Genomic DNA, 117,121 nt, shown 5'->3' with positions numbered 1-117,121 from the left:
ATCTGTGCACAGGAAGCTTACCGATGCTGTAGTAAAACAAAAGGTAAAATAATTTATTATTAATAAAACCTTGTTGCAGCACTAAAGCAGAAAAATGAGATTTTGCAATACATATGCTAAATATTTACATATGAATTGTTTTAGAGCCCTTTTATTGGCAGAATCTGATATTAATTTAGTTCTTACAAAAAATGGGTCCCAATATGGTTTGTGTGGCGTTGCCATAGTGTGACGTCATAGGCACAGATCCCCTGTCCTCTTGTTTGGAAATGGAAATATGATCACCCTACATTAAACAAACTGTCCACCCGGGCTTTTGCGCTGCACAGAGACGCTTCGCTGCCTATGACTTTGAACGTCAGTTGAGAGTCAGTCTCATGCAGACTGACCAATGAAGAGAGGGCCTCAAGTTAAGACCCTCTCCTCATTGGTCAGTCCACACGAGGTGGGTCAAAGGTTACCCTGAGCGGGTTACGTGACATCAGGCATTCAAGTATTGAGTATATTTACTGCATTTTTCAGTAAAATATTCTGTATGTGACCATATTATGGTGATCCTTGGGTCGTGATGATGGGGCCCTTGAATATTGTTGCCCAGGGTACAACGAAGTCTTAATCTGGCCCTGGATGCAGCTAAATGTGCAAAAATGAGCACCTTTTTTTCTCAAACAAGCTCGCGGTCTTTAACTTCAAATGAAGATAAAACGGGTAAGGCAAGTCAAGATGTTAAACTTTACCGGCTGCAAATCACCATTCAAGTTAATTAAGCAATAATGAATTATATGGCATCATGACATAACGTTATGTAATATAATTTACAGTATGATGTGACTGATGCCACCAAACTGTCTTGTCAGAGTCAAACACAAGATCCAGTAGGCCTAATAAGCACCAGGCAGAAACCCACAATTCCAGAGCGGGCATGTACAGGTAGGATTACTTATTGAGTCAGTGAACTGAATATTATTAAAATTTATATGATGAAAAGTATCCTGGCTCTATATGAAAGTGTTCTAAAATGCTAGATGATTCAGCATTGATCAGAAAGCGTGTAAAAAAGGAAAATGAATGCTGAATTGTGACAATTTTCACACAATGTAGTGTCAGAAGAAGAGCCAGGAGCCAGCAGTGAGGGTATTGCTCCTGTTGGGATAGAAGGTGAGCCAACTCATGTGCAAACATCAGTTTCATTATAATAATTTTAATGTCCAAATAATAGAAGTGACCTGTTGTATTTCTGTTAGTAAATGCACAAAGCCCACAACAGATCGCTATTAGAATGAAAGTAAAATTAAATAAGCCTGCATATTTTGCCATAGAAAATATTTTAATTGGTTACAAAGATGTGTTTTCCATATCAAATGTGCTAAAGCTTTACATATGATTATTTTAATTGTGTGCAGGTGAGTCTAGGGAAACTGGAAAAAGTGTGAAAGGGAGTGCTGAGTCATTTCATTTTAAAGGTTTGAAAATCTCAGGACAGCTGTTTGAACAGAAGGTAGATTGTTATATTGTTAGAGAATGTGTTGTAAAGAACAATGTTGGAGATGTGCACTGATGTTCAAATAAACCTACATTGTAAAGCAACTCTTTCTTGCTTTACAAGAAAGAGTTGCTCTTTCTTGTAAAGCAACTCAACTCTTTCAACTCTTTCTTGCTTTACAATTACAAGGCTTTACCGAGTAGTGTGCTTTTGTAGACTATACATATAAAGTTCTAACATGATTTTAATAATAATTCGTTAAGTGGGCCGGTCTGGGGTCTGAAACTCCAGGGCTGAAAATGTGTCCCACTCCGGCCCTGCTCCAAATCCTCTCCTCTGATGTGGCGTTCTGCTAGTTCCTGGAACAAGCAAATCCAAGCTTTTTCTCCCCTGAGTATGACTTACAAGGCATTAATTCCTGCTGGAGACCACTGCAAACACATTCATTAAATGAGTGTCCCACACCTTTAATCATCCTCTTTTGACTGTCCTTCAGACTCTGAACAAAACTTCCTTTTTTGCAATAAAACCTTTCAACCCTGAAATCCCATCAAACAGTATTATCTGCACAATAAAGAACCAGAGCTGATGCTTAAAGGTCAGGTTTTCATCTGAGTTACGGCTGCATTTCCTCATCAGCAAGGCCGGGGGATTTGAGGAGGGGTGTGTCCACACTCCAGCGCTGGATGATACTCTCACTTTGGGTAGCCTCCAGCATCGTCCTGAATTCAGTATTCCTGAACTCTAGTCTTGCTCGGTCTGTATTAAGTACCTGTCCTGCCTTTAGATCATCCACTGGATCTTAGCTTAAGCATTAGCATCCCTAGAGTGTGTGTTCGTCATTGTCGCTCATCTCCCCTGGCCGCCGGCTCTCCGCCGTCAACCTGCCCTGGATACCCGTCAGCCAAACCTCACCTGCCTAATCCCTCTCTACCACCAACCAGACCTGACCTACCCCCTCCTCACATCCATCCCCAGTTTCCTGCTCTTTAAGATTTTCCTTTCCTCTGCTATTACCTGGTTCTCTAGTTTCTGGTTTAACCCACCATGAGTTTTTCTATTTTAGATTCTGGTCCTAGTCCCGCTTTGTTCGAAGCTGCGCCCTAAGTTTCCATTTGTTACTGCTGCCCCATTTGGAGCTGTGCCCTTAGATCATTTATTTTCCTTTAATAAACATTATTACTTTCTTGCTGTGTGTTTGATTCTTCGTGTTGGTCAGGAGGCTTCCTACCACCATGACATTACCAATTGCTCCCACCTGCATCTCGCCTTCCAATCACTCCAGATGCCAGTTCCCAGGGGCGTAGCACCAAATTCTGGGCCCCAGGTACAAGTCTTCTAGGTGGGCCCCCATGCTCAATTACTTAATATCTCTCTTACACATTTTTTGTCATGCTATAAGACAAGATAATAAATATGATCTTAGTTTAACCTCTATATTGAGCAAATACAAATGCCAGCATAATAAAAGTGAAATGCCCAGACTTCACATATAATTATTTTTATTTGCCAACAATGTGTTCAAACAAAAATCCTGGAATTTATTTTCCAGTAAATGCCCACTGACGGGTCTTCATGTTAGCAAAATCACTTATGAGATCTTTAAAGTCCAATCCTTTGGCTAATTGGCTTTCAATAGAAAGAAGAGCTAGGCTGTTCAGTCTATCCTGGGACATTGTTGATCTCAAATAATTTTTCACCAGTTTCAGTTTGCTAAAAGCCCGTTCACCCCCAGCAACAGTCACAGGTAGTGTGCAAAATATCCTCAGCCCAATACAAACTTCTCCAAAAATGCTCTGTAATTGCATCCTGTAGATGGCATTAAGCAGAGGAGACCGAATGTGTGGAAATGTGGCACCATATATGGTTCTCAGGTGTAGCATCTCATTCTCAAATTCAGCTGTGAGATCCTTGTAATATTTTCTCATCAGTGCCTGGCATGATATCTTCATCTGCTCTTCAGTCATGCCTGTCATGGTTCATGATGTTAAGCTTTGCTGATACTGATATATATTGATATATTAAATACATATGACATGAAATAAACCAGGTTCTCTCTGTGATTGTAATGTACTCTAAATTTTATAATCCCTGCATTATCAGCCAAATTATAAAATTGTCCGTTTTCAAGATCAAATATAAAGAAATTTAAAATAGGCTTAAAATATCTTACCAAGTCAATAACAATCCTCTAACACCAGTGTCATCATGCTATATGAAAATCCGTGGCAGTTCTCATTCCTGAGATTACCACGAATCCATCGATACCAAGTTTGTCCTGGTCCATGACTGGGAAGGAGCTGAAATATCCACACAGAGTGAACCTGTTTTTACTGCGAGGTCCGGGAATTGATTGGCGGCGGCCGCCCGCGATAATAATTCTGATTAATATATATATTAGTGTTTTCACTGATAACACTAATTAATTTATATTTGATCTTGATGGTGAAACTAAAGGCGTTTAACACTGAACACCTAACATGAATGCAGCTTCTGAGAGCTAGCTAATATCAGCTAAAACTGTGTTCTGCTGCTGCTGCTCACCGTCCTTCTACTTGCTTCTGTTCAATTAAATTTTCCTCCTTCTCCTTCTTTTCTTTTCTTTTCTGGAAGCCAGATTTCCCTTTCTTGGGAAAAGACTGACTCTCCTGCCTCCAGCTCTGGCTGTCGGCATCTGCGATGTCTCATAGCTGTACATGCGGCTGTGCAGCCCCTGGCCGCAGGTGTGGACTAAACCACTTTGCACATTTTTAAGGGGTGATAGATGCCTCAGAGATTATTCAGTTATTATTTTTAAGGTGAAATTCTGTTTCTTAACCTCTTTATCCAGGTAAAGGGAAGTTTATTAAGACATTAAGTAAGTTGGGGGGAAAAAACAACAACAATAAAACATTTTTATTCAAAGCTGTCTCAGGGCCCCTCCCTGCAGTGGGCCCTGGGTAAACGGTACCCCCCCCCCCCCCCCCCCCCCCAGTCCGACGCCCCTGCCAGTTCCTCCTGTATTTAAACCCCCCCCCCAGTTCTGTGTTCCTCACCTGTTCACTGTTTCATTGTCCACGTGCTTCCTATTAAAGACCTTTCTGAATGTCCTCATCAGCCTGCCTTTCTTTCCCTTGCACTTGGATCCTCACCTCAACCACTCACCTCCCCTGTAGCGTGACAGCTATCGCCTTTTATGCGTGTGTGTGTATATATATATATATATATATATATATATATATATATATATATATATATACATATACACACGTAATTAAACACTAAATCATTTTACATAATAAAAAACATCTTAAAATGGTCAGTACAGGACTGACAAGAGGCCTTTTCACTGAACTCATGCTGAACTACAGCTGTGTTACACTCAGTAAGTCACCCTAACACGATTTACAGACGATAAAGTAGAAAGCACACGTTCATGTTTATTTAAACAGACTGGTAAAGTTTAATAAACTGATCTGAGTACAGCATCCAGATGTTAGTGTAACCAGGTGACTGAGCTCATCCTGGTGATATGTGAGTATGGCGGTGTTTTTGTATTTCTCACTGTTGGAATGGCCCTTGAATGTGCCACAGCTCTATCTCAGCCACTCCTTGATGGGCTGATTATAAAAAGGTGTGCAGATTTGGGAGGTGGTTGTCCTGCTGCTGTGAGATTTTGGCTGTGAGTAGAAATTTTATGTTATGTTTTCAGTTGATGTGAGTGATTTATATATGTGTTTAATTCTTTGGTTTGGTTTTTTTTTTGCTTCAGTCATGTGTAGGTGGAGGGTCTTGTGGTGTTTTGTGTTAATCTGTGTGACAGCAGACATTACTCCTCCGGGCCACCCTCTCCACTTGATGTGTGATGATTTCTTCCTCATCAGTCTCTAAGTCACATCCTCGTTGGATGCTCCACACTGACCTACATGTACTCCCCCCACACCTCTCCCTCTGTGTGTGTCTCTGTGCCTCACCCAGCCTCTTCCTCTCAGCTCATTGATATGCCTGATCATCAGAGGCATCGCTGAACTGGCTAATTGTCATTTTCAGCTGCAGAGCCACTGATGCATTCCATTTCCTCTCCAGGGCGTGATGAAGCGCTCTCTGCAGTGACACTTGACAAGAAGGATTTGGTTGCATCGCCAACCCAGCTTATTGTTCCATCAAACGGAAGGCACGTGTTATTAAAAACTGCATTATTTATCTGATCACACAGAAGGGAGTGTGCCAGAGTTTGGCTTTGGAGAAAGTTTTGATTCTTTGTATGTGACCCTCATTGGTGCTTTTTGACCTATTCCAGACGGGTGCAGCGTTAAGTCAGAAGATGTCATGTAGTCTCCAGAGCCTTTACAGATGCAATTCCACAGATTCTAGCTTAAAGTAATATAAATAAAAAGGGTCCTTTTGGTTTGGTGACCTTTTCTGGTATTTAAAGTGTTTTGTGGCATCTGAAGCGAGGGTGCCGTTTGACGCCGCTGGCACCGATTTCGCATTTGCACTGCAAATTCCTCATAGATGTTTTGTCTCTGCATTAAAATGAATCAACCTTTCCTTTATCGCCAGCCTGAGCAGAACAGCGGTGGCCAGTGCGGGGGCTTAATTATAACAAAAGTCTGCACCGACTGTGGCTCGGTGTGGCAAAGACCCCAGGAAAAAGGATGTGAAATAACCTGCCGAGCTCCCAACCCCGTCGGCGTTTTGTTGCAATTAATACATCACAACACGCAATGTGATCTCATCTGCCTTTTTTTCCCCTCTCTTTTCTCCATCTGTGGGTGTGTGCTTGCACATTTCTGCACATCACTCTCCACTGTGCGCTCAGTGTGTGCACGGAAAATGGGCAGCAATAATTACATTCATCTCTGCCACACGTTTGAAGCAATTTACTATGTATTTACTGTGGTGATGAGGAGGTGCGTGATCTGGTCTGTAGGCACGACACGGCTTTGTTTACACTTTAACTCAGGGGAAAATTGGTTTAAACTCAAAAGGGTGGGGTTTTATGGAAAGAGTCTGATGTGAGGCTTTTGGGTACAGAAAATAAATCCCAGGTATGGATGAGAAGGATAGAGGGTTTTTTTTGGTCTTTTTTTGGTCGCTAAACACAAATTGTACATTCAGGTTGTGCAAAACTTCAAAAATCAGCCGTGCACAAATACTTCAAGCTGCAACAACATCAAGAAGTAATCCCATTGGATGTGTGAAAAGGTTTAACTCTTTTTAGGATTGTTCTGCCAAAAAGAAAACTATTTATTGCGTGTCAAGACTGCTTGCAAGATGTTTCTGGAGCTGTAGCAGAACAACCATGTTCATTTTTACATCTAAATCTCCTGTTTTCAATATATTTCCTAAAAGGGGGAAAAAATCATCTCTGTGCATTGTCACCATGGAGACAAAGACCTGCTGCTTCATCAAGCATGGCTGCACAGTTGTGATAGATTTACAGATGAGCAATAAAAGGATGCAGCAAAGATTGTTCATATCGTACGCATCACACATTTGTCCAGAGTGTCCTTTGGGTTCATTGGTTGTGGTTTGACAGGTGTCCTTGATTTGAGAGAGAATTGTACTGGAAAAGAAATGTTCCTTTAAGATCAGTTTTCCGTTTCCATCCATGGACCAGAGGGAATTCTGTAAATAATAACGTTTTTTAAAATTAATTGTAGAGCTGGCACAACTGAAGATGATGGTTATATAATAAATATAATAATAAAAATGAATTAAAAAGTCAAACAGTGGTTTTTAGAGTTTTTCATAATGTTGCCACTAGGAGGAGATGATGTTAAGATTCACATTTTATGTTTCTTTTGAATATTTAAATTTTTTTCAATCATCGAAAAGCCAGCAGTCAGACATGATCCCTCTGCTTTGTCTCAATCTCCCTTTAGCTGAATTGACTCAGAAGCTGCAGACTAAATTCAAACCACCATCCCTCCACCTCTGTGCATGGTTTCACTAACTTCTACTTAAAGGTGTTCACTTGTTTAATCAATACATTTGCAGTGGTCTCTAGTAGGAATTAATTACTAGTAAGTTGTACTCTGGATACAAAAAGCCTTGATGCACCTGTTTCGAGATCTAGCAGATCAGAGAAGAGCTTTACCCATTTAACTGATGCATTTGCAGTGGTCTCTAACAGGAATTAATGCCTTGTTAGTCAAACTCGGGGGAGACAAAGCTCAGATGCGCTTGTTTCAGGAACTAGTAGAATGCCACATCCAAGATCAGGGGGTCAAACTCAAACTCACACGGGGCCGAAATGAAACTCTGGGACGGAGTCGAGGGTCAAACTTAATATTTTTTGAAAAAGTGACGGCAAATTTGCACATTTTCTTTATCAACATAAATGCAATTTTGAACTTTTAAATTTGGAAACAAACTTATTTCTGCATTAACACTAAATGTGGAATAAGCAAATTACACACGCACAAGCCAGTTTTAAATAAAAGGCATCAGTGGTATTCATTACTTGTGGTATAATCAGCATTTTTAAAATCTATTCAGGATTTATGTTTTCTTGTTTATTCATTTTTCTTATTTTTTTATTCTCCTTTTTTTTCTCCTGTAATAAGTGTCATCGCTGCTGTGACATCTAGCTTTCCCCACTGAGGAACAATAAAGGGATTTTCTATTCTATTCATCTATCTGCAGCCTTTCCACTTCCTGTTTACTGTAGGTTAAATCTTTTCTCACGGGCCAACAACAAAATAAAAATATAATTTTATCTTAAATGAAAATGCAACATCTCACCTGTTAACTTTCATGTTTTGGAGCAGAAAAAGAGCATAAAACCAACATATTTAAAGCTCAGTTTGCTCCACTGGTTTACTGTGATGCTCACCTGTTCCAGCCAGATTCCTGCATCATGGGGTTGATCTGAGCTGAGGAGGAGACTCCTGTTGTTTTGTTCATCTTCATCATAATAATGACAACATTAGATGACAACAGGTGCTCACATAGGTTTGTGCTGATGAACATGTCTGAGCAGCTTGACCACGTTGTTGTGTGTCGGGGAGGAAACACAACGACAGCAGCCACAGAGTCGTGCTGGTTTGAGCGTGTCGCTGTTCGCTGGAGTTATATCAGCTCTGTCTGGACGTTAGTTGGAAAACTTTCTCTTTCAGTCATGAACACATTGCTGAGCGGTTAGAATCTCCGTTTCTGGGCTTCGACGTCAGAAAATAGCTGAGTGAACTCGGCGCTGAGTGAGAGGAGTGTTTAGTTTGTCCGAGACAGCGGAGCTGCAGACACTGGCAGCAGACGCTGGAAAAAACACAGAGGGGGCGGGTCGGCACCGTGCTAACGCCGCAAAGCTTCATGGGAGTTGAAGTCTTTGCGGTAAAATCGGCCAGCAGGCCAGTTTTAATATATTTTTGATATTTATCTCGCGGGCCACATAAAAATGCTCCACGGGCCAGATGTGGCCCGCAGGCCTTGTGTCTGACACATGTGAAGTAGAGCTTAACATGTCAAGATTTGGAGTCTTACTTCCTGGTATTTGGACATCCCACCTCTGACTGGCTACCAGAAACATGACTCTACCACTGACTCTGTTTGCTTTGCAATGTTTTTATCAACACAAATAACACAAGCCTGAATGAGTTCTGCCGTGTAGTGGAGTTGCTAATGCTAACCGTTAGCTTCTACTACTCAAGACATTCTCTGCTGTTTCCTGGATACTAAACCAACACAGGGCTGCCAACTCTCATGCATTGAGCGTGACACTGCACGCACCCAAGCCTCTCAAACGTGCTCACGCCACACCTCCAATGTACATTCTTAGATGAGAGACGTCTCATGCTGAAGAATCACTCTTGGCTTGGCAGCCCTTCCAACAACATCCTTGGCTTGCAAGTCAAGATGGGTGAGTCCATGAATGTTAAGTGATGGTGTGGCGTAGATCTGTCTGGATTTTCAAATCCTTGAGCTTCACTGTCTTATTTGTATCATGCAGGACATAGGTGTAGGAGACTATTTTTATCTTCAGCTTGCATGAAAATCTCACAGTGACTGTTTAAATAGAAAAAAACGTTTTTTTCAGTGAACCACATATTTAAAGGGGAACTAGGCCATTTTGGCTTGCTTTTAGCAAGTGTACATTTGTAGAATTGAAAGCAAAACTTTTCTCCTCGCTGTGTGTTTGTCTTTTAACACTTTAATCTAACGCTGAATTGTCTCCTCATCCTTCTTCTTGGAACCAGACTGCTGCACCAGGTATGTCAACTAAATTTTTTCTAAAGCCTGATTCATGCTTCTCCGTCAGCTCCGCAAGGGACAGATACGCACGGATTGACGGAAGCATTTTGCTCTCATGCTTCTCCGTCTCCTGGGGAGTGTTGCAAAGCAATTCCCCGGCAGGACAATAGAGGGCGTAGCGCTGTTCTGTGGTATCCTGTCATGTATCTGGTCCAAGGTAGTGTGTTTATGTTGTATATTAGTCTCAACAGAGTGGCCCGCCAGTCTGAAGCTGCAAGGGGAATATTCTGACCACAGGGGGCGATTGGGGCTGGGTGGCTTTTCATTAACCCGGTAAAGAGTGATTTTTGCACATACTAGCTCATGAAAATGATGTGAAAAGGTTGCAAAGTATCCCTGAAGCATCATGCTATTTCTCATTGAAATCTCATCTAACAACTCTTTCTTGTTCATTCTTGTCATGAAATGAAATGCTTAGCATGCTAACTAGGTTTGTGGTGTCTGAAAAGCGGCTTTTGGGAGGTTTGCATGAATTCTAGCACATGCTGTCCTTAAGTTTATGTATTTTCATCACTGTGGAACAAGCAGTAACCCAAATGAAAAACGTTTTATTTGGAAAAGACCTCATAACCCAGAAGATAAGTGACAATAGTAAGTTTTCTGGGTGGGATTTTCTTTCTTCAGCAAAATCCTCTTTAACAGAGCTGCTTACACTTGCTATTGATCAGTTAAGGGTTGAATATGGAACCGTTTAATAAAAAGCTATATTAAAAATAAAATAAAAACACCACGGGGTGTTTAGAGGTTTGCAGAATGAAGGCATAGTATTTAAAAGCTACATTTTGAATAAAAAATGATCAAATATTTATTTTGAAGGGCACCACACTGGGTTCATGTTTACATCTACTGGCCAATAGAGGGCACCATTGCTTGTTGCCAAACAGTCCGCTCTGTACAGCGAGGCTGGCACTGTGGAAATTGGCTGACTCGGCAAGTCAAGCAGCTGCTTCTGAGCCCAGAAGAAGTCGTTATCCTTTTCAGATGAGGAGCAACCATAAAATATCTAAAACCAGAGTGAGTTTAGGTGAAGCCTTCAGTGAACCCGGTATTCTGACGGCTGGAAACCTTGTTCTATTGTTGCAACTACAACCTCCACACACTAGATGTCACTTTGTTGTTTGTGATTTATATTCCACCTTTATTTAATCAGCGAATCAGACCAATTACTTCCATAAGAAGCAACATGCTTATGTTTAGGGCCCGTTTTTGTTGTATCTGAGTTTCTATAATATCAGCACCTTATGTAAAACTCACCAAGTGAATGTAAAAGCTGTACAAATACTAGTAAACCATCGTTTAGGTTCCAGTTAGGAAATTAGAACATTTTCTTAATTGCTCTCTAACCTGATCATCAGTTATTAGATTTCCAATAACATTTAATCAGCAGTAGATTAACCTGGCAGCAGTAGTTTCTTCCTCATTAATTCTGATGTAAAATTGTAATTTTTAAGTCTTTTAAGCATGGACGTAACTTTCACTTTAGAAGTGGGGGGGACACGGGGGGGGGGGATCTTTACAGTATGCTCTAATGGGAAATGGGCTTCAATACAAACGGTTGTTTTCCGCTTGGTCCTAGAGCGCAACCAGTGTCAATTTAATATAGCGTAATATTGTTTTTGGATGGTAAAAAGTGCAGGGGTCAAAACTTGACTTTGGAAAAAGTGGGGAGGACATGTCCCCCCTGTCCCCCCCCAAAATTACGTCCATGCTTTTAAGTAATGTTCATCTAGCCTCCGTCTTCAGTTTGAGCTCATATTTGAGAAAGATGTTTAATTTACAAGAGCAAACTTCCCAAACCCCGCCTCTTTAATATTTCCTGTGATGATTGTCGGCCGTGTAGCCCCTGGAACCAGAAGTCTTGGTTTCATCCTCCACTGTCCTTTGATCATACCACACCCGTCTTCATCCAGCTCCTTGGCCCCTCGTTCATCAATGTACGAGTTCATTACAAGAATTTGCTTTTTACTTTCAAAGCACACCTGAATTCATGTCTTTCATGCCAGTGAGGCCGTACTCCTACCGCTCCATGATCCCTCTCTGTGCATCCATAATTAGCTGCTTTTCCTCCAGGATTGTCTGAATCTTCAGTTTGAGAGTGGTCAGGCAATAAACCTCGAAATAAAATAATCATTCTAAAACCTTTTTTATGATGTTTTTAGTCTTTATAATCGGGTCAGATACACCTTTTACTTCATATTAGCTTTTGTGGTTATTATATTTAACATATTTGTTGGTTTTAAAAGATTTCCAGCCATTTCTCAATGTTTGAGTATTTTTTTATTTTACTGTTGGCCTGTTATTTATTTATTGGTAACAGTTTACAATAAGAGTCCCTTTATTAACATTTTTGGTGCATTAATAAACTAATAAATAATGTATTAAATGCTTAGCATTAGAGCCCTGCACTGGAGCCCTAGGCCCGAGGGTCAGCCCGGCCCGACGGCCCGAGGGCTGGGCTTTGGGCCAACGACTGTGTAATTACCTCGGACACGGGCGGGCGCCTTTATTTTTAATCAAATTCATTAAAAAAAACGGAAACACTTAAACGCAGCAGCACCTGCCTGCTTCTCACGCACCGTTAGCTCAGTTAAGGTCTGTGTGGTTTATAAATGCGCCTATATAAACGAATGCTCAAACTGCTGATGGAAACATGTGCCCCCAGGGGCGTAGCACCAAATTCTGGGCCCTAGGTACAAGTCTTCTAGGTGGGCCCCCATGCTCAATTACTTAATATCTCTCTTACACATTTTTTGTCATGCTATAAGACAAGATAATAAATATGATCTTAGTTTAACCTCTATATTGAGCAAATACAAATGCCTGCATAATTAAAGTGAAATGCCCAGACTTCACATATAATTATTTTTATTTGCCAACAATGTGTTCAAACAAAAATCCTGGAATTTATTTTCCAGTAAATGCCCACTGACGGGTCTTCATGTTAGCAAAATCACTTATGAGATCTTTAAAGTCCAATCCTTTGGCTAATTGGCTTTCAATAGAAAGAAGAGCTAGGCTGTTCAGTCTATCCTGGGACATTGTTGATCTCAAATAATTTTTCACCAGTTTCAGTTTGCTAAAAGCCCGTTCACCCCCAGCAACAGTCACAGGTAGTGTGCAAAATATCCTCAGTCCAATACAAACTTCTCCAAAAATGCTCTGTAATTGCATCCTGTAGATGGCATTAAGCAGCTCAAGAGGAGACTGAATGTGTGGAAATGTGGCACCATATATTGTTCTCAGGTGTAGCATCTCATTCTAAAATTCAGCTGTGAGATCCTTGTAATATTTTCTCATCAGTGCCTGGCATGATATCTTCATCTGCTCTTCAGTCATGTCTGTCATGGTTCATGATGTTAAGCTTTGCTGATACTGATATATATTGATATATTAAATACATATGACATGAGATAAACCAGGTTCTTTCTGTGAATGTAATGTACTCTAAATTTTATAATCCCTGCATTATCAGCCAAATTATGAGATTGTCCGTTTTCAAGATCAAAGAAATTTAAAATAGGCTTAAAATATCTAACCAAGTCAATAACAATCCTCTAACACCAGTGTCATCATGCTATACGAAAAACAGTGGCAGCTTCTCATTCCTGAGATTACCACGAATCCATCGATACCAAGTTTGTCCTGGTCCATGACTGGGAAGGAGCTGAAATATCCACACAGAGTGAACCTGTTTTTACTGTGAGGTTCGCGAATTAATTGGCGGCGGCCGCCCGCGATAATAATTCTGATTAATATATATATATATATTAATTAGTGTTTTCACTGATAACACTAATTAATTTATATTTGATCTTGATGGTGAAACTAAAGGCGTTTAACACTGAACACCTAACATGAATGCAGCTTCGTAGAGCTAGCTAATATCAGCTAAAACTGTGTTCTGCTGCTGCTGCTCACCGTCCTTCTACTTGCTTCTGTTCAATTAACTTTTTCTCCTTCTCCTTCTTTTCTTTTCTGGAAGCCAGATTTCCCTTTCTTGGGAAAAGACATGACTGACTCTCCTGCCTCCAACTCTGGCTGTCGGCATCTGCGATGTCTCATTAGCTGTACATGCGGCCGTGCAGCCCCTGGCCGCTGGTGTGGACTAAACCACTTTGCACATTTTTAAGGGGTGATAGATGCCTCAGAGATTATTCAGTTATTATTTTTAAGGCGAAATTCTGTTTCTTAACCTCTTTATCCAGGTAAAGGGAAGTTTATTAAGACATAAGAAAGTTGGGGGGAAAAACAACAACAATAAAACATTTTTATTCAAAGCTGTCTCAGGGCCCCTCCCTGCAGTGGGCCCTGGGTAAACGGTACCCTTTCCCCCCCCAGTCCGACGCCCCTGTGTGCCCCTATTCTAATATGGCATTTTATGTCCACTTTGATATGTCAGAAACCATTTGTTTATTCTCATGAAAACAGCAGCATTCTATTTTTCTGTGAATAAATTCGCTCTGCAGTTAAATACAGCATTCATTGCTGTTTTTTTCTAACTGGAGAGCGCATTGTCAGAGCGGCAGATTAAATTTACAAAGGCTATATTAATTGGGGGTGTTTATTTAATCTGCCGCTCTGGAAATGCGCTCTGCAGTTAGAAAATTAGAATGCTGCTTTTTTTTCTAATTGCACAAGAGCGCATTTTCAGAGCAGATTAAATTTACAAACGCATCCAATTAATATAGTGTTCGTAAATTTCATCTGCTCGAAAAATACGCTCTGTTAGAAAATAAAGCTGCATTAAATGATTTTTTTTTAAACTGCAGAACGCTTCCCACAGATAATTAGAATGCTGAGCATTCTATCACGCTAAAACATTATGAAAAGTAAAAAAAAAAAAGTCGGGCTCGGGCCGGGCCAGAGAATCCTGAAAACCTTTTTGGACCACCCCCTCGGGCCGGGCCGGACACGGGCTCAGATTTTAGGCCCGTGCAGGGCTCTATTTAGCATTAATGTTTATATTAAGTAATACATTACTTAGCAGATACCCCTCCCAGCCCTTTGTCCCAACTTTAAGGACACTAGGTACCAATAATGGGAACATTGATAAAGGGATCCTTTGTTTAGAAATGCTTAGTAATGCACTACGTAACATCAATAAAGGGACCCTTATTGTAAAGTGTTACCATGTTTATTTATTTTTCTGGTATTATTTAGAAGTAAAAAGTTAGAGAATGAAATACAAAATACTACACTGTATTCCTGAATTAATTCCATTATTTGCTTCCACCCTCAGCTCCACCTCTTTTACCAGCTTTGGATTGTCTGGGTGTGACGAGACATGAGGCGGGGCCAAAATGGCGGTAGTGGGAAATGCATTTTTTGACTCAAAAATGAAAAATTAGAGAAATGGGCAGTTCTGCATCCAGTATCTAAGTCTATGGTCCCACACCTTTAAATGTAATCAATACAATTTTGTTAATGTAATAAATACTTTGGACACAATTGTTTAACAGAAAATATATAAAACATTTATGTTCCAAAAGATTTATTTAAATTTTCTTATTTACAAAATAGTGCAAGACAACATTCTTCAGTACAAGTAAACTGAAAAAAAAAAACTTTTATTTTGTTTGTTTGGTCAAATGTCAGATTTATTGGAATTTTTAGATCAAAAATCCATCTGTGTGTGGTTGCAAAACAGCTGAGAAAGGTCTCAAAGACCTTCAGCGTTACGGCTGAAAACACATGAAGGTGTGAGAAAGGTTAAACGGCCATTAAGGGCTGAAATCCAAAGGGGTCACTCAACCGGATGGACTGAGTAATGAGATCGCTGTGAAGAGGCTCACTCTGAAGTCATGAGCAGCCGAGGAAAAATAAAGCGTCTGCAGAAAGAATAAGGCTGAAATGCCGAAACATGTGCATGCATCAGGTGGAGAGAAGACACGAGAAAATCTGCTTCTCTGTGTGGATGGGATGTCCTTGGAGGATGAATTGTAGTTTGAAAAATAAATTTCGGCTCACAGAACTTTTTCTGACTTAAAACAAAAAAATCTCCACGTATTATGCAGATTGTGCAGCCCTTAGACCCCTTGTGAAGAAAAACATAAATGGTAACTGTGTTCCCTCGCCCGAACGCGGGTCAACAACACCCCCTCTGGAGTCAGGCCTGGAGTTTGGGCACGATGGCAAGCGCCTGGTGGCCGGAGTTTCACCCAGGGAGCCTGGCCGGGCACGGCCCGAAGAGAAGACACTAGTGGGAGGTGCCAAAGGGGCTGGTTGCAATGTGTGCCGGGTGGTAGCCGAAGAAAGGGACCTTAGCCATCTGATCCTTGGCTACAAAAGCTAGCTCTTGGTATATGGAATGCCACCTCTCTGGTGGGGATAGAGCCGGAGTGTGTGTGTGTGTGTGTGTGTGTGTGTGTATATATATATATATATATATATATATATATATATGTATATATAGATGTATATATATTATGGACAGGATTTCTAGGTGCAGCCAAGGTGTTGAGGGATTCTGTTTTGGTACCCTAAGGATCAGGTCTCTGCTTTTTGCAGGGGAAAGAGAAGTCAGGGCTTCTCGACTTAGGCTGCTGCCCCCGCGACCCGATTCCGGATAAGCGACGGAAAATGGATGGGCAAATAATACAGATAAATGGATCCAAATGAAACATTCTCAACTTTATCTCACACTTGCTCCAACAAGAAACAAATTTAACATACATACCTTCTTATTTAAGAAAAATCCTACAGACTTTTTTGTGATTCGTCATGTCAGTGAGCAGAAGGGGAAATGGTTAAAAATCTGGTGAAGCTTTTTCTGTTTGCTGTTATTTACCTGATGTGTGGAAATAGCAGCTTACAGGGTGAAGTCAGAGTGATTTCAGTTTCTTTCTGAGAAACCTGATGTGTTCAGGAAAATTCAGCAGCCTCAGACTGTTCTGCTCCAGACTGAGGAATGCACAAAGTGCACTTGACAAAAAAATCCTTCATGCACTTTTAAATAGGTCTTGCTGATTGATGAAGTTAGAATAGAAAATTTTCTTTAACTGCAGTGATTCAAAACGTTCCAAACCATACCATACTGCATACTTTGCTGTCATGCAGCCAATAGCTCTTTAACAATCAGTTTGATGGGGTACAATTATTTTTCACAGGTAAAACTGTGTTACATGAAACATTTAACAAGATCCACAAAGATTAATTTAAGGAGTCAAGTCCTGGACTGAATGAGAATAATCAGCTTAAATCTATAAGAATGATTTACCAACACTCTGTTACTGGACTTCCATCCATCCATCCATCCATCCATCCATCCATCCATCCATCCGCCTACCCATCCATCCATCTGCCCATCCATCCGCCTACCCATCCATCCATCTGCCCATCCATCCGCCTACCCATCTGTCCATCATCCATTCATCCATCCGCCTACCCCTCCATCCATCCATCCATCCATCCATCCATCCATCCATTCATCCATCTATCCATCCACCTACCCCTCTGTCCGTCCATCCATCCATCCATCCACCTACCCCTCTGTCCATCCATCCATCCATCCGCCTACCCCTCCATCCATCCATCCATCCATCCATCCATCCATTCATCCATCCATCCATCCGCCTACCCCTCTGTCCATCCATCCATCCATCCATCCATCCATTCACCTACCCCTCTGTCCATCCATCCATCCATCCATCCGCCTACCCATCCGTCCATCCATCCATCCATCCATCCATCCATCCATCCATCCATCCATCCATCCATCCGCCTACCCATTCCATTCTTATTAAGCAAATCAGCAAAACTCATCAAGAGTAAACAAATTTTGTTTCTGTATTTGTAAAACAAATAAATATCTATTAGCTAAATTGGCAAATGAGTTGATCACCTTTAACACCAGGTTATCATTTTATTTTTATAAAAAGTAAAAACCTTGAAAGGTCTCTTTCATCCATGGACGAACACAAATGGACTGTGGAGAAAACAAGTCAAGGTGAGTTTGAGATTAGACCAAAGACTTCGTCCCAGTCAGAGTCTTATAGATTAGAGATTATATTTCTTTTGCATGTTTCCTTAAATAAAGGTTAGATTAAGAAAACTCTGGTCTGACAAAGCTGCTCTATTTTTGAATCCCAACCTAAAAAGACACAAAGGAGGACTAAAAGTGCTGAGAAGATACTCGTTAATCCTGACATACACATGAATCATGGACTAAAGATGCTGCTCCTACCATCAACAAACGGTTTTATCATACAATATTGATTTCAAATTAAAACTGTGTGCACTGATTGGACCAGTGGGTTAATTACTCATTGGAGAGCTTCAAATATGACAAAGTGTGGCCCATAAAGGCTATGAAACATAAAAGAAACTCCACTGAGACCAATAAGAACTTCCAAACGCTCTGGGATCAATGGTATTGAAAGGCTCTCATAAATCAATAAGATAAGAATGTAGAAACCATGTAGAAACAGTTTATTTTTGCAATCAACAAAATAATTAACATGTTTAGTCGAGCGGAGCTGTGGGGACAGTAAAAGCATCTCCTCTGTTTCACGTCTGAACCAGACCAGGATAAACTATGCAGGTTTAGAACCAAGTGGACTTGTGGGTGGACAGGGATGCGTTTGTGTCTAGCTCACTTTGCAGAGCAGATCTCTTAGCTTCAGCGTGAAGAGTGTTTCTCTGCCCACTGCTGAATGCGGCGCTTCCCCACCCCTCCCGTACCCTCCCTCCCCCTCTTCGATTCTTGTTATGCTGCACATGGGTGACACAGGACTGAACTAGTGCACGCTGCTCTACGTGCTCCAGCTGCATCTGCTTGTGAGCCTACAGGGAACTGTGTGTGTGTGTGTGAAGCTTTCATGTGTGCTACTCTGCCTGTATGCACCAGAAAATATGGAGGGGTGTGTGTGTAGGGGAGAGAGGGTGAGACCACGGGGGGACTGCAGGGGTCTGCACTCACCTAAGCCATTCACAGGGCTCAGCATCACACAGTTGATTCAGCACCTTGGTAATAGCGCACACATAAACTGCAGCGCAGATCAGAGGAGGAGTGCGGTTATGAGAGAGAGGGGAGGACATCTCTGCTGAGCAAATGTGTGCACAGCGCGTCTAGTGTGTGTTCAGGGGAGAAATAGAGTGTGGGAGCGGGGAGGGAGAGAAGGAGCGGACGTGTGTTGGTGGGAGCTGGGAGGAAGGATGGCTGCTCTTGTTTGAGCTGCCTCACATGTTCAGCAGGAGGCAAACATTTTTAGTAATAATAAAAATAATCATTAAAAAAGCAGCAGGGGCTCAGGAGCAGACTGAGGGACGCGTCTTGTTTATCATTTGTTGGGGAGCAGAAAAGACTTGGCAATGCCCGCTGAAGTGAAAGAGGTAAGTGTGTGTTGGAATGGCTCTGTTTTATTCGTTCCCTCCTCTTTTTCCTTTTTTCCCCCTCCTCATCAGTTGTTTGGTCTTCCTGCAGCACTCCACAGTGTTTGTTGCATTCTGCCTCTGTCATGATGATTTAAGGGGCATCAGTTGCTTCACTCCCATGCCTCTCGCTGCTGGCTGATGCGGTCCTCTTGTGCGTCTGATGACATGATGCTAACATCTTCACCGTGTGTGTGTGTGCACGTACGAATACGAATGCATAGGCTATATCGGATAAAAGCGGACAAGTTTGATTGCATTCTGAGGAGAAGGAGTTTCTCTCGCTCTGTGTGAGGAGGGCTGAGTCTGCACACTCTCTGCGTTGCCATGATGCTTCACCGAGACATTAAATTTGACCATGCAGCATTTTACAGCATCAGGCTCCAAGTCTAGTCAAAAATGGTGGAAAATAAGAACTTTTAAGAACAATTCCAGGTCTTTTTTCATACGTGACGTCAAATTTTAGCCTTTCCTCTGCAGCTTTAGGTTAAAGCATGACATCTGGGGTTTGCTTCCGCAGGAAATGAGTCTCTTTTAAAAGTGCATTTACAGTGCATGTGCAATTTACAGCCTCTGTTTAAAATGCATGAGCTACAGATTCAACAGATAGCTTAGACAAAGTTGTGACTAATGTTTTCTGACATCACTGGCTTGTTTGGTCATCCTGTGGAAGCAGCGCTGCTGCGTTTTGATAAAGCTTTATGTCACTGAAATCTTTACAGCATTAGACTACAAGGCTCCTAAAATAATACAGCACCTGCAGCTGTCCTGAATACTGAGAGGTGATGGGGACGAGGTACTAATCATGCCATCCTGTTCAGCCTGCATTTTTTGCTGTTATTTTTATTTTATGGAAGTCAAATACAGAGCTGTTGTCCTGACCTATTTGGCTCCAGGAGCACACTCAGTGATGGTGCAGAGAGTTATTTAAATAAGCCTTGACTCACAGTGGCCTGGCCTTCCCTGGAGCTTGAATCAGACAGCAGCAGCAGCACGGAGGTCCGTGTCCAGCCTGTTATCATTCTCCAAATCCTTAATCAAGCTGTCTGCAGAGGACAGCGGCACATCGTCTGTCTTCTGGCCAAGCGTTCATTTGGTGCTGCCTAACAATGTCCAGTCACCCTTAGCCCCTGAGGTGAGGAGCTAGGATCACCAACACCAGCTTCTCCCGGTGACACTTTCATGTCCTCTTCCCTCCAACATGGATATGAGATAGCTCTTGTGTTTGGTGAGGTGCTCAAAAATCTCCACATCCAGCCAGCTTCATTCAGACTTTAGTTGTTCTTTGGATGAAAGCTGCATAAAATGTTCCAATTTGCGCTGATTTAACAGATGAACAGCTTTTTCTTTTCCCTTGGCACATCCTTCAGCGATGAATTCAGTTCATGTGTTAAATGGATTTATATAAAAGACACAACTTTCAAATGATAAAAGGATTCAACAGAAGTTCTATTGTGGTTTTGTTATTGCTGTTAGAGAAAGGCTATTGCTCAACAGAGAAACAGTCATTTAATGACATCAATAAAGCAGTAGATCTTGTTTTTGTAGACTCTAAATGAACGATTAGTTTGTAAGATCTCAGCAACAAATGTGTTTATAGTCCAAAAAGGGCCTCTAGTTGTTGTTTTTGGTTTTGGTTTTAAGAAAATGCTGAATAATTAATCTTTTCTACCAAATAAAATGCTTCATGTTTCAAGAGAGAGGCGATGTCAAGTTCTGCATGAAATAAAGAAGAAAAAACATCCAGGTTCTACACAAATCTCCACTCATGACACGTTAAATCACAAAACAATGTAAATGTGTTTTGTCAGACATTTTCCGATAAAAGAACAACATGAAGATTCCAGCGTTGATGAGGAACGTTTTCATTTATCCCTTCTGTCAGACTCAAACACAAAAAGCCAGACAAATAAAACACGTGTCATGTTTTCACCATGTTGACCTACTAAACTTTACCTGAGAGACCTGAAGCAAAAATCTAACAAAATATTATCCCCCTGTGCTCACTGGAACAGACAAGCCACCTGAGCTCAAACAACAAAACCTGCAAAGTGTTTTTTTCATCCCCACTTTGTATTCAAACGCCTCTGAGTGAATGTTTCCTGTCAGTTTTTGCACACATCAGAAGGAGGAGGATGCTTTCACTGGAAATGATGAGTTCTAATTAGAGAAAGTTGGGTGATAACGAATGAATTTATCTTCATTTGTTTCAAAGAGGCAGGTTTTAATTCAGTTAAAAGAGAAACAGAGCACTTAAGTTAGAGGAATGATCTCTTGTGGATAAAATAAATGAACTCTCGCTCCAGTGGGCATGCAAACACAAAGCCAAAGGTGCATTTATGAATTCATACACATTAGGAGTAATTTCTAAACCCACTGATTTATCGTGTTCTCTCAAGCATCAATCTGAAATAATAGCTGCCATGGCAGCTATTATCTTTTAAAGTGATGCTTGTTTTACTGTTGTCTGATTAGAACGGAGCTTTAAGTAAAAACATTTTTTAGTGGAGATTATATTTTTCCCTTTGCCTTGTTTAATTCTAGGTTCCACAAAAATTCACACAGGTAGCTGGGAAGCAGCAACTTTTCAAGAAAAAACACTGCAGTCCCGCAGATCCAAATCGATAAAGTTTAAGATGATTAATTATGAAATAAGTCATGTAAAAGAAAATTCCTTCATTGTCCGATAATTGGGAGATTCAGGTGTACTAGCAGCAAGTTACAGGTAAACATCCATATATGCACATCCACACAAAGGTAAAAGAAAAATATAAAAACAGTAAAGTTAGAATTAAAGTTTGTTTCAAGGGTTAGGGTTACACTACAATACTGTGCAAATAATAGCAGGGATCTAAAGTTGTAGAGTCTGTTAGAAGCAGTGTTGGTTAAAGACTTTGATAAAGTCTTACAGCTGCTGAGAGGAGGGATATCCAGCAACGCTCCCTCATGCATCAAGGATGTAGCAGTCTGTCAGTGAAGGAGCATGCAGCTTCATGCACTGGGTGCACTGCACTGTCCAAGAGTGACATTATCTTTTGTCTCCTACTAACTGAAAATTATGTGTGTGTGTGTGTGTGTGTGTGTGTGTGTGTGTGTGTGTGTGCGTATCCTGTCTGTCTGCTTGTCCGTAAGTAATTATGTTTTTATAGCACTTATCACAGAAAGAAAAATCACAAAGTTCTTTTCAAAGATCAACAAAGCAAATCATAAAGTCATAAAATCATCCTAAAAATAATCCATCCATCCATCCATCCATTTTCTGAACCTGCTTTGTCCACACGGGGTCGCGGGATCCTAAAAATAAAACAACAAAATATCATAAAACAAATTAAAAATGAATAAAATCACAAAATGTCATCACGCTGTCAAAATTCGATGTTGTCTTGTGCATCATGGATTCAGTAAACTACACAACAGGATGAGTATCTGAAATTCTTCCTGTGACGGTCAATGAACTCCATCATTAAAGGATAGATGAAGAAAAAAAAGTTTCAAATGACAAATAAATAAATAAATAAATAAATAAATTTGTTCAAATTTTAAAAACATTTCACTTAATTACTAGCCTGGTGAGTCATCCTGTTCTAGACTACTAATACACCTCAATGTAAGTTATAAAAATGTCAAATTGTTGTGTTGATGTTGTGTTTTTATTTCAGTGTTCTTGTTCTTTGCTGCTAGACTGATTAGTAAAATTTTGTTTTTTCCGTAATATTCAGGAAAAATGTGTCATGTTTATGTTTGTTTATATTTTTGTATTTGGCAAATGCTTTTGTCCAGAACATCACAAAGCCGCTACCATTGAGGCTGGCAACAAACCATTGAGAGAGAAAAACACTTCAGATGCAGAGATGTTCCATTCTGGACTCTGTGGCCCAGGGCTATTCCATTCCAGGCCTGGAGGGCCGGTACCCAGCACGTTTTAGTTTGAACCCTTCTTCAACACACCTGATTTCAATCAGCAGGCGATTAGCAGGCTTCTCCCAACGCACTGGAAACATGCACTTGGTCACCCAGCGTCAGTTTTCGAGGCTTTGGGAGTGAGAATGTGTTGGTGATTCAACAACTGAATCAGGTGTGTTGAAGCACAGAAACCACTAAAATGTGTTGAAAACCGGCCCTCCAGGACCAGAATTGAACACCCTTGCTGTAGGCTAACATCATGACTTTGATGCGGGCGATTATGGGTAGCTAGCTAGTGGAGCTAGACAAACAGAGGGGGTGACGATGAGTCGTTGTGGTCTGGACAATTTGCAGAGGTTTCACACGACTGGCTGGGAGGCCAGTTAGAAGAGCATTGCAGTAGCCAAGGCAGGAGATGACTAAAGACTGCACCAGGAGCTGAATGACCGCCTCGGTCTTTTGCATGTTAAACAAAGCAGCCATGGAAGCAACATGATCTTTAAAGTTCAGCTGGTTATCAATCATGACCCAGTAAAGCTTAGGGTCAGCAGTAGCTCAGGGGGTAGAGCGGGTTGTCCAGTAATTGGAAGGTTGTAGGTTCGGTCCCAGCTCCTGCCAGAGAATGCTGCTGTTGTGCTCTTGGACAAGACGCAAAACCCACCTTGCCTGCTGGTGGTGGTCAAAGGGAATGGTGGTGCCAATGCTCAGCAGCTTTGCTTCCTCAGTGCTCCCCAGGGCAGCTGTGGCTACACTGTAGCACATTACCACCAGCGTGTGGAGGTGTGTATGAATGGGTGGATGACTGAATATCCTCTTTTAGAAAACAATGCCGCCAATCTTCCACAATGGCGAGCCAGCATCTTGGAGCTTTAGGTCATTTATAAGTGGTCAGACCGTGGCGGTAATGTGGTGCAATCATGTTCGTTTTACAAAAGATTACGCAATGGCGGTATATGCAGGAAATGGGGGCGGTCTCTGCGCGGCCACAGACTTCCATTTATCTTGGACATAACTTGCTTTTTATGGCAATCAAAGCCGCTCCTAAGGGTGTCTGTCTCAGGTGATTTTACCTCCAGCTCCAGAGAGAAGGTTCTGGAGCTCCGCATCACTCTAATTTATCATCTCAGCTGATTCTGTTTACAAAAATGAAACTTGTGCACATGTTTACTTTCATCTTAAATAGTTGCCAGCCGGAGCTTGGCAGTAACTCCCCACGTGATCATGACACCTCCCTCTGTTGCACCAAAGCATAATATGCATTCCCAAGTCCAGTGTTGTGGCAACATTACTACCAAGCTTGGCGGAACGAATGCAGCAAAATTCCCAACGCCATGCTGCCACGACGTGCTCATAAGACTCACTCTGGTGGCAGCATTACGCTGATTTACCACACTCACAAACTCAGTGACATGCTAATGTACCTGCTAATGTGTGTGTGTGTGTGTGTGTGTGTGTTTAGGAACAGAGTTTGGAAGGACCCCCTCCTCTCTCTCTGTCCCAAGAGGTTAAAGAGGTGACCCACGAGAACCCCGCCTCCACCGATGAACTGGACACGCCCACTTCCACAGCCTCTGTGATGACCTCGACCAATGACAGCTCCACAGAGACGGACACCCCCCAGCAAACTGACTCTGAGGTCCGTTGTGCATTTGATTTCAACTTGTTTTTTTAAATCGCCACAAAGCTAAGTGTGCTTTATTTAGTTTTCTTCTTTTTCACGTTTAAACGTTTTGGCTTAAAGACGAATCAGAGACAAACTCTTTTCCTACATTTAGCCACAAATGAGTTAAAATCCAAATCAATTTGCACCACCAAATTAAATTTCCTCCAATTTGTTCTGTTTCTAAAGAGTGGCTTGACCTCAAGTTGTTTCATCAGAGTCCAACACAAACTCATTCAATTCCTTTTCTGGCAGGGACAAAGAATGTATAATTTATAAGATGCTCATGAGGCCAAGGATGTCCCGAAATGTCAACGATTAATATTTTGTATGAGCGCGGGGATGGGTGGTGGTAAGCACATGGTGCATGCTCCAAAAACCTGTTGGATCAATGTTCTGAGTAGATTAGGACCAAACACTTGATGCTCTGGATGTTGTGGTGTTTCAAGGGAGACAGGAAGCCTGTCGATCACTTAGACTAATTAGAGTTTAAAGACAAGCAGATTCTACTTTTGCTGAGCTAAATGCTGTGAATGAATCCCTGCAGGCTGCGGAGCAGGACGGAGAAAAGCCTCCAGGTGAGACAAAGGAAACATCAGCGGTGCAGCAGGAGGACACCCTGACACCAAATCCAGCGGACCTTACATCAGCTCAGGAGACTCGAGATAAAACTTCCACTGAGCAGGCAAGCCCTGAACCAAACGTGGAGCCTCCTGAATCTGCTACCACAACAGCAACAACAACCACCAGCAGCAGCAGCACCACAACCCCACAGCTAGTGCTGCAGTCAGGAAATCCTCATCCTATGAACCCAGAGAGCCAGAACAGAGTCTACGCCCTCCCTGACTCCTACAGAGGCATCAGTGGTGATGTCTGTGCAGGATATGGGAGCCTGTCTCGTTTTAGCCTCCACGGCTACATGCCCACCAAAAACTTCCAGCCCGGGGCTCACTACACCTTACCATTCATCAGGGACAGCTATGCCCCTGCGGGCCTCAGCAGCCAGACGGAGGAGGACAGTAAAAATCCTCTGGACATGAAGACTGACCTCCCAGCTGTCAGTTACCCAACTCTGGGGGGAATCCACCAGTTCAGGCCAATTACCACCATGGAGCTCCTCAGGGAGCCCTCGAGAACCAGGTAGGAGGACGTCACATCGGCCGAAATGTTACTGATCCCAGAGAGGGCAGTGTGCAGATGTTTAGGACCTTGGTGTTTCTGTGGAGAATAGATCTGGGTTCAGATATAGTTTAAAAGTGAAATGGAACAACTTAGAAACGGGTTAAATGTATCTCCAGCTGCTGTATATTATCCTCTGCAGGATATTTTTGTAAAATGCTTGAAGATCTTCTGACATCATGACAAAAAAAAAAAAAAGAGAAATAGATTTTTCAATGTTCAATCGCCTAGACACCAGATTATGATTAATTAGAGGACAGTTTAAATTTCCTATTAAAAGCATGTAATCCTGTTTTATTAGGATCCCAAAATAAAATGATGAGCATAAAAAGGATTTTAATTGAAGATGTGCTTTAAAGAGGGTGAACCCCCCCCCAATAAAGAATAGCATGAATTCTGCACCCTGCACAACTAAACAATGTGTGGAGGACTTTCAGTGATGGTAACATGAATCAAACTCCACCCAGAGGAGGCGTCGGCTTTGTCCCGATGAGTCAGTGTGGACAATAACAAGACAGACGGACAGCAGTTAGGTCACACTTGATATCAATCAGGCGTGGCAGCCTGCTGCAAAGTTGATAAATAAGGAGGTTTCAAGTGTTATTGCCTGCCAGAAGCTTTTGCCTCAGCCCATCCAGAGTGATAGAGCGGTTTACAAATGGCCGTGGCGAAACTCTGTCCATGAGACGCAGAATTCCTCTGAACAAGCTTCATCCGACGTGTCAAATGGGAATCCTTCGCAGTTCTTGTTGTGATCTAAATGACAGGAACGATTCTGTCTCATATTTGTTTTTTCTGACTAATAGAGAAGAAAAGCAAGTAGGAAAAAGTGTTGAATGAAGTGTTCTGTTTAGATATTTCGGTCTACGTTTGCACCACTGTACTGAAATAAAATGGTGTATAAACATTTCCAAAGCAAAGAAAAATGTAATTTTGCTGCTGGAATCCTTGATATTTAAAATGTGACCCAGACAACAAACTAAAAGCTGGAAGGAATCAAAAGGGTTCCAAAGCAACCTGATTCCAATCTTTAGAAATGCGTGTGATGTGTTAGATCCTGATAATAATCTCTGGAAATAAAATATTAAATTAAGTGTTTTGACATATAGAAAGCTTTAAAACAGAAAAAGCTTGAGAAATAAGGTTAATGCAATAAATAAAAAAGAAATCATAAAAAAAAATGCTGTTTAACTTTTTGCTAATGTTTACTTAATTGCAGACAAAATGTCAAACTGAAAACAAGATAGTTAATTTTTCTTTTCTATCCAGTTCAGAGGTGTGACCAAGTCACTGCTTTGCAAGTCACAAGTAAGCCACGAGTCTTTCCAGTCAAGTCTCGAGTCAAGTCCAAGTCAAAGACAACCAAGTCTAAGTCGAGTCCAAAGTTAATGATGTGGAAGTCCAAGTCAAGTCCAAGTCATTAACTATGAATTTTCAAGTCATAATCAAGTCATCTGTCCGACTTCAATTTAATGACAATGATAATAAATAAATTCCAGAAATAAAGCTTCTTAAAGCTTTGTTTATTTGCTCAAACAAGCAGAAAGTGCAACTGAAACTGATTATAAACAAAGTGCTGATGCATTTAGCAGTACAAGATCAAACCCAGAACAAAGAAAGATTTATGATTTTTGTCCATGTCGTGCAACTTTTGTGCTAAAATATCAAATATGCTCAAGTCATCATCAAGTCAACAGATGCAAGTTTAGAATATTGTGAAAAGGTTAAATATTCTAAACGCAAAATGTCACACTCTAATCAGCTAATGAATCCTAAACACCTGCAAAGGGTTCCTGAGCCTTTAGATGGTCTCTCAGTCTAAGAAGAATTACTGAAATAGATGTACTTTAGTAGGAAATTCTCGTTTTTTGAGTTTCACCTGTAATACTTGTTCCTTTTGAAATACGATCGGTCACATGCATGCAGAACATAAAATTTCAACCCTCATTTCCTGGATTGGTTGCAGACAGGACAAGTTTGGGGAAACAGGGTTAGTAAAGGCTAATCTCTTCTGCATAACACTGTAAAATCAGCATTCGTGGACTCACCCATCTTGGCTTGCGACTGTGGAAAGCTGTTGTTGATTTAGCTTCAAGAACAGAACAGCTAGTAGAAGCTAACTGTTAGCATTAGCAACTTTCAAAAATTGTGGAACACGTTTAGACTTGTGTTATTTGCTGAGATAAACTCCCATTAGTCATCATTACACACTGGTGAAATTATATCTCCGCATTTGAGCCATCCCTGTGGGGAGCGGTGAGCTGCAGCTGTGGCTGCGCTCAGGAACTATTTGGTGGTTTAACCCCCCAGACCAACCCCTTAAAGCTTAGCGTCAAGCAGGGAGGGATTGGGCCCCATTCTTAAGGTCTTTGATATGATCCAACAGGGATTTGAACCCCAATCTCCCAGTCCCAGGGCTGACACTCATAGGCCACTGAGGGAGTAAGACATCAACATTGCATTTAGTACTTAAGAAATAAAAAGCGGAAGCAGCGCAAGAGTCGTGTTGCCGTTAGCCAACCAGAGACAATGCATTTGCTTATCAGGAATATTAATGACTAAGACTCCAATTTCTGAACTTGAGCTTTGCTTAAAGTTCTGATGGTCCAATTGAAAACCCAGTAAGGCATTTTTAAAGGTAAAAATATTGCCTACCCTGTGAATTTGTGTCTCTCTAGAAGTGGATATGACGACGCCTTCATGGCCCAGCTGGAGGGGAACCTGAACCCTTTCTTCCAGGCCATGTGTCGAGCACAGACCCTGCAGATACCTCACAAACGCAGCAGCATGGTGAGCCTGGACAGCATCCGAAGAGACCCCCGCTGGAGGGACCCCAATCTTCAGGAGGTGATCGCGATGCTCAGGCACCCGATGGACCCGGTCAAGTCCAACGCCGCCGCTTATTTGCAGCACTTGTGCTATGAGAATGACCTAATCAAACAGGAAGTCCGTCAGTTGAACGGTGTGCCAATCTTGGTAGAGCTGTTGGATCATCCCAAGGCTGAAGTCCACCGCAAGGCTTGCGGTGCTTTGCGTAATATATCATATGGGAAAGACCACAATAACAAAATGACCATCAAGAATTGTGACGGCATCCAAGCTTTAGTCAGACTGCTGAGGAAGACCAGCAGCATGGAGGTCAAAGAGCTGGTCACAGGTACAACCGAACTTCCAATCCTTGGAGAGAATCTACAACTTGTGTCTGCAGCTTTTTCTTTTCTTCTGTACACACCGTAGGCACTCTGTGGAACCTCTCGTCACACGAGCCACTCAAACTGATAATCATCAACCAGGGACTTCAAACCCTGACTGACGAAATCATCATCCCACACTCAGGCTGGAGGAGGAGAGATTCAGCCGACTCCTCCAAACCACAGAGCGCTGAATGGACAACTGTCTTCAAGAACACTTCTGGATGCCTGAGGTAGGACGCTGTCACAGAATGGTAAAAGTATATGTATGAGTGGGTTTGCTTACAGATTTCTTTTTCTTCCTTCTGCAGGAATGTCAGCTCAGATGGAGCAGAGGCTCGACAGCGACTGAGGGAGTGTGAGGGGTTGGTGGCTGCTCTCCTTCACGCCCTGCAGTCAGCGGTCATCAACAAGGACACGGACATAAAGGTCGCTGAACATTTCAGTCTGAATCAAGAACTTCCCCTGCAGTATAGTTTTCAACAGTTGGGTTGTTATTTTTGTAAGTCTTTGCCTTTATCTGCTTGTATGTGACAGTTAACACAGTAAAAGTTTGGCTATCAGTCTCCAAGGTCTAAAAAGTGTCCTCAGAGTTTTAGTTATGCCAACGAAAAATCAATAGACCTACTTTCATTTTCATAGAAAAAGGGAACCGGTGACTGGATCAATATGATGTGACACTTTCTGTACTGTACAACATCTTTTTATAAATTTTCTGTCACCGCTCTGGATGTAGTCGGTGGAGAACTGCGTGTGCATCCTTCGAAACCTGTCCTATCACGTCCACAAGGAAATCCCAGGAGCAGAGCACTTCCAGGAGCCTCACATTGGTCATCTGATGAGATCCGTGGGCCATCAGAAGAAGAAGAATGAACCTGAGTGTTGTGCAGGAAAAAGACCCAAAGGTTTGTAAACTCTGTGCAAGACATGCTGATTTGTTGTTATGTATTTATTGAGTTCCACAAGCCACTTTTATTTTTGCGTAAAAAAAAAAAAAGCAAACTGTTTTTTTCCAGGGTCACTGAACAGATCGTACAGTGGCTGAAGAGGACTTCTGTGATTCGTTTCTATGGCAACTAATTTAACAACTCTTTCAAGAGATTTTCGGACGGGTTCGATCATCTCACTGTTTGTGAAATGTTCTCTCAAATTTCCACTTTTGATCAACAGAAACTCTAATTTGAGAAATTTCTTTTGCACTTCAGTCTGGTCTGGCGTTAAAAGATAAACTGCTGTTTTTTAAAAAAATAAGATCGTGGCTATCTGGTTTAGGAGCTAATTTTCAGGTGGAGGCTTGAAAAAAGAGACAAAGGCAAAGCTAATTAACAATTAATAACCCTACAGAGGCTGTTAAAAACAACCTTTATCTCAGTTTGTAGGTTTTTATTGGGCTTTGACTGCCTTCGCTTAGATTTTATCACTCCTGCCTTTATACCCTAGAGCAGTGTTTCCCAAACGTTGCAGCTTCAGACCTACAAAATGTGCCAAGTGTGTGAATGCCTGATGTTGGGACCCCGAGCCCAACTTTGGGAACCACTGCCATAGAAAGTCTGATTCTGTCTTATAATGAAGCTGATTTTATATCTTGCCATTTTCCAAAGTCACAAACGTGTATTTTCATGTTGTTCGTCCTTTTATGCATCTTTTACATCACATAGATGATATATAGTGAGATGCAAAAGGGAAGCCTTGTTAATCTTCATGATTTTATATTGTTTTTGTGATAAACATTTTCAGTTAAATATATGGTATAGGAAACACACACAGGGATATTTGAGAAGTTAACTGAAGTTTATAGGATTTACAGAAAGTGTGCAATGATTGTTTAAACAAAATTAGGCGTCTGTTGTCATTTTATTGATTTCAAAACCTTTAGAACAAATTATTCGAACTTTATTGGTTTGGTAAACTCAGTGACCTTTGACCTCCATACACAGGTGAATCCAGTTATGAGAAAGAGTATTTAAGGGGGCCAATTGTAAGTTTTCCTACTCTTTGAATATTCTCTGAAGGGCAGCAACACGGGGGTCTAAGAACGACTCTCACATGCCCTGAAAACAGATTGTTCACCATCATGGTTTAGGGGAAGGATACAGAAAGCTGTCTCAGAGATTTCAGCGGTCTGTTTTCACAGTTAGGAACATATTGAGGAAATGGAAGACCACAGGCATGGTTCTAGTTGAGGCTCAAAGTGGCAGAACAAGAAAAATCTCCGATAAACAGAAGTGAAGAATGTTGAGAACAGTCAGAGTCAACCCACAGAGCAGCACCAAAGACCTACAACATCAACCTGCTGCAGATGGAGTCACTGTGCATCGTTCAGTTATTCAGTGCACTTTCTACAAGGAGATGCTGTATGTGAGAGTGATGCAGAGGAAGCATTTTCTCCACCCACAGCACAAACAGAGCTGCTTGAGGTATACTAAAGCAAATTTGGACAAACCAGCCTTATTCTGGAATACAGTGCTGTGGACGGATGAAACTAAAACCGAGTTATTTGGGGCATAACAAGGGGGTTATGCATGGAGATAAAAGAAAACACCTGCTACCTACAGTAAAGCATGGTGGTGGTTCCATCGTACTGTGGGCTGTATGGCCAGTGCAGGGACTGGGAATCATGTTAAAGTTGAGGGACGCATGGATTCCACTCAATATCAGCAGATTCTGGAGACCAATGTCCAAGAATCAGTGACAAAGCTGAAGTTGCACCGTGGCTGGATCTTTCAACAAGACGACGGCTCAACATCTACTAAGGCATTCATGCAGAGGAACAAATAGAACGTTCTGGAATGGCCATGTCAGTCCCCAGACCCGAATATTACTGAAATTCTGTGATGTGAGTTACAGAGAGCTGTCAATGCTCAGAAGTCATCAAACCTGAATGAACCAGAGATGTTTTGTAAAGAAGAATGGTCCAAAACACCTTCAACCAGAATCCAGACTGTCATTGGAAGCTTCATGAAGAGTTTAGAGGCAGTTCCTGCAAAAGGAGGATTTACTAAATATTGAGCTAATTTATTTTTGTGGTGCCCAAATTTATACACTCGCCTAATTTTGTTAAAACAATTATTGCACACTTTCTGTAAATCCTATAAACTTCGTTTCACTTCTCAAATGTGTGTCTCCTACATGAAATATTTAACTGAAATGTTTATCTTAGCAACCAACAATAATATAAAGGAAAATAACGAAGATTAACAAGGTTGCCCAAAACTTCACATCCCACTGTATAAACAAGAAGACAGAATCCTTTCAGCAAAGATGCAGAACATGTTGGTGGGTAGCTCAGAGTGTCGCCACATGGAGGAGCTCTCCCTGTTTCCGTTATATCCTTTTGCAGCAAAATGTAATCTCTGACATGGTTCCTTCTTGTTCTTCTTTTATCCCCCTTTAAATACTGCGTCCATCAGAAGAGTGGTTCAGCCAAGGTCAGTGTGCTTGTTTACACCTCGGAACAATTTCAAAGCAGCAATGATGTGATTTCTCATACCGCCATGAAACTGATGATAAACTGAAAACTGTTGTTTGTGTTTGCTTGCATGTGTGTGTGTCTGTGATGTGCAGGTTGGAAAAAGGGATTTTTGGACAGAAAATACAGTACATTGGATTTACCAAAACGTACAGAACTAATGAAAGGTATATTGTATATAGGAAAATGTAACACTACACCATAAATTCATTATTAAGACTCCAGGAAGCAAGAAAATTGCTATATTTTTTATAACACATTAAAATGATTTATGAACATAGTCATGCTAGAACACATAACTCCTCTGTGCTGTGATACTTGCTGTATGACATTGATGTGGCCTGAACGAGAAAGCCATTAAAATGCAGCACCACACATCAGCATCTGCAGCACTTGTGGAGATTTTCATCACCAAAATAAAATCCAACATTTGGTACCATTTATTCAAGCACCATCTTAAAATTTTACATTTGCATGCTTCACACACTACCCACACCTTTATCAGCTACTCAGTCTTTGCATTTTATTATTTTAGTTCCCATAAAAATGATATGAGTAAAGAAAAAAGTAGTACTGCAGGCCTGTGGCTCAGACTGCCACTAGAATGGAGATCAGAGCTTTAGCTAATGCCTCCCACGCTGCAGCCAGTGAATGCAAATCAGAATGACAATCACGTTACGGTTCAGGGTCAGCCTCATTCTGTAAGACTTTTCAGCCATGCAGGCTCCACTGGATCAATGCAACAAAGATCCCTCCTGGAGTTTTCCTCCTATGCAGCCTCAGCTCAGTGTAATTAACCCTTTGATGCATAATGGTCACTACAGTGGACAGGTACTTAAAATTGTTATTTATTTATTTTTGCTATTAAGCACAGCTGTTGAAGAATTTATTGCATTTGAACCCCTCCATCTGTACTTCAGTAAGTCAAGCCAACATTTTTCATGTTCAGATTGCACACTGTCCACTGAGGTGGACATGTAATAAATTATTTGTAAGTTAAATTTTACAAAAAATATGTAAATATGAAATTTGTTTAATTCACACCTAAAGATGAATGAAAAAAATCGTTTAAAAAATCATGGTCGACGATTTCATAATTCATGCATCAAAGGGTTAATCCACTTTAGACACATATCAATCAATCAATCAATCAATCAATCAATCAATCAATCAATCAAACTTTATTTTGTGTAGAACTTTTCATATACAAAAAAATACAGCTCAAAGTGCTTTACAGGTTAAAACCACCCCATGTAACCCATAATCCCATAATTTCCCCAAAAATATAAAAATAATTACTGTACCCCCCCCCCCAAAAATCCCACAACCCATTTCCTAAGGAACACACACACACACACACACACACACACACACACACACACACACACACACACACACACACACACACACACAACTTAAAGAGTGAGTCACCCCCAAATCAACTTTTTTTTTTGCTGATAAACTATATAAATGTGTGTCTAATTGTGCTGCTGACATGTGTGGTCAATAATTTGGTACTTCAGTGCATTTTAGTTAAAATTTAAATATTCTGCCTAAAACTGTCAGTGTTGCTCCGTCGTTGGGTAAAAACTGTACTGCATTGGAATTTAAATCTGCCACCGCTATTGGCTAAGAGGTATGTTATGATGTAAACTGGTACATTATGATGTCACAATGCCGTTGTGAGCCTGTGTGTGTGTGTATTTGTTAGCGGCTCCGCCCTCTCGGTCTGCTAGGCAACAGCATTTGTTGCATTTTTCAAACATGAAGATGGAGTGAAGTAAGTTTCTTGTAGTGGGTGACTTGCTCTTTAAAAAAAATTAAATATCATAAGTAAACACTAGGCCAAGTTCAGATGAGTTGGGTAACGAATGACACGCCATCAGGTGAGCCCTCTGCCTCGGTAGTAGTCGATTGACGGCAGCAGCAAAGGCATCAGCCCAAGGCTCTCAGGGAGATAGGGCGAAAACCCCGACCACCGCCTGAGCACTCCTCGAGGTGTTTATATGCATGTGTAGCCTCTAACCCACCAGCCTGCTATCTCAAACTGACCCAATTAGAAGAAAAACCCAGCCCATGTTAGCATTTTAAACAAACTAGGTAAATAGATGGCTTGAGAAAATGCAGGTTAATTAAGATTTCAGATGAACAAATGTTTTTGTTTCTGTTCAAGGCCTGGAGCTGCTGTACCAGCCAGAGGTAGTGAGGCTCTACCTCTCTCTTCTCACCTGCAGTCACAACCACAACACCCTGGAGGCAGCAGCAGGAGCTCTACAGAACCTCGCAGCGGGACACTGGGCTGTGAGTAGATCAAAAAGTTCAAAATTATTCATCAAGCTCATAATTATAGAGGCTGTAAGAGAATAAGTAAAACTCTGAATCCGTGTTCAGGGAGTGTTACATAAAGCTGACTTCCTTTGAATGCTAATTTTAGGTGAGGTCACTGTTTTCACAGTTTGTAAACGTCGCTGCGCTGTGTGTTTGTGGAACAGATCGAGGATGTGCATCCTGACAGCTCCGTCTCTGGCGTTCAGCTTAAGGAGAGACCCAAAATAGATTTGTGCAGCATTATGAGTGAGTTCAGAGTAAATATGTCTGCACAGAGCAGGGTCGAACAAGACGATTTCTACGGGCCCATACCCGAGGGGGCATATGTGCCAAAGGCTTTCCATCTCAGCTGGTTGGTTTTGTTTTCTTTTGAGGCAGTCTTTAATCAACTCTATGTAAATGCACGCTGACCTTGTCTTCGACCTTCATGGTCAAGAAAAACTTTAACTTGTATTGAATTTCCGCCTGAGTGGCTCCATATGTCTACTAAATATTGTGCTCAGTCAAAAAACAATCACTTTAGTTTAAGGTGACGGATGTTAATCAAAAGAAAACTTCCAAAGGCCTTCAATCTGTTTCACAAACAACTGTATAAGGCAGTGTAAAGGCTTTGTAAATAATAGTTTTTGAATACTGGTAGCAGGATTTTTGAATGTCAGGATCTGTTTTGTGTTTCCATTGGCAGTGGTCCAGTTACATTCGAGCCACAGTGAGAAAAGAGAAAGGGTTGCCAATTTTAGTGGAGCTTCTGCGCTCAGATGCAGATAAAGTTGTGCGAGCTGTGGCCATCGCTCTTCGCAACCTGGCTATTGACAGAAGGAATAAAGACCTGATTGGTACAGAGCTCCGATTCTTAACTACTAACAGTGATGTGCAAAAGTCTTCTTACAGATTTCTCCAGTTCTGGCTTTATTTTTTACATTTTAATGTTTCAGATCAGCAAAATAAATAAATAAATAAATAAATAAATAATTCAACATCAAAGACAACCAGAGTAAAAGAGTTTCCAAATGATTTGATGTCTTAAAAAGAAAGTTCACCGAGAAACCGTTTTGACTTGTTTTTTTTTTAAAGTATGATCGTCACTCTGAGTTTAATATTCAATTCAATTCAAATTCATTTATATAGCGCCAAATCACGACAAGAGTCGTCTCAAGGCACTTCACACAGTAAACATTGCAATACAGGTCAGTTCATTAAGCCAGTCAGGAAAAGCTTCCTGTATCAGGAACCCAGCAAATTGACTAGTGTCAGTGACTTTACAGCAATCCTCATACTAAGCAAGCATGTAGCGACTGTGGAGAGGAAAACTCCCTTTTGAAAGGAAGAAACCTCCAGAAGATCCTGGCTCAGTATAAGCAGCCATCCACCACGACTCACTGGGGATCAAGAAGACAGATCAGACACACACACGCATGCACGCACGCACGCACGCACACACATACACACACACACACACACATTGTGATTTCTTAGTAAATATTCTATTTAGTGAGAGATCAACTTTATTGTATTTATATGCAGGCTAAACGTGAACATAGTCTTCTACCCCTATTTCCTGCATCAGCCACCAATAGAAAAATGCTCGGATTAGAAAAGCCAGTCAGCTCTAGATCGCACAGAAAATTAGCATTCATATACTCACTGATCTTGGCTCTCGGCGGGGAAGTTAGTTGTTGATTTAGCATCCAGGAAACAGCAGAGAATGTCTCGGCTAGTGGAAGCTAACTGTTAGCATGAGCAACTCCACAAAATGGCAGAACTCCTTGGGGTTTGTGTTATTTGTGGAAATAAAACGTCAACATCGGATGTGAGGGAATGCACAGCTTCAAATGACTTTTTATCAGTCCAAATATTTCCCCCCAAAAGCCTGGGTGATCGTCAAGGTGTTTTTAGGGAAAATGTAAGGTGAGAATTTCTGTTTGTTTTGGTTCTGCTGAGGTTATTGGTTTTGGAACCTTCCCATGGACGTGAGGTCTTTGTCTTAGTGTTGAACCATAACCAAGCGGTGTTCTGACTTATTTTGTTCTTGATTATCTTTTAAACATGTCTTGCTTATTTAGATTTTTTAGCCTACTCAGGTTCTATTGAAGTGACCTTTTATTCTACAGATCTGGCAGTAATGTCAACATCCAGCTTGTGAAATTGAGCTCAGCTTTTCAAACATTGTGGTGAATCACGGTTAATTTATGATTAAACAAGGAATTGGATTAAAGTGCCTTTTGTGTTCACTCAGCCACTTACTGATGACATTTGTTTGCTGATCTGAGACATTTCAGTGTTACAGTAAAAAAGCAAAAACTAAAGAAAGCTAATGAGATGAATACTTTACAAAAACACAGATGTTTAAAATTAACTCCACGCCATCTGTCGTTGCAGGGAGCTACGCTCTGAGGGACCTTGTTGCTAATCTGCCTTGTGGGCAGCAGCATCCAGTGAAGAATCTTGAGGGAGACACAGTGGTTTCTATTCTGAACACAATCTACGAGATCATCACAGATAACCAGGAGAACACTCGAATGCTCATTCAGGGTCATGCTGTGCAGAAACTTGTAGCCATCAATAAGTCAAGGTACAAATACGCCTTTTAAAATATAATCTTGGTAGGGGTGTGTATTGGCAAGAATCTGACTGTACAATATATATCACAATACAGGGGATACAATACGGTACACTACGATGCTAAAGGCAGATCATATTTGCAAATTGTGAGACATAGTTCAAAGGTGCATTATGTAAGAATGAAGTAAGAATGGTATCTTGTGGTCAAATTTGGTTACTGCAGCCCATTTAGAAAACACATGGGGAGACTTTCTCACCACTGTTTTCTGAGTTTCATGGCTGTTGCCACCTATGGCTCAACACTAGAAGATTCTAGATGAGTGAAGTTGAGTCATACACAGTGAGTTGAAAGGTAGATAAATACATTTCTCTGTAATATCAAATTGTTGGTAACTGAAAAAGTTGCTTGAGATATTTAAAGCCAACTATTTGTTTCTAATTCAACATTTGCATGTTAGTTCAACATTAGCTTGTAGCCTTTTTTTAACCTGATTTTAGAGTAAAGCAAAAAGATGCCGTGACTTCTCGGGATTACAAAATATAACTTCTGGGTCGCTCCTGATACTGGCTTAGGATCTTTAAAAGACATCGCTGTGTTTTGCTGGGCGGTGCCAATTTATAAATGTTGGCGCAGCAGCATTAGCTGGAGCAGACTTGACAACCCCATGGCCGGACAAATTGTAAAAAAAACTAACCCCAAAATCTCCGTTCCGCCCCCACTTTCCGCTGCCACTCGCTTCCGAACTCAAATTTTACTACACAACAGTGTATATTACAGACACACACACACACACACACACATATATATATATATATATATATATATATATATATATATATATATATATATATATATATATATATATATAATATAAATATATATATATATATATATATATATATATGCTTGTTGGACAGAAATCTTCATTAAAACGTTTAAATGTCGTTTTTAAAAACGTTAAAATCATCATTAAAACATTTAAATCTTCATTGCACCGTTTAAATGTTCGTTTTTAAAAACGTTGAAATCATCATTTAAACATTAAAATCTTCATTAAAACGTTAAAATCATCATTAAAATGTTTAAATGTTCATCAAAACGTTAAAGTCTTTACTAAAACATTCAAATGTTCATTTTTAAAAACGTTAAAAGGTTCATTAAAATGTTAAAATTTTCATTAAAACGTTAAAATGTTCATTAAAATGTTAAAGTCCTTATTAAAACGTTAAACTGTTCATTTAAACATTAAAATGTTCATTAAAACAATAAAATGTCCATTTTTAAAAATGTTAAAATGTTCATTAAAACGTTTAAAGGTTCATTAAAACGTTGAAATGTTAATTAAAACATTTAAATGTTTACTAAAACATTAAAATCTTGATTTTTAAAAACGTTAAAATATTCATTAAAATGTTTAAACGTTCATTAAAACGTTTAAATGTTCATTAAAATGTTTAAATGTTCATTAAAATGTTAAAATCTTCATAAAAACGTTAAAATCTTCATTTTTAAAAACATTAAAAAGGTTCATTAAAACGTTTAAATGTTCATTAAAACGTTTAAATGTTCATTAAAATGTTTAAATGTTCATTAAAACATTAAAATCTTCATAAAAACGTTAAAATCTTCATTTTTAAAAACGTTAAAAAGGTTCATTAAATGTTAAAATGTTCATTAAAACGTTTAAATGTTCATTAAAACGTTAAAATGTTCATTAAAACGTTAAAATCATCATTAAAATGATTAAATGTTCAATTAAAACGTTAAATTCTTTATTAAAACGGTTAAATGTTCATTTTTTTTAACGTTAAAATGTTCATTAAAACATTAAAATGTTCATTAAAACGTTAAAATGTTCATTAAAACGTTAAAATCTTCATTAAAATGTTTAAATATTCATTTTTAAAAACGTTAAAATGTTCATTAAAACGTTTAAATGTTCAGTAAAACGTTAAATTCTTCATTAAAACTTTTAAATGTTCATTTTTAAAAACGTTCAAATGTTCATTAAAATGCTTAAATGTTCATTAAAACATTAAATTCTTCATTACAATGTTTAAATGTTCATTTTTAAAAACATTTAAAGGTTCATTAAAAAGTTAAAATGTTCATTTTTTGAAAAAAGCAGTCTCCTTCTGATATCATGTAGAAACAAGCAGTCTCTTTCTGACATCATAAAGAAACAAGCAGTCTCCTTCTGACATCATAAAGAAACAAGCAGTCCCCTTCTGACATCATAAAGAAACAAGCAGTCTCCTTCTGACATCATAAAGAAACAAGCAGTCTCCTTCTGATATCATGTAAAAACAAGCAGTCTCTTTCTGATATGTAGAAACAAGCAGTCTCCTTCTGACATCATAAAGAAACAAGCAGTCTGCCTCTGACATCATAAAGAAACAAGCAGTCTGCCTCTGACATAATAAAGAAACAAGCAGTATCTTTCTGACATCATAAAGAAACAAGCAGTCTCCTTCTGATATCATGTAGAAACAAGATATATATGTCTGATTTATATCAGAATATATATATATATGCTTTATATGCTTGTTGAATATAAATCTTCATTAAAACGTTTAAATGTACATTTTTAAAAACGTTAAAATCTTCATTAAAATTTTAAAATGTTCATTGAAACGTTAAAATCTTCATTAAAATGTTTAAATGTTCATTTTTAAGAACGTTAAAATCATCATTTAATTGATTAAATGTTCATTAAAACGTTAAATTCTTCATTAAAACGGTTAAATGTTCATTTTTTTAAACGTTAAAATGTTCATTAAAACATTAAAATGTTCATTAAAACGTTAAAATGTTCATTGAAACGTTAAAATATTCATTAAAATGTTTAAATATTCATTTTTAAAAACGTTAAAATGTTCATTAAAATGCTTAAATGTTTATTAAAACATTAAATTCTTCATTAAAACATTTAAATGTTCATTTTAAAAAACGTTTAAAGGTTCATTAAAACATTAAATTTTTCATTACAATGTTTAAATGTTCATTTTTAAAAACATTTAAAGGTTCATTAAAAAGTTAAAATGTTCATTTTTTAAAAAAAAGCAGTCTCCTTCTGATATCATGTAGAAACAAGCAGTCTCTTTCTGACATCATAAAGAAACAAGCAGTCTCCTTCTGACATCATAAAGAAACAAGCAGTCTCCTTCTGATATCATAAAGAAACAAGCAGTCTCCTTCTGATATGATGTAGAAACAAGCAGTCTCTTTCTGATATCATGTAGACACAAGATTATATATATATATATATATATATATATATATATATATATATATATATATATGCTTGTTGAACAGAAATCTTCATTAAAACGTTTAAATGTTCGTTTTTAAAAACGTTAAAATCATAATTAAAACGTTTAAATCTTCATTGCACCGTTTAAATGTTCGTTTTTAAAAACGTTGAAATCATAATTAAAACATTAAAATCTTCATTAAAACGTTAAAATCATCATTAAAATGTTTAAATGTTCATCAAAACGTTAAATTCTTTATTAAAACATTTAAATGTTCATTTTTAAAACCGTTAAAAGGTTCATTAAAATGTTAAAATTTTCATTAAAACGTTAAAATGTTCATTAAAATGTTAAAATCTTCATTAAAACGTTAAAATGTTCATTTAAACATTAAAATGTTCATTAAAACAATAAAATGTCCATTTTTAAAAATGTTAAAATGTTCATTAAAACGTTTAAAGGTTCATTAAAACGTTGAAATGTTAATTAAAATGTTAAAATGTTTACTAAAACGTTAAAATCTTGATTTTTAAAAACGTTAAAATATTCATTAAAATGTTTAAACATTCATTAAAACGTTTAAATGTTCATTAAAATGTTTAAATGTTCATTAAAATGTTAAAATCTTCATAAAAACGTTAAAATCTTCATTTTTAAAAACGTTAAAAAGGTTCATTAAAACATTAAAATGTTCATTAAAACGTTTAAATGTTCATTAAAACGTTTAAATGTTCATTAAAATGTTTAAATGTTCATTAAAACATTAAAATCTTCATAAAAACGTTAAAATCTTCATTTTTAAAAAGGTTAAAAAGGTTCATTAAACGTTAAAATGTTCATTAAAACGTTAAAATGTTCATTAAAACGTTAAAATCATCATTAAAATGATTAAATGTTCATTAAAACGTTAAATTCTTCATTAAAACGGTTAAATGTTCACTTTTTTTAAACGTTAAAATGTTCATTAAAACATTAAAATGTTCATTAAAACGTTAAAATGTTCATTAAAACGTTAAAATCTTCATTAAAATGATTAAATATTCATTTTTAAAAACGTTAAAATGTTCATTAAAATGTTTAAATGTTCATTAAAACGTTAATTTCTTCATTAAAACTTTTAAATGTTCATTTTTAAAAATGTTCAAATGTTCATTAAAATGCTTAAATGTTCATTAAAACATTAAATTCTTCATTACAACGTTTAAATGTTCATTTTTAAAAACATTTAAAGGTTCATTAAAAAGTTAAAATGTTCATTTTTTAAAAAAAGCAGTCTCCTTCTGATATCATGTAGAAACAAGCAGTCTCTTTCTGAAATCATAAAGAAACAAGCAGTCTCCTTCTGACATCATAAAGAAACAAGCAGTCTCCTTCTGACATCATAAAGAAACAAGCAGTCTCCTTCTGACATCATAAAGAAACAAGCAGTCTCCTACTGATATCATAATGAAACAAGCAGTCTCCTTCTGATATCATGTAGAAACAAGCAGTCTCTTTCTGATATGTAGAAACAAGCAGTCTCCTTCTGACATCATAAAGAAACAAGCAGTCTGCCTCTGACATCATAAAGAAACAAGCAGTCTGCCTCTGATATCATAAAGAAACAAGCAGTATCTTTCTGACTTCATAAAGAAACAAGCAGTCTCCTTCTGATATCATGTAGAAACAAGATATATATGTCTGATATATATCAGAATATATATATATATATGCTTGTTGAATATAAATCTTCATTAAAACGTTTAAATGTTCGTTTTTAAAAACGTTAAAATATTCATTAAAACGTTAAAATGTTCATTAAAATGTTAAATTCTTAATTTAAACGGTTACATTTTCATTTTAAAAAAAAGTTAAAATGTTCATTAAAATGTTCATTACAATGTTAAAATGTTCATTGAAACGTTAAAATGTTCATTAAAATGTTTAAATGTTCATTTTTAAAAACGTTCAAATGTTCATTAAAATGCTTAAATGTTCATTAAAACATTAATTCTTCATTAAAACGTTAAAATGTTCATTTTTAAAAACGTTTAAAGGTTCATTAAAACATTACATTTTTCATTACAACGTTTAAATGTTCATTTTTAAAAACGTTTAAAGGTTCATTAAATGTTAAAATGTTCATTAAAATGTTTAAATGTTCATTAAAACGTTAAAATGTTCATTAAAACGTTAAAAAATTAACATTAAAATGATTAAATGTTCATTAAAACGTTAAATTCTTCATTAAAACGGTTGAATGATCATTTTTTTAAACATTAAAATGTTCATTAAAACATTAAAATGTTCATTAAAACGTTAAAATGTTCATTAAACGTTAAAATCTTCATTAAAATGTTTAAATATTCATTTTTAAAAACGTTAAAATGTTCATAAAAACGTTAAATTCTTCATAAAAACTTTTAAATGTTAATTTTTAAAAACGTTCAAATGTTCATTAAAATGCTTAAATGTTCATTAAAACATTAAATTCTTCATTACAACGTTTAAATGTTCATTTTTAAAAACATTTAAAGGTTCATTAAAAAGTTAAAATGTTCATTTTTTGAAAAAAGCAGTCTCCTTCTGATATAATGTAGAAACAAGCAGTCTCTTTCTGACATCATAAAGAAACAAGCAGTCTCCTTCTGACATCATAAAGAAACAAGCAGTCTCCTTCTGACATCATAAAGAAACAAGCTGTCTCATTCTGACATCATGAAGAAACAAGCAGTCTCCTTCTGACATCATAAAGAAACAAGCAGTCTCCTACTGATATCATAAAGAAACAAGCAGTCTCCTGATATGTAGAAACAAGCAGTCTCTTTCTGATATTTAGAAACAAGCAGTCTCCTTCTGACATCATAAAGAAACAAGCAGTCTGCCTCTGACATCACAAAGAAACAAGCAGTATCTTTCTGACATAAAGAAACAAGCAGTATCTTTCTGACATCATAAAGAAACAAGCAGTCTCCTTCTGATATCATGTAGAAACAAGATATATATGTCTGATATATATCAGAATATATATATATATATATATATATATATATATATGCTTGTTGAATATAAATCTTCATTAAAACGTTTAAATGTTCGTTTTTAAAAACGTTAAATGTTCATTAACACGTTAAAATGTTCATTAAAATGTTAAAATGTTCATTGAAACGTTAAAATCTTCATTAAAATGATTAAATGTTCATTAAAACGTTAAATTCTTCATTAAAACGGTTAAATGTTAATTTTTTTTAAACGTTAAAATGTTCATTAAAACATTAAAATGTTCATTAAAACGTTAAAATGTTCATTAAAACGTTAAAATCTTCATTAAAATGTTTAAATATTCATTTTTAAAAACGTTAAAATGTTCATTAAAACGTTTAAATGTTCATTTTTAAAAACGTTCAAATGTTCATTAAAATGCTTAAATGTTCATTAAAACATTAAATTCTTCATTAAAACGTTTAAATGTTCATTTTTAAAAACGTTTAAAGGTTCATTAAAACATTAAATTTTTCATTACAATGTTTAAATGTTCATTTTTAAAAACGTTTAAAGGTTCATTAAAAAGTTAAAATGTTCATTTTTTGAAAAAAGCAGTCTCCTTCTGATATCATGTAGAAACAAGCAGTCTCTTTCTGACATCATAAAGAAACAAGCAGTCTCCTTCTGACATCATAAAGAAACAAGCAGTCTCCTTCTGACATAATAAAGAAACAAGCAGTCTCCTTCTGATATCATGTAGAAACAAGCAGTCTCTTTCTGATATGTAGAAACAAGCAGTCTCCTTCTGACATCATAAAGAAACAATCAGTCTGCCTCTGACATCATAAAGAAACAAGCAGTCTCCTTCTGATATCATGTAGAAACAAGATATGTGTCTGATATATATATATATATATATATATATATATATATATATATATATATATATATATATGCTTGTTGAACAGAAATCTTCATTAAAACGTTTAAATGTTCGTTTTTAAAAACGTTAAAATCATAATTAAAACGTTTAAATCTTCATTGCACCGTTTAAATGTTCGTTTTTAAAAACGTTGAAATCATCATTAAAACATTAAAATCTTCATTAAAACGTTAAAATCATCATTAAAATGTTTAAATGTTCATCAAAACGTTAAATTCTTTATTAAAACATTTAAATGTTCATTTTTAAAACCGTTAAAAGGTTCATTAAAATGTTAAAATTTTCATTAAAACGTTAAAATGTTCATTAAAATGTTAAAATCTTCATTAAAACGTTAAAATGTTCATTTAAACATTAAAATGTTCATTAAAACAATAAAATGTCCATTTTTAAAAATGTTAAAATGTTCATTAAAACGTTTAAAGGTTCATTAAAACGTTGAAATGTTAATTAAAATGTTAAAATGTTTACTAAAACGTTAAAATCTTGATTTTTAAAAACGTTAAAATATTCATTAAAATGTTTAAACATTCATTAAAACGTTTAAATGTTCATTAAAATGTTTAAATGTTCATTAAAATGTTAAAATCTTCATAAAAACGTTAAAATCTTCATTTTTAAAAACGTTAAAAAGGTTCATTAAAACATTAAAATGTTCATTAAAACGTTTAAATGTTCATTAAAACGTTTAAATGTTCATTAAAATGTTTAAATGTTCATTAAAACATTAAAATCTTCATAAAAACGTTAAAATCTTCATTTTTAAAAAGGTTAAAAAGGTTCATTAAACGTTAAAATGTTCATTAAAACGTTAAAATGTTCATTAAAACGTTAAAATCATCATTAAAATGATTAAATGTTCATTAAAACGTTAAATTCTTCATTAAAACGGTTAAATGTTCACTTTTTTTAAACGTTAAAATGTTCATTAAAACATTAAAATGTTCATTAAAACGTTAAAATGTTCATTAAAACGTTAAAATCTTCATTAAAATGATTAAATATTCATTTTTAAAAACGTTAAAATGTTCATTAAAATGTTTAAATGTTCATTAAAACGTTAATTTCTTCATTAAAACTTTTAAATGTTCATTTTTAAAAATGTTCAAATGTTCATTAAAATGCTTAAATGTTCATTAAAACATTAAATTCTTCATTACAACGTTTAAATGTTCATTTTTAAAAACATTTAAAGGTTCATTAAAAAGTTAAAATGTTCATTTTTTAAAAAAAGCAGTCTCCTTCTGATATCATGTAGAAACAAGCAGTCTCTTTCTGAAATCATAAAGAAACAAGCAGTCTCCTTCTGACATCATAAAGAAACAAGCAGTCTCCTTCTGACATCATAAAGAAACAAGCAGTCTCCTTCTGACATCATAAAGAAACAAGCAGTCTCCTACTGATATCATAATGAAACAAGCAGTCTCCTTCTGATATCATGTAGAAACAAGCAGTCTCTTTCTGATATGTAGAAACAAGCAGTCTCCTTCTGACATCATAAAGAAACAAGCAGTCTGCCTCTGACATCATAAAGAAACAAGCAGTCTGCCTCTGATATCATAAAGAAACAAGCAGTATCTTTCTGACTTCATAAAGAAACAAGCAGTCTCCTTCTGATATCATGTAGAAACAAGATATATATGTCTGATATATATCAGAATATATATATATATATGCTTGTTGAATATAAATCTTCATTAAAACGTTTAAATGTTCGTTTTTAAAAACGTTAAAATATTCATTAAAACGTTAAAATGTTCATTAAAATGTTAAATTCTTAATTTAAACGGTTACATTTTCATTTTAAAAAAAAGTTAAAATGTTCATTAAAATGTTCATTACAATGTTAAAATGTTCATTGAAACGTTAAAATGTTCATTAAAATGTTTAAATGTTCATTTTTAAAAACGTTCAAATGTTCATTAAAATGCTTAAATGTTCATTAAAACATTAATTCTTCATTAAAACGTTAAAATGTTCATTTTTAAAAACGTTTAAAGGTTCATTAAAACATTACATTTTTCATTACAACGTTTAAATGTTCATTTTTAAAAACGTTTAAAGGTTCATTAAATGTTAAAATGTTCATTAAAATGTTTAAATGTTCATTAAAACGTTAAAATGTTCATTAAAACGTTAAAAAATTAACATTAAAATGATTAAATGTTCATTAAAACGTTAAATTCTTCATTAAAACGGTTGAATGATCATTTTTTTAAACATTAAAATGTTCATTAAAACATTAAAATGTTCATTAAAACGTTAAAATGTTCATTAAACGTTAAAATCTTCATTAAAATGTTTAAATATTCATTTTTAAAAACGTTAAAATGTTCATAAAAACGTTAAATTCTTCATAAAAACTTTTAAATGTTAATTTTTAAAAACGTTCAAATGTTCATTAAAATGCTTAAATGTTCATTAAAACATTAAATTCTTCATTACAACGTTTAAATGTTCATTTTTAAAAACATTTAAAGGTTCATTAAAAAGTTAAAATGTTCATTTTTTGAAAAAAGCAGTCTCCTTCTGATATAATGTAGAAACAAGCAGTCTCTTTCTGACATCATAAAGAAACAAGCAGTCTCCTTCTGACATCATAAAGAAACAAGCAGTCTCCTTCTGACATCATAAAGAAACAAGCTGTCTCATTCTGACATCATGAAGAAACAAGCAGTCTCCTTCTGACATCATAAAGAAACAAGCAGTCTCCTACTGATATCATAAAGAAACAAGCAGTCTCCTGATATGTAGAAACAAGCAGTCTCTTTCTGATATTTAGAAACAAGCAGTCTCCTTCTGACATCATAAAGAAACAAGCAGTCTGCCTCTGACATCACAAAGAAACAAGCAGTATCTTTCTGACATAAAGAAACAAGCAGTATCTTTCTGACATCATAAAGAAACAAGCAGTCTCCTTCTGATATCATGTAGAAACAAGATATATATGTCTGATATATATCAGAATATATATATATATATATATATATATATATATGCTTGTTGAATATAAATCTTCATTAAAACGTTTAAATGTTCGTTTTTAAAAACGTTAAATGTTCATTAACACGTTAAAATGTTCATTAAAATGTTAAAATGTTCATTGAAACGTTAAAATCTTCATTAAAATGATTAAATGTTCATTAAAACGTTAAATTCTTCATTAAAACGGTTAAATGTTAATTTTTTTTAAACGTTAAAATGTTCATTAAAACATTAAAATGTTCATTAAAACGTTAAAATGTTCATTAAAACGTTAAAATCTTCATTAAAATGTTTAAATATTCATTTTTAAAAACGTTAAAATGTTCATTAAAACGTTTAAATGTTCATTTTTAAAAACGTTCAAATGTTCATTAAAATGCTTAAATGTTCATTAAAACATTAAATTCTTCATTAAAACGTTTAAATGTTCATTTTTAAAAACGTTTAAAGGTTCATTAAAACATTAAATTTTTCATTACAATGTTTAAATGTTCATTTTTAAAAACGTTTAAAGGTTCATTAAAAAGTTAAAATGTTCATTTTTTGAAAAAAGCAGTCTCCTTCTGATATCATGTAGAAACAAGCAGTCTCTTTCTGACATCATAAAGAAACAAGCAGTCTCCTTCTGACATCATAAAGAAACAAGCAGTCTCCTTCTGACATAATAAAGAAACAAGCAGTCTCCTTCTGATATCATGTAGAAACAAGCAGTCTCTTTCTGATATGTAGAAACAAGCAGTCTCCTTCTGACATCATAAAGAAACAATCAGTCTGCCTCTGACATCATAAAGAAACAAGCAGTCTCCTTCTGATATCATGTAGAAACAAGATATGTGTCTGATATATATATATATATATATATATATATATATATATATATATATATATATATATATATATGCTTGTTGAACAGAAATCTTCATTAAAACGTTTAAATGTTCGTTTTTAAAAACGTTAAAATCATAATTAAAACGTTTAAATCTTCATTGCACCGTTTAAATGTTCGTTTTTAAAAACGTTGAAATCATCATTAAAACATTAAAATCTTCATTAAAACGTTAAAATCATCATTAAAATGTTTAAATGTTCATCAAAACGTTAAATTCTTTATTAAAACATTTAAATGTTCATTTTTAAAAACGTTAAAAGGTTCATTAAAATGTTAAAATTTTCATTAAAACGTTAAAATGTTCATTAAAATGTTAAAATCTTCATTAAAACGTTAAAATCTTCATTTTTAAAACCTTAAAAAGGTTCATTAAAACGTTAAAATGTTCATTAAAACGTTTAAAGGTTCATTAAAACGTTGAAATGTTAATTAAAACGTTAAAATGTTTACTAAAACGTTAAAATCTTGATTTTTAAAAATGTTAAAATATTCATTAAAATGTTTAAACGTTCATTAAAACGTTTAAACGTTCATTAAAACGTTTAAATGTTCATTAAAATGTTTAAATGTTCATTGAAATGTTAAAATCTTCATAAAAACGTTAAAATCTTCATTTTTAAAAACGTTAAAAAGGTTCATTAAAACGTTAAAATGTTCATTAAAACGTTTAAATGTTCATTAAAATGTTTAAATGTTCATTAAAACATTAAAATCTTCATAAAAAAGTTAAAATCTTCATTTTTAAAAACGTTAAAAAGGTTCATTAAACGTTAAAATGTTCATTAAAACGTTTAAATGTTCATTAAAACGTTAAAATGTTCATTAAAACGTTAAAATCATCATTAAAATGATTAAATGTTCATTAAAACGTTAAATTCTTCATTAAAATGTTTAAATATTCATTTTTAAAAACGTTAAAATGTTCATTAAAATGTTTAAATGTCCATTAAAACATTAAATTCTTCATTAAAACTTTTAAATTTTCATTTATAAAAACGTTCAAATGTTCATTAAAATGCTTAAATGTTCATTAAAACAATAAATTCTTCATTACAACGTTTAAATGTTCATTTTTAAAAACATTTAAAGGTTCAATAAAAAGATAAAATGTTCATTTTTTGAAAAAAGCAGTCTCCTTCTGATATCATGTAGAAAAAAGCAGTCTCTTTCTGACATCATAAAGAAACAAGCAGTCTCCTTCTGACATCATAAAGAAACAAGCAGTCTCATTCTGACATCATAAAGAAACAAGCAGTCTCCTACTGATATCATAAAGAAACAAGCAGTCTCCTTCTGATATCATGTAGAAACAAGCAGTCTCTTTCTGATATGTAGAAACAAGCAGTCTCCTTCTGACATCATAAAGAAACAATCAGTCTGCCTCTGACATCATAAAGAAACAAGCAGTCTCCTTCTGATATCATGTAGAAACAAGATATGTGTCTGATATATATATATATATATATATATATATATATATATATATATATATATATATATATATATATATATATATATATATATATATATATGCTTGTTGAACAGAAATCTTCATTAAAACGTTTAAATGTTCGTTTTTAAAAACGTTAAAATCATAATTAAAACGTTTAAATCTTCATTGCACCGTTTAAATGTTCGTTTTTAAAAACGTTGAAATCATCATTAAAACATTAAAATCTTCATTAAAACGTTAAAATCATCATTAAAATGTTTAAATGTTCATCAAAACGTTAAATTCTTTATTAAAACATTTAAATGTTCATTTTTAAAAACGTTAAAAGGTTCATTAAAATGTTAAAATTTTCATTAAAACGTTAAAATGTTCATTAAAATGTTAAAATCTTCATTAAAACGTTAAAATCTTCATTTTTAAAACCTTAAAAAGGTTCATTAAAACGTTAAAATGTTCATTAAAACGTTTAAAGGTTCATTAAAACGTTGAAATGTTAATTAAAACGTTAAAATGTTTACTAAAACGTTAAAATCTTGATTTTTAAAAATGTTAAAATATTCATTAAAATGTTTAAACGTTCATTAAAACGTTTAAACGTTCATTAAAACGTTTAAATGTTCATTAAAATGTTTAAATGTTCATTGAAATGTTAAAATCTTCATAAAAACGTTAAAATCTTCATTTTTAAAAACGTTAAAAAGGTTCATTAAAACGTTAAAATGTTCATTAAAACGTTTAAATGTTCATTAAAATGTTTAAATGTTCATTAAAACATTAAAATCTTCATAAAAAAGTTAAAATCTTCATTTTTAAAAACGTTAAAAAGGTTCTTTAAACGTTAAAATGTTCATTAAAACGTTTAAATGTTCATTAAAACGTTAAAATGTTCATTAAAACGTTAAAATCATCATTAAAATGATTAAATGTTCATTAAAACGTTAAATTCTTCATTAAAATGTTTAAATATTCATTTTTAAAAACGTTAAAATGTTCATTAAAATGTTTAAATGTCCATTAAAACATTAAATTCTTCATTAAAACTTTTAAATTTTCATTTATAAAAACGTTCAAATGTTCATTAAAATGCTTAAATGTTCATTAAAACAATAAATTCTTCATTACAACGTTTAAATGTTCATTTTTAAAAACATTTAAAGGTTCAATAAAAAGATAAAATGTTCATTTTTTGAAAAAAGCAGTCTCCTTCTGATATCATGTAGAAAAAAGCAGTCTCTTTCTGACATCATAAAGAAACAAGCAGTCTCCTTCTGACATCATAAAGAAACAAGCAGTCTCATTCTGACATCATAAAGAAACAAGCAGTCTCCTACTGATATCATAAAGAAACAAGCAGTCTCCTTCTGATATCATGTAGAAACAAGCAGTCTCTTTCTGATATGTAGAAACAAGCAGTCTCCTTCTGACATCATAAAAAACAAGCAGTCTGCCTCTGACATCATAAAGAAACAAGCAGTATCTTTCTGACATCATAAAGAAACAAGCAGTATCTTTCTGACATCATAAACAAACAAGCAGTCTCCTTCTGATATCATGTAGAAACAAGATATATATGTCTGATATATATCAAAAAATATATATATGCTTGTTGAATATAAATCTTCATTAAAACGTTTAAATGTTCGTTTTTAAAAACGTTAAAATGTTCATTAAAACGTTAAAATGTTCATTAAAACGTTAAAATGTTCATTAAAATGTTAAATTCTTCATTTAAACGGTTAAATTTTCATTTTAAAAAAAAGTTAAAATGTTCATTAAAACATTAAAATGTTCATTACAATTTTAAAATGTTCATTGAAACGTTAAAATCTTCATTAAAACGTTTAAATGTTCATTTTTAAAAACGTTCAAATGTTCATTAAAATGCTTAAATGTTCATTAAAACATTAATTCTTCATTAAAACGTTTAAATGTTCATTTTTAAAAACGTTTAAAGGTTCATTAAAACATTACATTTTTCATTACAACGTTTAAATGTTCATTTTTAAAAACGTTTAAAGGTTCATTAAACGTTAAAATGTTCATTAAAATGTTTAAATGTTCATTAAAACGTTAAAATGTTCATTAAAACGTTAAAATCATCATTAAAATGATTAAATGTTCATTAAAACGTTTAATTCTTCATTAAAACAGTTGAATGATCATTTTTTAAACGTTAAAATGTTCATTAAAACATTAAAATGTTCATTAAAACGTTAAAATGTTCATTAAACGTTAAAATCTTCATTAAAATGTTTAAATATTCATTTTTAAAAACGTTAAAATGTTCATAAAAACGTTAAATTCTTCATTAAAACTTTTAAATGTAAATTTTTAAAAACGTTCAAATGTTCATTAAAATGCTTAAATGTTCATTAAAACATTAAATTCTTCATTACAACGTTTAAATGTTCATTTTTAAAAACATTTAAAGGTTCATTAAAAAGTTAAAATGTTCATTTTTTGAAAAAAGCAGTCTCCTTCTGATATAATGTAGAAACAAGCAGTTTCTTTCTGACATCATAAAGAAACAAGCAGTCTCCTTCTGACATCATAAAGAAACAAGCAGTCTCCTTCTGACATCATAAAGAAACAAGCAGTCTCATTCTGACATCATAAAGAAACAAGCAGTCTCCTTCTGACATCATAAAGAAACAAGCAGTCTCCTACTGATATCATAAAGAAACAAGCAGTCTCCTTCTGATATCATGTAGAAACAAGCAGTCTCTTTCTGATATTTAGAAACAAGCAGTCTCCTTCTGACATCATAAAGAAACAAGCAGTCTGCCTCTGACATCATAAAGAAACAAGCAGTATCTTTCTGACATAAAGAAACAAGCAGTATCTTTTTGACATCATAAAGAAACAAGCAGTCTCCTTCTGATATCATGTAGAAACAAGATATATATGTCTGATATATATCAGAATATATATATATATATATATATATATATATGCTTGTTGAATATAAATCTTCATTAAAACGTTTAAATGTTCGTTTTTAAAAACGTTAAAATGTTCATTAACACGTTAAAATGTTCATTAAAATGTTAAAATGTTCATTGAAACGTTAAAATCTTCATTAAAATGATTAAATGTTCATTAAAACGTTAAATTCTTCATTAAAACGGTTAAATGTTAATTTTTTTTAAACGTTAAAATGTTCATTAAAACATTAAAATGTTCATTAAAACGTTAAAATGTTCATTAAAACGTTAAAATCTTCATTAAAATGTTTAAATATTCATTTTTAAAAACGTTAAAATGTTCATTAAAATGTTTAAATGTTCATTAAAATGTTAAATTCTTCATTAAAACGTTTAAATGTTCATTTTTAAAAACGTTCAAATGTTCATTAAAATGCTTAAATGTTCATTAAAACATTAAATTCTTCATTAAAACGTTTAAATGTTCATTTTTAAAAACGTTTAAAGGTTCATTAAAACATTAAATTTTTCATTACAATGTTTAAATGTTCATTTTTAAAAACGTTTAAAGGTTCATTAAAAAGTTAAAATGTTCATTTTTTGAAAAAAGCAGTCTCCTTGATATCATGTAGAAACAAGCAGTCTCTTTATGACATCATAAAGAAACAAGCAGTCTCCTTCTGACATCATAAAGAAACAAGCAGTCTCCTTCTGACATCATAAAGAAACAAGTAGTCTCCTTCTGATATCATAAAGAAACAAGCAGTCTCCTTCTGATATCATGTAGAAACAAGCAGTCTCTTTCTGATATGTAGAAACAAGCAGTCTCCTTCTGACATCATAAAGAAACAAGCAGTCTGCCTCTGACATCATAAAGAAACAAGCAGTCTCCTTCTGATATCATGTAGAAACAAGATATATATGTCTGATATATATATATATATATATATATATATATATATATATATATATATATATATATATATATATGCTTGTTGAACAGAAATCTTCATTAAAACGTTTAAATGTTCGTTTTTAAAAACGTTAAAATCATAATTAAAACGTTTAAATCTTCATTGCACCGTTTAAATGTTCGTTTTTAAAAACGTTGAAATCATCATTAAAACATTAAAATCTTCATTAAAACGTTAAAATCATCATTAAAATGTTTAAATGTTCATCAAAACGTTAAATTCTTTATTAAAACATTTAAATGTTCATTTTTAAAAACGTTAAAAGGTTCATTAAAATGTTAAAATTTTCATTAAAACGTTAAAATGTTCATTAAAATGTTAAAATCTTCATTAAAACGTTAAAATCTTCATTTTTAAAAACGTTAAAAAGGTTCATTAAAACGTTAAAATGTTCATTAAAACGTTTAAAGGTTCATTAAAACGTTGAAATGTTAATTAAAACGTTAAAATGTTTACTAAAACGTTAAAATCTTGATTTTTAAAAATGTTAAAATATTCATTAAAATGTTTAAACGTTCATTAAAACGTTTAAACGTTCATTAAAACGTTTAAATGTTCATTAAAATGTTTAAATGTTCATTAAAATGTTAAAATCTTCATAAAAACGTTAAAATCTTCATTTTTAAAAACGTTAAAAAGGTTCATTAAAACGTTAAAATGTTCATTAAAACGTTTAAATGTTCATTAAAATGTTTAAATGTTCATTAAAACATTAAAATCTTCATAAAAAGTTAAAATCTTCATTTTTAAAAACGTTAAAAAGGTTCATTAAACGTTAAAATGTTCATTAAAACGTTTAAATGTTCATTCAGACATATATATCTTGTTTCTACATGATATCAGAAGGAGACTGCTTGTTTCTTTATGAAGTCAGAAAGATACTGCTTGTTTCTTTATGATATCAGAGGCAGACTGCTTGTTTCTTTATGATGTCAGAGGCAGACTGCTTGTTTCTTTATGATGTCTTTATTAAAACATTTAAATGTTCATTTTTAAAACCGTTAAAAGGTTCATTAAAATGTTAAAATTTTCATTAAAACGTTAAAATGTTCATTTAAATGTTAAAATCTTCATTAAAACGTTAAAATGTTCATTTAAACATTAAAATGTTCATTAAAACAATAAAATGTCCATTTTTAAAAATGTTAAAATGTTCATTAAAACGTTTAAAGGTTCATTAAAACGTTGAAATGTTAATTAAAACGTTAAAATGTTTACTAAAACGTTAAAATCTTGATTTTTAAAAATGTTAAAATATTCATTAAAATGTTTAAACGTTCATTAAAACGTTTAAATGTTCATTAAAATGTTTAAATGTTCATTAAAATGTTAAAATCTTCATAAAAACGTTAAAATCTTCATTTTTAAAAACGTTAAAAAGGTTCATTAAAACATTAAAATGTTCATTAAAACGTTTAAATGTTCATTAAAACGTTTAAATGTTCATTAAAATGTTTAAATGTTCATTAAAACATTAAAATCTTCATAAAAACGTTAAAATCTTCATTTTTAAAAAGGTTAAAAAGGTTCATTAAACGTTAAAATGTTCATTAAAACGTTAATTCATTAAAACGTTAAAATCATCATTAAAATGATTAAATGTTCATTAAAACGTTAAATTCTTCATTAAAACGGTTAAATGTTCATTTTTTTAAACGTTAAAATGTTCATTAAAACATTAAAATGTTCATTAAAACGTTAAAATGTTCATTAAAACGTTAAAATCTTCATTAAAATGATTAAATATTAATTTTTAAAAACGTTAAAATGTTCATTAAAATGTTTAAATGTTCATTAAAACGTTAAATTCTTCATTAAAACTTTTAAATGTTCATTTTTAAAAATGTTCAAATGTTCATTAAAATGCTTAAATGTTCATTAAAACATTAAATTCTTCATTACAACGTTTAAATGTTCATTTTTAAAAACATTTAAAGGTTCATTAAAAAGTTAAAATGTTCATTTTTTGAAAAAAGCAGTCTCCTTCTGATATCATGTACAAGCAGTCTCTTTCTGACATCATAAAGAAACAAGCAGTCTCCTTCTGACATCATAAAAAAACAAGCAGTCTCCTTCTGACATCATAAAGAAACAAGCAGTCTCCTTCTGACATCATAAAGAAACAAGCAGTCTCCTACTGATAACATAAAGAAACAAGATATATATGTCTGATATATATCAGAATATATATATATGCTTGTTGAATATAAATCTTCATTAAAACGTTTAAATGTTCGTTTTTAAAAACGTTAAAATGTTCATTAAAACGTTAAAATGTTCATTAAAATGTTAAATTCTTCATTTAAACGGTTAAATTTTCATTTTTAAAAAAAGTTAAAATGTTCATTAAAATGTTCATTACAATGTTAAAATGTTCATTGAAACGTTAAAATCTTCATTAAAACGTTTAAATGTTCATTTTTAAAAACGTTCAAATGTTCATTAAAATGCTTAAATGTTCATTAAAACATTAATTCTTCATTAAAACGTTAAAATGTTCATTTTTAAAAACGTTTAAAGGTTCATTAAAACATTACATTTTTCATTACAACGTTTAAATGTTCATTTTTAAAAACGTTTAAAGGTTCATTAAACGTTAAAATGTTCATTAAAATGTTTAAATGTTCATTAAAACGTTAAAATGTTCATTAAAACGTTAAAATCATCATTAAAATGATTAAATGTTCATTAAAACGTTAAATTATTCATTAAAACGGTTGAATGATCATTTTTTTAAACGTTAAAATGTTCATTAAAACATTAAAATGTTCATTAAAACGTTAAAATGTTCATTAAACGTTAAAATCTTCATTAAAATGTTTAAATATTCATTTTTAAAAACGTTAAAATGTTCATAAAAACGTTAAATTCTTCATTAAAACTTTTAAATGTTAATTTTTAAAAACGTTCAAATGTTCATTAAAATGCTTAAATGTTCATTAAAACATTAAATTCTTCATTACAACGTTTAAATGTTCATTTTTAAAAACATTTAAAGGTTCATTAAAAAGTTAAAATGTTCATTTTTTGAAAAAAGCAGTCTCCTTCTGATATAATGTAGAAACAAGCAGTCTCTTTCTGACATCATAAAGAAACAAGCAGTCTGCCTCTGATATCATAAAGAAACAAGCAGTATCTTTCTGACTTCATAAAGAAACAAGCAGTCTCCTTCTGACATCATAAAGAAACAAGCAGTCTCCTTCTGACATCATAAAGAAACAAGCAGTCTCATTCTGACATCATAAAGAAACAAGCAGTCTCCTTCTGACATCATAAAGAAACAAGCAGTCTCCTACTGATATCATAAAGAAACAAGCAGTCTCCTTCTGATATCATGTAGAAACAAGCAGTCTCTTTCTGATATTTAGAAACAAGCAGTCTCCTTCTGACATCATAAAGAAACAAGCAGTCTGCCTCTGACATCATAAAGAAACAAGCAGTATCTTTCTGACATAAAGAAACAAGCAGTATCTTTCTGACATCATAAAGAAACAAGCAGTCTCCTTCTGATATCATGTAGAAACAAGATATATATGTCTGATATATATCAGAATATATATATATATATATATATATATATATATATATATATATATATATATATATATATATATATATATATGCTTGTTGAATATAAATCTTCATTAAAACGTTTAAATGCTCGTTTTTAAAAACGTTAAAATGTTCATTAACACGTTAAAATGTTCATTAAAATGTTAAAATGTTCATTGAAACGTTAAAATCTTCATTAAAACGATTAAATGTTCATTAAAACGTTAAATTCTTCATTAAAACGGTTAAATGTTAATTTTTTTTAAACGTTAAAATGTTCATTAAAACATTAAAATGTTCATTAAAATGTTAAAATGTTCATTAAAACGTTAAAATCTTCATTAAAATGTTTAAATATTCATTTTTAAAAACGTTAAAAGGTTCATTAAAATGTTAAAATTTTCATTAAACGTTAAAATGTTCATTAAAATGTTAAAATCTTCATTAAAACGTTAAAATCTTCATTTTTAAAAACGTTAAAAAGGTTCATTAAAACGTTAAAATGTTCATTAAAACGTTTAAAGGTTCATTGAAACGTTGAAATGTTAATTAAAACGTTAAAATGTTTACTAAAACGTTAAAATCTTGATTTTTAAAAATGTTAAAATATTCATTAAAATGTTTAAACATTCATTAAAACGTTTAAACGTTCATTAAAACGTTTAATTGTTCATTAAAATGTTTAAATGTTCATTGAAATGTTAAAATCTTCATAAAAACGTTAAAATCTTCATTTTTAAAAACGTTAAAAAGGTTCATTAAAACGTTAAAATGTTCATTAAAACGTTTAAATGTTCATTAAAATGTTTAAATGTTCATTAAAACATTAAAATCTTCATAAAAAAGTTAAAATCTTCATTTTTAAAAACGTTAAAAAGGTTCATTAAACGTTAAAATGTTCATTAAAACGTTTAAATGTTCATTAAAACGTTAAAATGTTCATTAAAACGTTAAAATCATCATTAAAATGATTAAATGTTCATTACAACGTTAAATTCTTCATTAAAATGTTTAAATATTCATTTTTAAAAACGGTAAAATGTTCATTAAAATGTTTAAATGTTTATTAAAACGTTAAATTCTTCATTAAAACTTTTAAATTTTCATTTTTAAAAACGTTCAAATGTTCATTAAAATGCTTAAATGTTCATTAAAACAATAAATTCTTCATTACAACGTTTAAATGTTCATTTTTAAAAACATTTAAAGGTTCAATAAAAAGATAAAATTTTCATTTTTGAAAAAAGCAGTCTCCTTCTGATATCATGTAGAAAAAAGCAGTCTCTTTCTGACATCATAAAGAAACAAGCAGTCTCCTTCTGACATCATAAAGAAACAAGCAGTCTCATTCTGACATCATAAAGAAACAAGCAGTCTCCTACTGATATCATAAAGAAACAAGCAGTCTCCTTCTGATATCATGTAGAAACAAGCAGTCTCTTTCTGATATGTAGAAACAAGCAGTCTCCTTCTGACATCATAAAGAAACAAGCAGTCTGCCTCTGACATCATAAAGAAACAAGCAGTATCTTTCTGACATCATAAAGAAACAAGCAGTATCTTTCTGACATCATAAAGAAACAAGCAGTCTCCTTCTGATATCATGTAGAAACAAGATATATATATCTGATATATATCAAAATATATATATATGCTTGTTGAATATAAATCTTCATTAAAACGTTTAAATGTTCGTTTTTAAAAACGTTAAAATGTTTATTAAAACGTTAAAATGTTCATTAAAATGTTAAATTCTTCATTTAAACGGTTAAATTTTCATTTTTAAAAAAAGTTTAAATGTTCATTAAAACAATAAAATGTTCATTACATTTTTAACATGTTCATTGAAACGTTAAAATCTTCATTAAAACGTTTAAATGTTCATTTTTAAAAACGTTCAAATGTTCATTAAAATGCTTAAATGTTCATTAAAACATTAATTCTTCATTAAAACGTTAAAATGTTCATTTTTAAAAACGTTTAAAGGTTCATTAAACGTTAAAATGTTCATTAAAACGTTAAAATGTTCATTAAAACGTTAAAATGTTCATTAAAATGTTAAAATCATAATTAAAATGATTAAATGTTCATTAAAACGTTAAATTCTTCATTAAAACGATTAAATTATCATTTTTTAAACGTTAAAATGTTCATTAAAACATTAAAATGTTCATTAAAACGTTAAAATGTTCATTAAACGTTAAAATCTTCATTAAAATGTTTAAATATTCATTTTTAAAAACGTTAAAATGTTCATAAAAACGTTAAATTCTTCATTAAAACTTTTAAATGTTAATTTTTAAAAACGTTCAAATGTTCATTAAAATGCTTAAATGTTCATTAAAACATTAAATTCTTCATTACAACGTTTAAATGTTCATTTTTAAAAACATTTAAAGGTTCATTAAAAAGTTAAAATGTTCATTTTTTGAAAAAAGCAGTCTCCTTCTGATATAATGTAGAAACAAGCAGTCTCTTTCTGACATCATAAAGAAACAAGCAGTCTGCCTCTGACATCATAAAGAAACAAGCAGTCTTTCTCTGATATCATAAAGAAACAAGCAGTATCTTTCTGACTTCATAAAGAAACAAGCAGTCTCCTTCTGATATCATGTAGAAACAAGATATATATGTCTGATATATATCAGAATATATATATATATATATGCTTGTTGAATATAAATCTTCATTAAAACGTTTAAATGTTCGTTTTTAAAAACGTTAAAATGTTCATTAAAACGTTAAAATGTTCATTAAAATGTTAAATTCTTCATTTAAACGGTTAAATTTTCATTTAAAAAAAAAAGTTAAAATGTTCATTAAAATGTTCATTACAATGTTAAAATGTTCATTGAAACGTTAAAATCTTCATTAAAACGTTTAAATGTTCATTTTTAAAAACGTTCAAATGTTCATTAAAATGCTTAAATGTTCATTAAAACATTAAATTTTTCATTACAATGTTTAAACGTTCATCTTTAAAAACGTTTAAAGGTTCATTAAAAAGTTAAAATGTTCATTTTTTGAAAAAAGCAGTCTCCTTCTGATATCATGTAGAAACAAGCAGTCTCTTTCTGACACCATAAAGAAACAAGCAGTCTCCTTCTGATATCATGTAGAAACAAGCAGTATCTTTCTGACATCAGAAAGAAACAAGCAGTATCTTTCTGACATCATAAAGAAACAAGCAGTCTCCTTCTGATATCATGTAGAAACAAGATATATATGTCTGATATATATCAGATTATATATATATGCTTGTTGAATATAAATCTTCATTAAAACGTTTAAATGTTCGTTTTTAAAAACGTTAAAATGTTCATTAAAATGTTTAAATGTTCATTAAAACGTTAAATTCTTCATTAAAACGTTTAAATGTTCATTTTTAAAAACGTTCATATGTTCATTAAAATGCTTAACCCTCTGATGCATAGTGGTCACTGCAGTGGACAGCTACTAAAACGTGCTTATCTCTTTAATGCATTGGTTTCTATGGTGGAATTGCATATTAGCTTCTAGAGTGCTCTCTACTGCCATACTCCATTGAGGTCAATTCAGTGTTCAGTCAGTGCAACTGCAAGTAAATTTCCTCTGAATCCAAGATGGCAGAGAAACTGCCACCCTGCCAACCAGTGCTGGAATATCCTGTCAATCCTTCTATTCTGGGAGAGCCCACCAGGTAAAAAAAATATGATGATATGCAGTATCATCTAGGGAAGGATATTATCTGTTTGGAATAAGAAATTTTTATGTCTAATTTGTAGAAAACTACGATTAACCATGTGTCCAATGAAGTGGACATCATGCATTACCCAGTATATTTTTTAACAAAAGTAATAAATAGCTTCACTGTTTCTTGGATCTGTTTTGGTTATAAGTAAGACTATAATTGTTACATTTATAAGCTACTCATTAAAAATATATATTTTTGTGTAGATTAGCTGTGGTTTGAGTTACTATAATAATTATTTTTATCATATTTTGTAGACTTCAAATGCAGCAAAGAATAAGGCAGCATACAGAATAGCCCAGGAAATTCCCTCCAGCTCCAGTGATGATGAGTGGCTGCCAGAGAAGAACAGAGACATAGGAACTACAGACTGGATACACAAAGTGAGAATGATGAGGGGCAGGATGAAGAGGAAGGTTAGCATGATCAGGGAGCTGTGGGAGATGGGCACATGGCACCTGACCACACTCAAGCCTGCAAAAAAATTTGGAAAGTCCAAGACAATGTCTTTGATGGAGACTTGCCTTGTTTCCAGAAGATCTCATTGATGATATAACATGCAACATCAACTTGTATGCTCTTCAGAAAGGGAAAGAAAATCTGTCAGTAACAGGAGAAGAGATGCAGGTATTCTTAGGGATCAACCTGCTCATGGGGTACATTCGGTATTCAAGGACAGGCTGAAGGGAGCAGATAACAAACTCGAGCGAAAAACAACCGAAAGAACTGGGCAGAGGAGCTTGATCTGTTGTCAGCAATACTGCAGACATCACTGTCACACGTTGGCCCGACAGTTCTGTCATTCATGTGGTCTCGTCCTGTGCTGGTCAATCCCCTGAAGATGTTGCCAACAGATGGGTCAAGAAGGAAAAAAAGATGATGATGGTCCAAAAGCCCTTCGCTGTGGCCCTTTACAATCAACACATGGGTGGGGTTGATCTTCTTGACCAATGTCTGGCAATGTACCCCCACAGACGTCGAAACAAGAGATGGTACATCCGGGTGTTTTTTTTTTTCATTTTTTGGATGTGACCGTTGTAAATGCCTGGCGTCTCTACCAAATGTCTGGTTTGGAAGAGATGAGACTCCTCCTCTTCAAAGCATCTGTGGCTCGTGCACTGATAAATAGTAGCACCCTCCAGCAATGCAAAAGAGGAAGACCCAGTGGGACCCCACAACCCGTGACACAGAGAGCAGTCACCCAAGTAGCACGTGAGGTCAGGTTCGCCACAGGATATCACGGGCCAACTGACCGAGGTGAAAAATGCAAACAGATGCCATGATGCTGCATGCACACAGAAGACCAAATACATCTGCATGCAATGCTCCGTGCTATTGTGCATGCTTTGCAAACTTTCACACAGCCTAGGTGTGATGAACATGTTAGTGTTCGGAGATACAGAGACTAAGTTGTCAGTTTGTCTCTCTTCTAACATACTAATGTAAGGAGTTGGTAATACTGTCCTGCATCGTTATAGAGTTGTGCGGACTCTAAAAAGTTTCTCCTGTTGGAGATACTAGTTTGCTATATTCAGATGTAGGATTCAAAGCTATGACTGTTCATTTGTTTCGTTATTTACGCCTAAACATTGGGGCTGAATAGAGATGAAAGCTCAAAAAAAATGTTGAAATGTTTTTCAAAGCTTACAAGCAAACAAGTGTTTGTATATTTACAGTAGAACACAAGGTACTTCATTTTTACAGTAAGTACAGTGTTTAATGTTGAGTGCTCAGGCGCATGCAGTCCACTGGATTGGACATATCTATAACTTCATAAAAAAAACATATTTTTGGAAAAAAACTGTTGAACCTTTTTTTTCATGTCCTGAGAAGAATAAAATCACTTCAGAAAAAAATCTTGTTCAAGGCTTTCATAATTCATGCATCAGAGGGTTAAATGTTCATTAAAACATTAAATTCTTCATTAAGACGTTTAAATGTTCATTTTTTAAAACGTTTAAAGGTTCATTAAAACATTAAAATTGTCATTACAATGTTTAAATGTTCATTTTTAATAATGTTTAAAGGTTCATTAAAAAATTAAAATGTTCATTTTTTTAAAAAAGCAGTCTCCTTCTGATATCATGTAGAAACAAGCAGTCTCTTTATGACATCATAAAGAAACAAGCAGTCTCCTTCTGACATCATAAAGAAACAAGCAGTCTCCTTCTGACATCATAAAGAAACAAGCAGTCTCCTTCTGATATCATAAAGAAACAAGCAGTCTCATTCTGATATCATGTAGAAACAAGCAGTCTCTTTCTGATATGTAGAAACAAGCAGTCTCCTTCTGACATCATAAAGAAACAAGCAGTCTGCCTCTGACATCATAAAGAAACAAGCAGTCTCCTTCTGATATGATGTAGAAACAAGATATAGATGTCTGATATATATATATATATATATATATATATATATATATATATATATGCTTGTTGAACAGAAATCTTCATTAAAACGTTTAAATGTTCGTTTTTAAAAACGTTAAAATCATAATTAAAACGTTTAAATCTTCATTGCACCGTTTAAATGTTCGTTTTTAAAAACGTTGAAATCATCATTAAAACATTAAAATCTTCATTAAAACGTTAAAATCATCATTGAAATGTTTAAATGTTCATCAAAACGTTAAATTCTTTATTAAAACATTTAAATGTTCATTTTTAAAAACGTTAAAAGGTTCATTAAAATGTTAAAATTTTCATTAAAACGTTAAAATGTTCATTAAAACGTTTAAAGGTTCATTAAAACGTTGAAATGTTAATTAAAACGTTAAAATGTTTACTAAAACGTTAAAATCTTGATTTTTAAAAATGTTAAAATATTCATTAAAATGTTTAAACGTTCATTAAAACGTTAAAATGTTCATTAAAATGTTAAAATCTTCATTAAAACGTTAAACTGTTCATTTAAACATTAAAATGTTCATTAAAACAATAAAATGTCCATTTTTAAAAATGTTAAAATGTTCATTAAAACGGTTAAAGGTTCATTAAAACGTTGAAATGTTAATTAAAACATTTAAATGTTTACTAAAACATTAAAATCTTGATTTTTAAAAACGTTAAAATATTCATTAAAATGTTTAAACGTTCATTAAAACGTTTAAATGTTCATTAAAATGTTTAAATGTTCATTAAAATGTTAAAATCTTCATAAAAACGTTAAAATCTTCATTTTTAAAAACATTAAAAAGGTTCATTAAAACGTTTAAATGTTCATTAAAACGTTTAAATGTTCATTAAAATGTTTAAATGTTCATTAAAACATTAAAATCTTCATAAAAACGTTAAAATCTTCATTTTAAAAAACGTTAAAAAGGTTCATTAAAACGTTAAAATGTTCATTAAAACGTTTAAAGGTTCATTAAAACGTTGAAATGTTAATTAAAACGTTAAAATGTTTACTAAAACGTTAAAATCTTGATTTTTAAAAACGTTAAAATATTCATTAAAATGTTTAAACGTTCATTAAAACGTTTAAACGTGCATTAAAACGTTTAAATGTTCATTAAAATGTTTAAATGTTCATTAAAATGTTAAAATCTTCATAAAAACGTTAAAATCTTCATTTTAAAAACGTTAAAAAGGTTCATTAAAACGTTAAAATGTTCATTTAAACGTTTAAATGTTCATTAAAACGTTTAAATGTTCATTAAAATGTTTAAATGTTCATTAAAACGTTAAAATGTTCATTAAAACATTAAAATCATCATTAAAATGATTAAATGTTCATTAAAACGTTAAATTCTTCATTAAAATGTTTAAATATTCATTTTTAAAAACGTTAAAATGTTCATTAAAATGCTTAAATGTTCATTAAAACATTAAATTCTTCATTACAACGTTTAAATGTTCATTTTTAAAAACATTTAAAGGTTCAATAAAAAGATAAAATGTTCATTTTTTGAAAAAAGCAGTCTCCTTCTGATATAATGTAGAAAAAAGCAGTCTCTTTCTGACATCATAAAGAAACAAGCAGTCTCCTTCTGACATCATAAAGAAACAAGCAGTCTCATTCTGACATCATAAAGAAACAAGCAGTCTCCTACTGATATCATAAAGAAACAAGCAGTCTCCTTCTGATATCATGTAGAAACAAGCAGTCTCTTTCTGATATGTAGAAACAAGCAGTCTCCTTCTGACATCATAAAGAAACAAGCAGTCTGCCTCTGACATCATAAAGAAACAAGCAGTATCTTTCTGACATCATAAAGAAACAAGCAGTATCTTTCTGACATCATAAAGAAACAAGCAGTCTCCTTCTGATATCATGTAGAAACAAGGTATATATGTCTGATATATATCAAAATATATATATATATATGCTTGTTGAATATAAATCTTCATTAAAACGTTTAAATGTTCGTTTTTAAAAATGTTAAAATGTTCATTAAAACGTTAAAATGTTCATTAAAACGTTAAAATGTTCATTAAAATGTTAAATTCTTCATTTAAACGGTTAAATTTTCATTTTTTAAAAAAGTTAAAATGTTCATTAAAACATTAAAATGTTCATTACAATTTTAAAATGTTCATTGAAACGTTAAAATCTTCATTAAAACGTTTAAATGTTCATTTTTAAAAACGTTCAAATGTTCATTAAAATGCTTAAATGTTCATTAAAACATTAATTCTTCATTAAAACGTTAAAATGTTCATTTTTAAAAACGTTTAAAGGTTCATTTAAACATTACATTTTTCATTACAATGTTGAAATGTTCATTTTTAAAAACGTTTAAAGGTTCATTAAACGTTAAAATGTTCATTAAAACGTTTAAATGTTCATTAAAACGTTAAAATGTTCATTAAAACGTTAAAATCATAATTAAAATGATTAAATGTTCATTAAAACGTTAAATTCTTCATTAAAACGGTTAAATGATCATTTTTTTAAACGTTAAAATGTTCATTAAAACATTAAAATGTTCATTAAAACGTTAAAATGTTCATTAAAACGTTAAAATCTTCATTAAAATGTTTACATATTCATTTTTAAAAACGTTAAAATGTTCATTAAAATGTTTAAATGTTCATTAAAACGTTAAATTCTTCATTAAAACTTTAAAATGCTCATTTTTAAAAACGTTCAAATGTTCATTAAAATGCTTAAATGTTCATTAAAACATTAAATTTTTCATTACAATGTTTAAATGTTCATCTTTAAAAATGTTTAAAGGTTCATTAAAAAGTTAAAATGTTCATTTTTTGAAAAAAGCAGTCTCTTTCTGACATCATAAAGAAACAAGCAGTCTCCTTCTGATATCATCTATATCTGATATCAGTTGATAATTTATTAGAGTGTATATCTATAGAAATATCAAAGTCTAATATGAAAAACATTGTTGTCAGTTGTGTATACAGGGCACCTGGGTCTGATATGCATGCCTTTTTAAAATGGTTTGAGGGAACCTATTCAACACTTCAGAAGACAATCTTCATTTGTGGTGACTTTAACATTTATCTCCTAAATCCTAACAAATTGAAGCAAATAGATGAATTTATTAATACAGCATATAGTTTAAGCCTTTACCCGACAATTACTAAACCAACTAGAGTAACTTCACACTGTGCAACATTAATTGATAATATACTAACAAATAACATAGAGAATAATATAATAAGTGGTCTCTTAGTTAATGATTTTACTGACCACTTACCCATTTTTATAATTTATGATGATAATTATAGGAATAATAATCCAGGTAATAGTATAAGGTACAGACGCATACGAACAGTTAATACAACTAATGCCTTCAAGAACGAATTGATAAGACAGACATGGGAGGAAATGTACCAGCAAACTGATGTTGACAAGGCTTATGAGACCTTTGTAAGAATATTTATTTCATTGTATGATAAGAATTGTCCCTTAACAAAATGTAGTAGCTCAAACACAAGGGATAATCAACCGTGGATGACGAAGGGGATAAAGTGTGCCTGCAAAAAGAAAAATAATTTGTACAGGTTGTTTATAAACAAAAACACTCCAGAAGCTGAACATAAATATAAAATATATAAGAATAAGCTTACCAATATAATAAGAAAATGTAAAAAGGAGTATTATTATAAAAGTTTGAATAATGCTAAACATGATATTAGAGGAGTGTGGAAAATATTAAATAATGTAGTTCGACCAAATTTAGGTAATGATAAATTTCCGAAATATTTTGTTGAAAACAGTATTGTAAAACATGATTATGGTGATGTGGCTGATAGCTTTAATAAATTCTTTGTAAATATAGGACCGTCATTGGCAGAAAACATATCTAGCTCTTCAACATCACATACACCATTCTTAAAACAAATCAAACCTAATCCTCATTCCATGTTTCTTTCAGCTGTAGAGGAACAAGAAATAATACAAATTGTAAAAACATGTAAAGGTAAAACATCAACTGACAGTCATGGCATTGACATGATGACGGTAAAAGAGGTGATAGAAGGAATTTCAAAACCACTTGCATATATTTGCAATTTGTCTTTTCAATCAGGTGTATTCCCAAAATTAATGAAAGTTGCAAAAGTTATACCAATATATAAAACTGGGGATAAGCATCAATTTACGAACTATAGGCCAATTTCATTGCTTCCACAATTTTCCAAGATTCTTGAAAAATTGTTTAATAATCGACTCGAAATATTTTTGGATAAATACAAGATAATTTCAGACTGTCAGTATGGATTTAGACCGAATAGTTCAACATCACTAGCTCTGGTGCATTCTGTGGAAGAAATTGCAACGTCAATTGATCAGAAGAAACATGTTCTAGGGATATTTATTGATTTAAAAAAGGCTTTTGATACAGTTAATCATAAAATGTTACTTGAAAAGGTAGAGAGGTATGGGATTAGGGGTGTAGTGTTGAGCTGGTTGACAAGCTATCTACAACAGAGGAGACAGTTTGTGAAATTTGGAGAATGTTCATCTACATGGTTGGACATTGTTTGTGGAGTACCACAGGGGTCTGTGTTGGGTCCAAAATTATTTTTATTATATATTAATGATTTGAGTAATGTAACAAATACACTGACATTTGTTTTGTTTGCCGATGATACCACTATTTTCTGTGCAGGAGAGAATATTAGCGAGTTAGAAAGGATTGTCCAAATTGAAATGTGCGTCATTAAAGAGTGGTTTACTGAAAATAAGCTTACATTAAATATAGCAAAAACAAAATGTATGTTGTTTGGTATGGCTAATAAAACTGAGGTTAAGCTGCAAATAGATGGATGTGCAATTGAGCAAGTAACAGAACATAAGTTCCTTGGAATAGTAATTGATAATAAATTAAGTTGGAAACCACAAATTAAACATGTATACAATAAGGTTGCGAGAAGCATCTACATTATGAATAAAGCTCGGCAGTACTTGGATTATAAATCACTCCATGTCCTTTATTATTCATTGATTTATCCCTATCTTATTTACTGTGTAGAGGTATGGGGTAACACTTATAAAACATCTATTGTACCCTTGTCTATCATACAGAAAAGAGCCCTGAGAGTCGTTCACAATGTTAGATTTAGAGACCACACTAATCCGTTATTTATATATTCTAAAATACTAAAATTTAAAGATTTAATTCAGCTATATACAGCGACATTCATGTTTAAAGTGCATAGGAAATTAGTACCACACACATTATTAATGCTATTTATAAAACCAGATAACCTATATAATTTCAGATACAAACTTAACTTTAGGCATACATATTTTAGAACAACTATAAAGTCATTTTGTATTTCTGTTACGGGTGTAAGAGTTTGGAATAAGCTAAGTGAGGATCTAAAGCAAAGTCCCTCATTGCATAAGTTTAAAGAGAAGTATAAAAAAATTATACCAATCAATTACATGGAGGAGGAGGAAAAGTTGTAAGGGTGTTGCATTTGATTGTAATTGTCTATTGTTGGTGAACTGGGAGCTGTGAACATGGCGGGGGGGGGGGGGGGGGGGGGGGGGTTGGAACATTACAACGTTTAAATGTTCATTTTTAAAAACGTTTAAAGGTTCATTAAACGTTAAAATGTTCATTAAAATGTTTAAATGTTCATTAAAACGTTAAAATGTTCATTAAAACGTTAAAATCATCATTAAAATGATTAAATGTTCATTAAAACGTTAAATTCTTCATTAAAACGGTTGAATGATCATTTTTTTAAACGTTAAAATGTTCATTAAAACATTAAAATGTTCATTAAAACGTTAAAATGTTCATTAAACGTTAAAATCGTCATTAAAATGTTTAAATATTCATTTTTAAAAACGTTAAAATGTTCATAAAAACGTTAAATTCTTCATTAAAACTTTTAAATGTTAATTTTTAAAAACGTTCAAATGTTCATTAAAATGCTTAAATGTTTATTAAAACATTAAATTCTTCATTACAACGTTTAAAAGTTCATTTTTAAAAACATTTAAAGGTTCATTAAAAAGTTAAAATGTTCATTTTTTGAAAAAAGCAGTCTCCTTCTGATATAATGTAGAAACAAGCAGTCTCTTTCTGACATCATAAAGAAACAAGCAGTCTCCTTCTGATATCATAAAGAAACAAGCAGTCTCCTTCTGACATCATAAAGAAACAAGCAGTCTTATTCTGACATCATAAAGAAACAAGCAGTCTCGTTCTGACATCATAAAGAAACAAGCAGTCTCCTACTGATATCATAAAGAAACAAGCAGTCTCCTTCTGATATCATGTAGAAACAAGCAGTCTCTTTCTGATATTTAGAAACAAGCAGTCTCCTTCTGACATCATAAAGAAACAAGCAGTCTGCCTCTGACATCATAAAGAAACAAGCAGTATCTTTCTGACATAAAGAAACAAGCAGTATCTTTCTGACATCATAAAGAAACAAGCAGTCTCCTTCTGATATCATGTAGAAACAAGATATATATGTCTGATATATATCAGAATATATATATATATGCTTGTTGAATATAAATCTTCATTAAAACGTTTAAATGTTCGTTTTTAAAAACGTTAAAATGTTCATTAACACGTTAAAATGTTCATTAAAATGTTAAAATGTTCATTGAAACGTTAAAATCTTCATTAAAATGATTAAATGTTCATTAAAACGTTAAATTCTTCATTAAAACGGTTAAATGTTAATTTTTTTAAACGTTAAAATGTTCATTAAAACATTAAAATGTTCATTAAAACGTTAAAATGTTAATTAAAACGTTAAAATCTTCATTAAAATGTTTAAATATTCATTTTTAAAAACGTTAAAATGTTCATTAAAATGTTTAAATGTTCATTAAAACGTTAAATTCTTCATTAAAACGTTTAAATGTTCATTTTTAAAAACGTTCAAATGTTCATTAAAATGCTTAAATGTTCATTAAAACATTAAATTCTTCATTAAAACGTTTAAATGTTCATTTTTAAAAACGTTTAAAGGTTCATTAAAACATTAAATTTTTCATTACAATGTTTAAATGTTCATTTTTAAAAACGTTTAAAGGTTCATTAAAAAGTTAAAATGTTCATTTTTTGAAAAAAGCAGTCTCCTTCTGATATCATGTAGAAACAAGCAGTCTCTTTCTGACATCATAAAGAAACAAGCAGTCTCCTTCTGACATCATAAAGAAACAAGCAGTCTCCTTCTGACATCATAAAGAAACAAGCAGTCTCCTTCTGATATCATAAAGAAACAAGCAGTCTCCTTCTGATATCATGTAGAAACAAGCAGTCTCTTTCTGATATGTAGAAACAAGCAGTCTCCTTCTGACATCATAAAGAAACAAGCAGTCTGCCTCTGACATCATAAAGAAACAAGCAGTCTCCTTCTGATATCATGTAGAAACAAGACATATATGTCTGATATATGTATATATATATATATATATATATATATATATATATATATATATATATATATATATATATGCTTGTTGAACAGAAATCTTCATTAAAACGTTTAAATGTTCGTTTTTAAAAATGTTAAAATCATAATTAAAACGTTTAAATCTTCATTGCACCGTTTAAATGTTCGTTTTTAAAAACGTTGAAATCATCATTAAAACATTAAAATCTTCATTAAAACGTTAAAATCATCATTAAAATGTTTAAATGTACATCAAAACGTTAAATTCTTTATTAAAACATTTAAATGTTCATTTTTAAAAACGTTAAAAGGTTCATTAAAATGTTAAAATTTTCATTAAAACGTTAAAATGTTCATTAAAATGTTAAAATCTTCATTAAAACGTTAAAATCTTCATTTTTAAAAACGTTAAAAAGGTTCATTAAAACGTTAAAATGTTCATTAAAACGTTTAAAGGTTCATTAAAACGTTGAAATGTTAATTAAAACGTTAAAATGTTTACTAAAACGTTAAAATCTTGATTTTTAAAAATGTTAAAATATTCATTAAAATGTTTAAACGTTCATTAAAACGTTTAAACGTTCATTAAAACGTTTAAATGTTCATTAAAATGTTTAAATGTTCATTAAAATGTTAAAATATTCATAAAAACGTTAAAATCTTCATTTTTAAAAACGTTAAAAAGGTTCATTAAAACGTTAAAATGTTCATTAAAACGTTTAAATGTTCATTAAAATGTTTAAATGTTCATTAAAACATTAAAATCTTCATAAAAAAGTTAAAATCTTCATTTTTAAAAACGTTAAAAAGGTTCATTAAACGTTAAAATGTTCATTAAAACGTTTAAATGTTCATTAAAACGTTAAAATGTTCATTAAAACGTTAAAATCATCATTAAAATGATTAAATGTTCATTAAAACGTTAAATTCTTCATTAAAATGTTTAAATATTCATTTTTAAAAACGTTAAAATGTTCTTTAAAAGTTTAAATGTTCATTAAAACGTTAAATTCTTCATTAAAACTTTTAAATTTTCATTTTTAAAAACGTTCAAATGTTCATTAAAATGCTTAAATGTTCATTAAAACAATAAATTCTTCATTACAACGTTTAAATGTTAATTTTTAAAAACATTTAAAGGTTCAATAAAAAGATAAAATGTTCATTTTTTGAAAAAGCAGTCTCCTTCTGATATCATGTAGAAAAAAGCAGTCTCTTTCTGACATCATAAAGAAACAAGCAGTCTCCTTCTGACATCATAAAGAAACAAGCAGTCTCATTCTGACATCATAAAGAAACAAGCAGTCTCCTACTGATATCATAAAGAAACAAGCAGTCTCCTTCTGATATCATGTAGAAACAAGCAGTCTCTTTCTGATATGTAGAAACAAGCAGTCTCCTTCTGACATCATAAAGAAACAAGCAGTCTGCCTCTGACATCATAAAGAAACAAGCAGTATCTTTCTGACATCATAAAGAAACAAGCAGTATCTTTCTGACATCATAAAGAAACAAGCAGTCTCCTTCTGATATCATGTAGAAACAAGATATATATGTCTGATATATATCAAAATATATATATATATATGCTTGTTGAATATAAATCTTCATTAAAACGTTTAAATGTTGGTTTTTAAAAACGTTAAAATCTTCATTAAAATTTTAAAATGTTCATTGAAACGTTAAAATCTTCATTAAAATGTTTAAATGTTCATTTTTAAGAACGTTAAAATCATCATTTAATTGATTAAATGTTCATTAAAACGTTAAATTCTTCATTAAAACGGTTAAATGTTCATTTTTTTAAACGTTAAAATGTTCATTAAAACATTAAAATGTTCATTAAAACGTTAAAATGTTCATTGAAACGTTAAAATATTCATTAAAATGTTTAAATATTCATTTTTAAAAACGTTTAAAGGTTCATTAAAAAGTTAAAATGTTCATTTTTTGAAAAAAGCAGTCTCCTTCTGATATCATGTAGAAACAAGCAGTCTCTTTCTGACATCATAAAGAAACAAGCAGTCTCCTTCTGACATCATAAAGAAACAAGCAGTCTCCTTCTGACATCATAAAGAAACAAGCAGTCTCCTTCTGATATGATGTAGAAACAAGCAGTCTCTTTCTGATATCATGTAGACACAAGATATATATATATATATATATATATATATATATATATATATATATATATATATATATATATATATATATATATATATATGCTTGTTGAATAGAAATCTTCATTAAAACGTTTAAATGTTCGTTTTTAAAAACGTTAAAATCATAATTAAAACGTTTAAATCTTCATTGCACCGTTTAAATGTTCGTGTTTAAAAACGTTGAAATCATAATTAAAACATTAAAATCTTCATTAAAACGTTAAAATCATCATTAAAATGTTTAAATGTTCATCAAAACGTTAAATTCTTTATTAAAACATTTAAATGTTCATTTTTAAAACCGTTAAAAGGTTTATTAAAATGTTAAAATTTTCATTAAAACGTTAAAATGTTCATTAAAATGTTAAAATCTTCATTAAAACGTTAAAATGTTCATTTAAACATTAAAATGTTCATTAAAACAATAAAATGTCCATTTTTTAAAATGTTAAAATGTTCATTAAAACGTTTAAAGGTTCATTAAAACGTTGAAATGTTAATTAAAACGTTAAAATGTTTACTAAAACGTTAAAATCTTGATTTTTAAAAATGTTAAAATATTCATTAAAATGTTTAAACGTTCATTAAAACGTTTAAATGTTCATTAAAATGTTTAAATGTTTATTAAAATGTTAAAATCTTCATAAAAACGTTAAAATCTTCATTTTTAAAAACGTTAAAAAGGTTCATTAAAACATTAAAATGTTCATTAAAATGTTTAAATGTTCATTAAAACGTTTAAATGTTCATTAAAATGTTTAAATGTTCATTAAAACATTAAAATCTTCATAAAAACGTTAAAATCTTCATTTTTAAAAAGGTTAAAAAGGTTCATTAAACGTTAAAATTTTCATTTAAACGTTAAAATGTTCATTAAAACGTTAAAATATCATTAAAATGATTAAATGTTCATTAAAACGTTAAATTCTTCATTAAAACGGTTAAATGTTCATTTTTTTAAACGTTAAAATGTTCATTAAAACATTAAAATGTTCATTAAAACGTTAAAATGTTCATTAAAACGTTAAAATCTTCATTAAAATGATTAAATATTCATTTTTAAAAACGTTAAAATGTTCATTAAAATGTTTAAATGTTCATTAAAACGTTAAATTCTTCATTAAAACTTTTAAATGTTCATTTTTAAAAATGTTCAAATGTTCATTAAAATGCTTAAATGTTCATTAAAACATTAAATTCTTCATTACAACGTTTAAATGTTCATTTTTAAAAACATTTAAAGGTTCATTAAAAAGTTAAAATGTTCATTTTTTGAAAAAAGCAGTCTCCTTCTGATATCATGTAGAAACAAGCAGTCTCTTTCTGACATCATAAAGAAACAAGCAGTCTCCTTCTGACATCATAAAGAAACAAGCAGTCTCCTTCTGACATCATAAAGAAACAAGCAGTCTCCTTCTGACATCATAAAGAAACAAGCAGTCTCCTACTGATATAAAGAAACAAGCAGTCTCCTTCTGATATGTAGAAACAAGCAGTCTCTTTCTGATATGTAGAAACAAGCAGTCTCCTTCTTACATCATAAAGAAACAAGCAGTCTGCCTCTGACATCATAAAGAAACAAGCAGTCTGCCTCTGATATCATAAAGAAACAAGCAGTATCTTTCTGACTTCATAAAGAAACAAGCAGTCTCCTTCTGATATCATGTAGAAACAAGATATATATGTCTGATATATATCAGAATATATATATATGCTTGTTGAATATAAATCTTCATAAAAACGTTTAAATGTTCGTTTTTAAAAACGTTAAAATGTTCATTAAAACGTTAAAATGTTCATTAAAATGTTAAATTCTTCATTTAAACGGTTAAATTTTCATTTAAAAAAAAAGTTAAAATGTTCATTAAAATGTTCATTACAATGTTAAAATGTTCATTGACACGTTAAAATCTTCATTAAAACGTTTAAATGTTCATTTTTAAAAATGTTCAAATGTTCATTAAAATGCTTAAATGTTCATTAAAACATTAATTCTTCATTAAAACGTTAAAATGTTCATTAAAACGTTTAAATGTTCATTAAAATGTTTAAATGTTCATTAAAACATTAAAATCTTCATAAAAAAGTTAAAATCTTCATTTTTAAAAACGTTAAAAAGGTTCTTTAAACGTTAAAATGTTCATTAAAACGTTTAAATGTTCATTAAAACGTTAAAATGTTCATTAAAACGTTAAAATCATCATTAAAATGATTAAATGTTCATTAAAACGTTAAATTCTTCATTAAAATGTTTAAATATTCATTTTTAAAAACGTTAAAATGTTCATTAAAATGTTTAAATGTTCATTAAAACGTTAAATTCTTCATTAAAACTTTTAAATTTTCATTTTTAAAAACGTTCAAATGTTCATTAAAATGCTTAAATGTTCATTAAAACAATAAATTCTTCATTACAACGTTTAAATGTTCATTTTTAAAAACATTTAAAGGTTCAATACAAAGATAAAAAATTCATTTTTTGAAAAAAGCAGTCTCCTTCTGATATCATGTAGAAAAAAGCAGTCTGCCTCTGACATCATAAAGAAACAAGCAGTCTCCTTCTGACATCATAAAGAAACAAGCAGTCTCCTTCTGACATCATAAAGAAACAAGCAGTCTGCCTCTGACATCATAAAGAAACAAGCAGTATCTTTCTGACATCAGAAAGAAACAAGCAGTATCTTTCTGACATCATAAAGAAACAAGCAGTCTCCTTCTGATATCATGTAGAAACAAGATATATATGTCTGATATATATCAGAATATATGTATATGCTTGTTGAATATAAATCTTCATTAAAACGTTTAAATGTTCATTTTTAAAAACATTAAAATGTTCATTAAAACGTTAAAATGTTCATTAAAACATTAAAATCTTCATAAAAACGTTAAAATCTTCATTTTTAAAAACGTTAAAAAGGTTCATTAAACGTTAAAATGTTCATTAAAACGTTTACTGTTCATTAAAACGTTAAAATGTTCATTAAAACATTAAAATTATCATGAAAATGATTAAATGTTCATTAAAACGTTAAATTCTTCATTAAAACGGTTAAATGTTCATTTTTTAAACGTTAAAATGTTCATTAAAACATTAAAATGTTCATTAAAATGTTAAAATCTTCATTAAAATGTTTAAATATTTATTTTTAAAAACGTTAAAATGTTCATTAAAATGTTTAAATGTTCATTAAAACGTTAAATTCTTCATTAAAACTTTTAAATGTTCATTTTTAAAAACGTTCAAATGTTCATTAAAATGCTTAAATGTTCATTAAAACATTAAATTCTTCATTACAACGTTTAAATGTTCATTTTTAAAAACATTTAAAGGTTCATTAAAAAGTTAGAATGTTCATTTTTTGAAAAAAGCAGTCTCCTTCTGATATCATGTAGAAACAAGCAGTCTCTTTCTGACATCATAAAGAAACAAGCAGTCTCTTTCTGACATCATAAAGAAACAAGCAGTCTCCTTCTGACATCATAAAGAAACAAGCAGTCTCCTTCTGACATCATAAAGAAACAAGCAGTCTCCTACTGATATCATAAAGAAACAAGCAGTCTCCTTTTGATATCATGTAGAAACAAGCAGTCTTTTTCTGATATGTAGAAACAAGCAGTCTCCTTCTGACATCATAAAGAAACAAGCAGTCTGCCTCTGACATCATAAAGAAACAAGCAGTATCTTTCTGACATCAGAAAGAAACAAGCAGTATCTTTCTGACATCATAAAGAAACAAGCAGTCTCCTTCTGATATCATGCAGAAACAAGATATATATGTCTGATATATATCAGAATATATGTATATGCTTGTTGAATATAAATCTTCATTAAAACGTTTAAATGTTCGTTTTTAAAAACGTTAAAATGTTCATTAAAACGTTAAAATGTTCATTAAAACGTTTAAATGTTCATTAAAACGTTAAAATGTTCATTAAAACGTTAAAATCATCATTAAAATGATTAAATGTTCATTAAAACATTAAATTCTTCATTACAACGTTTAAATGTTCATTTTTAAAAACATTTAAAGGTTCATTAAAAAGTTAGAATGTTCATTTTTTGAAAAAAGCAGTCTCCTGATATCATGTAGAAACAAGCAGTCTCTTTCTGACATCATAAAGAAACAAGCAGTCTCCTTCTGACATCATAAAGAAACAAGCAGTCTCCTTCTGACATCATAAAGAAACAAGCAGTCTCCTTCTGATATCATAAAGAAACAAGCAGTCTCCTTTTGATATCATGTAGAAACAAGCAGTCTCTTTCTGATATGTAGAAACAAGCAGTCTCCTTCTGACATCATAAAGAAACAAGCAGTCTGCCTCTGACATCATAAAGAAACAAGCAGTATCTTTCTGACATCAGAAAGAAACAAGCAGTATCTTTCTGACATCATAAAGAAACAAGCAGTCTCCTTCTGATATCATGTAGAAACAAGATATATATGTCTGATATATATCAGAATATATGTATATGCTTGTTGAATATAAATCTTCATTAAAACGTTTAAATGTTCGTTTTTAAAAACGTTAAAATGTTCATTAAAATGTTAAAATGTTCATTAAAACATTAAAATCTTCATAAAAACGTTAAAATCTTCATTTTTAAAAACGTTAAAAAGGTTCATTAAACGTTAAAATGTTCATTAAAACGTTTAAATGTTCATTAAAACGTTAAAATGTTCATTAAAACGTTAAAATTATCATTAAAATGATTAAATGTTCATTAAAACGTTAAATTCTTCATTACAACGGTTAAATGTTCATTTTTTTAAACGTTAAAATGTTCATTAAAACATTAAAATGTTCATTAAAATGTTAAAATCTTCATTAAAATGTTTAAATATTCATTTTTAAAAACGTTAAAATGTTCATTAAAATGTTTAAATGTTCATTAAAACGTTAAATTCTTCATTAAAACTTTTAAATGTTCATTTTTAAAAACGTTCAAATGTTCAATAAAATGCTTAAATGTTCATTAAAACATTAAATTCTTCATTACAACGTTTAAATGTTCATTTTTAAAAACATTTAAAGGTTCATTAAAAAGTTAGAATGTTCATTTTTTGAAAAAAGCAGTCTCCTTCTGATATCATGTAGAAACAAGCAGTCTCTTTCTGACATCATAAAGAAACAAGCAGTCTCCTTCTGACATCATAAAGAAACAAGCAGTCTCCTTCTGACATCATAAAGAAACAAGCAGTCTCCTTCTGACATCATAAAGAAACAAGCAGTCTCCTACTGATATCATAAAGAAACAAGCAGTCTCCTATTGATATCATGTAGAAACAAGCAGTCTCTTTCTGATATGTAGAAACAAGCAGTCTCCTTCTGACATCATAAAGAAACAAGCAGTCTGCCTCTGACATCATAAAGAAACAAGCAGTATCTTTCTGACATCATAAAGAAACAAGCAGTATCTTTCTGACATCATAAAGAAACAAGCAGTCTCCTTCTGATATCATGTAGAAACAAGATATATATGTCTGATATATATCAGAATATATGTATAAGCTTGTTGAATATAAATCTTCATTAAAACGTTTAAATGTTCGTTTTTTAAAAACGTTAAAATGTTCATTAAAACGTTAAAATATTCATTAAAATGTTAAAATGTTCATTGAAACGTTAAAATCTTCATTAAAATGTTTAAATGTTCATTTTTAAGAACGTTGAAATCATCATTAAACCATTAAAATCTTCATTAAAATGTTAAAATCATCATTAAAATGTTAAAATCATCATTAAAATGTTTAAATGTTCATCAAAACGTTAAATTCTTTATTAAAACATTTAAATGTTCATTTTTAAAAACGTTAAAAGGTTCATTAAAATGTTAAAATTTTCATTAAAACGTTAAAATGTTCATTAAAATCTTAAATTCTTCATTAAAACGTTTAAATGTTCATTTTTAAAAACGTTCAAATGTTCATTAAAATGCTTAAATGTTCATTAAAACATTAAATTCTTCATGAAAGCGTTTAAATGTTCATTTTTAAAAACGTTTAAAGGTTCATTAAAACATTAAAATTTTCATTACAATGTTTAAATGTTCATTTTTAAAAACGTTTAAAGGTTCATTAAAAAGTTAAAATGTTCATTTTTTGAAAAAAGCAGTCTCCTTCTGATATCATGTAGAAACAAGCAGTCTCTTTCTGACATCATAAAGAAACAAGCAGTCTCCTTCTGACATCATAAAGAAACAAGCAGTCTCCTTCTGACATCATAAAGAAACAAGCAGTCTCCTTCTGATATCATAAAGAAACAAGCAGTCTCCTTCTGATATCATGTAGAAACAAGCAGTCTCTTTCTGATATGTAGAAACAAGCAGTCTCCTTCTGACATCATAAAGAAACAAGCAGTCTGCCTCTGACATCATAAAGAAACAAGCAGTCTCCTTCTGATATCATGTAGAAACAAGACATATATGTCTGATATATGTATATATATATATATATATATATATATATATATATATATATATATATATATATATATATATATATATATATGCTTGTTGAACAGAAATCTTCATTAAAACGTTTAAATGTTCGTTTTTAAAAATGTTAAAATCATAATTAAAACGTTTAAATCTTCATTGCACCGTTTAAATGTTCGTTTTTAAAAACGTTGAAATCATCATTAAAACATTAAAATCTTCATTAAAACGTTAAAATCATCATTAAAATGTTTAAATGTACATCAAAACGTTAAATTCTTTATTAAAACATTTAAATGTTCATTTTTAAAAACGTTAAAAGGTTCATTAAAATGTTAAAATTTTCATTAAAACGTTAAAATGTTCATTAAAATATTAAAATCTTCATTAAAACGTTAAAATCTTCATTTTTAAAAACGTTAAAAAGGTTCATTAAAACGTTAAAATGTTCATTAAAACGTTTAAAGGTTCATTAAAACGTTGAAATGTTAATTAAAACGTTAAAATGTTTACTAAAACGTTAAAATCTTGATTTTTAAAAATGTTAAAATATTCATTAAAATGTTTAAACGTTCATTAAAACGTTTAAACGTTCATTAAAACGTTTAAATGTTCATTAAAATGTTTAAATGTTCATTAAAATGTTAAAATATTCATAAAAACGTTAAAATCTTCATTTTTAAAAACGTTAAAAAGGTTCATTAAAACGTTAAAATGTTCATTAAAACGTTTAAATGTTCATTAAAATGTTTAAATGTTCATTAAAACATTAAAATCTTCATAAAAAAGTTAAAATCTTCATTTTTAAAAACGTTAAAAAGGTTCATTAAACGTTAAAATGTTCATTAAAACGTTTAAATGTTCATTAAAACGTTAAAATGTTCATTAAAACGTTAAAATCATCTTTAAAATGATTAAATGTTCATTAAAACGTTAAATTCTTCATTAAAATGTTTAAATATTCATTTTTAAAAACGTTAAAATGTTCTTTAAAATGTTTAAATGTTCATTAAAACGTTAAATTCTTCATTAAAACTTTTAAATTTTCATTTTTAAAAACGTTCAAATGTTCATTAAAATGCTTAAATGTTCATTAAAACAATAAATTCTTCATTACAACGTTTAAATGTTCATTTTTAAAAACATTTAAAGGTTCAATAAAAAGATAAAATGTTCATTTTTTGAAAAAGCAGTCTCCTTCTGATATCATGTAGAAAAAAGCAGTCTCTTTCTGACATCATAAAGAAACAAGCAGTCTCCTTCTGACATCATAAAGAAACAAGCAGTCTCATTCTGACATCATAAAGAAACAAGCAGTCTCCTACTGATATCATAAAGAAACAAGCAGTCTCCTTCTGATATCATGTAGAAACAAGCAGTCTCTTTCTGATATGTATAAACAAGCAGTCTCCTTCTGACATCATAAAGAAACAAGCAGTCTGCCTCTGACATCATAAAGAAACAAGCAGTATCTTTCTGACATCATAAAGAAACAAGCAGTATCTTTCTGACATCATAAAGAAACAAGCAGTCTCCTTCTGATATCATGTAGAAACAAGATATATATGTCTGATATATATCAAAATATATATATATATGCTTGTTGAATATAAATCTTCATTAAAACGTTTAAATGTTGGTTTTTAAAAACGTTAAAATCTTCATTAAAATTTTAAAATGTTCATTGAAACGTTAAAATCTTCATTAAAATGTTTAAATGTTCATTTTTAAGAACGTTAAAATCATCATTTAATTGATTAAATGTTCATTAAAACGTTAAATTCTTCATTAAAACGGTTAAATGTTCATTTTTTTAAACGTTAAAATGTTCATTAAAACATTAAAATGTTCATTAAAACGTTAAAATGTTCATTGAAACGTTAAAATATTCATTAAAATGTTTAAATATTCATTTTTAAAAACGTTTAAAGGTTCATTAAAAAGTTAAAATGTTCATTTTTTGAAAAAAGCAGTCTCCTTCTGATATCATGTAGAAACAAGCAGTCTCTTTCTGACATCATAAAGAAACAAGCAGTCTCCTTCTGACATCATAAAGAAACAAGCAGTCTCCTTCTGACATCATAAAGAAACAAGCAGTCTCCTTCTGATATGATGTAGAAACAAGCAGTCTCTTTCTGATATCATGTAGACACAAGATATATATATATATATATATATATATATATATATATATATATATATATATATATATATATATATATATATATATGCTTGTTGAATAGAAATCTTCATTAAAACGTTTAAATGTTCGTTTTTAAAAACGTTAAAATCATAATTAAAACGTTTAAATCTTCATTGCACCGTTTAAATGTTCGTTTTTAAAAACGTTGAAATCATAATTAAAACATTAAAATCTTCATTAAAACGTTAAAATCATCATTAAAATGTTTAAATGTTCATCAAAACGTTAAATTCTTTATTAAAACATTTAAATGTTCATTTTTAAAACCGTTAAAAGGTTTATTAAAATGTTAAAATTTTCATTAAAACGTTAAAATGTTCATTAAAATGTTAAAATCTTCATTAAAACGTTAAAATGTTCATTTAAACATTAAAATGTTCATTAAAACAATAAAATGTCCATTTTTTAAAATGTTAAAATGTTCATTAAAACGTTTAAAGGTTCATTAAAACGTTGAAATGTTAATTAAAACGTTAAAATGTTTACTAAAACGTTAAAATCTTGATTTTTAAAAATGTTAAAATATTCATTAAAATGTTTAAACGTTCATTAAAACGTTTAAATGTTCATTAAAATGTTTAAATGTTTATTAAAATGTTAAAATCTTCATAAAAACGTTAAAATCTTCATTTTTAAAAACGTTAAAAAGGTTCATTAAAACATTAAAATGTTCATTAAAATGTTTAAATGTTCATTAAAACGTTTAAATGTTCATTAAAATGTTTAAATGTTCATTAAAACATTAAAATCTTCATAAAAACGTTAAAATCTTCATTTTTAAAAAGGTTAAAAAGGTTCATTAAACGTTAAAATTTTCATTTAAACGTTAAAATGTTCATTAAAACGTTAAAATATCATTAAAATGATTAAATGTTCATTAAAACGTTAAATTCTTCATTAAAACGGTTAAATGTTCATTTTTTTAAACGTTAAAATGTTCATTAAAACATTAAAATGTTCATTAAAACGTTAAAATGTTCATTAAAACGTTAAAATCTTCATTAAAATGATTAAATATTCATTTTTAAAAACGTTAAAATGTTCATTAAAATGTTTAAATGTTCATTAAAACGTTAAATTCTTCATTAAAACTTTTAAATGTTCATTTTTAAAAATGTTCAAATGTTCATTAAAATGCTTAATGTTCATTAAAACATTAAATTCTTCATTACAACGTTTAAATGTTCATTTTTAAAAACATTTAAAGGTTCATTAAAAAGTTAAAATGTTCATTTTTTGAAAAAAGCAGTCTCCTTCTGATATCATGTAGAAACAAGCAGTCTCTTTCTGACATCATAAAGAAACAAGCAGTCTCCTTCTGACATCATAAAGAAACAAGCAGTCTCCTTCTGACATCATAAAGAAACAAGCAGTCTCCTTCTGACATCATAAAGAAACAAGCAGTCTCCTACTGATATAAAGAAACAAGCAGTCTCCTTCTGATATGTAGAAACAAGCAGTCTCTTTCTGATATGTAGAAACAAGCAGTCTCCTTCTTACATCATAAAGAAACAAGCAGTCTGCCTCTGACATCATAAAGAAACAAGCAGTCTGCCTCTGATATCATAAAGAAACAAGCAGTATCTTTCTGACTTCATAAAGAAACAAGCAGTCTCCTTCTGATATCATGTAGAAACAAGATATATATGTCTGATATATATCAGAATATATATATATATGCTTGTTGAATATAAATCTTCATAAAAACGTTTAAATGTTCGTTTTTAAAAACGTTAAAATGTTCATTAAAACGTTAAAATGTTCATTAAAATGTTAAATTCTTCATTTAAACGGTTAAATTTTCATTTAAAAAAAAAAGTTAAAATGTTCATTAAAATGTTCATTACAATGTTAAAATGTTCATTGACACGTTAAAATCTTCATTAAAACGTTTAAATGTTCATTTTTAAAAATGTTCAAATGTTCATTAAAATGCTTAAATGTTCATTAAAACATTAATTCTTCATTAAAACGTTAAAATGTTCATTAAAACGTTTAAATGTTCATTAAAATGTTTAAATGTTCATTAAAACATTAAAATCTTCATAAAAAAGTTAAAATCTTCATTTTTAAAAACGTTAAAAAGGTTCTTTAAACGTTAAAATGTTCATTAAAACGTTTAAATGTTCATTAAAACGTTAAAATGTTCATTAAAACGTTAAAATCATCATTAAAATGATTAAATGTTCATTAAAACGTTAAATTCTTCATTAAAATGTTTAAATATTCATTTTTAAAAACGTTAAAATGTTCATTAAAATGTTTAAATGTTCATTAAAACGTTAAATTCTTCATTAAAACTTTTAAATTTTCATTTTTAAAAACGTTCAAATGTTCATTAAAATGCTTAAATGTTCATTAAAACAATAAATTCTTCATTACAACGTTTAAATGTTCATTTTTAAAAACATTTAAAGGTTCAATACAAAGATAAAATGTTCATTTTTTGAAAAAAGCAGTCTCCTTCTGATATCATGTAGAAAAAAGCAGTCTGCCTCTGACATCATAAAGAAACAAGCAGTCTCCTTCTGACATCATAAAGAAACAAGCAGTCTCCTTCTGACATCATAAAGAAACAAGCAGTCTGCCTCTGACATCATAAAGAAACAAGCAGTATCTTTCTGACATCAGAAAGAAACAAGCAGTATCTTTCTGACATCATAAAGAAACAAGCAGTCTCCTTCTGATATCATGTAGAAACAAGATATATATGTCTGATATATATCAGAATATATGTATATGCTTGTTGAATATAAATCTTCATTAAAACGTTTAAATGTTCATTTTTAAAAACATTAAAATGTTCATTAAAACGTTAAAATGTTCATTAAAACATTAAAATCTTCATAAAAACGTTAAAATCTTCATTTTTAAAAACGTTAAAAAGGTTCATTAAACGTTAAAATGTTCATTAAAACGTTTACTGTTCATTAAAACGTTAAAATGTTCATTAAAACATTAAAATTATCATGAAAATGATTAAATGTTCATTAAAACGTTAAATTCTTCATTAAAACGGTTAAATGTTCATTTTTTAAACGTTAAAATGTTCATTAAAACATTAAAATGTTCATTAAAATGTTAAAATCTTCATTAAAATGTTTAAATATTTATTTTTAAAAACGTTAAAATGTTCATTAAAATGTTTAAATGTTCATTAAAACGTTAAATTCTTCATTAAAACTTTTAAATGTTCATTTTTAAAAACGTTCAAATGTTCATTAAAATGCTTAAATGTTCATTAAAACATTAAATTCTTCATTACAACGTTTAAATGTTCATTTTTAAAAACATTTAAAGGTTCATTAAAAAGTTAGAATGTTCATTTTTTGAAAAAAGCAGTCTCCTTCTGATATCATGTAGAAACAAGCAGTCTCTTTCTGACATCATAAAGAAACAAGCAGTCTCTTTCTGACATCATAAAGAAACAAGCAGTCTCCTTCTGACATCATAAAGAAACAAGCAGTCTCCTTCTGACATCATAAAGAAACAAGCAGTCTCCTACTGATATCATAAAGAAACAAGCAGTCTCCTTTTGATATCATGTAGAAACAAGCAGTCTCTTTCTGATATGTAGAAACAAGCAGTCTCCTTCTGACATCATAAAGAAACAAGCAGTCTGCCTCTGACATCATAAAGAAACAAGCAGTATCTTTCTGACATCAGAAAGAAACAAGCAGTATCTTTCTGACATCATAAAGAAACAAGCAGTCTCCTTCTGATATCATGCAGAAACAAGATATATATGTCTGATATATATCAGAATATATGTATATGCTTGTTGAATATAAATCTTCATTAAAACGTTTAAATGTTCGTTTTTAAAAACGTTAAAATGTTCATTAAAACGTTAAAATGTTCATTAAAACGTTTAAATGTTCATTAAAACGTTAAAATGTTCATTAAAACGTTAAAATCATCATTAAAATGATTAAATGTTCATTAAAACATTAAATTCTTCATTACAACGTTTAAATGTTCATTTTTAAAAACATTTAAAGGTTCATTAAAAAGTTAGAATGTTCATTTTTTGAAAAAAGCAGTCTCCTGATATCATGTAGAAACAAGCAGTCTCTTTCTGACATCATAAAGAAACAAGCAGTCTCCTTCTGACATCATAAAGAAACAAGCAGTCTCCTACTGATATCATAAAGAAACAAGCAGTCTCCTTTTGATATCATGTAGAAACAAGCAGTCTCTTTCTGATATGTAGAAACAAGCAGTCTCCTTCTGACATCATAAAGAAACAAGCAGTCTGCCTCTGACATCATAAAGAAACAAGCAGTATCTTTCTGACATCAGAAAGAAACAAGCAGTATCTTTCTGACATCATAAAGAAACAAGCAGTCTCCTTCTGATATCATGTAGAAACAAGATATATATGTCTGATATATATCAGAATATATGTATATGCTTGTTGAATATAAATCTTCATTAAAACGTTTAAATGTTCGTTTTTAAAAACGTTAAAATGTTCATTAAAATGTTAAAATATTCATTAAAACATTAAAATCTTCATAAAAACGTTAAAATCTTCATTTTTAAAAACGTTAAAAAGGTTCATTAAACGTTAAAATGTTCATTAAAACGTTTAAATGTTCATTAAAACGTTAAAATGTTCATTAAAACGTTAAAATTATCATTAAAATGATTAAATGTTCATTAAAACGTTAAATTCTTCATTACAACGGTTAAATGTTCATTTTTTTAAACGTTAAAATGTTCATTAAAACATTAAAATGTTCATTAAAATGTTAAAATCTTCATTAAAATGTTTAAATATTCATTTTTAAAAACGTTAAAATGTTCATTAAAATGTTTAAATGTTCATTAAAACGTTAAATTCTTCATTAAAACTTTTAAATGTTCATTTTTAAAAACGTTCAAATGTTCATTAAAATGCTTAAATGTTCATTAAAACATTAAATTCTTCATTACAACGTTTAAATGTTCATTTTTAAAAACATTTAAAGGTTCATTAAAAAGTTAGAATGTTCATTTTTTGAAAAAAGCAGTCTCCTTCTGATATCATGTAGAAACAAGCAGTCTCTTTCTGACATCATAAAGAAACAAGCAGTCTCCTTCTGACATCATAAAGAAACAAGCAGTCTCCTTCTGACATCATAAAGAAACAAGCAGTCTCCTTCTGACATCATAAAGAAACAAGCAGTCTCCTACTGATATCATAAAGAAACAAGCAGTCTCCTTTTGATATCATGTAGAAACAAGCAGTCTCTTTCTGATATGTAGAAACAAGCAGTCTCCTTCTGACATCATAAAGAAACAAGCAGTCTGCCTCTGACATCATAAAGAAACAAGCAGTATCTTTCTGACATCATAAAGAAACAAGCAGCATCTTTCTGACATCATAAAGAAACAAGCAGTCTCCTTCTGATATCATGTAGAAACAAGATATATATGTCTGATATATATCAGAATATATGTATAAGCTTGTTGAATATAAATCTTCATTAAAACGTTTAAATGTTCGTTTTTTAAAAACATTAAAATGTTCATTAAAACGTTAAAATATTCATTAAAATGTTAAAATGTTCATTGAAACGTTAAAATCTTCATTAAAATGTTTAAATGTTCATTTTTAAGAACGTTGAAATCATCATTAAACCATTAAAATCTTCATTAAAATGTTAAAATCATCATTAAAATGTTTAAATGTTCATCAAAACGTTAAATTCTTTATTAAAACATTTAAATGTTCATTTTTAAAAACGTTAAAAGGTTCATTAAAATGTTAAAATTTTCATTAAAACGTTAAAATGTTCATTAAAATCTTAAAATCTTCATTAAAACGTTAAAATGTTCATTTAAACATTAAAATGTTCATTAAAACAATAAAATGTCCATTTTTAAAAATGTTAAAATGTTCATTAAAACGTTTAAAGGTTCATTAAAACGTTGAAATGTTAATTAAAACGTTAAAATGTTTACTAAAACGTTAAAATCTTGATTTTTAAAAACGTTAAAATATTCATTAAAATGTTTAAACGTTCATTAAAACGTTTAAATGTACATTAAAATGTTTAAATGTTCATTAAAATGTTAAAATCTTCATAAAAACGTTAAAATCTTCATTTTTAAAAACGTTAAAAAGGTTCATTAAAACGTTAAAATGTTCATTAAAACGTTTAAATGTTCATTAAAATGTTAAAATGTTCATTAAAATGAATCAATGTTCATTAAAATGTTAAATTCTTCATTAAAACGGTTAAATGTTCATTTTTTTAAACGTTAAAATGTTCATTAAAACATTAAAATGTTCATTAAAACATTAAAATCTTCATTAAAACCTTAAAATCTTCATTAAAATGTTTAAATATTCATTTTTTAAAACGTTAAAATGTTTATTAAAATGTTTAAATGTTCATTAAAATGTTAAATTCTTCATTAAAACTTTTAAATGTTCATTTTTAAAAACGTTCAAATGTTCATTAAAATGCTTAAATGTTCATTAAAACATTAAATTCTTCATTACAACGTTTAAATGTTCATTTTTAAAAACATTTAAAGGTTCATTAAAAAGTTAAAATGTTCATTTTTTGAAAAAAGCAGTCTCCTTCTGATATCATGTAGAAACAAGCAGTCTCTTTCTGACATCATAAAGAAACAAGCAGTCTCCTTCTGACATCATAAAGAAACAAGCAGTCTCATTCTGACATCATAAAGAAACAAGCAGTCTCCTTCTGACATCATAAAGAAACAAGCAGTCTCCTTCTGACATCATAAAGAAACAAGCAGTCTCCTACTGATATCATAAAGAAACAAGCAGTCTCCTTCTGACATCATAAAGAAACAAGCAGTATCTTTCTGACATCAGAAAGAAACAAGCAGTATCTTTCTGACATCATAAAGAAACAAGCAGTCTCCTTCTGATATCATGTAGAAACAAGATATATATGTCTGATATATATCAGAATATATATATATATATATATATATGCTTGTTGAATATAAATCTTCATTAAAACGTTTAAATGTTCGTTTTTAAAAACGTTAAAATGTTCATTAAAACGTTAAAATGTTCATTAAAATGTTAAAATGTTCATTGAAACGTTAAAATCTTCATTAAAATGTTTAAATGTTCATTTTTAAGAACGTTAAAATCATCATTAAAATGATTAAATGTTCATTAAAATGTTAAATTCTTCAATAAAACGGTTAAATGTTCATTTTTTTAAACGTTAAAATGTTCATTAAAACATTAAAACGTTCATTAAAACGTTAAAATCTTCATTAACACGTTAAAATCTTCATTAAAATGTTTAAATATTCATTTTTAAAAACGTTAAAATGTTCATTAAAATGTTTAAATGTTCATTATAACGTTAAATTCTTCATTAAAACGTTTAAATGTTCATTTTTAAAAACGTTCAAATGTTTATTAAAATGCTTAAATGTTCATTAAAACATTAAATTCTTCATTAAAACGTTTAAATGTTCATTTTTAAAAACGTTTAAAGGTTCATTAAAACATTAAATTTTTCATTACAATGTTTAAATGTTCATTTTTAAAAACGTTTAAAGGTTCATTAAAAAGTTAAAATGTTCATTTTTTGAAAAAAGCAGTCTCCTTCTGATATCATGTAGAAACAAGCAGTCTCTTTCTGACATCATAAAGAAACAAGCAGTCTCCTTCTGACATCATAAAGAAACAAGCAGTCTCCTTCTGACATCATAAAGAAACAAGCAGTCTCCTTCTGATATCATAAAGAAACAAGCAGTCTCCTTCTGATATCATGTAGAAACAAGCAGTCTCTTTCTGATATGTAGAAACAAGCAGTCTCTTTCTGATATGTAGAAACAAGCAGTCTCCTTCTGACATCATAAAGAAACAAGCAGTCTGCCTCTGACATCATAAAGAAACAAGCAGTCTCCTTCTGATATCATGTAGAAACAAAATATATATGTCTGATATATATATATATATATATATATATATATATATATATATATATATATATAGGTTCATTAAAACGTTGAAATGTTAATTAAAAAGTTAAAATGTTTACTAAAACGTTAAAATCTTGATTTTTAAAAACGTTAAAATATTCATTAAAATGTTTTAACGTTCATTAAAATGTTTAAACGTTCATTAAAATGTTTAAATGTTCATTAAAATGTTTAAATGTTCATTAAAATGTTAAAATCTTCATAAAAACGTTAAAATCTTCATTTTTAAAAACGTTAAAAAGGTTCATTAAAACGTTAAAATGTTCATTAAAACGTTTAAATGTTCATTAAAACATTTAAATGTTCATTAAAATGTTTAAATGTTCATTAAAACATTAAAATCTTCATAAAAACGTTAAAATCTTCATTTTTAAAAACGGTAAAAAGGTTCATTAAACGATAAAATGTTCATTAAAACGTTTAAATGTTCATTAAAACGTTAAAATGTTCATTAAAACGTTAAAATCATCATTAAAATGTTTAAATATTCATTTTTAAAAACGTTAAAATGTTCATTAAAATGATTAAATTTTCATTAAAACGTTAAATTCTTCATTAAAACGGTTAAATGTTCATTTTTTTAAACGTTAAAATGTTCATTAAAACGTTAAAATGTTCATTAAAACATTAAAATGTTCATTAAAATGTTAAAATCTTCATTAAAAATGTTTAAATATTCATTTTTAAAAACGTTAAAATGTTCATTAAAATGTTTAAATGTTCATTAAAACGTTAAATTCTTCATTAAAACTTTTATATGTTCATTTTTAAAAACGTTCAAATGTTCATTAAAAAGCTTAAATGTTCATTAAAACATTAAATTCTTCATTACAACGTTTAAATGTTCATTTTTAAAAACATTTAAAGGTTCATTAAAAAGTTAAAATATTCATTTTTTGAAAAAAGCAGTCTCCTTCTGATATCATGTAGAAACAAGCAGTCTCTTTCTGACATCATAAAGAAACAAGCAGTCTCCTTCTGACATCATAAAGAAACAAGCAGTCTGCCTCTGACATCATAAAGAAACAAGCAGTATCTTTCTGAAATCAGAAAGAAACAAGCAGTATCTTTCTGACATCATAAAGAAACAAGCAGTCTCCTTCTGATATCATGTAGAAACAAGATATATATGTCTGATATATATAAGAATATATGTATATGCTTGTTGAATATATATCTTCATTAAAACGTTTAAATGTTCGTTTTTAAAAATGTTAAAATGTTCATTAAAACATTAAAATGTTCATTAAAATGTTAAAATGTTCATTGAAACGTTAAAATCTTCCTTACAATGTTTAAATGTTCATTTTTAAGAACGTTAAAATCATCATTAAAATGATTAAATGTTCATTAAAACGGTTAAATGTTCATTTTTTTAAACGTTAAAATGTTCATTAAAACATTAAAATGTTCATTAAAACGTTAAAATGTTCATTAAAACGTTAAAATCTTCATTAAAATGTTTAAATATTCATTTTTAAAAACGCTAAAATGTTCATTAAAATGTTTAAATGTTCATTAAAACGTTAAATTCTTCATTAAAACGTTTAAATATTCATTTTTAAAAACGTTCAAATGTTCATTAAAATGCTTAAATGTTCATTAAAACATTAAATTCTTCATTAAAACGTTTAAATGTTCATTTTTAAAAACGTTTAAAGGTTCATTAAAACATTAAATTTTTCATTACAATGTTTAAATGTTCATTTTTAAAAACGTTTAAAGGTTCATTAAAAAGTTAAAATGTTCATTTTTTGAAAAAAGCAGTCTCCTTCTGATATCATGTAGAAACAAGCAGTCTCTTTCTGACATCATAAAGAAACAAGCAGTCTCCTTCTGACATCATAAAGAAACAAGCAGTCTCCTTCTGACATCATAAAGAAACAAGCATTCTCCTTCTGATATCATAAAGAAACAAGCAGTCTCCTTCTGATATCATGTAGAAACAAGCAGTCTCTTTCTGATATGTAGAAACAAGCAGTCTCCTTCTGACATCATAAAGAAACAAGCAGTCTGCCTCTGACATCATAAAGAAACAAGCAGTCTCCTTCTGATATCATGTAGAAACAAGATATATATGTCTGATATATATATATATATATATATATATATATATATATATGCTTGTTGAACAGAAATCATAATTAAAACGTTTAAATGTTCATTAAAATGTTAAAATCTTCATAAAAACGTTAAAATCTTCATTTTTAAAAACGTTAAAAAGGTTCATTAAAACGTTTAAATGTTCATTAAAACGTTTAAATGTTCATTTAAATGTTTAAATGTTCATTAAAACATTAAAATCTTCATTAAAACGTTAAAATCTTCATTTTTAAAAATGTTAAAAAGGTTCATTAAACGTTAAAATGTTCATTAAAACGTTTAAATGTTCATTAAAACGTTAAAATGTTCATTAAAACGTTAAAATCATCATTAAAATGATTAAATGTTTATTAAAATGTTAAATTCTTCATTAAAACGGTTAAATGTTCATTTTTTAAAATGTTAAAATGTTCATTAAAACATTAAAATGTTCATTAAAACATTTAAATGTTCATTAAAACGTTAAAATCTTCATTAAAATATTTAAATATTCATTTTTGAAAACGTTAAAATGTTCATTAAAATGTTTAAATGTTCATTAAAATGTTAAATTCTTCATTAAAACTTTTAAATGTTCATTTTTAAAAACGTTCAAATGTTCATTAAAATGCTTAAATGTTCATTAAAACATTAAATTCTTCATTACAACGTTTAAATGTTCATTTTTAAAAACATTTAAAGGTTCATTAAAAAGTTAAAATGTTCATTTTTTGAAAAAAGCAGTCTCCTTCTGATATCATGTAGAAACAAGCAGTCTCTTTCTGACATCATAAAGAAACAAGCAGTCTCCTTCTGACATCATAAAGAAACAAGCAGTCTCCTTCTGACATCATAAAGAAACAAGCAGTCTCCTACTGATATCATAAAGAAACAAGCAGTCTCCTTCTGACATCATAAAGAAACAAGCAGTCTGCCTCTGATATCATAAAGAAACAAGCAGTATCTTTCTGACATCATAAAGAAACAAGCAGTCTCCTTCTGATATCATGTAGAAACAAGATATATATGTCTGATATATATCAGAATATATATATATGCTTGTTGAATATAAATCTTCATTAAAACGTTTAAATGTTCGTTTTTAAAAACGTTAAAATGTTCATTAAAACGTTAAAATGTTCATTAAAATGTTAAAATGTTCATTGAAACGTTAAAATCTTCATTAAAATGTTTAAATGTTCATTTTTAAGAACGTTAAAATCATCATTAAAATGATTAAATGTTCATTAAAACGTTAAATTCTTCAATAAAACGGTTAAATGTTCATTTTTTTAAACGTTAAAATGTTCATTAAAACATTAAAATGTTCATTAAAACGTTAAAATGTTCATTAAAACGTTAAAATCTTCATTAAAATGTTTAAATATTCATTTTTAAAAACGTTAAAATGTTCATTAAAATGTTTAAATGTTCATTATAACGTTAAATTCTTCATTAAAACGTTTAAATGTTCATTTTTAAAAACGTTCAAATGTTCATTAAAATGCTTAAATGTTCAATTAAAACATTAAATTCTTCATTAAAACGTTTAAATGTTCATTTTTAAAAACGTTTAAAGGTTCATTAAAACATTAAATTTTTCATTACAATGTTTAAATGTTCATTTTTAAAAACGTTTAAAGGTTCATTAAAAAGTTAAAATGTTCATTTTTTGAAAAAAGCAGTCTCCTTCTGATATCATGTAGAAACAAGCAGTCTCTTTATGACATCATAAAGAAACAAGCAGTCTCCTTCTGACATCATAAAGAAACAAGCAGTCTCCTTCTGATATCATGTAGAAACAAGCAGTCTCTTTCTGAAATGTAGAAACAAGCAGTCTCCTTCTGACATCATAAAGAAACAAGCAGTCTCCTTCTGATATCATGTAGAAACCAGATATATATGTCTGATATATATATATATATATATATATATATCAGATATATCAGATATATCTTGGTAACCCCAAAATTCCATTATCTCCGCTCCGCCCCCGCCCTCCGCTGCCGCTCGCTTCCGAACTCAAATTATACTGTACCTGCTCTACAACGGCTCCGCTCCGGTGCGGAGACCTGAGGTGCGCAAACAGGCATGCGCGGGATTTTCGAGATCTTGCGATACAGTCCGAGCAATAAACATGGAAGTTAGATCCAAACACCCATTGTGTGGGAGAAGCATCGAAATTAATTGCTTAATCTGCCCATCATTTGTGTTGAGAGATCAGCAGTGTTTGGATCAACAAAGTGTGACAACTTTGATAGTGGAAACTGTATTTATGGCTTATTTTTGTGCATTTAAAGTTCAACCACCATTAATAGTTGTTAAAAGTTGTTAAACCTGTGCATATGAAACAAAAAACGCTTTTTGTTTATCGATTTATTGTGAAATAACGGAAGTTGTGCTTGCCCCCTTTCCTGTTGGGCAGTTGGGATTTCTGTCCATTGACTGCGGAGGTGCTCCGCCATCCGGCAAAAATAGAGTTGATCCTATTTTTGCCAGATGGCGGAACGGCGGGCGGCGCACTGCGCCGCACTTCCGCAGTAGTGGAACAGCTCTGATTGACTACAACGGGACCGTTTTTGCTGCGGAGTTCGTGCCGGAGCGGAGATAGTGGAATTTTGGGTGTAAGCCACTCTTTAGCTTTTTTGAAACAGAAAAACTGACAACTCCCCTTGCCAGCTGAAAAGGAAATCTCCCTCAGTGTAACCTTCCTTCCAACATGATCGACACATTAGACTGTTTGGTGATTATTTTACTGTAAAATTTCTTACATATTATACATTTAATTAGAAAACTCAGACTAGAATGTTTTAAGACACATCCAGTGTTAGAGGGAGCCTAAAACTCCTCCCTATTTTCTAATCTGCTCCTGCCTCTCCTACAACCTCCATCCACTCTGTTGCAGACTGTGAGAACTTTCTGTCTTTTGTTGTGGACAAAGTCAATAAGGTCAGATCTAGCATCTCTCCTTCAGCCTTATCGCTGCCTCTCCCGACTCCAACCAGGCCCATCATCCTAGATAGCTTTGCTCCTGTTTCTTTGCCTGAGTTAACCAAACTAGTTAACTCTATGAAGACCTCTGCATGCCCCCTCAACATCTTACCCTCATCTTTGTTTAAAAGTGCCTTTCAGCCCATCTGTCCCAGCGTGCTCTCTATAATTAATGCTTCTCTGGTTTCTGGTCAGGTCCCTGCTTACTTTAAGAACACTGTAATCCACCCGCTTCTTAAAAAACCGAGTCTTGACCCCTCTCACCATTGCAGCTTCAGACCCATCTCTAAACTTCCGTTCATCTCCAAGATCTTGGAAAAGGTTGTGGCTAAACAACTCACAGCTGGTCTCGATGAACATAACATCAATGATTGCTTACATTCAGGTTTTCGTAGAGCTCATTCTACTGAAACAGCTCTTCTTAGGGTCTCTAATGACCTTCTGACTCACATTGATGCAGGGGACTGTTCTGTTCTGGTCCTGCTGGACCTGACTGCAGCCTTTGACACTGTTGACCATCGCCTGCTACTGGAGAGGCTGAGACACTGGGTAGACCTATCAGGAACTGCTCTGGAGTGGTTCTCCTCTTATCTCTCTTAGCGCTCCTTTTCTGTGGCCGTCTCCAAGTTTAGGTCCTCCACCACCTCTCTTACCCATGGTGTCCCACAAGGTTCTGTGCTGGGGCCTCTGCTCTTCCTCCTCTATCTGCTTCCTCTTCAGCACATCGTGAGCTCCTTCAAAGGAATCTCCTACCATCTTTATGCAGATGACGTCCAGCTGTACATCTCCTTTAAGCCCCATGAGATGTCTAAGCTGCAGCTGTTACACACCTGCTTAGACTCTATCAAAACCTGGATGGCTGGGAGCTTTCTTCAGCTGAATGAAGATACGACTGAGATCCTCATCTGTGCCCCAGACAAGCTGGTTCCCAAGGTCAGAGACTCTCTTGATCAGCTTGCTTCTCACACCAAACCTTCCGTCAGGAATTTTGGCATGACCTTTGACCCAGCTCTCACCCTGGATTCTCATGTCAGTTCTCTTGTTCGCTCTTCCTTCTTCCATCTCAGTAACATTACTAAGCTGAGTCCCATTCTGTCCCACTCTGAACTTGAGACAGTTATCCACACCTTCATCTCCTCACGCTTAGACTACTGCAACTCTCTTTTCATGTGTCTGAGCAGAACCTCCCTGAACTGTCTACAGGTGGTTCAGAATGCCTGTGCTCGACTTCTGACCAAGTCCGCCAAACACACCCACATCACCCCGCTTCTCCTCCAGCTTCATTGGCTGCCAGTCAACTTCAGGGTTCATTTCAAGATCCTGGTTCTGGTCTACAGGGCCTTACATGGACAAGCACCATCTTACATTGGTGATCTTCTTAGTCCCTACACCCCCAGCAGGTCCCTGAGGTCCAGTGATCAAAGCCTACTGGTTGTGCAGCACCAGGCTAAAGACCAAAGGTGACAGATCATTTGCTGCTGTGGCCCCCAGACTCTGGAACTCTCTCCCCCTGAGCCTGAGATCAGTGGACTCAGTGGACTCCTTTAAAAAGCAGCTGAAAACTCACTTGTTCAAAGTGGCTTTTGTATGACCTTCTTCACCACTCTCTCTTTATTCTGCTCTCCCCACCTATTCCACCTTCCTCAGGATCCACTGATTTCCCTCTTTCCTGTTCACTTTCTATCTTTCTTAGCATTTTTTAATCACAATTGTCAAATTTTGCTCATTTAAAATATATTTTTAACCATTTTCTAAATTCTTTTTTATATTTTTACATTATTTGTTTTTGTGAAGCGCCTCGTGATTTTTATCTTGAGAGGCATTATAGAAATGATAATTTCTTCTTCTCATGCCCTGAATCACAGATATGTTGTACTTCAATTTAAATTAAAAGTAATGTGTGTTTTGACTATGTATGTCCTGTTATTTAATGTTTTTAGTGTGTAAAAATTTGCAATTAAAATAACAACAATTCAGACGCCACACATATGACGTCACAGCAGAATATCTTCAACCCTACCGTATTTGGTACTTACCACATGGCCAGATTTATTGCAGCTTTCTTTACATTTAATGCTCCTTCGTCCTCCTGGAAGAAGGATTTAAAGCTCAATAAACGAATCTTCTCTTCCTCATGTCTGGTTCGATTACATCAATTTGGTGGGATGAACATTTGTAGTTCTATACATCTTTTCACACAAAACCTACAATAACTTTTTCCGCCGTTCCAAAATAAGTGCTTTCTTGGCTTCAGAATTGGTCTATAAAATTAAAGGACATCATATGTGAAATCAATGGCGCTTAACAAATGAGATTAGCAAAATAGCCTTTTTAGCCCCATTGACTTGCATTTATTTTTCCATTCTTCCGGGGACCCATGGTCTCGGGGTGACTTAGGCTTCTTATTGCAAGATCTGGTTGTTATGTCAGAATGAAGGTGGTAAAACTGCTGCCACCTAGCAGTTGGAGATTGAACTGCACTGCACAAAATAAAACAGTAAATGTTAGCATATAAATTCTCAAAAAAAAACATGATGCACTGCTTTTAAATGTTAATTCAGTATCATACCACAAAACACTGTGATATTTCAGTGTATCAGTATTTTCCTTCATACATATATATCCAAATACATGCATATTTCTTACGTAAATCTAAAAATGTGCATCTTTGTATAACTGTATGGGTAAGCATTAGACTGATATTTAAAATGCTAATATCACTGACAGTTTCAGAGCAGCATCTTCCGATAAAATGGGCATCACCATCCCAGGGCATTCATGGACTTTAATTAATGAGACAGGAATCTCTTGGAGCTGTTTTACATCATTTACCACACCATCACAATGATTTCTTGACAGCCAATCTGCACGAGAGACCAAGGCGGCTTCTCATGTGCTTCAGACAATCTGGGCCTACAAGGAGCTGAGAACCACTCTGATCAAAGCCGGCTGGAACAAAAGTCACTTTAAGGTATTTCACACCGTTCCATAGCCTTTAAAACGGCACAAGTTGTTCACTACAGTATATCTGATAATACCATTGTAACAAAAGACAATAGAAAGGTGCATTATAAACTACTGTTGGGTTAATAAATTCCTAATGAGCCTTTCTGCCTGAGGTGTGGTAAAAACATTTGTGTAAAAGAAAACCCTTTTTCTTTTATTTAATTTCAAAGCCCACGACTTCAGGAGGGACAAAAAAATCCAAGAGTGGAAAACAACACAGCGATGACATCACTTTGCCTCTCATGGAGAAAAACCAAGGTCAGGAAATTGTTGCATCCTCTTACTCAAGTAAAATTTGATCAAACCGCCAAATACATCTGGAATCGTAAAATGTTTTCAGGCATGTAAATGTCCTTCATGTCATTTTATGAACAAAGAATTGAAGATTTCCAATGCTGGGCCATTAGCATCAGTCTAACAACATTCTCTGAAGGTTATTATCACAGACATGTGCCATTAAGCGTGTGTGTTTTGTTTGTTTGAGAACCCATTTTAAAATTGTATTTCTGATTATAATCAGCATGCTGAACATGAAAATAGTCTCCTACACCTATCTCCTGCATTAGCAAGGGGGGGGGGGGGGGGGGGGGGCTTTGGCAGGTACTTCATGAGTATGGGGTACCAGTCCCTCTGATATGGGCTGTTAGGTCCCTGTATGACTGGTGTAAGATCTTGGTCTGCATTGTTGGCAGTAAGTCGGGTTCATTTCCAGTGAAGGTTGGACTCCACCAAGGCTGCTCTTTGTCACCGATTCTGTTCATAACTTTTATGGACAGGATTTCAAGATGCAACCAAGGTGTTGAGGGGATCCTTTTTTGGTGGCCTGAGAATTGAGTCAGCTTTTTGCAGATGATGTAGTTCTGTTGGGTTTCATCTGAACATGGTCTCCGGCTCTCACTGTAGCAGTTCATTGCCAAGTGCGAAGCAGCTGGGATGACAATCAGCTTCTCTAAAGCCGGGCATACACTGTGCGACTTTTTAACTTTTTTGAGCCGATTTTCCACAAGATCGGGGCGAGTTTTGCGCTGAGCGTCGTGTAGTATACACGGGGTTACGAGAGGTGATTAACACCACGTGACCAGCTACCGATCAGCAATCGTGAGCTAGCACGGACTTCTGGAATGTTTGATATTTTGCTCGTCCCTCGTGAGGGTTGAAGCGGTGCAGCGAGCGGCTGCGACCCAAAAAGTACCAGAACCGCTCAAGGCGCACGCGCAATCATGCATCAAAACCGCTCGCCCGCTAATGACACACGTTGTTTGTTTTTATTTCTACACGTTTTTTTTACACACAATGACAAGTATTGTCAAGAAAGCATGTTTGTTGTGCTCATGTCAAATTAAACCGATCACAAAACACAGATTTACTTTCTTTATTTCGTTTTCCTCATCTGCAGCACTCCCGAAGGACAACAAGCAAAACAAGACAAGAAAGTCTGACGTGTTGTGTAAAAACTGCTATTTTTAGCATATTTTTTTTAGGTCCGACGTGTTGCTACCAGACGTACAGTGTGAGCAGTCAGGTCGCATCCGAGAACTGGGTCGTACAGTGTGAGCACATGACTCGATAGATCTGCCCTGTGAGGAAGTCGTAAAGTTTGAGCTGAAGCTGAGTGCTACGAGTGAAAAAGTCGCACTGTGTCCGCCCGACTTAAATCTGAGACCATGGTCTTAAATAAAAAATGGGTAGAATGCGTTCTCCGAGTCAGGGATGAGGTCCTGCCCCAAGTGGAGGAGTTTAAGTATCTTGGGGTCTTGTTCACGAGTGAGGGAAAGATGGAGCATGAGATTGATCGGCAGATTGGTGCTACGTCTGCAGCGAAGCTGGCATTGTACCGGTCTGTTGTGGTGGGAGAGAGTTGAGCCAGAAGGCAAAGCCCTTGAATTTCCAGTCGATCTACGTTCCTACCCTCACCTACGATCATGATACAATGTATTTGTTGGAGTAATTTAAATAATGTCCACAATAATGCAAAAATAATGGATGAATGTTGATAAATGTGTTTAGATGATATTCTTTTTTTATGCAGATGTATATTCTACCTTGGAGCCTAATGACAGAGTTGGAGATGGAAAGGTGCCTGTTGCAGAGAGAGATGCTCTTCAGGTAACCATTGAGTATTTTAACCACTTTTGAAAGTAACATCATGAAAGTTGCCTCGTAATTGTGTGTGTGATGAATTACGTTGTAGCTCAATATCTGCAACTCTGACTGATTTTCGAAGGTCAGTAGGCTGTGATGACTTTAGAGTCATGTTATAGATAGACTTTATCAAATTTGCATTCAAATCAGCTTATAAGATGATTTGCTATTAGAGAAAAAGTGTTGACCCCAAATATATAAAGATAAGACGTGAAATGACATGCTTGGGTACATTCTGAATAAACTTAGATTTTTGATCAGATTGATAAGAACAAGTTTTGCTCTTAAAGTGACAGTGTGTATTTTCCCTGACAATAGGGGGCAATACATACTTAAATCATCACAAGCAAGCAGTGTTTTTGTGAGTCAAAAATCACAGAGAGTGCAATTTCCTAATAAGTACTTCATCAGATCGTTCAACCTCCAACAAAACAACAAGCACATCAGACTCCCTTTCATCATTGGTAACAAGTGAATAGGTAAATGTGTAAAACAATGTTTATGAATGATTAAAGTCTTTGTGATCGCTTGTTGCTAGTCAGTAAATGTGTTTTTTTCTAGTGGGCTCATGTAGAAGGAAACACGGTGTCTAATATGGTGTTGCCCAGAAGCTTAGACCCACTTCCATGTATTTTAGACCCCATTTTTAAGGTTATATACAGTGGGTATGGAAAGTATTCAGACCCCTGTTAATTTTTTTACTCTGTTATATTGCAGCCATTTGTTAAAATCCTATGAATTCAGTTTTGTCTCATTAACTCATTTACTGCCATAGACGAAAAAAGTCGTCATTTGCATTTTTTTACTGGGCGGTCATTGGAACGAGCTCCCGCACCGTGAGAACAAACATCACAACTATAAAGCTGGTCATTCAATTCGACAACGGATTATGAAAGAATGGATAACGCTAGAAGCACATGGATTCTTCCTGATGCAATAAGTGAGTCAACTGTGTTTTGATAGTTTTGGCGTTGACATCATCATAGAACACAACGTTCTGTGACTCTTCAAAAAACAGTAAAAACACTCAAAACACGCTGGCAGCGAGAGGCTTTTCTGATAAGGAAATGGCCGGCAGTTAATGAGTTGATGTGCACACAGCACCCCATATTAACAGAATAACAGAATTTTATAAAGCAACCCATAAATTTATGCAGATTAGTTAAAAAAGAAAACTGAACCATCACATGTTAAGTATTCAGATCCTTTGCTCAGTACATAGTAGAAACACCCTTCTGAGCTAATACAGCCATGAGTCTTCTTGGTAAAGATGTAACAAGTTTCTTACACCTGGATTTTGGGATCCTCTGCCATTCCTCCTTGCACATCCTCTACAGTTCTGTCAGGTTGGATGGTGAACGTTGGTGGACAGCCATGTTTAGGTCTCTCCAGAGATGCTCAGTTGGGTTTCGGTCAGGGCTCTGGATGGACCATTCAAGAACAGTCACAGAGTTGCTGTGAAGCCACTCCTTTGTTATTTTAGCTGTGTGCTTAGAGTCATCGTCATGCAGGAGAGTAAACCTTCAACCCAGTCTGAGGTCCTGAGCACTCTGGAGAAAGTTCTTGTCCAGGATATCCCTGTATTTGGCCGCATTCATCATTCCCTCGATTGTAACCAGTCATCTTGTCTCTGCAGCTGAAAATCACCCACACAGCATGATGCTGCCACCTCCATGCTTCACTGTGGGGGCTGTATTGGGCAAGTGATGAGCAGTGCCTGGTTTTGTCCATACATACCGCTTAGAATTAAGACCAGAAAGTTCTATCTTGGTCTCATCAGACCAGAGAATCTTATTTCTCACTATCTCTGGGTTCCTCAGGTGTCTTTTAGCAAACTCCATGCAGGGTTTCATGTGTCTTGCACTGAGGAGAGGCTTCCGACAGGCCCCTCTGCCATAAAGCCTTGACTGGTGGAGGGCTGCAGTGATGGTTGACTTTCTACAACTTTCTCCCATCTCCTGACTGCATCTCTCAAGCTCTGCCACAGTGATCTTTGAATTCTTCAAACACACATATGTACACAGATACAGGCAAAAACATGATCACATACCTTCAAAAGAATGTTGGAGCTTTGCAACAGTGTGTGTGTGTGTTTCTTATGCTAATAGACCAACTTCATCTGCATTTTTTTCTTTTTGGCACAGGCGATAAGTGAAAGGAAACTTTTCATCAGAGCTGGCAGACCTGCAGTGGGCCTCATGGATAACAAACCTCCACCACTGGACTCTTGGGTGTAAACTTGACGACATGTCCTGCTAAAGTCAGGCAGATAGCCTAACACTCTGTTGGTAAATCGCAAATCTGTGCCGTCGGATTCCTTCTTATACAAACACAATCCATAAAAAAAAAAAACAGGCTTTTGTTTACTGAACTTAATGTGCCAAACATTTACATGTAATTATCGGTATCGTTGTTGTTATTAAGGAAATCATTTGCCAATAAGACTTAATCGTTTAGGATGATACTCTATAAGTTTAAAACTCTTGATTATGTGATATATGAGATAGCCCAAATATGCAAACTATGGTTAAAAGTGACTCCAAAGAATATATGACATGTAAAATTTGAATTTTAATTCCCATTTACAGTATTCTCCTAGTTTATCAAGCTCGTAAAGCCTGGAATTGTATGTGGATTCTTTATATTGTCCATTTTTTCTGGTTCTAGGCTTAAAGACACATCTTGGTCCTAAAATTTTCTTGAGATATTTTTATTCTGTGTCTGAAATGGTTAGGATTAGAACTATAATCAGAGTTTAGTTTAATCTTGATACATGAGAGTTGAGGTCATTGGGTCTCAGTACGAGTTGGTTGCATTTGTTTAATGGCAGGTAAAATGGGATTGTACATGTGTAACAAAGGACTGTTAATAATCTAAATGAAGGCATTTATATTGCAATGTTTATTGTAATACCCACATTATTAATTAAGAGTTATTCATGTGTCTTAGCTAATGCCGGCAAGTGATACGGATTTGCTTTGCAGTGGTTCTTTTTGCATTGCGATGCTGAATGAAAATGAAAATAAATGCTGTGCATAGTTTCTCATTTTGATTTGTGTTATTAGATATCTCCACACAGCTGGTTTAACTGCATTTCCTGTACTTGACTTGATTTAACCTTTAAGGTAATGGAGTGCATTTTCCCTGGGAATAGGGGGCAATCATACCTAAATCATTGCAAGCAACCAGTATTTTTGTGTTCGAGTAAGACCTTACCAATGGATGGCCATTTGGGTCAAAAATCACTGGGAGCACTACCTCCAGCAAAATGACAAGTATAACAGACTCCCTTTCATCACTGACAATGGATGAAGAGATAAATGTGTAAAGCAAAAGCATTTGTAAATGGTGAAAATTTTGTAACTGTTTGTTACAAATCAGTAAAGGCATTTTGTCCTCACAGGCTCCCGTAGAAGGAAATATGGTGTCTAATATGGTGTTGCCCAGAGACTTAGACCCGCTGCCATGTATTTGAGACCCGATTTTTGTAGTTATATGTTATGAAGCTGCCAATATTTTTCAACATCTGCGCATCATTTAATTAATTTTCAACATTTCGATGGATGTTTCCAGAGATTAATGGTTAAAACTACACATTTTCTCTTTAGGAGGGAAATCCTTTGAGATTACTTTTTTATTGAAAGGGCAACCTGGTCAAGATAGCACACCATTAAAAAGCTAAAAGCCAAAACTCTATAAAAAATGAGTTGATAAAATTAACTTGCAATTGAATACAACGGTTTAAAGTTTGAATATGGAACACAAACACCAAAGCGACATCTAGTGTGTGGAGATTGTAGTTGCAACAATAGAACAAGGTTCCAGCTGTTGGGATGCCAGGTTTGCTTCCGATACCTGAAATGTTTTATTTGGGTCCATGTGTTGTAGACTTCACCTAAACTCACTTTGCTTTCAGATCTTTTATGGTTGCTCCTCTTCTGAGAAGGATAACGACATCTGGGGAAGCAGCTGCTTGACTTGCCAAGTTCGCCATTTTCCACAGTGCCTGCCTTGCTGTGCCGAGCAGAGTGTTTGGCAACCCGCAATGGTGCCCTCTACTGGCTGGTAGTTGTAAACATAAACCGAGTGCTGTGCCTATCAATATAACTATTTGATAATTTTTTAATTGAAATGTAGCTTTAAAAGGAAATACTGAACCTTCATTCTGCACACCTTTAAACACCCCATGGAGGTTTTTTTTAAAGAAGATTTTTATTAAATTGTCAGCCTTTATTAAACATTTAGCCTTTAAGTCACATTTGTAGATTTGACAGTGATTTGTTAATAGTTGTTGATAACTTGCAAAGTAAAAATTGAGAGTGTTATTGTCTTAATTCAATGAGTGTCAGGAAAGTACAGCTAACCAAGTTCATGAAAATGGCTAGAAAACTAGAAAACCACTGTTCGTTTAGAAGAAAGGTATGCACCACAACAGTATTGGGAGTGGTGAGAGAGAGGAGGGCAAAGCAAGGCCTTAGTGACATCTCCAAACATGTCAGCGCAGCACATGGGACACCACAGCCCTGCCCTCAGAGCCAAACTTCAAGACCAACAAGGGCAAAGCTGCTTCACACTTTGGCCCCAACAGCAACCTGTTGTCCTTTAATGACAGAGTCTGCAGGTTTTGTTTCTAAGAGCTTTTCTCATCTCACAGCAGCATTTGGATTGAAATTTTTCCTTCGCTCAGCAATGACCACTTCATTTATCTCCAACCTTGGGTTTGTTCACACTCTGAACGTCATGCTACTGGTACTGACTGCTTTGAGCTGGAGTAGTCCCATAAAGCCTTCTGAGATTTACCACAAGACAAGGATTGACCGATCAGACGTGGATGACGATACACTCAATGCGCAGGACTTTTTGACCCATTTTATTTCCACATTGAACCTTACAAAGCGAACATCCCAAACCAGTGCCCAGGCCACCCACACAGAACCTCTACCAGAATTCATGCTGGAGCTCTACTATCGCTTCGCCAACGACCGCACCGCAGTACCATCTGCCAACATTGTTCGCAGTTTCAAGAATGAAGGTACAGCATAATTCAGGTTTCTTGACAAATCTATGTGATGCATATTGTTTTTGGTTTTCTTGTCATTGAGAGGGTTAGATCATAAAATAGGAGTGTAAACACTGATTGAAAGAGTTAATTTTTCTAATTAGATTTTACTTAAGAAGTGACTACATTAAAAAAATCACTAAGAAACCCTTTCTGGTATTCTGATTTCAGATTTCTCCCCCTCTCGTGTAAAAGCCAGGGGTGTCAGAATTCATCCTCTTCTGTTCAATATCTCCGTGCCCCACCATGAGCACATAACAATAGCTGAGCTTCGACTTTTCATTCTTGTGCAAAAGGCCCAAATACCGTATGCTGGGATTAACTGCAAGGTGACAATCTACATGCTACATGACGGAGTTATCTGGACAAAAGAGGTGGGGAAAGAAGGGAGAGGGAGGGATAAAGAGGAGGTGGTGGAGATGAATGATTTGCAGGAACTGATGACAAAGCATATCCGTGCCAAAGATAATAGCTGGGTGTCATTTGACCTCACTCATGTGGTTACCCTTTGGTGGAAATCAGGGTGTGCAACTCGAAGGCTGGAGGTTCACATTGAAAGTCTGGGCTCAGAAGAAGAAGAGGTCATGCAGAAAACAGCAGGGAGAGGCGACGGTTTGATTGAGATTGACATTGACAGAAACTTGGAGGGGACCCACAATTCAATGATGATCGTATTCTCAGATGACCAGAGTAGAGATCACAAACGGGACAGACAAGAGCTCGGTCAGATGATTCAACATGAGAATGACCTTCCTCAAAACATGGACTGGAGCCAACAACTTTTCCGGGGGGACATGAATCACAACACTGACCGTGCTAACCAGGACGAGCTGGGCGAACAGTCTGCCTTGGACCTACAGTCCAACCTTATCTATGACACACCTCCTCGAATTCGTCGCAATGTTAAGAGTGAGTCATGCAGGAGGACGCCGCTCTTTGTGGATTTTAAAGACATCGGCTGGGACAAGTGGATAGTCCAGCCTTTGGGCTACGAGGCGTACAAGTGCAATGGCGTGTGCAGCCCTCCTATGACATCTGAGGTCTCACCTACCAAACATGCCATAGTGCAGACACGCTTGAGCCTCAAGAGCCCAGAAAGAGCTTCCCCCGCCTGCTGTGTGCCAACCAAACTGGAGCCAATCACTCTTCTTTATCACGATAACGGAGTGGTCACTTTTAATCACAAGTATGAAGGAATGGTGGTGGCAGAATGTGGCTGTAGATAATGTCACTCAAAGATAGAGACTGATAATCTAAATGTATCTATCTGTAAATCTATCTAGTGTAAATTAGCATTGTAAATTTGCAATTGTATAAAGGTGGAGCAGAAACTAATGTTATTTTTGAATAGACCAATTTCAAAGCATTGGTACAAAACCCTTTTAACTGTCTATCATGATTCATCATAAATAGTTACCACTTTGTATTTTAGTTAGCATCTATCAGTTATTCGTGGAAGTAAAATTCTGAAGTATCAGTATTGTGATAACTAACTTCACAAAAAAGTATGTAAAGTGAAATTTCAGTCCGTCAGTAATTGACCTATTCAGAAATACAATTGCTGTTGTATTTTAGATTGTTGGGATGCCTGATTAGTTGCCTTTACAAGGAAGCATAACTTGTAAGTATCGAGTGTCTGTTGAATGAGCAAGGCAGATAAATATGTCGGTTTGTATACCTTCCAAAAATGTGCAGATTCCCTGACAAATCACTCTTGTTTTGAGCTTAACATGCTGCCAGATGTGTGCCAGTACCTGGCACATGAATGGCACCTGACTGACAAGCTTTGGACTACTTGGGCATGCTGTACATGTTAAAATGCTGGTGAAGGTTCTCAGCCATGCAGGTCATGGTAATCCAAAGGGGTTCAAATGAAGGCAACTAGACTTCTTTGGTTTCTTGAAGATGTTTCGCTTCCATCCAAGGAGCTTTGTCAAGTCTCTCTAGAATACAGGAGGGTCGAGCTTGACCCAGAATTGACAAAGCTCCATGGATGTGAAGCATCTTCAAGAAACCAAAGAAGTCCAGTTGCCTTAATTCGAACCCCTTTGGATTACGTGTTAAAATGATCAACGCTGCAACGTTGAATAACCTTGAACAACTCATCCTTATCACTGTGGGAGGGTGCAATATTCCAGTCTACAAAGAAAGTCAAAACAAGAGTGAAGGCCAACAGGAAAGCTTTGCCAGGAATTTTGGGTTTAGCTATTTTGCTCATTCTGTATCTTCTTGCAACTATTCATACACCGACAGGTTTTATAAAAGCAAAGCAACGGTTGAGTAGAATTTTAGCTGTAAAGAATTTCTTGTTATCAGTAGCAAATCCAAAAGGTATTTATTACAATCACAACTTTCAGAATATCACTGGAATCTAGAAGATTTCATGAGAACAAAGATGCACGTTTAACTTCGATGTTTCACATTATAGAAATGTTTGTTCATAACAGGAGTGGAGCAGAAAACACCTTTTAGCCCTATGCTTTACAAAGAGATGTACTCGCAGCTGATTTGTAATTTGCGCGCGCCTTTGTGAGTGTGTGTGTGTGTGTGTGTGTGTGTGTGTGTGTGTGTATGTGTTTGTTGTAGCATCTTAGGGCCCATGGAGATGATTTAAAGACTGTAATATTCTGTCTCTGAATTGCGTGCCAAACTCGCTGTGTATTTTCAATGGCTTCAGACCAGGAGACAATTTTCCCAATGTCTTGGAAACCCACGGGTGTCGTTCAGAAAACGCAGCTTCACGTTTCCAATCAGCAGCACTCTGCTTCAGCTTCACAAAGTAATGTCAAATGGTATAGTTATAAAAATAAAATATCTTAAAACAAACATTATTCTTTGGGAAATATTTGTTTTGATGAATTGTACACACTGTTTGATTGTCAGGTTATCACATCCCTCTTCATCTAACAAGCTTAATCCCCATTCCCTCCAGTGTCACATGCCTGTCGGGCCTCACACTGCTCGCTGCCATGCCATATTGATAAAAAGGTGTTAGAGCCTGGAGTCTTGTAGGCCATCACTCAGGGTGAGAAGCCACTCTAAGTGGCAGTATTTGTGAGAAGGTGGTGTCAGATTCCTGGTCTCCAATGCCAACATGTTCTATTGACAATTCTACCGCCGGGTTATTTGGTGCACTCTGAACCCTCCCACTTCCCCTTTCTGACTCTGGTATGCTTATGTTCTTATCAGGGCCATAGTAACGGTACAAATGGAAAAAGAAAAAACTCAAATCTACATCACATCATCACCCAGCTTCTGCTGTTAACAGTTGGAAGTAGATAGCAGTGGAATAACCCGGTGGGATGTTTTAACTGAATAGGATCTTTACTCTGAGTGCTGATTTACATAGACCAAGTGGGCAGGCGTTGCATGGCAGTGAACAGATGGATAAAAGCATCTGCAGTCATTAAAATCAACAATTTGTTTGTGTTTGATCAGATTTCATTGAAAAAGATTTACTGGTCAAAATGCAATAGATTGTTTTTATTGCATGAAACTGAGAAACCTATGCTAACCTATGCTTGCAGACGGTTAACAGGATGTACTGCTATGCTTTACAGTTGTATGGACTGGGTGAACAAAACATGCTTTCTAAAGTACTCCTAAATTGATTTAAGCCAAAAATTACTCTAGAGCTGTATTATATGTTTATTTCATATGAATCAAGAAGTAAATGTTTAGCAGCAAAAAATAAAATAAATAAAATCTTGGTGGAAGGAAAATTCATAAGCTTTCAAGATAATTTTCCAACATACTGTTTGCATCAAATTGCAAATTTTCATATTCCTACTTGCTAAGTCAATGAACACATTTTAAAGTGACATTCGTATGCCATTTGTCAGTAAAAATTATATCTGGAACTATTTATTTTCAGGAGTTAAATGTTGCATAACAGTAACCCCACCAGTCTAATACACTTGACAGGAGAGGACAGAATTGTAAAAAATATTTAGTTGCAATTTGCAACTTTCCCACTAGATGCCACTAAATCCCACATAATACTTCAGTTCAATATAATATAATACAGGCTTCTCTGATTGATTTGACAATATTGTCCCATTCATTTCAGCTTCACATGAGTTGATTTAAAAGCTTAAACCAACAAACTGGCTTATAGTCTGTCCTGACTTCTAGTCAATCACCGGCCGTCTTTCCCAAGAAAATAAATTTAATTGGATTTCACTGAACCTGATTCTTTTCTCAGCAACCATTTCAATAGTTCGAGTCATTGTAAAAAAACAAACGTTGAAGTTTCAAAACCGAAGCAATGATCAGTGTAGCGCCGCAGCGCCACGCCTGTCTTGAGCGTGGTGGGTGGAGATTTTTTTGTTTATTTTCGTGGGCAGCTAGCTAGCCAGTCAGCCCTAGCGTTTACTGTGGGTGGTTGTGCAGCATATTCAAAACTAGAACAAAGCGCTACTCCTGTATTGGAAGAACAAGAACTACCTCAACTAATATGCCATTTAATTTTTAGTGAGGGGGTTGGATTTGGGGCCAGGAGGAAAGAAGCTTCAGGTAGATGAAAGTCTGTTAGCTTATGTGCTAGCAAGCTAGCAACAATTACCTTAACGTCAGATCCACATTTTGGTATAAACGGTTGTTGTATAACATTTTCTCCCATCTGGACGCCGCTCCTGCACATAGAGTTGCTGTAAGTAAATATATACATTTTTTATTTAATTTAGGTGATGGATTGATAGCTTTCTAGCCTATCGTTAGCTAAGTTGTAGCATATGCTAACGGAGCTGCTTAGCTGAGTAGCGCTAGCAAACCTTTTTGTTGGGTAGCTTTTTACTTGTTTAAACCTTGACGGTTAGTTAGCATTTATGGAGAGCTCCTGTTTGCATGAACCCGGATGTGGTTTTAGAGGTTAGTGTGAAATGTCTTCAGATTTTAAATTCCAGTTTAGTACAGGAAGTGTTTGCAATCTGGGCGACGGTGGCACAGGATTTAAGTGCTAATCGGAAGGTTGCTGGTTCGAGCCCCGCTCAGTCTGTCGCTGTCGTTGTGTCCTTGGGCAAGACACTTAACCCACGTTGCCTGCTGGTGGTGGTCGGAGGGACCGGTGGCGCCAGTGCTCGGCAGCCTCGCCTCTGTCAGTGCGCCCCAGGGCAGCTGCGGCTACATCGTAGCTCATCCCCACCAGGGTGTGAATGTGTGTGCGAATGAGTGAATGACTGATTTGTGTTGTAAAGCGCCTTGGGGGGTTCCAGGACTCTAGAAGGCGCTATATCAAATCCAGGCCATTTACCATCTGTCCAGTTTTAAAATCAGACAAAATTAAATTCAAGCTAACACACAAATGAGTTCTGTGAAAAGTATTAAACACTCAACATAATTCAGTGCTGCCTTTATGAAAGACTTCTGCAGATTTCACAAGTCCTACTTCTTTACAAAACAGTTGAAGCTCAAGTTTACCGTTTTAACCTTTGTTTTAGAAGCAGACTTGGAATGATCCAGATATTTAGATCCCCTATAGATGGAATTCTTTTGATTAAAACAGTTAATCAGTCTCTTTTTTTGTAGCTGAACACGGGACACTCTCCAGCTAAAAATATAGAGGACACAGCTGAAAATTTCACAAAATAGTGAAAACAGCAAAGCAAGATGTCAATCACAAACACTCCCACAAGCAACGACGCCTGCCTGAGCATCGTGCATAGTCTGATGTGCCACCGACAGGGAGGGGAGAGTGAGAGCTTCGCTAAGCGAGCCATAGAGAGTCTTGTCAAGAAGTTGAAGGAGAAGAAAGATGAGTTGGATTCCCTCATCACAGCCATCACCACAAATGGAGCTCATCCAAGCAAGTGCGTGACCATACAACGCACATTGGATGGACGCCTGCAGGTATGGTGCAGCACCAGATTTGTGTCACTCCTCAGTAAGATGTGAAGAGAAAGTAATGCATATCGTATGTCGTCTTTCTGTGCTTTAGGTCGCAGGGCGTAAAGGCTTCCCGCATGTCGTCTATGCCAGACTTTGGCGATGGCCAGATTTACACAAGAATGAGTTAAAACATGTGAAATACTGCCAGTATGCCTTCGACCTGAAATGTGACAGTGTTTGTGTCAACCCATACCACTACGAGAGGGTAGTTTCTCCGGGAATTGGTAAGAAAATTCCAGATTTTCCTAGGTAAAATCTGCATGATTCATCTGAATTGAGACATTTTTTACACTTTATTATTTAAAAATAAGTCCATATTATGAACTTGTGATATGAGCGAGTATTAGTGTTCACATTTGTTGTAAAACAAGCCCAACATGAAGTTAGGTGGAGCCGATTCACGTGCTTTATTTATTTATTTCTGTGAATGTGTTTGCAGACTTGTCAACACTGACTCTTTCAAATTCAGGTACAGAGCTTCCTTTTTCCTCGCTGTAGATTTTGTGGATGTTCATCAGTTTTAATGGTGTCTGTCATTTCCTGCCAGGCCCGCTTATTGTGAAAGACGAGTTCGACTATGACAACCCGCAGTCTCACTCCAGCTCCGAAAACCACCTGCAAACAATCCAGCATCCTCCGTCAAGGCCCGTTCCTCAGGAGCAGTTCTCTAACCCCCCTCTGCTCCCCCCTTCGGAGGGCAGCAGCTCCGCTTCTTCTTCGGCTTTCTCCGCCATTAGTGCCGGCCCTTCAAGTGAGACGCGACACTATGTCCATGTCCCGCTTACAGATGAAAGAGAACATAGCAGGTTACAAATATTGTGGAGATGGTTGGTGGGGTTAAGTGAACATCTGTGTCTCGAACAGATCCGACACCCAACTGGAGCAGAAACGGCAACTTCCCCCCAGCGGTGCCTCAGCACCAGAATGGACACCTCCAACACCATCCACCTATGCCTCACACGGGACATTACTGTGAGTGGAGCTTATTTAGTGTCGACCAGGGGTCTGAAGTCTTAAAAATCCAGAGAAGTTTTCCCTCTCAGTCCATCTAAATAAAACTTTATTAGTGCAGAACAAGGGCAATTTACAATTTTGATAAATATTTGCAAAAGAGGAAAATATTTAATTTGTTCACAATTTAGATATAAAAGAATTGTTTTATCCTCTTCTGTAAATGAGAGAAAACTGATAATTTACTAAAACCTGCATTTTAAAAATTATACCTATGTTTAAAAAGTCAAGTTAGTTTTTGTCATTTTTATTCAAAGTAATTGAAGAGCATTGTAAAGAGCCCCTTGCTAGTTCCTGGAAATTGTGCACTGGTATACCCTCCCTGAGAACGACCATCAAAAAGCATGAAGCATGGAAATAAAACCACAAAGATTCAAACAATAACAAGGCTATTAAAAGTAAAATACAAGATAAGAGACAACACAATAAACATTAAAATATTAGTGCACATAGTTTTATGGAATAATTACATAATCCCAAATAAGGAAAAATAAAAACTTAAGTTTTATTTTGTTCAGCAAGTAACTTTTCTGCCTGCAAGATATTTTAGGTTCAAGGAGAATTCTGCAGCAGTGGAGTTCAAAAACAAGCTTGCTTATTCATATTTGTTACTCTGTAAAAACTATTTTATTAGATAAAAAAAAAGTTTTAGCGTTTTAAAATTCTAGCTGCAGCACCAAAACATTGATGATTAATGTCATTTTCTTCAGCATTCATTTATTCATCAAAAGATTACATATTATTTAAATAATGTACTAAAACTAGTTATAGTGGTCAAAAATGAGTAATCGACATTCTTCCTCGTGTTTAATGACGTTTTTTAGATGTTGCTTCAGCAGCCTAATAAATCATAATAAACCCTGATAAATAAATCTTTATAAAAGCAATTCTGGGTGTTTTAAATTCATTATTAACACTAAAATGACATTTTCAGGGCCTGTTACCAATGAAATAGCATTCCAGCCGCCCATATCCAACCATCCAGGTGAGGACTAAGCTAAAAGCATTTTTACTATTAATCATCAGTATGTCACGTTGACATTTGGTTGATTTTGTTCTCCAGCCCCAGAATACTGGTGCTCCATTGCGTACTTTGAGATGGATGTTCAAGTTGGGGAGACGTTTAAGGTGCCGTCCACATGTCCCGTAGTTACCGTGGACGGTTATGTGGATCCCTCAGGGGGTGACCGATTCTGCTTGGGTCAACTGAGTAATGTCCACCGGACAGAGAACATAGAGAGAGCTAGGTGTGCTTTGGCTTCTTTTTATTACCACTTATTTGAAGGTGCTTTTAACTAATAAAGTGTAATGTTTAAATATTAACTCTACCTTGTTTTCAAGCCCTTTCCTCTTCGGTGTGTCTTTTCAGGCTTCACATTGGCAAAGGTGTTCAGCTGGAATGCAAGGGAGAGGGGGACGTGTGGGTGCGCTGTCTGAGTGATCACGCCGTGTTTGTGCAGAGCTATTATCTGGACCGGGAGGCTGGCCGGGCTCCAGGCGACGCTGTCCATAAGATCTACCCCAGTGCTTACATCAAGGTGGGGTGATGGCAAGGTGCTCTTACTTTGAAAAGCTGAACATTTGAAGGGGGGTTTTACCAGAAATCCGAATGCTTCTGTTGTCTGTTATCATGTGTGTTTACAAGTACAAAATTTGTACTTGGATATAAAGCTACTTTGCTTAAAATACAGTGTTGGGAGTAATGCATTACAAAAGTAACTAGTTAGAGCAGTATATTCATTTTTTTCAGTAGTGGATACTTATAGCACATAACTTTTATTAGTCGTTACATTTTCAGTAACTTGAGTTACAAGCACTAGTCATCTCAAGGTACATTATAAAGTATAAAATACATATTCATTTTTTTCCTTAGATAAAATATTTCTATGTTCAATACCAAATATCTTCAAAAAGTTCTTTACACTAAACCCTTCTCACAAAAAGCCAGTTCAGCAGTTTCAGTATCTTCCAGAATGAGCCATTTCAGGGCTCTTGACACTTTAAGAAAACAAGCTGGAGCCGGCCACTCCCACTCATCCCCGCTCAGGCTGCTATAAGTCAGAAGCTCTGATATCCGGGAGGTGCTCAGAGTAGAGCTGCTGTTCCTCCAGCAGGAGGTCTTTTGCTAGTGAGAGGTAGTTCTATACTATTTTTCCAGTTTGTGACATCACAAATGGGGACTTTTTGAAACTTTGTTTTAGGCACATAATTTCTAAAACCAAACACTGACAGAAAATGTATAAATGGATTTTTTTTCACGTTTGGAGTATTTATAAAGACGGTAAGACCCACATGGCAGCATAAAAATATGCAAAAGGTGACTCATTTGCCCAAATGAGGGGTGTCTACTTTCACATTGGATTTTGGGAAAAAAGTTTTAATCGTTGACACGTTTCAGCTCAGATCCAGTTGTGGACCTGGTCAAGTTAACATTAAGTCATATGGGTTTCTTGACCAGAGATTTAGGAGGTATTTATTATATATATTTTTTGTTCTCTGGCAGGTGTTTGACCTGCGTCAGTGCCACCGGCAGATGCAGCAGCAGGCGGCGACGGCTCAGGCAGCAGCTGCAGCGCAGGCAGCCGCGGTGGCGGGGAACATTCCCGGTCCTGGCTCAGTGGGAGGCATCGCCCCTGCCATCAGTGAGTGCTCTTACTGCTGCACTTGGCCTGCAGCAAGTGCATTACTGTGATTGCTTCTCATTATCAAACTCTCTGGGGGGGCAGTGGGTCTGGAATTATGTCAGGGACTTTCTTGCAGCAAAGCACTGTGACCAAGAGAATTATAGAGCAGCTTGATGTGGGGAGGAGGATAAAAAAGCCACACACTAAAAACCCTGGCACCTTCAGTTTAGAGGAAAAGGCTTAATAAGCTGTAAGCTTCAGAGAATCAAGAAAATGATGGACAACCCTGAGCATTCTCTTCACAAGACTGTTAGACAGCGGAAGAGTGTCTTCAGTCAGAGGCTTCTTCAGTTTCGTTACTGGAGATCCTTCCTGCCAACAGCCATTGTAATATACAATAACTCTTTGATGACTTGATTATTATTATTATTCTGAGCTACTACAGCAATCAATTTTGAATTGAATAAATCCAAGGGTCCAATATACCAGGCCTTCACTAAGGACAGCTTATTTTGTGATAGAACATGTATAATTTGATTAAAACAAAACTTAGAACCTGAAAGTAAATTTCAAGTTTATTCCTATGAGAGTGTAATAACACATTTATTGTTCTTCCCCTCTCTGTAGTTTACATCTTTTACCCTTTTACTGCAGATCCTAATGAGAACATGCTGTGAGCCAAAATGATGGTGCGTGAATGTGTGTGTGAATGGATGAATGATACACTGGTGTAAAGTGCTTTAGAGTCCTCTGACTCTGAAAGACGCTGTACAAGTGCGAGTCATTTATCAATAAAGTAGCAAATATACCAACAAACCACTTAGCTGTATCTGAACAGCTGCAGTGAACGTCTCTTAGGCTTAATTTATGATTGGCTGACATGGAACTGAAAAAAACCTTTACAGGTACAAACCTGTTTTTGTCTAAATTTGGGAGATGTCATTGTTCCTTTTTTCCCCAGATCATGTAGCTAAGCTATCAGTATCAGTGAGCAGAATAACCTGATCGGAGCTTCCCTATTGTCAGTTAATCAGGAAATTCATCATAATTAACCTAATTCACTCACAGCTGATCAACATTTGCTGCATCTTTTTTTAGTAATAGCAAAGTCACACAACTTTAAAGTTTATTTCAAACATTTAAAGTGAAGGAGCATTAATGTGTGTTGGCTGATTTCATGTAATGCTCCCCCTTAACCTAATGCTTCCAACTACTCACAAAGAGAGTAGTTAGGATATCTGTGCTTGTGTTTAGCCAGTGGCGTCTCATTGATCTAAACTTCCCCTGCAGGTTTGTCTGCTGCTGCAGGCATCGGGGTCGATGACCTGCGCAGGCTGTGCATCCTGCGCATGAGCTTCGTAAAAGGCTGGGGGCCAGACTACCCCCGGCAGAGCATTAAAGAGACACCCTGCTGGATCGAGATCCATCTACATCGAGCTCTGCAGCTACTAGATGAAGTCCTGCACACCATGCCCATAGCTGACCCGCAGCCTCTCGACTGAGCTAAAAGAAATCAATGAACTGTGTGAAAGAAAAAAAATCTGTTGTTAACTCACCACTTCACCTGTAGGCCTGGAATGCCAAAGGAGGACTGTGATTTTATGAATGCTGTACTAGGAGGACCTAAAGGCTGGCGCTGTACTCCAAACAGCTTTTAAAATTTCCTTTACGGGAGAATTCTCTAAAACATTGAGCTCCTGCTATGCTAAAAGTAATCCTGTCCTACTGGGAGGAGTTAGTTTCCTTAGAGACGCATGACCAATCAGAAATCAGCGTTAACTCAATGAAATCACGTTATATTAAAGCAAAAACACAAGCAATGGTATAACTACCCTAACACTGAGCTTAAAAGGAAATCAAATTTTAGACTTTTATGCGAGAAGAAACGTAAATAAATAAAGTGATCATGTCCTAAATCTGTATTTAGTTGGGAGTACACTGCTGGTCCAGTTCTCCTTTAATGGCTTTCTTTGGCTGAAAAAAACTTCCTGTAGTAGAAGTTTCCCCTCACAGATCACCGTTCAGGACATCTATGGAAAAGTGTATAAAACTCATGTTCTCATAAGATGTAGTCTGTAAAAAAAAAGTTAAAAATGCTAACGGTTTTGTTGGTTTTACCACACAGCGTTGGAAGAACCTGCTGTAGAGCTCAGCATCTCATCACGTACATCTTAGTGTTACTTCCTGAATTGATTTCAAATCTTTTTTATATATAAATCATTTGAATTATAAATATTTCAAAAGAAAATGTTTGCAGTTAGGTGTCCATCAGCACTTTTATCTCATTCTTGCATCTCCTAGTTTGAATTGTGGCCACTTTCACTCAGATTTTGCTTTCTTGCTATCAACTTAAATGGCGGCCAAACTTTTCCAAGGGCCCAAACTCGGAATAGTTTGGATGGTGAATCACTTAAAAATGGCTGCATTACTGCCCGTTTTCAAATCTGGGAATAACAAATTGGATGAAACAAAACGGCCGAGGAATTACCTGTGAGGGAGAGCAAACCATGATGATGCCAAAAGAACTTTAAAAACAAGGCTGCAGTTGATTCAGTGTTAGTGTGTTTGTTTTACACATTTGGGTTTTTGTTCAGTTCTATTGATGGAGAAGTATTTTAGAGTTGAGTTCTGGCAGTATTTTATACTCTTTTTGCTACATTTACACAT

At 33.2% G+C, this 117,121-nt stretch overlaps 3 protein-coding genes across 5 annotated transcripts in view; all 3 read left to right on the top strand.

Moving 5' to 3' along the window:
• Window positions 1–18,708: 18,708 nt before the first annotated feature.
• Window positions 18,709–102,920, top strand: arvcfa (ARVCF delta catenin family member a). 3 transcript variants are annotated; one of them, XM_070552764.1, is made up of 16 exons: window positions 18,714–19,048; window positions 24,450–24,626; window positions 25,198–25,790; window positions 28,508–28,986; window positions 29,067–29,253; window positions 29,332–29,449; window positions 29,757–29,925; window positions 32,431–32,448; window positions 32,585–32,656; window positions 34,663–34,790; window positions 35,503–35,653; window positions 37,197–37,389; window positions 97,586–97,697; window positions 97,903–97,990; window positions 99,762–99,838; window positions 102,019–102,920. In XM_070552764.1, exons 1-16 carry the CDS (start codon window positions 19,028–19,030, stop codon window positions 102,109–102,111), a joined length of 2,676 nt encoding a protein of 891 aa, XP_070408865.1. In that variant the 5' UTR covers window positions 18,714–19,027; the 3' UTR covers window positions 102,112–102,920. The 3 variants fall into 3 exon arrangements, with proteins under 3 accessions (XP_070408866.1, XP_070408867.1, XP_070408865.1); XM_070552765.1 differs by lacking the exon at window positions 32,585–32,656 and having other exon boundaries at window positions 18,709–19,048; XM_070552766.1 differs by lacking the exons at window positions 32,431–32,448; window positions 32,585–32,656 and having other exon boundaries at window positions 18,709–19,048.
• Window positions 102,921–103,054: 134 nt separating this feature from the next.
• Window positions 103,055–106,174, top strand: LOC107373881 (bone morphogenetic protein 10). The gene is made up of 2 exons (XM_015942025.3): window positions 103,055–104,906; window positions 105,105–106,174. Exons 1-2 carry the CDS (start codon window positions 104,213–104,215, stop codon window positions 106,157–106,159), a joined length of 1,749 nt encoding a protein of 582 aa, XP_015797511.3. The 5' UTR covers window positions 103,055–104,212; the 3' UTR covers window positions 106,160–106,174.
• Window positions 106,175–109,045: 2,871 nt separating this feature from the next.
• Window positions 109,046–117,121, top strand: part of smad4a (SMAD family member 4a) — an 8,199-nt gene continuing 123 nt past the window's right edge. Inside the window, exons 1-11 of the mRNA XM_015942036.3 lie at window positions 109,046–109,584; window positions 110,460–110,780; window positions 110,869–111,043; window positions 111,259–111,288; window positions 111,367–111,570; window positions 111,684–111,791; window positions 112,765–112,815; window positions 112,894–113,077; window positions 113,200–113,368; window positions 114,334–114,472; window positions 115,745–117,121. The exon at window positions 115,745–117,121 is cut by the window's right edge and continues 123 nt beyond it. Of these exons, the coding sequence (XP_015797522.1) occupies window positions 110,541–110,780; window positions 110,869–111,043; window positions 111,259–111,288; window positions 111,367–111,570; window positions 111,684–111,791; window positions 112,765–112,815; window positions 112,894–113,077; window positions 113,200–113,368; window positions 114,334–114,472; window positions 115,745–115,956 (1,512 nt within the window). The 5' untranslated portion in view covers window positions 109,046–109,584; window positions 110,460–110,540 and the 3' untranslated portion in view covers window positions 115,957–117,121. The remainder of the gene's footprint in view (window positions 109,585–110,459; window positions 110,781–110,868; window positions 111,044–111,258; window positions 111,289–111,366; window positions 111,571–111,683; window positions 111,792–112,764; window positions 112,816–112,893; window positions 113,078–113,199; window positions 113,369–114,333; window positions 114,473–115,744) is intronic.

This window comes from Nothobranchius furzeri, chromosome 6 (assembly GCF_043380555.1).
Source record: "Nothobranchius furzeri strain GRZ-AD chromosome 6, NfurGRZ-RIMD1, whole genome shotgun sequence".
Lineage (NCBI taxonomy): Eukaryota > Metazoa > Chordata > Actinopteri > Cyprinodontiformes > Nothobranchiidae > Nothobranchius > Nothobranchius furzeri.
The sequence above is the reverse complement of the archived record's forward strand: the minus strand, read 5'-3'. Positions and strand labels throughout refer to the sequence as shown.

Bases quoted from the DNA above. Each gene is read 5' to 3' on its own strand.
- LOC107373881 (XM_015942025.3), top strand. From the start codon at position 104,213: ATGAGTGTCAGGAAAGTACAGCTAACCAAGTTCATGAAAATGGCTAGA. The intron at 104,907-105,104 runs GTACAGCATAAT...TTCTGATTTCAG, and splicing joins TCGCAGTTTCAAGAATGAAG to ATTTCTCCCCCTCTCGTGTA.
- arvcfa (XM_070552764.1), top strand. From the start codon at position 19,028: ATGCCCGCTGAAGTGAAAGAG. The intron at 35,654-37,196 runs GTACAGAGCTCC...CTGTCGTTGCAG, and splicing joins AAGGAATAAAGACCTGATTG to GGAGCTACGCTCTGAGGGAC. The intron at 97,991-99,761 runs GTCAGGAAATTG...TTTTTTATGCAG, and splicing joins TCTCATGGAGAAAAACCAAG to ATGTATATTCTACCTTGGAG.